Genomic DNA, 107,800 nt, shown 5'->3' on the forward strand with positions numbered 1-107,800 from the left:
CCTATGCGCTACCTTAGCCTGGTACAGCTCGTCTTCTTATTCGCTCGACCTTGCGCAGCTCCATCATCACTGTGGCCGCGAAGGTGCTTGTTAGTTTCCAAGCTTCCTCCGATTCCAGCATGGCGTTGACTATGTTGTTGACTATTCCACTTCCTTTGCCATCGTGAAATGCCCTTCGCCCTGGTAGCGTTTTGTTACGCACATGCGCGTGCGAATTCTGCTCCACGGCTTCGGCGACCAGGTACTCCAGTGGCACCATGCCGGCTATGAAAAGCGCCGCATCATCAGAGATAGTCCTGAAAGCGCAGGTGACTCTGATTGCGCTCAGTCTATAGATCTTGTGTCTAACATGACGCCAAGATCCTTAATCGCCCTCTTTGGCACGATGCTGACGCTGCCTATCCTTATATTGGCAGTCTCCACTTTCTTGCGACTGCTTACTAGGACGACTTCCATCTTGTGCGCCGCAGGCACGAGCCCAGCTCCTGTCAACCAGCTTCGTATCCAATTGATACTTTCGCTGCACATATCCTCTGTATCTTTAAGCTCCTTGCCTATGGCGCCGACAGCCACATCATCAGCAAAGCCAATGGTGTGCGCACCTCCTGGTACTTCCAAGCGCAGTACGCCGTCGTACATGATATTCCATAGGAGAGGCCCCAGCACTGAGCACTCCAGCTGGCACTATATGAGTTTGGGGACCCTCACTCGTATTGTATACCAGTGTTCTTCCTCTGAAGTAGCTCTTTATTATCTCTTTTAGATATTTAGGGATATTATATTGTGACAGCGCATTCAGTATCATATCCTAACTAGCTGTGTTGAAGGCGTTCTTAACATCCAGGGTCGCGATGATGCAGTATTGCTTCGTCCCGTGCCTCCATCTGGTGCCTTGGATGGTGGGAGTTGCCAACAACTTTTTCTAGAGCATCTGTTGTTGACCGGGCCTTCCTGAATCCAAATTGATTTGCTGATAGGCCTCCGGCGCTAGCAATAGCAGTCTCCAGTCTAGAACAGATCAATTTCTCAAACACCTTTCCTATGGTGTCTAAGAGGCAGGTCGGTCTGTATGAAGATGGCTCGTCTGGTGGTTTGCCAGCCTTGGGTAGCAATACCAGGCTCTGGGCCTTCCATTTTGCAGGGATCGTCTCTTGAAGTAAGTTGAATAATTCGGCGAACGTACTACGCACGATTTGGGATCCCCTCCGGCCCTGGAGCTGTGTTTGCTCTAAGACCTCTGAGAGCTACTAAGATTTCTTCGTCTGTAACTAAAACAATTTGAGTGCCCTTTGAGCCCTGATTTGCAGACTCGGACTCCGGGGCATGAATGGAAAGAGCGTTTCCACAATCGATTTGAGCTCCAGACGATCCGTCGGCTGCACCTGTTTACCTGCGTATAGTCTCTTAACTACTGTCTTATATGCCCTGCCCCAAGGGTCATATTCGGCTGAGTCGCACAACTCTAGAAAGCATTCTCTTTTGCTTGCCCGAATGGCCTTCTTCAACTGTCTTCTAGCTGCCTGGTAAGCTAATTGTTTTTCTAAAAACGTAGAGCTACCCCGAGCCCGTTGATAGCTTCTTCTCGCCTGGATGCATTTGCGTCGAATGTCACCTATTTGTGCATTCCACCAATACGTAGGCTCTTGTTGTCGCGTGAACTGCTTGCGGCGTAACATGCTGCTATTGCCGGCACTCTGTATTTGGGCCACCATTTGGCATGCTCTGGCATCGTAGTGGCTCCAGGTTGCTTCCCGAACGAGGGATGAAGTGACAAAAGTAATGTCAATTACAGATCCGTATCCAGCCCGACTGAAGGTGAACTCATGGCCAGTGTTGAGCAGTGCAACATCTAGTGTCGCGAAAATCTCCAGCAGGATAAGGCCTCTGACATTTGTTGTGTGGCTACCCCATTCTAACGCCCATGAATTAAAATCTCTTGCTATAATGGCCTTCCGACCCCTAGCATCCTCCGCAAGCTCGTCGAGCACCGTCGTGAATTCACTGAGCTGCATGCTGGGGGCCAGATAGCAACTGTAAAGCCATATGTTGCCATATCGGCCGCGTACGAACCCATTGAATGACTTAACATTCGAAAGTACGTTCGTTGAGTTGCCGCATACCCACAACGCAGCTTTGCCATTAACGTCAGTTGACCATGTCCTAGGGCAGCTGGTTATACAGTGGTGGGGCTCACTGAGAAAAGCTACGTCTATACATTTTTCCCTAACGGTCTGCTCAAGAAGGTCTTGGGCAGCAACACAATGATTTAGGTTAAGCTGGAGGAACCTTAACATTTCATTTTACGAGCAGCCTCGCGATAGAATGGGCACTTGAAGCTGCCTGCTGAGTGGTCCGTCTGCTTTTCACCTTTCCGGATGCAGAGGCTACATTTTGGTGGCTTAGTGCATGCTTTTGCACTGTGACCCATCTCTCCACACATGAAACAGGCGCCCTTTAGGTCACAGTCGCTGCCGCAGTTTGCTGCCATATGACCGTAATCAAGGCACTTGAAACAGTGTTTGGGCTGATCCACGGCGCGGATACGACATACAACCCATCCAATTTTCATTTTGGACAGCTCGAGCAGAGTTTTGGCTTTTCCAATTGGAAGAGCAACTGTAGCTCTTTGCTGTCCACCAAAAGCCGGTCGAAGCGACTTGACAGCCTCAATGGGGAGTGAGCTATCCTTCAACGCCGCCCTAAGTGATTCCAAGATCTCCTCTTTGCTCGCTAACTCATCTAGGTCACGAATCTCAATTTGAGCCGATTCGGTAAGTGTTTTAACTACCGCTCGGTCACCCAGGGCCTTGCCTACAGCTTCGTGAAGGGCCTCAGTACTATGCTCTGGCTTTCTGCTCAGTTGCAACAAGAGGCCCCCCTTAGCTGTCTTCCTAATGCCTTGAACACTCAGATGCTTTAGATTTGGGTCGGTCTTGACTACACGAAGCATGTCCGCATAGCTGCAACCACCCACGCCTGAAATCGCGATTGCGTCACTTCTTTTTCTTTTTGGATGGCGTGCTTTAACGACTGTCCAGCTGTTCGGGTTCGTCTGTCGACCTGCCTGATTTGAATATTCAGCTGTAGCAAGTAGAGCCATTAGTTCTTTTGGCTTCGCTGCGCCTTTATTGGGCCTCGGCTTTTTTGAGGGTGTTTTCCTCTGATCGGTGGCAGCTTCCCTCGACCGCTTGGACGTATTGCTACCTAAGATCGCGCTAGTGCTCGAGCGGCATGGTCTGCACCTCGCAGTTTTTAACCGGTTGGTTGCAGAGCTTTTCGGCCGTCTTATGGAGATTGACCAGCCTAGCCAGCTCCTCTCTCATTAGGGCATTAATTTGCCGCTGACCCCCAAATAAGGCAGTCAAGCCCTCTAACGTAACTCCTATTTGGGCTAACGCTTCTTTTAGTGAGTTGGGTGCCTGGAACTCAGCCACTGGGGACTGATTAAGGGTCGACGGCGGCGTCAGCGCCCTCTGTTGTTGCTGCGGCGATCGCTGCAACGAGGAACGGCGCGCGAAAGCTTGCAGCTCGTCTTCCATCCTGGCATCCATTTTTTGCTCCGACTACAACGACGTGAAGCCTGTAGTGGGCAATGGCTACTAATATAATTTGAGTTTACAGACCGCAGTATCTTAAATTCAGCTTAAATACAGAAAGAGCCCGAAAGTATGCACTACTTTTAGTAACTGCGTCTTCACTCCAGATGTTCGGTTGCTGTCTTTGCTAAGACTTAGCAACTCACCAAAGTTAGTGAACAGCTTATTGTCCACTGCAATTTCCAGCACTACTAACAGCTGTTAGAGTGAATGCACCTGATTTTTATTAATTGCGCAAGTGCGACGTCCAGTGACAAAACTTTTCGCGCTTGGAAAAAGAAAAGGAAAGAGAAAAGCCCTGACGCCAAAACAATGACGCTATTGCCCCCCTCTCTTGCACCACTGGATTCTACCACCGGCGTATTCCACGAACCGCTGCGCATTAATTTTTTGGTAGCTTTCGAGGTCGCTGGGTACGTTGCGCCCGCAGCATATTTATCATATATGCTGCGTATATAGTCAACGATGGATCACAATAACATCGACCGCACTCCACGAAAACGCAACTCGCACTGTGTGTGTTTGTGTGTGGGTGTGTGTCTGTATGTGTGTGTGCGTTTGTGTGTTCGAATTATTATTGAAATATGAGTTGCTTGTAGGGCTCAGGGAATCCCGTAGTCGACTAGTCTCGCCTAGAGCTTTCTTACTTGTTATAAATGACCTTCCTAGCTGTATCTTTTATTCTACAATATGTATCTATGCGGATAATGTAAAACTTTGCCTTCCATACTCCAGTGCAAATGGACATCTACACCTACAAGATGACCTTAATGCATTTCAACATTGGCAAACCAATCGCACCTAAATTGGTCAAAGTGTATAAAAATGACCTTCAGTCGCACCGCACCTTATATTGTTGATTATAAAATTAGTAACATTTCCTCAAAACGCATCTTTACAATCAAAGATCTTGTTGGTTTCTTTGACTGCAAACTTAATTTTAATCTTCATATTTCTACCATTATAAATGAAGCCAAAAGAGTGCTTGGCTTTATTAAACGTTGGTTTAAGGAATTTAAAGATCCATTCGTTACCATGCAATTATATATGTACTTCGCTTGTGCGTCCCATCTTAGAGTATTGTTTAGTTGTATGGTCTCCGCAGCATAAACTTTATCAGGATCATACCGAATCCGTCCAAAAACAGTTTCTTTTCATTGACTTAAGGGACCTTAGCAGGGACAGTAATGTACGATTGCCGTCTTACCATAGTAGGCTTCAGCTCATTAATCTTCCATCGTTAATCAATCGCAGAACAATTTTAGGAATTGTTTTTCTGCTCAAATTGATTAGCCGTGACATTGATTCGTCTCCTTTGCTGATGCGTCTTAATTTTTCGGTTCCGTCCCGAACAACTAGACATTATCGTCCGCTTAATTTACCTGTGTGCACTACGGATTAGTGCGTTTTATGTTCTATGTGTTAATTTTAATAAATATTATATGAAGTGGGGCAGAGCTGGCCGCACTGGCAAATAAAACACTCCCATTGGGTTGGTGATACTATTGTTATGTGTTGTCCTCTTTATAGGTTATTTGAATTTTAGTTGACTGCAATTTTGTCAATATCTTTTTTAAATACAAATACTTATCCAGCGCTCATTATGACAAATCGGTCCCGTTTGTCGCAGTTGGAACTGCCAAAATTTAGTGTAACATATAGTGGGAAAACTTTTTTCTCTATGTTCAAAACGATCGTAAATGCAGACTCTGATCTCAACTCTATTGAGAAGTTCCAGCAACTTCGATCGTGCTTAAGTGGTGCTGCGTTGGATACCATCAGCTCATTGGAAATAAATAAGGCTAACTATATCGTTGCTCAGGATATTCTATAACGTCGATTTGATGATACACGTTTTATTTTACAGGATTGAGATGGCAGATGCATCTGTAGGCAGGCTGAGGCAGCTGGCGGATAAAGCCACATCTCACATTCATGCTATGGATTTTCTTGCATCGCGGGAAGAACTTGCTGATTGTATCATCGTGCGAACAGTGTTGCATAAATTAGATAAGTACGCTCAGGCCAAATGGGAGGAACGCTTATCGGCTAATGAGTTACCGTTCTGAGTTACAACGTTCTGCAAGAGCGTTGTCGAAAGCTTGAAAATGTGGATCAAGTTTGACAGGATGGTCAGATTGGCAAGTCAGTGAAGATCGTGATGACACGAGCCATATGATATTTCAATGTAAGCAAGCGCTTTGAGCAATTGCCACCTATTGCACGACATAAAGAGGTCAAGAGACTCACTCTGTGCCTAATTGCATAAGAAAGGGACATCAGTTGAAATATTACAAATCTAGATATTTCAACTGATCTCCCTTTCTTATGCATACCTGCCAATCGAAGCACCATATCTTATTGCATTACAATCAGTCTTCAGTAGTACATCCAACAAAAAAATGCTATACATTCTTCTGATATGGTTGCAATGTCACCTTCTTTACTCAAGAGTAGGGCTGCAAATCTATCGATGGCTGCTACCGATCTATCGATGGAATTTGAATCGTCCGATAGATCGATGGCTTTTTGCACCATCGATATATATCTGTTATCTCTTTGCGACATTTCATTGCAGGATTGCAATATGGACAAATTTTTAAAACCGTCAAGTTAGTAATAATAAAAAGCAATGCAAAGTAATTTTTTTGTTAATAATTACTAAATATTAAAGATAAGAGAGAAGCGACCAATGAGCCGAGAATGCCTGATGTCGATGAGGCGAAAAAGCGAAAGAAGACATCGCAGATATGGACACATTTTGACAAGTGCGAAAACAAAATGTGTCGCCTTTGCGGCAAAGAATATAAAACAAGTGGCAATACTTCCAATTTGCTGTAGCATTTAAAACGTGCTCATCCAGTTAGATCGAATGAATCATCTAATTTAAATAAAATAGATCAGTTTGTAAAATGCCATGATACATATAAAATGTTATCATAAAAAAATTAATATAGACAGAGCGGTTTCTCGAATGGTAGCACAAGATGTACAGCCGTACAGTATCGTTCAAGACGAAGGCTTCAAATATTTAATAGATTTATTGGATCCACGGTATGTACTTCCAAGCCGCACAACGCTTCGTAAATGAAAATATTTCACAAAAACAAAAAACCAGAAGAGCCGACGCAATATTAATGATGCGCCAATTTTTGGAGCAACAAAATGCTGCACAAGATATTGATCCGCTCAGTTATTGGAAGGTAAGTTTGCTAACTGAACATATGCATAATCTAAAACGTTAACGTTTTTTCCAGATTAATGAGTCTCAGTTTGGCGCGATTGCGCAAATGGCAATGAAATACTTATGCGTTCCCGCTAGCTCCATTGAATCTGAGCGAATTTTTAGTAAGGCCGGAGAAATAATTTCTCAGCGGAGATCGACATTGAAGCCAAAAAATGTAAATATTTTATTATTTTTGAACAAAAATATGAGCTTGGTTGATGATGAAAGATCAAATTAAGCAGAAATAATAATTTAAATTAATAGCTTTTTTACCAGTCAAAAAAGTACAAATGGATCTCTACTTTTTATTTTATTTTATAATATTATGTTTAAGATAATGAATTTATTGTTTTTGTTATTGTTTTATACTAAGAATTATGTTTGAAAAAATGAATTAAATACAATATTGTTAGAAATAAAAAAACAAAAATAACTTGAAAATTTAAAGCAATAATTTCGAATTATTTAAATGTAAATAATATGAAAATTTGAATAGTTAAGTACTCAAATTTCATTAAATGTTCTCTTTGAGCTTTTTAAATTTTCGATGGAACCATCGATATATTCGATAGTTTTTTCCATCGATGGGGAAATTATCAAGTGGAGCCACAATCGATGGATTTTCAGCCCTACTCAAGAGTAAATACCTCTTCATTCGGCTGATGTTGTGCTTCTAGCCACTTCTATAATTCTTGTTAAGAACCGAGGTGGAACATTCATTCAGTTCGTGCACTCCTAGACTCAGGATCTCAACTTCACTTTATCACCACTCCGCAAATCAGCTTCAGCTTCAAAACAGAAAATCGCCTACTGCAGTTTCTGGCATTGAAGATGCCAGTTTTTCAACTGAAGGATACTCTGTCGATCTCGTTCTGAAATCGCGGATTTCAGACTATTCAACTGTCATCACCGCAATCATTGTCCAGACGATTACTGACAATCAGCCTGGAATTTCAATGTCCACTAATAGTTGGAATATACTCTCTGTTAATACCAAATCCCATTAACAAGAATTGCTCCTCCCGCGCCATACAATGTTATGCTATTAACACTACTCTGTCAATAACATAGCCCCAGTTCTCCTACTGGTTCGCGGGCACGATTGAGTGATATTGCGTTATGCAAAGAAGTCAACTGTATTAACAGAGTGACGTCATTTTTTCAGAAAATGGTGGGCGCGCGTTTAAAGTTGTATGAAAGTCAAGCAATTTTGGCACTGTTATTTGTCTTAAAACTAGTAGGAGTAATTAAAATTATGGGTGGGATGGAGTTACGAAAACAAGGCTACGTTGCTTATCTAGAGAACTTCAACAGCAATCCTTGTCCCTGGTAATTGACGCTGACACACAGCCTCCACGATCGGCCCCACTGGATAGCGATTGGGCAGCCGACCAATCGTGAACTAATGTGTGCAGCGACCTTAGAAGAAATAGAAAGATGGAACTTACTAAAATGAAATTTTCGACCTTGACTACGAAAAAACACACGTTTTTGGAAATGTTCGCTCCTGGGCTGACAGGTGCTGCATTCTAGGACTTCAGTAAGCAGGAGTGACATCCTGCGGAAATGGCTCCTGGGTCAATCCTGCAGCTGCCCCCGTCCTGTTAAAACCCTGGCAGGCCTCCAAGTACGTTCGAAGATCGTCACCAACTGAATTTTCATTGGTGGTACTGGTCTAAGTTGATATACATCCTTAATTTGTACAATATCCTGGCTCTGAGTACTGGCTCCCATAAAGACCAACGTCAACCCTCGCATGGCTTCCCTGCTACGCACAGACAACCATGAGGATCGCTTGAGTGACTGTCAAAAGAGACAGGCCCCTAACCCCTTAGAGTCTGAGTCCGGCAAAAAACTTTGCAAGGGACAACAGAATCTGTGGCAAAAAGTCACCAGAAAAGGGCTTCGAAACAAAGAGTGGAAAAGACTACTTCGGCACCTGCAGTGAAGCCGAAAGCAGTAGCACAACCAACAATAGAGAAGAAAAAACCTCCCCGCACAGAAGCAGTCCTCATAAAACCTGAAAGTGCACAAAGCTACGTAGACGTTTTACGAAACATACGCAGCACAATCCAACAGGACGAAAAGGCAAATGTTAGAGGCATAAGGAAAACTCGATCCGGGGCAACTGAGCAAAGGGGAAAAGTAAAGTAAGGGCTTTTGTAACTTTAAAAAACCCAATTAGCGGAGACGTTGCTGAGCTCAGACATTAAAATTGGCTTTGTCAGGGCTAGGCCCATAATGTGTAAGCCCATCCGCAGATGCTACAGATGCTTAGGGGTCGGTCATCTGCAGACCAACTGTACAGGACCGGACCGAAGTGGTGGTGGCATCTGCATGAAATGTGGTGAATCAGGTCACAGGATAAAAGACTGCACGAAACCACCAAAATGCTGCATATGCGGATGCAGGGCGCACTTCTGTTGATCATATGCCGGGATATGGGGGAATGTCCTCCACTAACGCTAGGTCCAGGTAAGTGGTAGCAAACCGCGGAAGCAGAGCCGGGATGTGAAGGCACAATACAAGAAGTAACCTTTGGATCCGAACACATCGTAGATCGGATAAAGGACTGGAAGATACTCGATGACTTCACGGGCAGCGATCACGAGTATATATCATATATATATATACCAATCAGCAAAGCCCTCCACCATGCCCAAGAAAGACTTCCAACAGATGGGACATAAGCAAGGTGGATACAGGCAAATTACTAGCTGAACTAGATAGACGTGAACGACAGTTCGACGGCACATTGACCTCGAAGCAAGTGGTGGAGAGAAGCCTAACAGCTATGGAAAGATCGTGTAAAGTTTCGATGCCTAAAACGTACAGCAAACACGGAGGTAGACGACATGCGTACTGGTGGAACCACGATATTGCGGAAAAAAGTATGCATACAATTTAGAAGAAGGCTAACAAGGGCACAACGCTCTGGAAATTTTAGGACGGAAGCGTTAGCAGCTAAGATTGCGAGAAAAGAATTGTCGATTGCTATCACACGCAGTAAGCATGACAAGTGGAAAGAGCTCTGCAAAGATATAAATAAAGATCCTTGGGGACTTGGCTACAAGATAGTCATGAAGAAGCTAGAAAACTACGGAGCAGTGCCAAGCGTGGATGATGAAACGATGGATCACATAGTGGAAACACTATTTCCAACACATATCCACAAGACGCATGTGCGGACACCCGTAGAGTTCGATGGTTCAGTCCCAAATTTCACCGTGGAAGAACTCAAGATTGCGGCTCTCTCCCCAAAGAATAAGAAAGCGCCGGGACCAGATAATATACCGGCAGAGATACTGAAGCTGACAGCATCAGGACGGCCTGCTTTTCTCCTTAGGATGTATAACGCATGTCTAAAAGAAAGGGTATTCCTAGAAGCGCGGAAAGAACAGAGACTGGTGCTCATTAGCAAAGGCAAAGGCGATCCCAACTTACCTTCAGCTTATCGCTCATTGTGTATGCTGAACACAGCGGGGAAGCTGTTAGAAAAGCTCATAAGACCCAGACTACTCGCCGCAGTAGAGGCCGCTGGAGGACTTAGCCCCAGGCAACACGGGTTCAGAGCTGGAAAATCCACAATGTGAGCTTTCGATGAAGTGGTTCAGGCAGCCAGAGCTACGCAAAGAGGAAATGCGGACTCTCGCCCAGTGGTCCTGCTAGCAACGCTGGACGCTAAAAACGCCTTTAATAGTGTAAGGTGGACCGATATGCTTACTTCCTTGGAGCATCGTTTCCATACACCGGGGTACCTGATGAATATGATCAGGAGCTATTTGCAGGAAACGGTATAGAGTGACTGGAGGAGCTGCAGAGGGGTCAATCCTGGAACCAGACCTGTGGAATATCAGCTACGACGACATCCTAAGACTGGAAATGACGGAAGACACTTTCCTAATTGTTAATGCCGACGATATCGCAGCTGTTATTACTGCCAGAAACACCGTAGAGGCCCAAAAGAGACTTACCCAAGTCATGATCCGCACGCAAACATGGCTCAGCTCTCGAGGATTGGAACTTGACACCCATAAAACAGAGTTACTTCTGTTCACGGGGAAGCAGATCCCAACCGAAATAGAAATGCGAGTAAGCGGAAACCTTATAAGGACTCAGAGAACAGTGAACTATCTAGGCGTTGGACTAGACAGTAAACTTACCTTCTGGGAACAGCTGAAGCATGCCACGCGGAAAACAGCGACAGCAACGGGGTCTTTAAGTAGTCTGATGGCAAACATCGACAGCCCGACGGCAGGAAAACGAACACTTCTTATGGAAGCGACAAATCCGATATTGCTATATGGAAGTGAAGTATAGGCGGACACCTTAAAGGCGAATGTAAGGCGAAAACCGATGTTATCAGTGCAACGAAGAGCAGCCTTAAGGATAACATCGGCGTACCTCACAGTTTCCGGGGCTGCCGTGACTGTGATAGCAGCAGTCATAACGGTTAACTTGCTTGCCCAAGAGCGCAAGTCGTTCTATTTGACACAACTACTCTCCGGACATGGATACTTTCGAAAGTATCTAAATAAGAAAAACTGCTGAATCCAGCTGATTAACATCGGCCATAGGAAACTCTGTGAATAAAGTGTCAAATACATAGGTTGAGGGTACAAGCTAATGAGCTTCCCAGGACCCTATAGGGAAATTAAGAGAGAATATATCAGCGACGAAGACTGGGACTCAAAATCAGAGGCCAGTTTAGAAAACACAGCAGACATGGACCCAGAACAGATTCAAACGCTCATAAGTTGGCACAGCAGGAGGTTAGGTTGAGGGAAGAATTTGGCGCCAGGTTAAATTCTGTAAACCAAAGGGTAAATAGCTTACGCCTTGAAGCACCTCAGGTTGAAGCATACCAAAGAATCTCGATCCACCCCAATGTAGGATGTAGTATATCCCTGGACTGTACGTATGCTGATAGAACATCGCTTAGAATCCTACGTCAACAGCTAGAGATGGTCCGACAGGGCGACTCTACGTTAGAGCAGTATTATGACGAAGTCGAATGCAAGCTAACTCTGGTCACGAGCAAGGTAGTAATGACCCATGATCAGGAGAGAGCAGCAATGCTAAATGAGGAGGTTAGGAACGATGCACTGCACTCATTCATCTCAGGCTTGAAGAAGACCTTGAGATCAGTCGTGTTCCCCGCACAGTCGAAAGACCTGCCCTCTGCACTGGCTTTGGCCAGAGAGGCAGAGGCTAGCATCGAGCGAAGCAATTTCGCAGCCACATATGCAAAAGCATTGGAAGATAAAACCCACGCAACTGAGGGTAATAGAAACCAAAGACGCTCATATGAGAGCAGATCAAAAGTAACGATGCCGAACGCGGCCAAGAAAGAAACCCCCACTATAGCAAAAAACAGGGCAAGCAATAGCAACAGAAAAGCTTATGCGAATAGTAGCAACTAAGTAGACCAGGGTCAACAACAACAAGAACCTATGGACGTCGATGCGTCAACAGCAAAATTTAAACAACAATCATACATATACAATCATATACAGTAAGGAACATACGGAAAATTCGCAAGTAGAAAGTGCTCGTGGCCAAAAAAGACCAAATTCATCTGAACGCGTGTCAGGCCAAAGGCGTCAGCGGGTGCACACTACTGTGCAACATAACCACGACAATGACGACCACAGCTATAATAAAACAGCCTCCAGAGAGGTTGCCGAGGTCGACGACGACTCCGATTCGGCGACAGGGGACGATTCAATTAATTTTTTAGGGAACGCTCCAGGCTACCGTTCGTCGAACGGCTGCTGGCAGGGAAAAATGTAAAAATTTTAATCGACACGGGGGCGGCCAAAAACTATATTAGACCCTTAACAGGGCTAAACAATATAAGGCCAGTTAACAGCCCATTCAATGTTAGTTCCATTCATGGTTCTAACAAGGTTCACCAGAAATGTTTAATTAACATTGTCGGTGTAACAACATTATTCCTCCTATTAGACTCCCTGGCTCCATTCGACGGCATCATAGGCTTCGACTTGCTAACGCAGATAGGAGCAACTTTGAATGCCGAAGATGGCACTGTCAACTATGGGGCTGAGTCCGAAAAACTCCAGCACCACATATGCGACAATGTAAACTTTACAAATGTCGATGATATTGCCGTACCAGAAGCCATAAGGGCTTAGTTTAACAACATGATCCTCAACAAAGTAAAAGCATTTTCAGCTTCTAACGAAGCACTGCCGTTTAATACTTCTGTAGTGGCTACAATACGCACAATGAGTCAGTCTATTCTAAACTTTACCCGCACCCTATGGGTGGCGCTGATTTCGTAAAAAACGAAATCAAAGAACTAATGCGAAATGGCATTATCAGACCATCAAAGTCACCCTACAACAACCCGACATGGGTTGTCGATAAAAAAGGTCATGAAACTAAACGAACGTACTATTGCCGACCAATACCCAATGCCGAGCATTCCCATGATTTTGGCCAATCTAGGAAGGGCTAGATACTTTACAACTCTGGACCTTAAATCCGGGTGTCACCAGGTTCTTCTCGCGGAACAAGACCGTGAAAAAACATCTTTCTCTGTAAATGGAGGAAAGTATGAATTTTGTCGATTGCCGTTCGGGTTGAAGAATGCTGGAAGCTTCTTCCAAAGAGCGATTGACGACGTACTGCGTGAACAAACTGGCAAAGCATGCTATGTGTACGTAGACGACGTCATAATTTTTTCAGAAAACGAAAGAGACCATGTCAAGCACATAAACTGGGTCTTAACAAGGCTATGTGAAGCTAACATGAAAGTTTCTAAAGAAACAAGAAAGAAAGCTCTAGTCGAGACTGCTCGACTACGAGATCCCCTGAACCCTTCGAGCAACTGATATTTCAATAATAATTCGCACATACACACGCACACACACACACACACGCATACAAACAAACACGTGCACACACACACACACACACATATACAGGCGATTGCGCTTCGGTTGCGCTGCAGTGTTGGCAATATTATGAGAACTTATTTGTAGAATAATTTAATTTCTAGATGTACGATCATAATGAAACTTTCAGAGCGTAATCATAATTTAAAAATGTATGCGTATACCGAAGCACAAGTCTCTAGTATTTGATATACGACTTTTACAAAGATGAGGGTGGGGGGTAAATTTGAACAAAAACCGAAATTGTATAAAATTCATCTTAATATACATTTTAAATTTGGAGACTCTAGCTTGAAAGATGTAGGAGATATAATTTTTAAACAAATCTTCGATAAGGTTTTTTATCGATAAATATATACGGACATTTTAAAAAAAAGTTGAAGTCTCTAGCTCTTATATCTTCTGAAATCGACGCGTTCATACATACGGACGGACGGACGGACGGACGGACGGACGGACGGACGGACAGACAGACGGACAGGGCTAAATCAACTCAGCTCGTCGCCCTGATCAAGAATATATATACTTTGTGGGGTCTGCCACGCCTCCTTCTGCCTGTTACATACTTTTAACAAAACCATTATACCCTGATTTCCCATTTTCAATGGGTTCAGGGTATAAAAACCCATTTCTTTAAAAAGGAAGTAGAGTACCTAGGCTTTATAGTAACTGAAGGCGGGGCGAAAACCGACCCCGAAAAGGTTAAGGATATTCAGGAATATCCGGAACCAAAGAACATTTTTGAGCTTAGATAATTTCTGTGCATGGCCAGTTACTACAGGTGTTTTATTAAAAACTTTGCTGCAATCGCGAAGCCATTAACAGCATGCTGAAAGGCGAAAATGGTTCCATTAGCAAACATATGTCAAAGAAAACGAATATCAGTTTTGACATCAACCAGAGGGATGCCTTCGAGAGACTAAGAAATATCTTAGCTTCAGAAGACGTTATTCTTACATATCCAGACTTCAAGAAGCCATTCGATCTAACGACGGATGCTTCTGCATATGGTATTGGTGCGGTACTATCACAAGATGGTAGGCCCATTACCATGATATCAAGAACTCTGACAGGGAGACCCATTACGCCACCAATGAAAGAGAGCTATTGGCTATCGTATGGGCGTTAGGCAAGCTACAGCAATACCTGTATGGTACGAGAGACATTAATATCTACACAGATCATCAACCTCTCACCTTTGCTGTGTCAGACAGAAACCCTAACGCAAAAATTAAAAGATTGAAAGCGTATGTAGATGAACATAACGCAAAAATCCACTACAAACCTGGAAAAGAGAACCACGTCGCAGACGCATTATCTCGACAAAATATTAACACAATTGAGTCAACAGACAAGCCAATAAACTGTTTCAGAAAAAAGATAATTTTGGAAGAAGCACGCTTCCCACTGAACCGAAACTTCATATTTTTCGCCATATTATTCACTTCACAGATAGAAATCAAGCATTAAATGAAGTAAAATCATTTGTCAAACCAAATGTAATCAACGCAATCAATTGCGACCTCCCAATGTTGTAATTCATCCAACACCAATTAGTAAAAAGCTTCCCCTCCACTAAATTTCGTTATTGCTGAGAGATAGTCATGACAGAACATAATCGTGCGCATAGAGCCGCACAAGAAGACGTCAAACAAGTCTTGGAGGAGTATTACTTCCCGAAAATGACCAAACTAGCGAAAGATATAGTGACAAACTGCAAAACTTGCACTAGGGCCAAGTATGACAGATATCCAGAAAAACATGTTATGGGAGAAACACCAATCCCATCATACCCTGGAGAGATATTACACATTGACATTTTTTCAACTGACAAAAAGCTGTTTTCAACATGTATCGACAAATTTTCAAAGTTTGCAATGGTACAACCAATAATATCACGAACGATAACAGATGTAAACAAGTAAGAAAGCTCTAGTCGAGACAGCTCGACTACGAGATCCCCTGAACCCTACAAGCAACTGATATTTCAATAATAATTAGCAAACACACACGCACACACACACACACATACAAACAAACACACGCATACAAACAAACACACGCATATACACACACTCACATATACAGGCGATTGCGCTTGGGTTGCGCTGCAGTGTTGGAAATATTAGGAGAACTTATTTGTTGAATAATTAAATTTCTAGACGTACGATCGTACTGAAACTTTCAGAAAGTAATCATAATGTTGAAATGTATGTGTATACCGAAGCACAAGTCTCTAGTATTTGATATACGACTTTTACAAAGATGAGGGTGAGGGGGTGGATTTAAAAACCGAAATTGTATAAAATACATCTTTATATACATTTTAAATTTGGAGACTCTAGCTTGAAAGATGTAGGAGATATAATTTTTTAAGTGATCTTCGATGAGGTTTTTATCGATAAAAAAGTATCGGAATGAGTTATCGTTTTTTAGTGATAAACTCGATATGCGCGTGATATATACGGACATTTTAAAAAAAAGTTGAACTCTCTAGCTCTTATATCTTCTGAAATCGACGCGTTCATACATACGGACGGACGGACGGACGGACGGACAGACAGACGGACAGGGCCAAATCGACTCAACTTGTCGCCCTGATCAAGAATATATATACTTTGTGGGGTCTGCCACGCCTCCTTCTGCCTGTTACATACTTTTAAAAAAACCATTATACCCTGATTTCCCATTTTCAATGGGTTCAGGGTATAAAAATCCTATCGTCTAAGCCATCAACTTCTTCCCAAAAACGAAAGTAATATACTGCGATACTGAGGCGTCTTTTGAGACAATAACCTCGATATTAAAAGACAGATATGGAATAGACATTGTGAATGCACCACCACTTCACAGTACCTCCAACGGCCAGGTAGAGCGCTTCCACAGTACTCTGTTGGAAATAGCGAGGTGCCTAAAAATCGAGAGAAAAATAGACGACACAGTCGAGCTAATCATACATGCCACATTAGAGTATAATGGATCGCTACATTCTGTAACAGGTAAAAAACCGATTGAGGATATACATGCGTCTACCAATGAATTTAAAAAAGCAATTAAAAGCAAAGTGGAAAAAACGCAACAGGTGCAGCTAGATAGAAACAATCCGAACAGGCAGAATAAACTGTTTGAGGTGGGAGAAAAGGTATTCGTTAAGACGGTTCGGTAAGAAGGTTAGGTAACAAGCTCACCCCCTTATGTGATGAAAAAACTGTTCAGGCACACCTTTGGAACGTCTGTTCTTATCAAGGGGAGGGTAGTCCACAAGGACAATTCAAAATAAGCATTTAATAGATTAGTGATAAAATTAAGGAATTCATAGATTTAAATTGCTTTCCTCTCACAGGATCGTTACGCCAGTCTTAATCTTGCTGGCGACGGTAAATGCTCGGATCACTGATTATTCGCATTCCAAGTACATTCCTGTTGTAGACGGGGACGTACTGGTATGGGAACAGCGTGACTATGTTAGGCACACTAGCAACCTGACAGAGTTCTCGGTAATGTTAAAAGAAACAAAAGAGTTGTCCGAGTTGTTTCCTCAGTCTCATATGAGGAAGTTATTAGATGGTGATACAGCCCATCTTAGAAACCTTTTGTCCATATTGAAAGTACACCACAGGATTGCCAGAAGCTTAGATTTTTTAGGGACAGTGCTAAATGCTGTGGCTGGTACACCCGACGCATCAGATTTGGAAATAATTAAGATAACAGAGTCAAAGTTAATCGAATCAAACAACAGACAGGTAGAGATAAATACAGAAACCCAAAAACAAATAAACCAGTTAACCGATACTGTAAATCAAATAATCAAGACAAAAAAGAAAGAGCTAATCGACACTTCGCATTTATATGAGATACTTTTGGCCAGGAATAGAATGTTGATAACTGAAGTTCAAAATTTAATGCTTACAATCACACTTGCTAAATCAAATACAATTAATCCTACAATATTTGATCACGACGACTTAAAATCCGTATTAGTTGAGAATCCCACAGATGTCCCTTTAGTAAGTCTATTGGAAGCAGTCCTCCTCCTCCAGTCCGAGAACATAATCCATGTACTAATAGATTACCCCAGAATTAAATTTGTATGTAAAAAGGTCATCATTCTTCCGGTCTCACATGAGCACACCGTGCTTCAACTCCAAGACGATACCGTAGCGGAATGCGAAAACGACGTCCTGGCGGTCTCCAGCTGCACTACAACAACGCACACATCGTTTTGCAAGATAGCATCTCGCGATACCTGCGCACAGGCTCTGCATGCGGGTGGCAAAGAGCAATGCTATACGCAACCCAGCCAACTGGCACCCATCACCTATGTGGACGACGGCATCATGGTAATAAACGAAAGGCCAGCACGAGTTAGCACCGATGACGGTCCAGAGATACAGGTCAATGGCACTTATCTCATCACCTATGAACACATGGCCATCATAAACGGTACCAAGTTTGCAAATCGTCGTAAAGCTCTGGACAAGTTACTGGGCATAGCGGCTTCCCCATTAATCCACATCATCAGCCATGATCCGGTACTCAGTATGCCATTACCAGTGTTGGCATAGAATGAACAACAACAATCTTCACGTCATTCAGGAGTTAGAAGAAAAAGTAAGATCTGCAGGGTCGCCAAAGATATGGTTCGGCATTGGAATAGTGATCAGCCTCGTATGCTGCGGTTCCAAAAGTTTATAAGCTAGAAGTTTCAAATTCGGATGGTTAAGTTACTAGTAACCTCCTCTATTGATTCCCTAAATTATATTATTACGCCCCTATAATTTTTTAATTTTTTTAGCGTAAGCATCCAAGTGTAAATGAGTATTCCGGAGTCGGTAACGCCCGACAACAACGTTCTTACTTGTTTTTACTAGCTTACCAGGTGAACTTCGTACCGCCTAATAGTCATAGAATGTCGTGTTACCTTTTAGCTGAACAATGTTAATATAGATAACAAGTATGAAAGCTCTAGTCGAGACTGCTCACACTCACACACACACGTGCACACACGCACAGTCACATACTCAGGCGACTGCGCTTGGGATGCGCTGCAGTGTTGGCAATATTATGAGAATTTATTTATTGAATAATTTAATTTCTAGACGTACAATGAAACTTATAGAACGTTATCAGAGTGATCAAATGTATGTACATATATTCTGAGGCACAGGTCTCTAGTATTTAAAATACGGCTTTTAGAAATATGAGGTTGTGTATAGGGGTTGGGGGTATCTTTGAAAAAATCGAAATTGTATAAATGCATCTTAATATATATTTAAAATTTGGAGACTAGCTTCAAAGATGTGGGAGATATAATTTTATAACAGATCTTCGATAAGGTTTTTTATCGATAGAAAATATCGGAATGATTTATCGTTTTTTAGTGATAAACTCGATATCCGCGCGATATATACGGACAATTAAAAACAAAAATTGAAGTCTCTAGCTCATATCACTAACCATAGACCGGACACGTAGTGCAAAGCGTTTTGCACACTTATTTTCGAGCAGACCGTTCGTATTTGATCGGCTCCTCACTTTTTAGGCTTGTGCTACGAAAATATGGGAACATAAGCGCGCCTCTCCAATTCGAACTCAAAATCATTCAGACAATTCTAAGTTGAGGTAGGCAGCCAATGTTCACGTCCCATGTATACACATATGCACATAGTCATACAAATGCTTCTACAAGTGATATCCCATAATTGTTCGATTCAGATCCCATTCGTACACACAATCAAATGTATATACATACATACATAATACATACATATGTATATATGTGAGCACTTCACAAAATCAACCAAATTCATACAAATACTCATAATATATGTAGCAAGGGAGAGTGCTTGCGTGCACGCTCGTCGCGAAAGCATTTTCACTATCAGCATCAGCGCTTTCATACCCTTTCCACAAATAAAATCGAAAACACATATACATATTTTGTACGAGCTTGGCAAACGGTTTGAAGAGTTCGGTATACTCTTCACACAGAAGGGAAGGCATGGGTTCTTGCCGTGAAGAAATTTCAATTTTTGTAAACTGCTGCTTGTGCTCACATGCATACACACATATACACATTTAAGAGACCAGAGAGCATCGAGAGAGAGAGAGAGAGAGAGAGAGCAAGGGAAACATTTAGCAAAGAGGGATCTTTTGTTTAACAATCGACCATCTCGGTCGAGCGCATGAAGAGAAATGATTTTGTGTTCCCATATTTTCGTAGCACAAGCCTAAAAAGTGAGGAGCCGAGCAAATACGAACGGTCTGGGAACCAATGCTCGAAAATAAGTGTGCAAAACGCTTTGCACTACGTGTCCGGTCTATGTGTTGTCTGGTTAGTGCTCATATCTTCTGAGATCGACGCGTTCATACATATGGACAGACGGAAGAACAGACGGACGGACAGACAGACAGGAACAAATCGACTCAGCTCGTCGCCCTGATCAGCGCTTTCATGCCCTTTCCACAAATAAAATCGAAATCGAACATATACATACATATATTTACTTTGTGGGGTCTGCCACGCCTCCTTCTGCCTGTTACATAAATTTTAACAAAAACATAATATTCTGATTTGCCATTTTCAATGGGTTCAGGGTATAATAACATAAAAGTATTTTATTATGATGAATGATGATGAAAACATACACTCTGATTAATTTATCAATCGGATTCTCTTTCAAGCACCTTGTGGTAAACGACATTCTTCGTTGTCAGATGCAAGAACAAATAATGCGGATGGTTTGCTGATATGTGAGCATGCCACGTTCAATTGACCATGAGAAAAACAATTTCCTCATCTTTAAATGTTCCTTTGAGTATCGACACGTGAATCATATTGCTCCTCAGTTTTCTTATTACCAAACGCGCTCCATTGCACAGTTTTGGTTGGTTTAAATTTCTAAGCATGATAACTACCGAGCCAACCTTCAGTTGTAAATTGTGCTGTGGTAAGCCAGGCACATCGAAGGAGTACAAAATTTCAGTTGGATAATGTTTGGCTTTTTGTTCGTTTGTTACAAAGTTAACAGATTTTAATGAATACAGAGTACACTTAACCATTTGGTATTTTTATGGTTAACAATGATATCCGGAAATACTTTGTTGATAAGCTCATCTTTCGATGAGACGAAATTGCAAATATTTGGAGGAAATGAAATCAAACCGCTCGATTGGTCAACAGGAACACGGCCATTACCGATATTCAGCAATTGCTTCGAGAAATCATCAGATCGTTCAACAATGCAAGTCTCAGACAGTTGAAGTTTGAAGTTGATTTCGTCGGCAGCAGTAGATTCTGGAATTACAGGTAGTGCTTGTCGGAAATCGCCAGATAATACAATCATTGAACCACCAAAACATCTGGAGTCATTGCGCCGATCTTTTAATGTTCGGTCTAGTGCTTCCGATGCGGGTTCGTGCGCCATTGTGCATTCGTCCCTTATGATAATATATGATGTTACCAAAACTTTGGCCATCCGAAAAATTATATATTCAAATAATTTTAACGAGAAGTGAACCGTACGGCATCCGTTTAACAATGAGGCTTCTTTTTCAGAAGAAGCAATTGCTACCGGATTTAGGATCTTACACGTACAAAAAAAAAAAAAAAAAAAAAAAAAAAACGCCATTTCCATCATCATTTGCATTAATCAGTGTATCATAGACTTCCCTCTGCTTAGGATCCAACAGTGTTACATTCGTTTGAACTGATTGGATTAGTTCATGTGGATCATATTCACATTCCGATTCCCAGTAAATGCGTCATTCCTTCCGCGATCTGGCGCTGGCATTTCTAACCTAACTAACAGACTGCCGCATATGAGGTAACACATAGCAAGCCCTGGTTATGCATCTCCTGATGCGCCTTAAGATCGGGATTTCTTGAGCTGACACGAACTCGATATAAAATGTCTTCTGACATGTTATTTTTGTATTTGTTCCACAGGTCACAGGTCGACGCGAAGCATGTCCAAATAATGACTGTGCGTATGTGACTTGGAGATGTCGAAATAAGTGCTTCAGCTATTGTCGTGTCTCAATGAATATCGTTTTCAAACAAATTCAGCTCTTGACATGCTGCGCGAAATAATGGGCACACTATACCATTAACGTTTCGTAGTGATGATGGCAAAACGCATATATAAATGACCAGGAACTGCATCGCCTTGCTTCCGACGTTGAAATTTCTTCGATATAGCGTTTCAAGAGTAATAATGTGGCATTTCTGAGTAAAGCAACGTTCATGGCATCGGATCGTTTTCACCAATCGCAAAGAAACTGGTTAGTCTTGTCGCTGGAGGTACTTGGGCACATTGACCAGCATTCTACGCTGTGAATATACTCTCTGACCGTTCTCTAGATGCACCCCCAAATGTACAACAGTGGGAAAACGTTCGTGAATAGGGGAAGAGATATCATATCTAACAACTGAATAGCGCGTGATTTCATTGAACATTTTCTGTCTACCTCAACTTAGAATTGTCTGAACGATTTTGGGTTCGAATTGCAGAGGCGCGCTTATATTTAAGTAGCTGATTAAGTATAGTGACAAGTGCACTTGCCACTACTTTTATAGGTTTTTATATTTGCTTGCTCCTGTATACGAATGTATGTATATATAACAGCTGCAAGGAATCGACAATCGCATCCCATTTTGTATACTGAGCTTAATCAAGTACTACATATTTTGTTAAATACCTTCTGATAGGTAACCCACGATAATTGAAATGAGATCAGGTGATTAAATATTACCGCGAATTACTCGCCAGTCACTATTCTACACACATACTATTCACATACACACATATGTATAAATTACTCGCCGGTCGTTGTGCCGTCTATCCATGTGTATAAACGCGACAGTATCATTAAGATTGTACGTCTGGTTGAGTAAAAGAAGGCTACTCAGCCGAGCAGCAAAGAGCTGAATTGGGAGTATGAGTGCGAGTAGACTAGACATGTGGAGCAACGTTATTCCACGGCGCAAAATCTGTCTAGCAGGGCCCGGCCAACTTCGTATTCGCTCGGCTTGGTATTGGCTGGCTCGGGTAATGAAAGACAGCACGATGAAATCAGTGCGCTCTAAGCACGCAAACGAAATGGTCATGTATGCGCATTTTGTTTTTTGTCTTACTCTCCCTCTCTCTCTCTAACTCTCTCTCTCTCTCTCTCTCTCTCTCTCTGTGGGCTCTCAAATCATGAAGCTCAGCAGCGCACAAAAATTGAAATTTCTTCGCGACGGTCCCAGCCCTTTTCTTTTGAGTGAAGGGTATACCGAAATCTTAAAATCGTTTGCGACATTCATGCAAACAAAATGTTAGCGTTTCGATATATATTTATGGGAAGGGTATGAATGCGTTGATGCGCCTAAAGAATATGATCTCGCGACAGGCATGCACACACACACTTGTAGTCCCTTGCTACATGTATGAGCATTTGTGACCTGCGTGCATTACTCTTGCTGCTTGTAGCAATTTTAAAGCCCAGCAATTGCATTTGGTCGGTCTTACGGACTGTCATAACCACTTTACACAGATGTACTATGTATGAACATACATATATACATAAGTACATTTATATATTATTATTGCTAATCATGTTTATAAATGTGTTTATATCAGTAAATAATTATATATAATTAAAATTATTTCATACACATTTTCAACTGAAAAAATTATCGTAAAACCACTAACCAGAGAGCACATAGACCGGACACGTAGTGCAAAGTGTTTTGCACACTTATTTTCGAGAGTAATCTTCCAGTCAACTTCGTATTTGCTCGGCTCATCACTTTTAGGGGTCGGACCACAAAAATATATGAGAGCACAATCATTTCGCTTCATACGCTCGACCGTGATGGTCGATGGTTGAACAAAAGATCCCTCTATGCTCAATGTTTCCCTTGCTCTCTCTCTCTCTCTCTCGATGCTCTTTGCTCTCTCAAATGTGTATATATGTGTCACATGCATACACTCACTTGTAGAAGCATTTGTATGCCTATGTGATTTCATATGTGCGTGTGTGTATGGGCATGTGTGCTTGGGAGATGAACATTGGCTTGTACCTGCCTCAACTTAGAATGATGTGAACGATTTTGGGCTCGATTGAAGAGGCGCGCTTATATTTATGTTAGTAGCTTTATTGACTATCTAAAGCGACAAGTGCATGTGTGTAGTATACTGACTAGCGAGTAACTCGCGCTTATATTTAAGCACCTGATTTCATTTCAATGAATGCATTTTTTTTATATATGTAATACCTGATTGAGCTCATTAAGCTAATGGAAAGCAATCCCTTGCACCTGTTATTATATATACATGCATGCAAGTAAAAAAAACTTATAAGCTGTATTGACAAGTGCATATCAAGTATTACCCTGTTGTACCGTGCCGTGTGGTATATCCGCTCACGAGGCCGCACACTTCATTAACATTTGTAATAATTTTTTTTTTTTTTTTTAATTAATTTTTTTTTATATATACACTGCGCGTCATCAGGTTGCGCCCCCTTCACACTCATCTTCTTTTGCTTTTTTCTCTTTTCCTATTGCACGCAACTTCGTAGTTTTTGTTTTGAGATTGTTGTCAACATATGAGATGTCTCTCATAATAAAATCAAGCGCGAGAGAAGAACCGTTATATTTTATTTTCTATTCTTCTTTATTTTCGCAAAGAATGCGTGCACTTATTTTGCGTCATCAGATTAGCGCCCCCAAATGCAATTTTAGTTATCTTGCTTATTTTGCCAAGTACAGCCACCATATTTTTTGGGAAGCTCAAAGTATTCAATATCTTTAAATAAATGTACAGTATGGGTAAAAAAACAGTTTTATCTTTTGATGAAAAATCAAAGATTGAGGCATACTTTGATTCTGGATTATACTTCCATAAAATTGCTGAAAAAACAGGAAGACACAGAAAAACAATTGACAATTTTCTTAAAAATAAGGAAAACTATGGAAAAAACTATAAAGGCGGCAATAATCACAAGCAGATAGAAGAGCAATAGTTCGGGAAGCTTCGAATTCCCATGACTCAACCACTAAGATTAGGGAAAAAACCGGTGTTAAGGCGAGCTTATCAACGGTCCAAAGAGTAATTAAGAAAGCTAATAACATAAAGAGACTGAAATTAAAAAAAAAACACCACTCAATATGCTGAGAAAAGAAATGCGCATTAGTTTTGCCAGAGCGCACATGACGTGGTCTACCCAATGGCAGTATGTTGTTTTTTCAGATGAAAAAAAATTTAATTTGGAAGGACCTGATGGCTATAATTATTATTTCCATGACCTACGCAAAGAAGAACATCAGTTGGACCGGTTACACAGCCGGGTGGGGGGGGTTATGGTCTGGGGAGCAATATCTTTTTACGGCACATGCAAGCTTAAATTTTTGACATCGCGTATGAACGCTCAGGACTATAACATCGTTTTAAAAACTGCTTTTCCACATTTCCAAAACATTTTTCAAAACATGCAGTGGACTTTCCAGCACTATAATGCCCCAATTCACACCGCCCGATCCGTGAAGTCTTGGATCCAGGGCCAAAAAGTTGATCTCATGGAGTGGCCACCATACTCACCCGACCTTAATATCATCGAAAACGTCTGGGGATGGTTGGTCAGGAAAGTATATGAGTCCGGAAGGCAATATAGTACAAGGACAGAGTTAATCACAGGTATTGAACACGCTTGGTCAACCATATCCTTGAATTATATTGAACAACTTTATAATTCCATTCCTAATCGAATTTTTGAAGTAATTTTAAACAATGGCGGCACTACGCACTACTAATATTACTTAAAAATAACAATAGCTTAAAATACCGGTGTTATTTTTGGTCATTAGCTTAAATAAATTGAATTTAATGCAGGGGGCGCTAATCTGATGACCAAATTTTTTTTACATATTTTTTGTACATTTTACAAAAAAAATTATTAAAAAATAATCCTTATTGTTACAGTAGCCATTCTTTTGTATATTTTAAAGAGAAATAAATGGAGTATAATATAAAAAAATTTCAAAGATGGAGCTCTGATGGTTTAGATTTGATTTAGCTTTGAGGTTGAGTGTAAAGGGGGTTGCTCTCCTGATGACGCGCAGTGTATGTATATTTTATATATATATATATATATGTAGGATTTATATATATGTAGGATTTATTATTTATTGAGCAGATTAAAAGTCAATTTGACGATTTCCTCTTAATTATAACTATGGCGAGTTTCACAATAAATGTCTACAATTTATTTCATTTAGTATTTGGATTAGTTTCAGTTACACTCGTATATATTTAAAGTAATTGAACGCATAACGCGATCTTTATGTGCGATTTCGATCATTTCATGTGACCTCTATTTGACTTTCACGACTTCAGTTCTTCATTATCTAAGTCCGCTGCGCAACTGCTCTAGTTGATCACTTTCTTACGACTCTCTTTCTTAGCGATGGCTCATCAAACTCTAAGCTTGCTTTAATTCCAAATTACTCTCTTTCTTAGCGATGGCTCATCTAACTCTAAGCTTGCTTTAACTCCGAATTACTCTCTGGTGCATCTGCCAGGGATGCTGCAACTTTTGAGAATCCCACATTCGGCCCTCCTGACAAGTCCTTCGACCCGAAGGAATCCCACATTTTCATATATTCTGCTACTGTTGTCGTCCTATGTGGTCCTTCTCCGATTCCTACCTTTTCCACCTCATATCTGCCGTGATCCTTCTTTCCTAATATTTTATACGGTCCTAAATATTTTCCTTTTAGTTTTAAACCAGTACCATATTGGGTACGTCTTATAGCTACCAAATCATTGATATCGTACTGAGTTTCTGCCTTCCTCCTCAGATTGTAAGTTCGTTTGTTTTCTCCCTGTAACTCTCGTATATTTTCTCTGGCTCGTTCCCGCACCTTAGATCGTTCAATATTCAACTCATCGATCAAACTTTCATCAATTAATTTCCTCAACTCAAAATCGTCGGGCAAACGCATTTCTAAGCCTGTTAGAATTCTAAAAGGAGACACTTTAGTACTCCTTGGTGCGGTGTTATTGATTATTTGCTGAACCCTCCCAAGATGCTTGTACCAGCCTGCCGGGCAATCGTGACTTAGCTTGGAAAGCATTGGTACGACTATCTTATTCATTCTCTCTACCTGACCATTTCCACGAGGTACACCAGTAGTAATCTGCAAGTGCGTAATGCTTTGGTTCTGACAATAATCTTTAAAGATGTGCGAGGTATACGCCGCTCCTCTATCTGACACTATTCGCTCGGGGTTTCCTAACACCGAAGCTTGCCTTTCTAAACATGAAATAACTTCCTCGACACCTGTACTGCGAGTTGGGTATAGCCAAACAAATTTTGAGAAACCAAAATGTGATTATAACGTTTATTAGTCGACTCCATTGGCCCCACGTGATCGATATGATAGGTACACAATGGTCTATCACCTTTATCAATCGAGGACAAAAACCCCTCTCTCTTTCCACTCTTGGCATTTATGATTATGCACTCTATACAGTTTCCAACAACGCTGACTATCTTTTCTTTCAATTTCGGAATGAAATAGTCTCTTTCGACTAGATCCTGAGTCTTTGCGGATGAAAAATGTCCCTGCTTATGAGCGATCTGAATGATCTCGACTTCCATCTATGACGGAACAACAATTAATCTGCGGTTCGGATCTTTAAACAATATTCCATTCTCTATATTAAAATCTTCAAAACTTCTCTCTTCCACAATGCTCCTTATGATCTTAATCCACTCATCTCTCAGTTGTGCTTCTTTTAAACGATGCAATAAACTATCACTCAACATGTAACATGATACGCGACTCAATGCATCAACGTGACGCATTTTTGTTCCGGAACGATGCTAAATGCTATAATCAAAATCTTGTAAATACATTGCCCACCTGGCTTCAATGTCATTGTGAATGCATTGCAATCTGTTACAATTTTGAGCTTAATGCCTAGCACATACACACGCCACTTCCTCAAAGCACACATGACGGCTAAAACTTCTAGTTCATAAGAGTCATACTTTTCTTCAGCTTCACTAGTCTTCCGGCTCATGTACTGAACGGGATGAAACAAACAATCTTCGGGGTCTCTTTGTAATAATACTCCCCCATATCCATACTTGCTTGCATCTGTATGAATCTCAGTTTCAAACTTACACAGTTTCAACACTGGTCCGTTTTACAACGCTGCCTTTAATTGCTCAAATGCGACATGCTCTGACTCTTTAAATTTAAACACTACATCGTTTCTCAATAGATCCGTTAGCGGTTTTCTATTAATGCATACCCTTCGACGAATTTTCTAAAATAAGAAGTGAGCCCTAAAAATCGCTGAATAGCCTTCCTATTTTGTGGCACTGGGAAAGTCGATACAGCTTGTGTCTTCTCCTTACTTGGACTTATTGTACCCTTTTGTATAATATATCCTAAAAAATTTACTCTTTCTTGTAATAGCTGAAATTTCGACCAATTTATACGTAAACCGCTTTTCTCTGCAACACTCAATACTTTCTTGAGCTTCATCACGCCTTCATCCAAACTAACGCTCGGAATGATGACGTCATCCATGTAAACGACGACCTCGTTATTCTTGGTTAGTTCACTCATAACTGACATTATAAACCTTGTAAAAACTTCTGGGGAATTCGAAATTCCAAAAGGTACATATAGGAATTCATACTGCCCCTTCTGAGTAACAAACGAAGTGTATTTCTGCGAACTTGGTTCAACTGGAACATGGAAAAATCCATTGATCAAGTCCAATGTAGTGAATACCGACGCTTCTTGCAACTTATCTATCACCCATTCCATATTCGGCATTAGAAATTATCACGGATCACTTTCTCATTCAGTTTCCGGTAATCGCAGCATAAGCGCTTTTTACCATTCTTCTTGGAAACTAGCACAATTGGAGAAGCATATTCTGAAACACTAGGCTTAATAATTTCCTCCGCTAGCCACTCCTTTATTTGTTTATCTACGATCTCCTGATCGCAGTCGGCTATTCGTCTCGGATGTTGATACACTGGCAAATCATCGGTTAACAAAATTTTCATCTTAATCGGGGAACTTGGATTTTTGATCTCACTTCTTCTTGTTGCGATTCAGTCAAGTGTGGCAACTCTAGATCCACTGCTCCAACATCCTGATCTAAACTGAGCATGCACATGTTTTTAAACTCCCTTAGCACTGCTGAGCAAGAACTACTTTCAACTTCCTTTTCAGCGGATACTTGATTAACTTTAGATTTTAATATGGTTCCACCCTCAGTCACTACTAAATCGACACAACTTAGGATTGTTCGGCCAAGAATGGCCTCGAAGACGATATCTTCATCTGGTACAAAATAAAATTCGATATTTATCTTTATATCGTCTATCCTCACTTCTACTATGAAGCTTCCAAATGTCAGAATCTGACCATCACCTATACCATTCAAAGATTTACCAGGGCCCGACAATTTTCTTATTCCTAATTTTCGATATACGCGCTTTTGCATGAGACACAGATCTGCTCCAGTATCGACTAAGCCTTTCCAAATCACTGCACCACAAACTATATTCTTCAGTTCTAATCCGGAAGGCGTAAATGTACTCGACATCTTTTTGATTAAATTGCCTTCGTTCACGAGATTTGCTGATTTCATTGGTTCGTTTACGATTTCACCTTTGCACTGCGCTGCACGGTGTCCTGGCTTACCGCATTTAAAACAACAAAATTCTTTCTTGACACAATTTTTCAAGGTATGCGAGTCAGCTCCGCATATAAAACATTTTACAGCTTTTTTATCTGAAGAGTCTCTTCTGATTGCATTACTTCTTGTAACGAAAGTATTCGATGTTGCATTACACAGCCTCTGATAACTCTCTATCTGTACTTTTAACTGTTTAATCGATCGAGCTTGGTACAAAAGTGTCTTATTTATCCTAAAATCTGGTATCCCTTCAACAAAATACTCGATCAAGCTCTCTTCATCTAGATCGATATTCCTAGCTATCTCCATCAATGCATACAAATATTCCTGAAGTGTCTCCCCTTTCTTCAGCTGCCTCTTTCTCAACTTTCTGTGAATTTCTGCCGATGTCACTTTTATCTCAAATTTGCTTATCAATGTTGTTTTCAGTTTTTCCCAGTTATTGATACCTCTCTGACTGCGAATAAACGACTTAGCAGGACCTTCAAGTAATTGCTTTGCGTACACGAACAACTGTAACTCTGACCACTGAACTGTAACTGCACACTCTTCAACTTCTGAAATCCACTGTTCTACATCCATTGAACTCGAGCCATCAAACTTATTTACACTATCTTCGACATCTTTAAGTGTAAACCACGATCTGCTTTGCTCAAAATTACGCGCCAATGGACTTGCATTCACTGCTTCATCCTCTGAGTCCTCCTCCTCCGCTCCCAAGCCATAATATTCCAATAGCCTGTTCTGCAATTCAACCTTTCGTCCAGCCGTACTCAATTGTAATTCTTCTAACTTGCCTCGTAATTGGCTAATAACAAGCCCTAGGATCTCGTTTCGTTCCATATCACAATTATTTATTAGTTTACTTAACTATAAATTTGGCACTTGTTTGCTCTCGGTTTCTAAATTATTCAGCAGCCCAATCAGCTGTGAATTTGCATATCGAGTAACAACTACTATGTTATGTTAGCTGATGCTAGATTAACAGATTATGTTATGTTACTTAACACATAACTTTGCTTGCTTACAATTGCTCGCTGCTATGACTTAGATTTTCTACTTAAACTGCACAATTTACTGATACACTTCTAACTTTACTAAGACTCCCTCGACGCACTTCGCCCTCACGCACGGCCACCTTGCTTGCGTTGCTGATCGGTTGCGTCCAGTTCCTGATGGTCCGCCTGCGATTCCAACGATGAATCTCAGCGCAAACTTCGGTATCAATCGTAGCGCACAGCCACCCGACTTGCGTTCTCGATCGACTACGTCCCACGACGAATCTCACCGACAAGTTAGTGTAGCTAATCGTAGCGCACAGCCACCTTGCTTGCGTTCTTGATTAACTTTGTTTCTTTACGCACCAGCTCATCCGCCTGCGTATCAGCAAAATTTGACCTCGACCGACTTCTTCGACGTCTCTGCATGCACTCTTTCTTCTTTGTCTCTTTTCTGCTTGCGCGATTCGCTTTAGCATAAAAGTGAATTGTAAAGCAACTTAAAAAATGTCACTGAGCGTATCTTCTGTACCGCTCATACTTTTGTGATAATTGTTCACTTCGCGATTTCTGCAATTTTGCCTTGCGCGGTTCAATTAATTTAATTGTTCGAGGTGTAACTTGGACCAAATCCCGGATGAGCCCCCAATTTGTAGGATTTATTATTTATTGAGCAGATTAAAAGTCAATTTGACGATTTCCTCTTAATTATAACTATGGCGAGTTTCACAATAAATGTCTACAATTTATTTCATTTAGTATTTGGATTAGTTTCAGTTACACTCGTATATATTTAAAGTAATTGAACGCATAACGCGATCTTTATGTGCGATTTCGATCATTTCATGTGACCTCTATTTGACTTTCACGACTTCAGTTCTTTATTATCTAAGTCCGCTGTGCAACTGCTCTAGTTGACGACTTTCTTACGACTCTCTTTCTTAGCGATGGCTCATCTAACTCTAAGCTTGCTTTAATTCCAAATTACTCTCTTTCTTAGCGATGGCTCATCTAACTCTAAGCTTGCTTTAACTCCGAATTACTCTCTGGTGCATCTGCCAGGGATGCTGCAACTTTTGAGAATCCCATATATATATATATATATATATATATATATATATATATATGTGAGGCGGTTCAGCGAGCCGCCTTACACCCCCCCCCCCCCCCCCTTACTTCCTAGAGCGAGGGTCACGCTCCCCGAGGGTGTGACCGTCACGTTGACCGTGGCGCCTTCGGTGCGAACACGGAAACGCACCCTTCTGCGCGGTAGCTTCCGCATCCCTAGCTCCCACTGTACCGCTCGGATGGTCTGTTTATCCACTGAGGCCCTCGGTGGCCGGATCTTCCAGCCGGGTGGGATGACCGGCGCTGGGTCGAATGGAGGGGGGCTCTCCCCCATAAGGATCTCGAATAAATTCGGCTCCCAGCCGTCCAAGATATCGGCCATGTCGGCCAGCAGTTTGGTCTCATCCTCCTCCGGCTCTAGCGCGGCGCTCGGTTCCTCTAACGGTTCGTACGCGCCCTGTTCTAGGCCATCGGCTCGCCGTCCTCCCTCAGGGGAACCCCGATCCGGCACAGAAAAAGTCGTTTGCCGTCCTTCTCCCGATTGCCGCAGCCTTTCCGCCACGCTCGCCAAATCGACTCTCGGGATTTTTTTGACTGGGCTCTTCGGCGAACTTCGCCGGCGACGGCGTCGGAGGTGGGTGCTCGATCCGCTTTCCTCATAGCTGGTCACCGAGTGAAGATGTGCGGCTCGCGCCTTCTCCTTCTCGCCTCGCCGCGTCCACAATGATGGGGATCGTCGCCTCTCGTCCCACGCCGTGGTCTCCGGGTAGAGGGGTGCGACGAAGGGACTGCGCTTCCGGCCGTCACCATGTCCCCGCGACGGGGATTGGTCCTCCAATGACTCCGCTTCCCACTGTCTCCTCTCTTTCTCCGGCGACTGGACCTTGCGCATCTCCTCTTTCTCGTCTTCGCTCTGGTGGGCGGCACAATCCTCCGGCCCTGATATCGCTGGCGGCGGCGGGAGGGACTGTGGTTCCTCCACGTATGGCGGCGCCCCTCGCGACTGGGGTATCTCCACGTAGATGGTGGTGAACTCCACCTTCATCAACATAACACACCCATCGAGCCTCTCGGCGATGTTGATCGAGGATCGATAGAATGTGTGTTTGAATTTGGGTGGGGGTCGCTCCTCGCGAGACCTGTAATACTCCTGGCCCGTCCTCGGATCGCCTCGCCTTTGGTACTCCGTAACCGGGAATGGCTCGGTGTCAGCGTCGCTAACATCTTCGACGCGGGCCACCTCTTCTTCCTCCCTCTCGTCCTCGCTGCTGGTGCTGATGACGTCGTCCTTCATTGTTGTTGCATCTGAAAACTCAAGCATTAAGTTATACGCCTTTTAGGATATTGCCTCCCAAAGCTACTGGTTAGTATCAAAACTTTTCCGAGTTACTACGGGGGGGTTTGGATAACAGGTTTGAGGTGGGGAAAAGGTGTGGTTAGACTGAGGTGTGTTGCCGTCAGTGATCAGGAACATCGATGGTCCCACGGCTTTCATCCCGCTCTTCTTCGCTCTCGTCACCGTCGTGACGGATGAGCTTGAGCTGGGAGATGTTAGCTACCCTTCTTTTTCGTTCGCCGCGTTTGGCGAGGCGCACGATGTTGGGAGAGACAAAGCTAACGATCCTGAACGAACCGTCATACTTCGGTGCCAGTTTCGCCGCGAAGCCATCTGCCGCGTTGGACAACGGATGCTGCCTCAACAGGACTGACGAACCTAGCATCGGCCTCCATTCGCGTCTACGCAGGTTATAATAGCGCCCTTGATCACTCGAGGCCCGCTGCAGGTTATTGCGGGCGATTGCGAACACTTCCCTCATCCTGTCTCTCTTGGCGTCTGGGTGAAGCCCCACCGTCGCCGATCCGGGTGTAACTTCATCATACAGGGCCGGCAGGCGTGGCTCTCGCCCTATCATCAGGAACGCCGGGCTGAACCCCGTAGAGTCCGCCACGCTAGAATTGACAGCCAGAGTTATTTCCGGCAGTAACTCATCCCATGAGCTCTGGTGACCCTGGACGTATTGTGCTATCATCGTTTTTATCGTACGATTAGCCCTCTCCGTCGGATTCTCCTGCGGCGAGTAAGGCGCTGTATGTTGGAGTGTCACCCCCAGGGACTCCATAAACGCCTTGAAGCTCCTGCTCGTAAATTGAACGTCGTTGTCGCAGACGAATGCCCTGGGTACTCCAAATCTGCTGAGTATCCGTTCCCGGAACGCCAACTGCAGCTGCGCGGTAGTAGCCTTCCTCAACGGCACTAGCTCCACCCACTTAGCGAAAGCGTTGTGGAACACCAACAACATTGTGTTCCCACGCTTGGATCGAGGCAAAGGTCCCACGAAATCTGCGCATTGGACTGCCATTGGCTCCGCTTCTTGCCTGGTCAGCATCTGCCGGCTGGCTTTTGTTGTACGCCCTTGAATTTCTGGCACGTCTCGCAGCGCTTCACGTACCGAGCGGCATCTCGCGACAGACCTGGCCAATAGTATCGCTGTGCTAATCTTGTCGCAGTCTTCCTCACCCCTTGGTGTCCCGCCGTGGGGACGTCGTGGCACTCCTGGAGTACCCGGTTCCTTTGGCCTTCCGGGACGCATAACTTCCAGGGGATGTAATCCTCGTCGTCCGTCCGATGTCCCAGGTTGCGGTACAAGTACCCATTCTCCTCTCCACGTAGTCTCTAAACTTCTCCGGCTCTCTAGCGATGCTCTCACGCATCCTTGCTACCCATTTACAAGGGGGGTAGGCCTCCACCGCTTGTTGGCAGCTTTCCGAGGGTTGCGTTTAGGCTTCCCTGGCGATAACGGACGTCGAACTGGAATTGCTGTAGTTCCAACGCCCATCGGGCGATCCTGCCCGTGGGGCTCTCTATCGAGTTTAGCCATTTCAACGCCAGGTGGTCTGTGACCACGTCAAACCTATAGGCTTCTAGATAGCAATGCATCTTCCTGATTGCTCAAACGATCGCGAGGTACTCTTTCTCCGAATAGTTCGGCCGAATAGTTCACCTCCGTTTTCGTCAGTCTTCGGCTGGCGTAAGCTATGACTCGTTCCTGACCCTCGATTTCCTGAGTTAGCACCGCGCCCAGGCCGCAGTCGCTGGCGTCGGTTTGCAGCACAAATTTTTCCGAGAAGTCGGGGCATGCCAAGACTGGTGCTGTCGTCAGACTCCTCTTTAGCTCCTGCAGCGCATCTTCTTGCTCCTTGGTCCAGACTCACTTCTGCGCTTTCTTGAGCAGCTTGGTCATTGGTTGGACCAATGAAGCGAAGCTCGGCACAAACCGCCTGTACCAAGACGCCATTCCCAGACATTGTCGTAGCTCTTTCAGGTTCTTCGGTGTTGGGAAGTCTCGAATCGCTTCGACTTTCGCGGGGTCGGTGCAGATCCCTTCCCCACTGACGTGGCCGAGATAGACTAACCTCTTTCTGAAGAAACTGCATTTCTTCCGGTTTATGCGGAGGTTGGGTTTCCTCAACCGGCGGAAGACCTCCCTCAAGTTCTCCACATGCTGCGCTTTCTCTGCTATCCGCCGCCATTGGGATCTGCCAGTATCCGCTCTTCAAATCCAGGGTGGATATATATCGCGCGTGTCTCAGCCTTTCTAGGATATGATTGATCCGCGGAACGGGGTAGGCGTCTGGGATTGAAAGTGCATTTAGCTGTCGGTAGTCCACACACATGCGCCAATCTCCGGTCTTCTTCTTTACCAATACGATGGGCGCACTATGCGGACTGCGCGAAGGCTCGATGGCTCCAGCTCGAATCAACTCGTCTACCTGTTCGTCGATCACTTTCCTCACAGCCGGATTCTTGGGATAATATCTTTGCTTAAGAGGCTTATTATCCCGCATCCTTATGCTATGCTCGGCGATATTTGACACTCCGTCCATTCCCTCGAAGAGCGCCAGCTCTGCTACCAGGAACTCCTTCAACTCGTCCTCCAGGTCCTCCGGCCGCCCTGTGTCGTCCGGAGGGGACTCTGTATTCTCCTCTCGTATCGGGGGGTGCTCTCCCAGCTTCCGTTCGAGTTGCTCGTCTCCCTTCCTGTCGGCCTTTGCACAGATGCCCGACCCTCTCTGCAAATCTGCATCTCCCGGAGGTTTCCGTTTCTCCGATGGCGGAGTCCAGCATGGCGCCTCGGGGTTCAACCCGCTCTCGCCTCATCGACGACAGGCACTTCTAGCCTCAAGTTTGCCATCGGGGCCGACTTTAGCTCTTGCAGTTTACGAAGGTCAGGTTCCGACTTCTGATAGGCGCGTCCCCCTCATACTTTCCGCTGCCGGTCCCGGGAGTGTATCTGTCCCTTTAGGGAAACGGGCCTCTATTTCGCCTAGGCGCATCTTCATTCCTGCAGAGTGTTTACTACTCTGTATATATGCCGACAGCCTCTTTCGTAGGTCGTCCACCCGACCGTCGCACTCCAGTCCGAGCTCTCGGGTTATTGCCACCAACTCCTCTTTATTGCGGTAGTATACCCAGCGCACGCTGAGCCCCGAGCTTTGGCCTTCTCCGCCTTCCATCTTTATCTGAGATATGTTTTTTTTTTTTTATGTTTAAATTTTATTCTAGATTATTTTATTCTATTTATTTTTTTTTCCCATTCTCTTTCTTTTTTTTCTCTTCTCTTCTCTCCTCTTATCGTACTTTAGTTTATCTTATTTTGTTTTCATTTCACTTAAACTTTAATACGCCACATGCGCTCCCTTTTTCTTGCTATCCGCATTTACTTCACTTAAAACACTTAAATTTTAATAAGCTACTTGCGCTCACCCGCTATTCTTCGCTGCTCAAAAACTAATAGTCCATTTTTCTCTTAGTCGTCCGCCTCCAAGCCTCCGCCGCGATTGACCTCGGCGTCGGCTCTTCGAACTTTGGCCGCGAAGGACAGAGTTGCATTGCTGATCGCCGCGACTTGCGCGCGTCCCCTGGCCCATTTAAAAGAATAGCAAAATTATGTGAGGCGGTTCAGCGAGCCGCCTTACAAAATAATAAAAAGAAAAGAATAAGGGAAGAGCACAGAATAGAATATAGGAATTGAGAAATTACTACACAACATTGACAACGAAAATGTATACCAATGCATATGCCTGGGCATTGTGAGTGATTTCCCTAAGATAAGCTAAACTTTTTATTTTAGGAAGAGAGAGCTCTAAGGAAAAAACGTGATAATATTTATTAAAATTAACACTAAGAACATGAAACGCACTGTGCAAAGAATAATCCCTAGTGCACACAGGTAAATGAAGAATAGTTGTTCGGGACGGAACCGAAAAGTTTAGACGACCCAACAAAGTGGACGAATCAATATCACCACTAATCAATTTATGCAGAAAATCAATTCCTAAAATTGTTCTGCGATTGGTTAGCGATGGAAGATCAATAAGCTAGAGCCTACTATGATAAGACGGCAATCGTAAATTACTGTCCCATCGAAGATACCTTAAGGCAAAGAGAAGAAACTGTTTTTGGACCGATTCGATGCGATCCTGATGCAGTTTATGCTGCGGAGACCATACAACAGAGCAATACTCTGAGATGGGACGCACAAGCGAAGTAAATAAGCGCTTGGTGGAAAAAGGATCTTTAAATTCCTTAGACCAACGTTTAATAAAGCCAAGCACACTTTTGGCTTCATTAATGATGGTAGAAATATGAAGATTAAAATTTAGTTTACAATCGAAAGAAACACCAAGATCTTTGATTGTGTGGATGCGTCGTAAGGAAATATTGCTAATTTTATAATCAACAATTAGAGGAACGGTACGACTGAAGGTCATTGTCATACACTTTGAGCAATTTAAGTCAAGCTGGTTTGCCACACACCAAAGTTGAAATACATTTAGGTCATCTTGAAGGTGATGGTGTCCAGTTGCACTGGAGTATGGAAGGCAAAGTTTTACATCGTCAGCATACATAAATATAGTAGAATACGAGATACAACTAGGAAGGTCATTTATAAAAAGGGAAAAGAGTAATGGACCCAAATGGCTACCCTGAGGTACACCAGACGATACAAAGATAACTTTAGACATAGCTGTTCTGAGCAGGACTCTTTGGATTCTACCAATTAAATAGGATGAAATCCAAGATACAAGTCTAGGCGAAAATCCTAAGCGTTCAAGCTTCAGAATTAGTATGTGATGATGTACTGAGTGAAATGCTTTAGTGAAGTCAGTATAAATAACATACATTTGCATTTTTTTAGGAAAACTGTCATTGACAAGCGAAGTAAATTCAAGTAAATTAGTGGACGTTGATCGATTTTAAACAAAACCATGTTGAGATGGTTGAATCGATTTGCAAAAATGCTGCAAGGCCAATGTTCTAATTTTATTAAATAACTTCGGAATGACAGATAATTTTGCAATGTCTCTATTGTTGGAAATATCAGATATTCCGCCTTTTTATATAAGGGAATGATGAAAGATTCTTTCCGGATTGAAGGGAACACAGCAGTATCCAAGGACAAGCTAAACAATTTTAATAATTGTGACTGAAGAAAAACACTGCACTCTTTAATCACACAACTAGGAATATTATCGGCACCGGGAGAGAAAGATGACTTCAACGTCCTCATGGCCGCAGCCAGAGAGGCTGCAGTAACTTTAGGAATATTTATAGACCCATATTCAGAAAGAGGATATGGATATGAGTTGTTGTAGAGATTAGCAGAAGAATAAGTTGATTGAAAAAAATCAGCAAATAGATCAGAGGAATCCTGGTCATTGCAAGTTTTTTCACCACCAAGGACAAATGAGGACGGCAAACCAGAAGATTTACGCTTCAAATTTACAAATGAATAAAATTGCTTGGGATCACGAGCAAACTGACGTTTGCAACGATAAGATAATTCTCATAACAGCTAGAATTTAAAAGATTGAAGTTTGACTTGGCAATGGAATATTTGGACCAATCAACACTTGAGCCAGACTTTTTATAATTTCTAAAACATTTAGTTTTAATGTTTCTCAAGTTCAAAAGAGTCTTGGTAAAGCAAGGTGGCTTATTAGAAACTGGCGAAATACGGCAGAGAGGGATTTTGATTTTTGTTGGATTTGTCTCCGCTACGAGTAGGATAGTAGATCTTAAAAATACTGAAAAAATTTGACGAATACTTGAAAAACGCGGTTTTTTCCCTATAAATTCAAATTTCTATTGATACTCAGTAGGCTTGATAGATAACAGTACCAGTTTTCGGTCCTGCTTTAATATCATACAATAGTATAAAAGTAAATAAACAAATGTAGTCAGTCAGCCTACGGCACAGCCTCAGGCGAACCTGACTATTCATAAAAAAAACACTTTTGATAAAAATAATACGCGTGCATATAGAAGCTAAATATCTCGAAAGTTCAGTTTTATGTTTGTCTCAACATAAATTTGTGTAAATTATTTATATTTATATTTCTTGATTGTTTTATATTCAGTATTACTATTAATAAAAATGCCGCGTCCTAGAAGATCTAATCTTCCCCGGTGGACCCATGATGCAATTAGGCAACGGGATATCGCGAATCAATTTTCTGACGAAAAACGAGAAATCGCCCGAGAAAGGTGACGCGTTAGTACCCAGCAGAGAAGGGCCTTAATTCGTGCTTCTCAAAGAGAGCCAGCCCGTGAAACGGCAATAAGAAATGGTTCAAGGATTTTATTATCTGACGATTTCCGACAAGCACTACCAGTAATTCCAAGATCTACTGCTCCCGACGAAATAAACGCTTGCCTCAAAGCATAAAATCTGTGGCGATATGTAACCAAACTTCAACTGTCTGTAAATATGAAACTTGCATTGTTGAACGATCTATATGCTGATGATTTCTCGAAGCAATTGCTGAATATCGGTAATGGCCGTATTCCTGTTGATGAATCGAGTATTTTGATTTCATTTCCTCAAAATTTTTGCAATTTCGTTTCATTAAAAGACAAGACGTTTCAACAAAGTATTTCCGAATATCATTGCTTTCCACAATAATACAAAATGGTTAAGTGAGCGAACAATTTTGGCGGCTAAAAATACAGATGTGGATGACCTTAATTTATAATCCAAAATAAAATCGTTGGTACTCTGTATTCATTCAAATCTATCGACTGTGTAACAAACGAAGAAGCCACTAATTATCCAACTGTATTTTTGAACGTGCCTGGTTTAACACCGCACAATTTACAACTGAAGGTTGGCTCGGTAGTTATCATGCTTATAAACTGTGCAATGGATCGCGTTCGGTGATAAGAATACTGATGAGCAATGTGATTCACGCGTCGATACTCAAAAGAAAATTTAAAGATGAAGTTCTTATTCCTAAGATTCCGATGATCCCAACAGGTATGCCCTTTGAGTTTAAACGAATTCAATTCCCGATTCGTCTTGTCTTCGCAATTACGTTCAACAAATCACAGTGCCAATCTTTGATTATTTGTGGCCTCGATCTAGAAAATGCGTGTTTTTCTCATGGTCATTTGTACGTGGAATGCTCACGTGTTGGTAAACCATCCGCATTATTTGTTCTTGCACCTGACCAAAAAACAAAGAATGTCGTTTACCACAAGGTGCTTGAATGAAAATCCGATTATTAAATTAATCAGAGTGTATCCCAACCTGAACAACATAGCTTTCAACAATTTTTTACCTAGAAATAATGGATAGGGAAATGCAACGTTTGCCGGGCCAGCTAGTACACATATAAAAATAAATATGTACATATTGTTTGTTTCTTCTAAGAGTTCCTGGAGCTATGCAAATTGACATTTCGAAACATAAATTAATGCTTTAAATACTTTAGTATTTTATAATTTTTGACTTTATTATTGGAAATACATCCTGTAATAGCATAAGTGTGAAGTTATGGATAACGTTTGGATTGATAAAAGTCGATATGACAATGCGGAGAAACTATATCATGAATCATTATTTAAAGTAAGTAATACCCTTACACATACATACATACATATATGTGATATACTTTGGTATGTAAATGTATGCATGTATGTATGTACTATATACATATATACATATGTAAGTTCATACATATTCACATACAATAAGCAAAATTAAGGTTCAGCTTAACATTATACATAAGAAGCATTTAAAGCAACGATATACATACATATGTATGTATGTAGTATAGTAATGTATCTGTCAATATATATATATATATATATATATATATATATATATATATATATATATTTGTGTGTGTAAATATGTATCTATTTACATATGTATGTACATACATACATAAACAAGGAACAAACACACAAAGGCATGCACATACATACATTGTATGTATGTACGTATAACATGGATATGCATTCGTTTGCCAGTTTCTAGTATGTATGTATTTAAAATGAGCCTTTTACAAATGATATGGTCAATGGTGGGGGTTAATTACAACCAAGTATGAACGTTGCAGTCGGGCGTTATCGACTGCGGAATACTCATTCACACTCCATCAGCGATTTATTAGCTAAGTTTTTCTCCAAAATTCAGTTTTTCTCGATTTGCCTTCATTTCTTCATTTCCTTTTGAATGCTTACGCTCCAAAAATGTGAAAATTACATGAAATTTTTTTATATGCCACGCCCCTAAAGGCACGTAAAAATATTTAGGGAATCGATAGAAGAGGTTACTAGTGCATAACTATCAAAATTTGAAGCTTCTAGCTCTATACTTTATGAGATATAAACTTATGCTATTTGTCTGCGCCCTGTGGGCGAGTACATAAATATACCAAATTTGAGGTCCTAGCATCAATAATGTCCAAATATAGTGAATTTGTAAAATCGGTCCTATTTGCATATAGTAAAACTTTTATCAACCTTTATAATTTTAACATACTAGCTTAAAAACTTTAGAAGATACAGTGTTATCCGTGTTGCCACGCCCCTAATGGACGTAGATATATCCGCCATAGCACGTGACCTTGCGTGGTCGATGCTGTTCTACATTCCAGATCTCAGCTTTCTAGCTCTTCAACTAACATTATTTCTGGCTTATCGGAAAATGCATTTTCCGATTTGCCACGCCCCTAGTAGGCGGTTCGGTAAAATTTTAACACTATAAATCGGATATTCACGAGTATGTGTTCCGAATGTCGAGTCACTAGCTTCAATAACGCCGAAAAAATTGGACATTTACTTTCGTGAAAGAGATACCCTGAACCCTCCAGTCTGATATTCCAATCACTCTGCACTTTTTTTTAGACACACATACACACGCACGTATTAGGACGCGCTCTGCTAACTGCGCAGTAAGCAGCGACTGCGCTTGGGCTGCAGCTCTAGCCGTCCAATCTTAATAACACTTTCAGAGCTTTTTTATAATGTTCATTCCAAAGCACAAGTCTCTACTACTTGAAATACGTATTTTACAAAGGTGAGGGTGAGGGGGTGGATTTAGAGGTGGGGGTAAATTTAAACAAAAACCGAAATTATATAAAATACACATCATTCTACATTTAAAATTTGGAAGCTCTAGCTCTAAAGGTGTAGTAGATATAATTAAATAACCAGCTTTCGATAAGGTTTTTAATCGATAATAAAATATCGGCAGTTATCGATTTTTAGTGATAGACCTTATATGCCGTGATATACACGGACCTAGAAAAAAAATTTCAAGTCTCTAGCTCTTATATCTTCTGAGATCGACGCGTTCATACATACGGACGGACGGACAGACAGACGGACAGGGTCAAATCGACTCACCTGGTCGCCCTGATCAAGAATATATATACTTTGTGGGGTCTGCCACGCCTCCTTCTGCCTGTTACATACATTTAACAAAACCATTATACCCTGATTTCCCATTTTCAATGGGCTTAGGGCATACAAATATTGGTATAGGACAACTCAAATTTTAAATCTACGACTTTTCCACAAAGAGATCCCACATTTCAGGTACTAGAGACTTGTGCTTTGGAATTTACACACGTTTTGACTATATGATTACGCCCTGAACATTTTATTAAGATTGTACAAAAGAAGTTATTCACCAAGTAAATTCTCATAGCAAGCGAGGGCGCGTGAGGGTGGATGCATATGTATGTATGTGTGCGTGCATAAAAGAAGTGCAGAATGATAAGAATATCAGCTTGGAGAGTTCAGGGTATCGAGCAGTCTCGACTAGAGCCTTCTTATTTGTTGTAAATGCATTGTATTTATCAGCTAGATTAATTACATTCGTGTTAAGCATTGTATAAATTCTTAATATTTAAAGTGTATGCCAAGGTTTCTGGTTCTTGTTGCAGCCATCTTAGCATAAATGACGGGATGTCGGGTTGATATCCGACGAATAAACCGGCGCTTTGTCAGTTGACATCATGACTAAGATTAGGCTCCAATTTGCCAATGTTTTAATCTTTGAAGTGCAATACGACTACTTTTCCAAAATATAATCTGTCGGAAAAGTGTTGGACAGTTAAAGCGTACGAAGCGGAACAATCCCAAGCAAAAATGGCCTGCAAAAAAGGCTTTACGCTGCGTGTCTCTGGTTAGTGGTATTATGAAATTCAAATTGCTTTTGTAAATCGAGATCAATTTCTCGATTATAAGCAATAAGAGAGTTATGGGAAAATGTGTTTCGAAAAAATTTGATGCATTTGTACTGCGCATGATATATACGAGTATACATTCTCTTAAAATCTCAAGTCTTGTATTTCTCTGATCTCAGCGCTCATCGGACAGGTGGCTACACTGACTCATTTCGTCGCCCCGATCAAGAATTTATGTACTTTGTAGGGTCTGCCACACCTCCTTCTGTCTGTCTGTTATATACGATCCCAAAAAGAGAATATGCTCTGATTTCGTGAATGAGTTTCAGGCAGTTGGTTATTATAATTGTTATTATCCCCTTTTATCTGAATATATGTATATATTTAGTATTTTTCATATATGTATATTGATATTTACTTTTTTTCAGGCTAGTAAGTCGAAAAATTGCAGTCTGTTAGCTTCTGAGATTGCAAAAGCAAGGGAGCACATTCAAAGTTCTTTGGAAAAGGTAATTGCGTGAATATAGTAAATGCCAGTGACTTATTCAAATTATAAACAAAAGATTAATGGGAATATGTATCGAAGAATATCAGGTTGGAAAATTACCTGATCTATTATAAACTTATGTTTAAGGGCCAACTTAAATCAAGTAAGAACATTGCAGTCGTGCGTTATCAACAATTTAGAGCCTACCTGCAAAATTACGCTCCAAAAGGTAAAAAAATGTTGTATGCCATATTAAAAATAATGTTAAGCTTCCAGCTCATAAACTGTAGGATATATAAACTTTTGCGGCTTGCCCCTGTGGCCCCATATATATATATATATATATATATACATATATTTATATAATTTATATAATTTATATAATATCTTATATAATTTAATTTACAAAAAGAATTAGGACTATAATTATATGTCTACGCCCACTGGGTTCGTAACAAATCGGACCGGAAGACGTGTGATTTTTAAGATTCTGCTATATTTTTGGCTGACAACCCAAGACCTAATATATATATATATATATATATATATATATATATATATTAGGTCTTGGGTTGTCAGCCAAAAATATAGCAGAATCTTAAAAATCACACGTCTTCCGGTCCGATTTGTTACGAACCCAGTGGGCGTAGACATATAATTATAGTCCTAATTCTTTTTGTAAATTAAATTATATAAGATAATAAAACATTTAAAAACTTTGATTAATTTCTTACTACATCCATATACATACATATGTTTTCTTCATTCGTAAAGAAAAAAGTTGCTGCGGTACGAAGACATTATTGGTGTACCAACGTAGAGGGACTGAGCATAGGGACACAGAACGAATGAGAGAGGATAACGTAAAAATAGCGCATAGCATATGAAAATGTGATCGTCAGTTTGAGCGCTCGCACTTCACATTTTCGTTAATTACCGATTTTTATACTCATTCACGAAGTGAATTAGTATATTGGTTTTGTGCAATGTCCGTCTTGCTGTCCATCCGTCTGTCCGTCCGTCCGTCCGTCCGTCTGCCCGTCTGTCCGTATGAACGCAGTTCATTTCGCCGCTATTGAAGCTAGAGATTGAAATTTGGAACACATACTCCTGTATAACTCCGATTTATAAAATGTTAAAATTTTCCCGATCCGCCCACTAGGGGCGTGGCAAATCGGAAAATGCATTTTCCGATATACCAGAAATCATGTTAGTTGAAGAGCTGAGTTGAAATTTGGTATGTAGATCCGCGTTGACCCCCCAAGTCCAAAAAGCTATAGTGGACTTGGGGGCGTGGCAAATCAGATAAAACTGTATCTCCTAAAGTTCTAAAGCTAGAACATTGAAATTTCGCACGTGAACTAATGCTATAATTCTATAATGACTGATGAAAAATTTATGTCTACGCCTACTAGGGGCGTGGCAAATCGGACCTGAAGATATAGTGTTTTTTCAAATTTGGCTATATTCTAGGCACTATTGATGCTAGAGACTTGAAATTTGGTATATATACGCGAGTTGACCTCCCAAGCATTCAAATTTCGCATTTACGTTACCGTTAGCTTTTTCTAAGAACTGGCCAAAAATGAGGTGTCTACGGCTACTAGGGGCGTGGCAATCGGCATTTGTAGTATCAAATTGCGACATTTATATGCTTGAGCTATCTATGTATGTACTAGAGGCCTGCATGGGTATGCTTGCTTGTGGTCGTCTTCCAAATATACTGATACTTGCAAGTGTTTGAGCATACCAAGCTTTGCTGCAAAACGAAACGAATAGTACTCGAAGTCGCCAAGTATTCTGTTTTACTTTACTTCTTACGCTTTAAGCAGAGTAAAACAAAAACCTTGACACGAAACGAAACAAAACGAAAAGCGAGTAACGTCATAAAAAATCGTACGGTACTTTTACTGCTTTTTGAGCGCCGTTGCTGAGCAAAAATCAGGCTAGAATTGGCTAAAAATTGAAAATAAATGCTAGAATAGCAACCTAGATTATAAAAACTAACTGATATGTTTTTTTCCTTTTTGCTGAAATGCACAATGTTTTATAGTCTACTCAGTAATATGCTGCAATATTAAGGACTATATGAACTTGAAAAGATTTATGATTGCTAGATTTATGGCTATAGGCTATAACGTATTTTATAGTAAATAGCATAAACTGGTATCACTATTTACAGCGGTTCGCCATGTATGCATGTATGTATGCGTGCGAAATAACAATGTGTATTACTGAGGGACCACTGTACATAAATATGTATTGCGTTCAAATTAGCATGGAATATTGGCAAACTCACAACCCATCCAGCAATATGATGCAATCAAGACCAAATTGCTGGAAGGAATATATAAATTTAAGAACAAGAGAGGACGGAGTGAAGTCTGGAATACGCTAGGAATACTAATGGATGAGAATGGAGAAGAATTAAAAAATATTGTTGGATGCAAAAAATGTTTCAAAATTCTGAAGTACTCTAATTGTACTTCCAATTTAGTTAAGCACAAATGCTGTGTAGCAGCAAAGAACTCATTAACTGAATCAGACGTCCCTGCAACACGTGTCGATCCAGAAACCAAAAAGCTTATTTTAGAGGTTGCTACTGAATGGACCGTCAAAAATTGTCGGCCCTTTAATATCATCAAAGACGATGGGTTAACGAAATTGCTCGGAATATTTACTAAAGTTGGACCAAAATATGGTAGTGGAGTAAATATAGATGAAATTACTCCCCACCCGTCGACAATCTCGAGAAATGTGTCAGAGCTCTACAATTTAGAGTTCGAAAATATAAAAGCAGATGTTATTAAAGCAAAAACATCCGGCTATAGCATCACATCTGATATCTGTACGGACGAGTTCCTAAAGAGGTCATATATATCGTGCACAGTGCACTATATTAGAGACGGTGCAATGCTCACCCGCCTGCTAGCACTCAAGTCAATGGGAGATGAATCAAATACAGGTAGAATAGCTTGATTAATATTCCAATAGCTCTTTTGAAATAATGTTTATTATTTTAGGCGCAAACATTAAGAATAAAATCACAAAAATTTTGAATGATTATAATTTGGCAATGGATGACGACAAAGCCATAGCAGTCACTGACCGAGGCTCCAACATGATTAACGCATTTAAAAGTGGCAGTCACATTCATTGCATAAATCACCTATTAAATAATGTTGTGGAGAAAGCATTTAAAGATATTTTAGAACTATCTGACCTGTTACTCAATTGTAACAAGATAGTAAAATATTTTAAAAAATCTGGGATAAATTCCCAACTCAATGTATCTCTCAAAAGTTTTTGTCAGACTAGGTGGAATACAGTGTATTACACTTTTTTTTCATTATCACAAAACTGGGAAAAAATCACTATTGTCTTAAAAGAGAAAAATGAAATTCTTCGGTTGGATAATGTAAGCATTGACAATGTTAAATCTATTGTAAAAATTTTAGAACATTTTGAAAGGACTTCAAAAACATTGGAAGGAGAAGACTATTCGACACTACATTCAGTCATGTAACAGGCAGAAGAAGGCGTGGCCGTCCGTTCGTCTGTTTGTTTGAACGCGTCGATCTCAGAATATATAAGAACTAGGCACTTGAACTTTTTTAAGAATTTCCGTATATATCGCGCGGATATCGAGTTTATCACTAAAAATCGATAACTCATTCATTATCAATAAAAAACCTTATCGAAAATCAGTTATAAAATTATATATCCTGCATCGTTAAAGCCAGAGTCTCACCCCTATATCCACCTCCTCACCATCATCTATGTAAAATGCGTATTTCAAGTAGTAGAGATTTGTGCTTTGGAATGTACGTACATTTGAACATTATGATTATGTTCTGAAAGTTCAACATATAAATTCTTATAATATTGCCCACACTGCAGCGCACCCTAAGCGCGGACGCTGCTTACTGCGCAGTTAGCAGAGCGCGTTCTAATACGTGTGCCTAAAAGAAGTGCAGAGTGATTAGAATATCAGATTGTAGGGTTTAGGGTATCTCCTAGTCGAGCAGTCTCGGCTAGAGTCTTCTTATATGTTTTACTTTTGTTAATTAAAATGATTGATCAGATCAAGTGACAATAAAACGCACAGTTTGTTACACAAAAAATATCAGCACTGAAAGAATCGAACAACTACTAATAAAACAGTCTGAGCTTACAACTAATTTACTCAAAATGTTAATTATGTTAGTGAACAAATTATGCAAGTAGATCTTCGTATAGCCATTTGTAAACCCAATGTGGTTTCCAACCATCTAAATGAAATAACTGCAGTTACGACAAGTGGCAAAGTTCTAGTCCAGACTGCCCGGCTACGAAATCCTCGGAATACGTGGAGGATTGTTATATCACAATAATTTTTCTTTCACAGAAAAACAGGGATGTGGGCTTACCATCGAAACATTAGAGCTTAATAACTTTTCTTGTTGATGAACTATGCTCCTGAAACTTTCAGGTTATTATAACATTAAGTGCATGTATAGTATTTGAAATACGCCTTTTACAAAGGTGAGGGTGACGGTGTGGATCTATCGAAGTTGATGATACAATAACAATAAATGACAATCTTTTTTTTTATTAATTGTATTTTTGAACTTTCAACAGATTAAACAAGTAAGAAAGTCTCTCTCGAGACTGCTCGACTGCAAAATCCCCTGAACCTTTCAAAGAATTGATATTCCACAATAATTCTTCGCGTCTTTCTGCTTACACAAGAATCACACAGAAAACAAGTAAGAAATCATTAGTCGAGACTGCTGGCCTACGATACCCCCTGACCCCTTCAAGCAACTGATATATACAAATTAACTTCTTGACTTTGCAAGTTGATAAAAAAATAATTTTATATTTAGTGAATTTAGTGTTCTTTTATTAAACTCCAAAAGTCAGCTAATGTTTATGCTAAAGCTTCCCTCATTAAAGCTCAAAGCTCAAAAGCTCCCAAGATTGGCTTACGTGATTTTATATCGGAATTGTGAAATTAAGATTTGTTTACATCAAAGCTGGGTTGCCGGCTCTATGGGCTCATGGAAACAACGCAGGGAGATCTTATGTTTATTTTGAGGCTAAAACTGCTTACTCTGTGGGAATAGTGCAAGAAGCTTTTATGTCTGGGCTGAGTGGCGTGATACTATAGAGGGAATTATGTTATTTGAAAGTTGTTTACATTTGTCATAAGATTTGCCTGAGTTGCGTGGTGATAACTCCCCCCTTTCTTAAGAAGAATCGTCCTCGATTCTTAACGATTTCTCATTAGAAATTCGATTTGATTATTTATGGCATTTAGTATATCAGAATTTTGAATATTTTGATTATTTGACGGGTTTGAAAATAAAAATGTAATAGGGTTGAAATTGTTCCTTGAACAAAATTTGAGAAGCTTTATCATAATCAATGTAAAAATTATTAAAAATATAATGAATGTTATTTTTGTGTGGTTGTTTTCTAATTCTATTACAATTTTTGATAGAGTGTTAGTATTTTCTAATCGTAATTCGGTGTCATTAGAGGTTTTATATTCAGTAATTAAATAATTTGTAAATTTGTTATGTTTTACATAATTAAGCAGTTTCTCTTTTTCGTTTGTGTAAGTAATATTGTTTATGGTTACAATGGTTTTGAAAGTTATGAGATAAGTGCCTGTAAGCCAGGTGTTATTAACGCAATTTTTTCCTGATATTAAAATTGCACCATCTGTAATTACTTCTATTGGCTTATTTTTTTCTGATATTTTTGTGCAGCTTGTGAATCGCTTATTAACTAAATCGATGAAGCAGTTCTTTTCGTAGACAATTTGAGCAAAGGTATTATAAATTTCGGCTTTAAAGTTTTTTATAAGATAAAAAGTGTTCTTACATTTAGCGATCTTATCGTCTATAAATAGTTTTCCATCTGATTGGGAAATTGCTTTAGCATGGTATAACTTACAATTATGGTTAATAGTTGGATATTTTATGAAAACTATAATTAAACCTTGGTATGAGATAATTGAAAAAGAGGATACGTCTAGGAGGTCAATAAGAGTAATATTGAATGCTTCGTGATTAAATATGTTTGTCATGTCTTGTTTATTTAAAATTTTTGGGTTTATTATGTTGGCTTTTGAAAATGTAATAGTGTCGAGCAGATTTTGTAGGTCAAGTGATGAATGAAAGTTTTTGAGCATAAAAAATATCTATATGCAACTGTTCACCTTCTGTTTTTGGAATCGGTGCTTTGGAAATAAGTATTTGTTTTGGGTTTCTGTCGTATTTATTTTTATTGCAGATTTCGCAATGTCGTATGTATTGTTTGAGAGTTTTGTATAGTGTTGGCCAATAGTAATATTTAAGAATTTGTTTGAGATTTTCATCGAAACCTCTATGAGCACGAGCATGTGTTTCTTCTATAATGATTTCTTGGTCGTTTTTGTTTTCGATATCTACGACAAATTTTCTGGTAAATAAAAATTTATTTGTAAAGGTGATTTTTAGCTTATTTTGAATTTCGTATAAGTCTTCAAGACTGCAATGGATTCCTGTAGTTATATTTGGCTGTAGAAACTCTTTAAGTATTGTGATTAGGTTGTCTAGTGTATCATATTCTATAATATGTCTAGTTTTATTGAGTGGGTTACATTTTTCGTGGATAGTGAAACTATTTTTTGAAATTAGTAGTTGCTGTTTAAATTGGTTTAGTGGTTTTTTTGTTTCTTCTAATATGTAATCATGACTGCTGTCGGCTGAATGTATGGTTTCTATATCGGATGAAGATTCATTGTCAGACGAGGGTTTGTTATCGGACATTTGATTGTTTTCAGTGGAGATGTGGTTTATTACTACTCTGGATAATGCGTCAGCAACAACATTGGTTGACCCAGGTTTATAGAGAATGGTTGGGGAAAATTCCTCAATGAAAGCGTGCCATCTTTTCATTTTTGAATTAGGATTTCGTGCAGAAACCGCGAAAGAAAGTGGTTGATGGTCTGTTTGAATTTCTAGATTTGTAATACCATATAAGTAATTACAAAGATTTTTTAATGCCCAGACAATTCCCTTTCGTTTGTTGCATAATTTTTCTCTGTTTTATTTAAAGTTTTTGAAATGAATGTTATTGGTTTATTTTCTTGTGAAAGGACGGCGCCTATAGCGATGTCGGAAGCGTCTGTAGTAAGAACGAACTTTTTGGAATAGTCTGGTTGGGTTAATTCAACCTTTGTAGCTAAATGTGATTTTAAAGTTTCGAATGCTGAATGGGCTTCGTCGTTTAGAGATATTTTTGTTTTTTTCGACATGTGTTTTGAAATCATACCATTATGTCCTTGTAGCAGTTTTGTCAGTGGCTTGGCTATATTTGCGTAGTTTTGTACGAATTTTCTGTAATAATTAGTTAGACCTAGAAAGCTTCGTAATTCTCTCAAGTTATTGGGAGGGGGATATTTCAAAATAGTTTCTATCTTTTTGGGGTCGGTTGCGATAATGTTATGAGATACCATATATCCTAAGAATTCGATTTCTTTTTTAAAGAATTTAGATTTTTCTAGAGATATTTTCATATTGGCTTTAAATAATATTTCAATGATTTCTCGTAGGTCGTTGAAATGTTGTTCGATATTTTCTGAAAAGACTATTATGTCATCTATATAGATGTGGCAAGTTTTGCCAATTTTGTCGCGTAGAATATTGTCCATTGCTCTTTGGAAAATGCTAGGTGCGTTCGCAAGTCCAAATGGCAAGCGAAGAAATTCATATTTTCCATTATTAATGGAAAAGGCGGTTTTTTCAATGTCTGCGTTTTTCATCAAGATCTGATGAAAACCAGACTCTAGATCAATAGTTGAGAAGAACTTTGCTTTACCTAAATTAGATAGTATTACCGAGGGATCTGGCATCGGATATCTATCAGGGATTGTATTGCTATTCAGTTTTTTATAATCAATAACCAACCTGTGTTTTGGTGTGCCATCTTCATTAAAACCCTTTTTTCCTACAACCCATACTGGAGAGTTATAAGGGCTTTTACTTGGCCTTATTATATTATCGTTTAGCATCCTATTAATCTCTTTATTAACGAAGTTATTAACTGAATGCGGGTAAGGGTATTGTTTACTATAGATTGGAGTATCTGTTACCGTTCTGATTTCACCTCTTATATCTGTTCTAAAAGGAAGAGATATTTGTATTTGGGAGTGTTTGGTTTTAATTTCCTGAATGATTTGTTCTTCAAGATTTGCGAGATTAACCATTTCATCAATGGAATGGTTTACTTTGCATATAGAAGTACTTGTAGAGGATACCGACAATTCTTGTTGCCTGCTCTTTTTAGCTTTCTTCATTTTATGCTTATTTCTCTTGAAGTTCAGTTTGGGGCAATCAGAGTCACTTGATGACGATGATTCTATGTCAGATACATTGAATAATGAATTGGATTTAAGAGTTTCATAATTTAGATAAGGAATGGCACAATGCTCCTTATCTAGATTTGAATTTACTAAATTAATTTTTTCCGTTTTATTATTATACTGCAAGGAACCTTTTGATAGGTCAATTATTGCATTGATATCTTTTAATAGATTATAGCCGATTAACAAATCAGCTTCTAGGTTACTGATTTCATAAAATCTATAACGTTTGCCAAAAATATTTATATTATGAAAGTGTGTTATGATGCTGTATCCGTTTACAGTTTTTACTCTTTTTTTAATAGCTAGCTCCTCTGGGTTATCATATATTCCCTTTTTAATATAACAACATGTAGCACCTGTATCTATTAGTGCTTTTAATTGTTTGTTTATTTTTTTATCTATTCTATAGATGAATGGGAGGTCTCCCCTTGCTCCTCTAAAAAATGATCCTCCTGAATATTATTTACGCGCATAACCTTTTTCGGTTGTTGAATTGCTTGTGAAGAGAATCCTCTTTTATTGGCTTGCTCCAAATTTGGATTCTGTTGAAAGGATGGGTTTTGTATTTGAATGGATCTATCTACATCCATCGGTTCTTGAGGGGGTTGAGCGTTTGGATGTTTCTGATTTTGCGAGCTTTGATTGAATCGCAAGCGGTTATCATATTTTTTATAAGGTTGATCAGATTTGTTTTGCTTCGTTTGTTCCGTTTTATTCGCATGTGATTGTTGCGAATTAAAGGAATGGTTATAAGCGAAATTAGCTCTTTGATGATTCGCTTCTAGTTCTTGAGCTTTTGCTAAAGCATTTGGAAGGTTTTCTGGGTTAAGAGAAATAAATTGTTGGATAATGAGCCGTTAAGGCCTGTAATGAAAACTCGCAAAGCGTTATCCCTATTTTTAGTATTTAATTCGTTAATTAAATTAGCTTTATCGCCGTATGTCATGATAGTTTTGTTTATTATCTGAGTTAGTTTTTTGTTGACCAGATTGTAATAGTCAAGAACTGATAAGTTACCCTGTCGTAATACGCTTAATTCTTGTTCCAAAATATGCATCGGACGCTTGTCACTATATGCAAAATCTAATCTAGCAAGTATCGCCTCAAAGTTAAGTACGGTTCCATGATTGGTTAGGACATCGTTTGCCCTACCAGTGACCTTGTTTCGAAGTATTGTTAAAGCACCTACGTATCTTCTACTGCCTTCTTTATACATTCGCATAGCGCCGCAAGCTGCTTCACGCCAGCTTACATACGCGTTATGGCTTCCTGAGAACTCAGGTAAAGATTTAATTATATCAAACGATTCATCGCATCGAATCGCTTCATTGATAACTGTTGCTCTAAACTCCTGTTCATTAGTAGATGATAGTGTTAATTGGGATTTTAATTCTGAAATTTGATCTTGCAGTGCTCTAGTGTGAGTCGCTATCAGTTGAGCTATAATATCTGCTGTCAGATTATTAGCCATTTTTGAATTATCTGTAGTCACCTTTAATTTTCCTAAATTTTCAATTAACTCGTCCAGGTGTAGTACAATTTTAAATGAATCAATATTTTTAATACTATTTCTTATTTAAAAAATTCACGATCGCTCACGTAGTAGTGCTTCTTTCTGGGGGTTTCAGCAAATTGGGTAGGTCGTCCTTCCTTCCTTCCTTCTTAATCGTCTTTTTGGTCGCAGATTTTTGTTGTTTACTTTTAGTTTTTGGTTTGGCCACAGTTTTTTGTTGTTTACTTTTAGATTTTGGTTTGGCCACAGATTTTTGTTGTTTACTTTTAGTTTTTGGTTTGGTACTTTTACACCTTGTTCATTGAATATTCTATATATTAATAATCGATTCTTTAACTTTTGTTAACGTTATGGTTTTTTTGTAAGCACAATTGTTTTGTTCTTTTATCAAAACTTTTTAATGCACTTTTTGGTTGAGTTCCAGAAACCTTTTGTTTCTGTTGGGTTTAATTTTTTTATACTTTTTAGTTCACGTTTAAAATTTCGGCGGCGTACGATTACATTAAAAGGTTTTTATATTCTTTCAATGTGTTTTCTTATTTAACGTAGGCCCCACGTTGGGCGCCAATTAACTTCTTGACTTTGCAAGTTGATAAAAAAATAATTTTATATTTAGTGAACTTAGTGTTCTTTTATTAAACTCCAAAATTGAACTGATTACAAGATATGATCTTATGCTGCAAGTCAGCTAATGTTTATGCTAAAGCTTCCCTCATTAAAGCTCAAAGCTCAAAAGCTCCCAAGATTGGCTTACGTGATTTTATATCGGAATTGTGAAATTAAGATTTGTTTACATCAAAGCTGGGTTGCCGGCTCTATGGGCTCATGGAAACAACGCAGGGAGAACTTATGTTTATATTGAGGCTAAAACTGCTTACTCTGTGGGAATAGTGCAAGAAGCTTTTATGTCTGGGCTGAGTGGCGTGATACTATAGAGGGAATTATGTTATTTGAAAGTTGTTTACATTTGTCATAAGATTTGCCTGAGTTGCGTGGTGATAACTTACATATTTCAATAATTATTTGCACATGCACACACACGCGCACACACACAGACATACGCACGCACGCATAAACACATGGACTGCAGTGTGGGCTTACTATGGGAACTTAATTGTTTAATAACTTATCTTGTTGGTAGACTATCTTCATGAAACTCAGAGTATGATTATAATGTAGATATGTATGCATTGCCTAAGCACATGTCTCTAGTATTTCAAATACGCCTTTACAAATATGATGGTGAGGGGTGGATATAAGGCTGAGGAATACATTTTAACGAAAATCAAAATTATATAAATACATGTACCTTTAAAATTTGGCAACTCTAGTTTTTAAGATGTAGCAGATATAATTTTAATACTAATATTCGATATTTAAATAACGGAAGAAGTTATCGATTTTAGAAGCAAAACTTGATTTTCGCGTGGTACACATGGACCTAGGAAAACAAATTTCAAGCTTCTAGTTATTATATCTTCTGAGATCGACGCGCTCAGATATGCGGAAAAACGGAGGTACAGAAAGACAGAGAGGGCTAAATAAACTCAGTTCGTCACCGTGATAAATAATATATATATTTTTGGGGGTTTGGCACTCTTTCTTCTGCCTGTGACATACCTTTAACAAAACCATTATACCCTGATTTCCCATTTTATTTTCGATGGGTACAGGGTATAATCGTAGGGGTACGTCAACAAAAATAGAAATTATATAGAGTACATTTAAGTCTGCATTTAAAATTTGGAAGCACTAGCTGTACAAATATAGGAGATATAATTAAATAATTAGCTTTCGATAATGTTTTTAATCGATTATAAAATATCGGGATCGATTTTTAGAGATAAAGTCGAAATGCGCGTGATATACACCTAGGAATAACCCAAAATCATTCACACAATTCTAAGTTGAGGTAGGCACATTCACGTCCCATGCTTACACACACGCACATGCTACAAGTGATATCCCACAATTGTGAGCATCGTGTCCCCTGAGTAAACACAATCAAACGTATGTATGTATGTTTGAGCACTTTACAAGATCGACCGAATGGCAATGCAGGGCTTTAAAATTGCTACAGGCAACAAGAGCTTAACACACAGGCATACATAACACACAGGCTCATACATGTAGCTAGGGACTGTAGTGTGCGTGTTCACGTTCGTCGCGAAAACATTTTTCTTATGAGCACCAATACCCTTCCCACAAATAATAACGAAAACGCAAATATTTTATATGAGCTTGGCAAACGGTTTAAAGAGTTCGGTATACTCTTCACACGGAAGGGAAGACATGGGTTCTTGATGCGAAGAAATTTCGATTTCTGTGAGCTGCTGCTTGTGCTCATATGCATACATACATGTATATAATTGAGCGAACGGAGAGCGTCGAGAGCAAAGGAAACATTGAGCCTAGAAAGATCTTTTGTTTAACAGTCGACCGAAATGGTCAAAGCGAAATGATTGTGCTTTCTTATATTTTCGTAGCCCCAACCCAAAAGTGAGGAGCTGACCAAATTGGAGTTGTGTGGGACGGATCGCTCGAAAAAAGTGTGCAAAATCCTTTATACTACGTGCGGTTCCTACACTGCGGTTCCCATTCCATGTAGGGCTGTCAAAAATATATCGAAATATTATTATATCGAAAATTTTGGCGATTTTTCGATATATTTGAGTTGGTAACTCTTGTGATAAGTGAACCAAGTACAAGAGTAAAGTACTAGAATATGATGAAAACGAATTATTCGGAAACAAGTTGACAAGACAAATGTAATTTGTGCCTTAAATTAATAAAAACAAGTGGTAACACATCAATTGTGGCGTTGCGAATGAAAAATAAGCACTAAGATGCAATATCTTAAAAATTTTCAACAATTTCCATAATTCCTGTTCAGCCTACGTATACATACATATGTATAAGGAGCTGACACTATTTCGAATGTTATGTATTTTTGTGTATATACATATATACGCCGCTGCTTTTAGCGACAGAACTTATGTAAATTTTATGTATTTACGCTGTCATTTAATAAATAACATGCAAAGAGGATTCTCAAAAAAAAACTTTAAGCAGATGATTCGTTTCTTATGTTTACAATATCATATTAAATTAACATTCACAGGTGTTTTCGAATCACCATTCACCTTCGTAAATACATTATAATCATATTTCAACAAATAAATATTTTTTTTATGTAATGTTTAATTTGTTATATTTATTCCTTACAGATTGACGATATAACCATTGAATCTTCCTCAAGTTTGGAAATTTTAGGAAGAGTTGCAGCGTTGGAGGCTGAAAATAAGGAAATGAGAAATATTCTTTCGAATTTTGCTCAACTGTATAACGATTTGTTGAAACGTATTTCAATTATAGAAAACGACAGAATTTAAAATTAAAATATATTAGTGGCTTGATACGAAAAATACTTAAATTTATGTATAAGTGGAAAACCAATATCCAAATATTTTAAAATTTTGTGTGAATTATTTTCAGCTCCATTATAGAGTTGATTTTGTTTTATGAAACAAGAACAGGAATATGAAGCTAATTACTGATATGACCAACCTGGTGATATAGTGACTGTCTTAAAAATGTATTTAATCTAAAATCAATTTTTAGGAAATAAAACCCGTTTTAAAAGTGTTCTTATTGTTTTGTTAAAAAATTATTACTTATATATATATGTCCGCCCACAGGGGGCGTGGCAAACCGCAAAATTTTATATAGGGGTGAGGGGTAAATTTGAAAAAAAATTGAAATTGTATAAATGCATTTTAATATATATATTTAAAATTTAAATTTTTAAGCATGATAACTACCAAGCCAACCTTCAGTTGTAAATTGTACTGTGGTAAGCCAGGCACAAGCCAAGGAGTTCAAAATTTCAGTTGGGTAATTTGCGGCTTTTCCTTCGTTTGTTCCAAAGTTAACAGATTTGAATGAATACAGAGTACCGACGATTTGATTTTGAATTATAAAATTGAGGTCATCCACATCTTTATTTTTAGCCGCGCAAAATTGCTCGCTCACTTAACCATTTAGTATTTTTATGGTTAACAATGATATCCGGAAATACTTTGTTGATAAGCTTATCTTTCGATGAGACGAAATTGCAAATATTTGGAGGAAATGAAATCAAACCGCTCGATTGGTCAACAGGAACACGGCCATTACCGATATTCAACAATTGCTTCGAGAAATCATCAGATCGTTCAACAATGCAAGTCTCGGACAGTTGAAGTTTGAAGTTGATTTCGTCGGCAGCAGTAGATTCTGGAATTACAGGTAGTGCTTGTCGGAAATCGCCAGATAATACAATCATTGAAACAACAAAACATCTCGAGTCATTGCGCAGATCTTTTAATGTTCAGTCTAGTGCTTCCAATGCGGGTTCGTGCGCCATTGTGCATTCGTCCCATATGATAATATTTGATGATGTAGTATTTTGAAGATTAGATATTCAAACAATTTTAACGAGAAGTGAGCCGTACGGCATCCGTCTAACAATAAGGCCGCTATTTCATAAGAAGCAATTGCTATCGCAATTTAGGATCTCTCACGTACAGGGGGCATCCAGTGCTACATTCTTTTGAACTGATTGGATTAGTTCATGTGGATCATATTCACGTTCACGCTCCAATTCTCTATTAAATGCGTCATTCATTCCACAATCTGGCGCTGGCAAAAATTCGTGTCAATCATGCCCATTATGCGGGGCCAAACTAAAACTATTTTTAGATATTGCCGAAATCAGCTCTGCTTGTGTTGAAGTAAATAAGAAAAATCTTAAGTGTGGAATAAACCCAAGCATGTGCTTGGATAAGATTTTTATACCCTGAACCCATTGAAAATGGGAAATCAGGGTATAATGTTTTTGTAAAAATGGATGTAACAAGCAGAAGGAATCATCGCAGACCCCATAAAGTATATATATTCTTGATCAGCACGACGAGCTGAGTCGATATACCCCTGTCCGTCCGTTTGTCCGTCCGTCTGTCCATATGAACGCCGAGATCTCAGAATATATAACAGCTAGAGAGCTGAAATTTTGTGTGCATACTCGTGTATACCATACGCAGAACGAGTTTGCTTTGTTTTTCGATAACTCATCCGATAAATTTTTTATCGAAAGTAATCGAAAAATTGATTTTGTTTTTTGAGCCTCATTGGAATACTGTTAGACGTGGAGACTTCAGATCTACTGTGTATATACATGTGATGTATACAAACATTTTGTAATTAACAGATTTTGGATACCACGTCCCCTTCGCCCCCAATTTGTAAAGAACGCATATCAAATACTAGAGACTTGTGCTTTGGAATGTACACACATTTTGACCATATGATTTCGCTCTGAAAATTTCATTAAGATTGTATGTCTACAAAAGGAGGTTTTCAAAAAATAAATTCTCATACTATGGCCCACGCGTGAGGGTGGATGCATATGTATGTATGTGTGCATGCACACAAGAAGTGCAGAATGATATCAGCTTTGAGGGTTCAGTCGAGCAGCCTCGACTAGAAGGCTCTAGTTACTTGTTAGAGTTTGTTTTAAGAATATCACATAAAAACAAGTAAGAAAGCTTTAGTCGAGACTGCTCGACTACGAGATTCCCTGAACCCTCCCAGCAACTGATATTTCAATAATAATTCGGACACACACACGCATACAAATAAACACACGCACACACACACACACACACACACACACACACACACACACACACACACACACACACACACACACTCACACACACACTCACATATACAAGCGACTGCACTTGGCGTGCGCTGCAGTGTTGGCAATATTATGAGAACTTATTTATTGAATAATTTAATTTCTAGACGTACAATGAAACTTATAGAACGTTATCATAATGATCAAATTTATGTATATTCCGAAGCAAGTCTCTAGTATTTAAATTATTGCTTTTATAAATATGAGGTTGATTGGGTGGATATAGGAGTGGGAGGTAAATTTTAACAAAAATCGAAATTGTATAAAACGCATCTTAACATATATTTGAAATTTTGAGACTCTAGTTCCAAAGATGTTGGAGATATAGTCTGTTGGAGTGATGGCGTCGCCGATAAGTACAAAGACCGGGGTGTAGTTTCCAGTCTTTATTTTAGGATGGTAGCTGCTCAGCTCGTATATATGTATGCCAGAAGAGGCAAGAGATGCAGTGCCCACCTGGGCGCTGAGTACCATGAACGCGTTCGAAGCTGCAGGCTGTCAGCGGAGCTGTGACCGCCTCTTTAGGAGTCGAGGTGGAGTGACTTGCTGTTTCCTGGAGACGCAGGAGCGTGTGGTGATCCTAGCCACACGTTTTGTAACATCCCTTGTTGCGGCAGGATTGCCCGGAGTGCTTGTGAGCCAAGCAGTTCGTGCAGTACTTATGTATAAGTACCGCACGCATCCGTTTCTCCTCTAGAAGGCCCAGAAAACACTGGCAGTTCCGGAGGCCGTGGGCTCCTGGGCACACGCGGCACTGGAAGAAATTGGTACCGCGTGGCTTACTGCTTTCTGATGACGGCGTCTTTATATGGAAGCACAGGGGTTTGGTGGGATTGTTGGTCCTGAATGAAGAATATCATTCAAGTAGTCACCTTGAAACAGTTCTGTATCAACAGGTGAAAGATGACAGCCTCTAAATGAGGCGGACATAGGAGCGGGCGGTGCACTCGATGCGGAAAGTTCATCGGTCCGTACCCCCAGGTGGGTCGTACACCGCTCATAGACTGTGTAGCAGTTGTCGAATTTGGCCTCAACTTCATTTAGCTTCAAGTTCGCCACTGCTCGCCCCTTGGCTTAATACTCTGGCACGGACCTTACACTGCTGTTCAGCATCATCCCTCAATGCCTTAATCCGATCTCGGCGGATCTCGAAGGCCCGGAGCTGAGCTGCATGGGGTTCGTTAGAATCTTTGGGACTGTCAATGCGGGCTTCAAATTAATTGCGCCTATCCGCAGCCGCGATGAAATCGGACAGAGACATATTGACTGGATTTGCGGGCTTTGGACTTGATAGGATCACGACTGGACTTCGCTTGAATGTGCTGGTGGTCTGTGGTTTCCCGGACGGAGTGGGAGATGCAGACACTGCGTTAAATTAAACGCAAAGCGGGTACACTCAGTTGCGCTCGACCGATCAGACGTGGAGTTCTGCTAAGATAGCGCGTTATGCAAATCTTGGACTGTTGATAGCGAAGGCCGGGCTTGATAACCGAACCGAAAGTCGATAGACAAAATAAAACGAGTTTCGCTTTTGAGCACGTAGGAAAAAGTAATCTGTATATATAAAAGAGAGTTGTGAAAAGTTTTCCAGCACTTATAACTCGAGATCTGCTGGACCAATTTTCATGTTTTTTGATTTGTTGGATTTGTCTCAACTACGAATAGGATAGTAGATCTTAAAAATACTGAACAAATTTGACGAATACTTGAAAAACGCGGTTTTTTCCCTAAAGATTCAAATTTCCATTGATACTCAGTGGGCTTGATAACAGTGACAGTTTTCGGTCCTGCACTCATGTTTTAATAGTATAGTAAATAAACAAATGTAGTCAGTCAGTCTACGGCACAGCCTCAGGCAAACCTGACTATTCATAAAAAAAAAAAAAAATTGTTTGTCTCAGACATTAATTTGTGTAAATTATTCATATTTATTATTCTCGATTGTTTTGTGGTTTTGTGCGAGGGCATATTCAGTATTACTATTAATAAAAATGCCACGACCTAGAAGATCTAATCTTTCCCGGCGGACCCATAATGCAATTACGCAACGGAATAACGCGAGTCAATTATTTAACGAAGAACGAGAAATCGCCCGAGAAAGGCGCCGCGTTAGTTCCCAGCAAAGAAGGGCCTTAATTCATGCTTCTCAAAGAGAGGCAGCCCGTGAAACTGGTTTAAGGATTGATTTGAACCGAGCAGCGTTTCGATATGATTGCACCATTGACTACAGCTTGCATCGTTTAGTTTGCATTGGTCCAATGGACGTTGTTTGCCAATATTGTGGCGCATTGGTGGTGATTTCATTTGGTGGTGATTTCATTTCCGCAATTTCGTCTCATTAAAAGATGAGCTTATCAACAAAGTATTTCCGAATATCATTGCTCTCCACAAAAATTCTAAATGGTTAAGTGATTTAAACCAACCAAAACTGTGCAATGGAACGCGTTTGGTGATAAGAAAACTGATGAGCAATGTGATTCACGCGTCGATACTCAAAGGAAAATTGTAAGATGAGGAAGTTCTTATTCCTAGGATTCCGAAGATCTCAACAGGTATGCCCTTGGAGTTTAAACGAATCTAATTCCCGATTCGTCTTGACTATTTGTGGCCTCAATCTAGAAAATGCGTGTTTTTCTCATTGTCAATTGTACGTGACATGCTCACGTGTTGGCAAACCATCCGCATTATTTGTTCTTGCACCTGACCAAAAAACAAAGAATGTTGTTTACCACAAGGCGCTTGAATAAAAATCCGATCAATAAATTAATCAGAGTGTATCCCAACCTGAATAACATAGCTTTCAACAATTTTTTACATAGAAATAATGGATAGGGCAATGCAACGTTTGCCGGGCCAGCTAGTTTTAAAATAAAAAAAAAAATAAAAATAATAAAATGGGGGAATGTCAAACAAATCGAACAAGACAGTAAAAGAAACTAGAAATAATTAGACCAAAAGTTTAAAAAGTGCACGAATAGAAAAATAAAGTAAATGAAAATAAAATAAACTATTTATGGCCAAATATTAAATGAAATGTGCAATAAAATTAAATTTTCAAATTATTTAATATTAAATTGTATGTATGTATGTTATATTTAGTTTGCTCAATTATAATTGCGCGCTCAGATATCTAGTGAGCTATCGCAACGGAATTGTGGCGGCTGTCGACAAATGCCAATATCGATTTTACTGGAGTAGCAAATTAAATAATTTTATTAGTTTATAAATGCTGTGAAAAATATATATAATTATATGTGAAATATTTTATTATGGTGCTGCTCTGTTTAAACATTCATATGGATATACACTAGCCAGAATAAATATGCGTACATGTTGTACGTTAAAACCACTTTGGCATTGAAGTTTTTTATTTTCTAGTAATTTTGGACGGTATTTTAAGCCAATCCTCCATCAATGGATTTTCTAGCATATCCTTGAATTTAACAACATATCTTTGATTTTATTGGTTCTTCAAATTATATAGTAACCATAGCTTCACATCATGGGCTGAATGCTTTAGATCATTGTCTTGCTGGCACCAAGATCATCGCCAAACCCTAATTTCCTGCAGCTACTGAGCTAATTGTCCTTTAAAATTTGTAGATATGCCTTGTGATCCATTGTGGAGTCAAGGAAGTCAAGGTTGCGCACTCCATTGGCAGCCATACACCCCCTAACCATCGCACAGCCATTACTGTTAGGGAGATTGTTCTCTAATATCGGACGTCAACAAAATAAAATCAAAAATTTGAATCAGTGGCTCCAGATTTTTTGAATAATGTCATTTTCACTGACAGATCATCTGCACTTTGGGCCGGGCTTTTCAAATAAGAGTTCAAATTAGTCTCCCGCGATTACCTACAATTAAACTTAACTTTAACTTATTACTAAACAAAACTCAAATCAGATTCATTGTTCGCTTACTACTAATCTTAATTTTAACTTACTACTAAACCGAAACTCAAATCCAATTCATCGGCGAGCCGCCTTTCACCCCCTTCCCCGGATTCTGTGGCAGCCAGCGTAATTTTGTAGGTGGACTCGGCAGACGACAGCTTGAATCGCGTGCGGCGATGCTGCCTCGTCTACCCTTCGAGCGGCGCGTCCGCTGCCGGTCCAAGCCGGGCGGATGCTCTCCGCTCCTCTATATCGTACTTCAACGCCGTTCCGCTGGTCTCTTCCTCCTCAGCGTAAAAAGGCTTAAGCTAGGAAAGGTTGGCCACCCTCCTTCTCCGTTCGCCCGCTCGAGCGAGCCGCACCACATGACCCTATAGGGGCCATCAAACTTGGGCGTCAGTTTCGCCGCGAATCTCTCCACTGCACTGGACAGCTGGTGCTGTCGCAGCAGGACCGTCGACCCTATCGCGGGCCTCCACTCGAGCCGACGCAGGTTATAATACCTGCTCTGGTCCTTCGATGCCTTTTGTAGGTTGCTACGAACCACTTCGAAGACTTCTTTCATCGTTTCCTTTCTCGTTGTAAGGTCGATTTCCCTCGTTGCCGATCCAGGCGTGACCCTCGACATAGAGAGCAGACGGGGCCACGAAGTCCGCGCATAACATCGCCATAGACTCTGCTACATGCCTGGTCAGCATCTGACCTGCCAGCTTGTGTTGCTCGCTCTTAAACTTCTGACATTCCTCGCATAGCCTCACATACCTGGCCGCATCCCGGAACATCCCTGGCCAGTAGTATCGCTGTGCTAGTCTCATGACCTTTTTCCGCACGCCTTGGTTTCCCGCCGTGGGAACATCTTTTCCGCTGGTAGGTGGGGACGCACAACTTCCAGGGAATATAATCCTCATCGTCCGTTCGATGACCGAGGTTGGGGTACAGCTGTCCGTTCTCCTCAACGTAATCCTTGAATTTCTCTGGATTCTCTTTGATCCTCCCACGCGTTCTTGCTAACCCTTTTCCAGGGGGAGTGGCCTCCATTATTCGCTGGCAGCTTTCCACAGGTTGTCGAGAGAGAGCGTCGGCCACAACATTCAATTTCCCTCGTCGATAGCGGATGTCGAATTGAAACTGTTGTAACTCCAGCCCCCAACTCGCGATCCTCCCCGTGGGGCTCTCTATCGAATTGAGCCAATTCAACGCCAACCACCTCAAATCGATAGCCTCGAGATAACACCGAATCTTCCTGATCGCCCAAACAATTGCGAGACATTTCTTTTCTGTAGCGTATGCAATCACCCTTTCCTCGCCTTCGACCTCTTGCGTGAGCACCGCGCCCAAGCCGTAATCGCCGGCGTCCGTCTGTAGTACGAACCTCGCCGAAAAGTCGGGACACGCCAACACTGGCGCGGTCGTGAGACTTTCTTTGAGCTTCCTCAATGACTCCTCCTGTTCGTCGCTCCACTCCCATTTGGAGTCTCGTGATCGGTTCCACCTGTGCTGCAAAGTTCGGTACAAATTGCCTGTACCACGACGCTATCCCTCCCGCACGTTGGGCGCCTGTTGTTTCAGCTAACTGTGGATTCGTGCCAACAAATTTATTTGTTGAAGCGCCTGCGATATTAATTAGTCACTTGTGAGCTATGATTTTAAGTGTTGGGAGAGTGTTGTGCTAAGACACGCTAGTTTCACTAGAGCGATTCGGAAAACGCCAGGATCTGGATCTATTACTCCGGTAGTTCGCTCGGCTATTATTCCACTCGCTCTCAGCAAACACTAGCACGGCTACGTGGACTTACTCAGCTATGCAGGCCTCGCTTCAGCTGCTGGTCTGTACCAATGTCCTTCTTGGTGCCGCTGACGATGCTGGTTGCCACTCTATTCGTCGCAAGGATTCTCACTGGAAGTCCTTGCTGTTCCCACGATGTCACTCGCGTTGCCTTTCCCGTATTAGGTTCACTTAGGCACTTTGATATTCACATTTCACTATTCTTCAAACTTTGACGCTTTAACTCTTTTTCTCCAACTTTTTAACTTTTTAATTCCTCGCCGGTGACCTTTCGGGTGGTAACGGGACCTGTTCGGCTCTGGAGCGGGGCCTTTCTGCCGCTCGTGCTCATAAAAACGGTAAAGTGGCGTGAGCTGGGCAAATGCAAATGCTGGGATTTAAAATTGCTGCAGGCAGCAAGAGCTTCGCACGCAGGCATACAAATGCTCATAGTACATGTAGCAACGGAGACTGTGTGTGTGCATGCTCATCGCGAAAACATTTTCATTATGAGCATCAACACTTTCATACCTTTCCCACAAATAATATTGAAAACACAAATACATATTTTGTACGAGCTTGGCAAACGGTTTGAAGAGTTCGGTATATTCTTCACACAGAAGGGAAGACATGGGTTCTAGCTGCGATGCAATTTCAATTTTCGTGAGCTGCTGCTTGTGCTCACGTGCATAAACACATATACACATTTGAAAGAGCGGAGAGCATCGAGAGAGAGAGAGAGAGAGAGAGAGAGAGAGAGAGAGCAAGGGAAACATTTAACATAGAGGGATTTTTTGTTTAACAGTCGACCACCTCGGTCGAGCGCATGAAGAGAAATGATTTTAAGCTCCCATATTTTCGTAGCACAAACCTAAAAAGTGCGGAGCTGGTCTGGGAACCAATGCTCGCAAATAAGTGTGCAAAACGCTTTGCACTACGTGTCCGTCCTATGTGTTGTCTAGTTAGTGATACTACCCTGAACCAAATAAATAAAAACGCACATTTAGTATGGTTACAATTTCAATTTCGAAGTATCTAAAAATATAAATGAAATAGAAAAATCATTTAATCTATTTATACATATAAAAGAAAGTTGTGTAAAAGTTTTCCAGCACTTATAACTCGAGATCTGCTGGGCCGATTTTCATCGTTTTTGATTTGTTGGATTTGTCTCCGCTACGAGTAGGATAGTAGATCTTAAAAATACTGACTAAAATTTGACGAATACTTGAAACACGCGTTTTTGTCCCTAAAGATTCAAATTTCCATTCAAACTCAGTAGGCTTGATAACAGTGACAGTTTTCGGTCCTGCTCTCATGTTTTAATAGTATAGTAAATTAACAAATGTAGTCAGTCAGTCTACGGCACAGTCTAAAGCGAACCTGGCTATTCATAAAAAAAGCTCATTTTATAAAAAGACGCAGTTACTAAAAGTACTGCATACTTTCGGGCTCTCTCTGTATTTAAGCTGAGTTTAAGATACTGCGGTCTGTAAACTTAAATTATATTAGTAGCCATTGCCCACTACAGGCTTCACGTCGTTGTAGTCGGAGCAAAAAATGGATGCCAGGATGGAGGACGAGCTGCAAGCTTTCGCGCGCCGTCCTCGTTGCAGCGATCACCGCAGCAACAACAGAGGGCGGTGTCACAGCCGTCGACCTTTAATCAGTCCCCAGTGGCTGAGTGCCAGGCACCCAGCTCACTAAAAGAAGCGTTAGCCCAAATAGGAGTTACGTTAGAGGGCTTGACTGCCTTATTTGGGGGTCAGCGGCATATGAATGCCCCAATGAGAGAGGAGCTGGATAGGCTGGTCAATCTCCATAAGACGGCCGAAAAGCTCTGCAACCGACCGGTTAAAAACTGCGAGGTGCAGACCATGCCGCTCCAAAAAGTAGTGGAGAAAGCGAGCACTAGCGCGATCTTAGGTAGCAATACGCCCAAGCGGTCGAGGGAAGCTGCCACCGATCAGAGGAAAACACCCTCAAAAAAGCCGAGGCCCAATAAAGGCGCAGCGAACCCAAAAGAACCAATGGCTCTACGGGCTACAGCTGAAAATTCAAATCAGGCAGGTCGACAGACGAACCCGAACAGCTGGACAGTCGTTAAAGGACGCCATCCAAAAACGACCCAGAAGTGACGCAATCGCGATTTCAGGCGTGGGTGGTTGCAGCTATGCGGACATGCTTCGTGTAGTCAAGACACCTGAGCGGCGACGTTCAAGGCATTAGGAAGACAGCTAAGGGGGACCTTTTGTTGCAACTGAGCAGAAAGCCAGAGCATAGTGCTGAGGCCCTTCACGAAGCTGTAGGCAAGGCCCTGGGTGATCGAGCGGTAGTTAAAACACTTATCGAATCGGCTCAAATTGAGATTCGTGACCTAGATGAGTTAGCGAGCAAAGAGGAGATCTTGGAATCAATTAGGGCGGAGTTGAAGGATAGCTCACTCCCCATTGAGGCTGTCAAGTCGCTTCGACCGGCTTTTGGTGGCAAAGAGCAAAGAGCTACAGTTGCTCTTCCAATTGGAAAAGCCAAAACTCTGCTCGAGCTGTGCAAAATCAGAATTGGATGGGTTATATGTCGTATCCGCGCCGTGGATCAGCCTAAACGCTGTTTCAAGTGCCTTGATTACGGTCATATGGCAGCAAACTGCGGCAGCGACTGTGACCTAAAGGGCGCCTGTTTCAGGTGTGGAGAGATGGGTCACAGTGCAAAAGCATGCACCAAGCCACCAAAATGTAGCCTCTGCATCCGGAAAGGTGAAAAGCAGACGGACCACTCAGCAGGCAGCTTCAAGTGCCCATCCTATCGCGAGGCTGCTCGTAAAATGAAATGTTAAGGTTCCTCCAGCTTAACCTAAATCATTGTGTTGCTGCCCAAAATCTTCTACAGCAGACCATAAGGGAAAAATGTATAGACGTAGCTTCTCTCAGTGAGCCCCACCACTGTATAACCAGCTGCCCTAGGACATGGTCAACGGACGTTAATGGCAAAGCTGCGTTGTGGGTATGCGGCAACTCAACGAACGTACTTTCGAATGTTAAATCATTCAATGGGCTCGTACGCGGCCGATATGGTAACTTATGGCTCTACAGCTGCTACCTAGCCCCCAGCATGCAGCTCAGTGATTTCACAACGGCGCTTGACGAGCTTGCCGAGGATGCTAGGGGTCGGAAGGCCATTATAGCAGGAGATTTTAACTCATGGGTGTTAGAATGGGGTAGCCACACAACAAATGTCAGAGGCCGTATCCTACTGGAGATTTTCGCGACACTAGATTTTGCACTGCTCAACACTGGCCATGAGTTCACCTTCAGTCGGGCTGGATACGGATCTGTTATCGACATTACTTTTGTCACTTCATCCCTCGTTCGGGAAGCAACATGGAGCCACTGCGATAGCTTACGGCCAGCGATAATACGGCACTTCTGTTCACAATAGGTGAGCCACCTGCCAGGGCGTCAACCTTGTGGAGGGAATCGTATCGGCTGGATACTTTTGATCCCGCGGCTTTTACAGAGGAATTCAGTCTCTGGGCACAATTGGTAATGCTGAGGCCAGAGCATGCCAAATGGTGCCTGCAATAGCAGCATGTTACGCCGCAAGCAGTTCACGCGACAACAAGAGCCTACGTATTGGTGGAATGCACAAATAGGTGACATTCGACGCAAATGCATCCAGGCGAGAAGAAGCTATCAACGGGCTCGGGGTAGCTCTACGTTTTTCGAAAAATAATTAGCTTACCAGGCAGCTAGAAGACAGTTGAAGAAGGCCATTCGGGCAAGCAAAAGAGAATGCTTTCTAGAGTTGTGCGACTCAGCCGAATATGACCCTTGGGGCAGGGCATACAGGACAGTAGTTAAGAGACTATACGCAGGTAAACAGGTGCAGCCGACGGATCGTCTGGAGCTTAAATCGATTGTGGAAACGCTATTTCCAGAAAGATTAAGCTCCATTCACGCCCCGGAGTCCGAGTCTGCAAATCAGGGCTGAACGAGCACTCAAATTGTTTTAGTTACAGACGATGAAATCTTAGTAGCTCTCAGAGGTCTTAAAACCAACACAGCTCCAGGGCCGGACGGGATCCCAAATCGTGCGCTAAAGCTAGCACTCGCCTTGCACCCTAGTATGTTCGCCGAATTATTCAACGAATGCTTACTTCAAGAGACGTGCCCTGCAAAATGGAAGGCCCAGAACCTGGTATTGCTACCCAAGGCTGGCAAACCACCAGACGAGCCATCCTCATACAGACCGATCTGCCTCTTAGACACCATAGGAAAGGTGTTTGAGAAATTGATCTGTTCTAGACTGGAGACTGCTATTGCTAGCGCCGGAGGCCTATCAGCAAATCAATTCGGATTCCGGAAGGCCCGGTCAACAACAGATGCTCTAGAAGAAGTTGTTGGCCTGGCAACTTCCGCCATCCAAGGCACCAGATGGAGGCACAGGACGAAGCAATACTGCATCATCACGACCCTGGATGTTAAGAACGCCTTCAACACAGCTAGTTGGGATATGATACTGAATGCGCGGTCACAATATAATATCCCTAAATATCTAAAAGAGATAATAAAGAGCTACTTCAGAGGAAGAACACTGGTATACAACACGAGTGAGGGTCCCCAAACTCATACAGTGTCAGCTGGAGTACCCCAAGGCTCAGTGCTGGGGCCTCTCATATAGAATATCATGTACGACGGCGTACTTCGCTTGGAAGTACCAGCAGGTGCGCACACCATTGGCTTTGCTGATGATGTGGCTGTCGTCGCCATAGGCAAGGAGCTTAAAGATACAGAGGATATGTGCAGCGAAAGTATCAATCGAATACGAAGCTGGTTGACAGTCGAGCTTGCGGAGTGGAGACTACCAATATAAGGAGAGGCAGCGTCAGCATCGTGTCAAAGAGGGCGATTAAGTATCTTGGCGTCATGTTAGACACAAGATTAACTTTCCGCGAGCACTTAGAATATGTGCATAAAAAGGCAGCTGATTCTTGTAGAGCTCTATCAAGAATTATGCTTAACACGCGGGGACCTAAACAGCAACGATGTCTTCTTCTAATGAGCGTCATCAGGTCTGTCATCCTCTATGCTGCGCCAATATGGTCAAGAGCGATGGCAACGCCGAGCTACAGCCGGGACATTTGCGCGATCTACAGACTGAGCGCAATCAGAGTCAGCTGCGCTTTCAGGACTATCTCCGATGATGCGGCGCTTGTCATAGCCTATTTGAAGCTCTTTGGTCACGAGCGCATAGTGCTTGCGAAGCAATTACTTTACTTAACTAACTCTTGCAACTTGTAGGATAAAAAGCTTGTAAATAAACGAATATAAAAAAAAAAAACCCACGCACGTATACAAACAAACACACGCACATATACAGGCGATCACGCTTGGGCTGCGCTGAAGTGCTGGCAATATTATGAGAACTTATTTGTTGATTAATATATTTTCTAGATGTACGATCGTAATGAAACTTTCAGAACGTAATCATAATGTATGTGTATACCGAAGCACAAGTCTATAGTATTTGAAATACGCCTTTTACACATATGAGGGTTAGGGAGTGGATATACAGAAGGTGGTAAATTAAAATAAAAATCGAAATTGTATAAAATGCATCTTAATATACATTTTAATTGGAGACTATAGCTTGAAAGATGTAGGGAGCTTGGGATCCCGGCGTCTATGTGCGGAAATGGTTGTTCGGTCGATTTTCGATTGGCCTCGACCATGCAGCCTTCGTTCCGCCCACAGCCTTTTTGCCCTGTTGCCTTCTTTGTCCTTGGCTGCCATCTGCGTGAGTTGCGTCAGTGTGACAAAGTCATGACGCCTCACGTGCAGCCGATAGTCCGGGGCAGCGTTCTCATAGGCTCGATACAGCTCCTACGCCGTGCTACATTGTGCCTGCCACATCAACAACTTAAGTTCGATGAGGTAGTCCTTGAAATTTTCTCCTTCTCTTTGATGGCGCGACCTTATTTGAACCTCCAGTCGCTCGAAATACTGCGGGGGGAGGAAGAAATCAAAGATTTCCCTCCCGAAATCGGCCCACGAAGAATCCCTCAACCCGCTGGTCAAGAACCACTTCGCCGCCTTATCTGCTAATACTTCGCTCATCGGCCGCGGCATCTGATCCAGCCCGATGCTATAAGGGGGACCTCTCGTCGACAGCGCCTCATCCTCTCCAGTATTGCTGAACTCCTTCCGCTCTTCACGACGCCGCACCACCGCGCTATTCACCATGGGCACCCTCAGTTTCAGGGACTCTGTCGGAACGGGACCCTGCTCCAGAACTTTTCGTAAATCCGGCTCAGATTTCTGGTAAGCTCAGCTGCCCATGATTGGCGCATTGCCTCCCAGAGTGAACTCGGACCCCTTCACGAAACGCTTCTCGATCTCGGCCAATCTCGCTTTAGCCTCCGCCGAGTAGTTGTTGCTTTGTATGAAGAGAGTCTTTTCCTCAGATCCTCTACTCGGCCCTCACCATCCAGGCCGAACTCTCGTGCTATCGTGATTAACTCTTTCTTGCCCCGCTGGTAGATCCACCCAACGCTCAATCCCGGGTAAATGATTATCGGCGTTTTCCATTTCAAATGTTTATTTATTCCTCTCGGTTTATTTACCTCTTATTCCGTTACCGTTATTCTGTTTATCTATTTATTTATTTTTATTTTATTTTTTTTTATTTATTTTTTTTTATACGACCTTGCTTGCGTTTATTATTACCTTATTCTATTTCATCTCATTTCCTCTTAACCTACCCTTTGGTCCCTTATTCTAGTTTTACTTTATTCTTTTTATTTCCTCTTATTCTATTTACTTTGTCTTATTTTTTTCCCGTTCCCCTTTTTTTTAAATTTTGTTTTATTTGAGCATTATTATTATCATTATTATTACTATATTTTATTTATTTTTTCCCTTTTTTTTCTCTTTATTCGCTTTTAATTTATTTATGTTCGTGTAACTGACTTTATTTCATCTTCTCGTCGCATCCATTTATTCGCTTTCAATTAAATTTTCTTTGTTCGCTCTTAACCTATTTCGTTTCTTTCCGCTTCTCTTTATACGCTTTTAATAATCTTATCTCTCCAATCAGAACTCTCCACGCAGGGTTGCGCCGCCGATCGCCGATAGATCATTTACGCTTTGGGCGGTTTTTTTAAATGAAAATTTAAATAAACAAATACTACTCAATGGATTAACTTAAACTCTAATTACTATTTCTAAATCTTAACCTTAACCTTAAATAATTCAACTTAAAAAATCTATAAATCCAATTTAATATTTTATGTTTCGTATTAATTAATTCAGCTCAAAATCTATCTTCACTTATCGATTAATCTTATATAAATCCAATCATATTAATTCGACTTAAAACCTACTTTCTGCTTATCGACTAATCTTGCAAGGCGGTGATCGGCGAGCCACCTCACACGAGCGTGAGAAAGGGAGAGTTGAGTTGTCGAGTGGCCAGCGTGGAGAACGATTAAGTTACGCGTATCGGAAAAGTGGTTAAGCAATCACCGCAAGAAGCGGCCGCGAAAATAGTGAATAAGTTTAAATTTATTATTGAAATGTGAAATAAAAGGCAAAGGATTTATTGGAAAAGGGTGGCGGAATCGTAGGATTAAAGATTGGCGGAGGATTCGATGCTCGGCGGTGACAAAAAGAAGAAGACTGGTAGAGGAAACGGCGGAGGACAGAAAACTCATAACGGTCAAGTGAGTGGTGATTTATTATTGATTTTCCCCTTTTCACCATTCCCTGCCATAATTACTAAAACCCCCCGAAAATTGAAAAATACCCTATAATTTTTCATTTTTTGAGCGTAAGCATACAAATTTTGCAGTTAGCTTACCGTTAGCTGGCCAAAAGTGAAAAGTCTACGCCCATTAGGGGCGTGGCAAATTGAGAAAAACTGAATTTTCTACAGAATTAGAGCAAAACATAGCTACTCAATTGCTAATGGGGTGGGAATGAGTATTCCGCAGTCTCTAACGCCCGATTGAAACATTCATGAAACACTGAAAGTTTTCCAGCAGTTATAACTCGAGATCTGCTGAACCGATTTTCATCGTTTTTGATTTGTTGGATTTGTCTCCGCTACGAGTAGGATAGTAGATCTTAAAAATACTGACAAAATTTCACGTATACTTGAAAAACGCGTTTTTGTCCCTAAAGATTCAAATTTCCATTCAAACTCAGTAGGCTTGATAACAGTGACAGTTTTCGATCCTGCTCTCATGTTAATAGTATAGTAAATAAATGTAATCAGTCAGTCTACGGCACAGTCTAAAGCGAACCTGGCTATTCAAAAAAAGCTAATTTTATAAAAAAAAAAATTTTTTTTGTCTCAGACATTCATTTGTGTAAATAATTCATATTTATATATCTCGATTGTTTTGTGGTTTTGTGCGAGGGCATATTCAGTATTACTATTAATAAAAATGCCGCGTCCTAGAAGATCTAATCTTTCCCAGCGAACCCATAATGCAATTAGGCAACGGAATAACGCGAGTCAATTATCTGACGAAGAACGAGAAATCGCCCGAGAAAGGCGCCGCGTTAGTTTCCAGCAAAGAAGGGCCTTAATTCATGCTTCTCAAAGAGAGACAGCTCGTGAAACTGGTTTAAGGATTGATTTGAACCGAGCAGCGTTTCGATATGATTGCACCATTGACTACAGCTTGCATCGCTTAGTTTGCATTGGTCCAATGGACGTTGTTGCCAGCATTGTGGCGTATTGAAGTATGCTTTGGAAAATCCCAAACGTTCCAGCTTTAGAATTAGTATTTGATGATGTACGGGGTCAAATGCTTTACTGAAGTCAGTATAAAAAACAACAGTTTGCATTTTTTTGGAAAAACTGTCATTAACAAGCGAAGTAAATTCTAGTAAATTAGAGGACGTTGATCGATTTTGAACAAAACCATGCTGAGACGGCTGAACAATCGATTTGCAAAAATGTTTCAAGCCCAATGTTAAAATTTTTTCAAATAATTTCGGAATAGCAGATAATTTTGCAATGCCTCTAATTGCAAATATCAGATCTTCCGTCTTTTTTATATAAGGGAATGATGAAAGATTCTTTCCGGATTGAAGGGAACACAGCAGTATCCAAGGACAAGCTAAACAATTTTAATAATTGTGACTCAAGAAAAACACTGCACTCTTTAATCACACAACTAGGAATATTATCAGCACCGGGAGAGAAAGATGACTTCAACGTCCTCATGGCCGCAGCCAGAGAGGCTGCAGTAACTTTAAGAGTATTTATAGACCTATATTCAGAAAGTGAATATGGATATGAGTGTTGTAAGTTGATTGAAAAAAATAGATCAGAGGAATCCTGGTCATTGCAAGTTTTTTCACCACCAAGGGCAGATGAGGACGGCAAACTAGAAGATTTACGCTTCAAGTTTACAAATGAATAAAATTGTTTGGGATCTCGACCAAACTGACGTTTGCAACGTATAAGATAATTCTCATAACAGATAGAATTTAAAAGATTGAAGTTTGACTTGGCAATGGAATTTTTGGACCAGTCAACACTTGAACAATACTTTTTATAATTTAAAAAAAATTAGTTTGTATGTTTCTCAAGTTCAAACGAGTCTTGGTACCAAGGTGGCTTATTTGAAACTGGCGAAATACGGCAAGCAGGGACACAATCATCCAGAATAGAGTTTAGGGTAGAATTAAAAAACGATGCTGCCAAATTAATATCATTCGACTCATATAAAATAGACCCGTGTGTTGAATTAATTAATTCATTAAGCAAAACAAAATCGCATTTGCGATAACAACGACTTGGTTTAGAAGGCAAAGGAGTATAATTGATATGATTATCAACAGCTAATAAAACCTCTAAAGTGGGGTGATGTATATCCTCAGGTGTGCAGAAAGGAGTCGATCTCACGACATTAAGAAGCGAATCATGATTAACAAACACAAGATCAAAAGTGCGATTTAGGTGATTAGAAATATAATTAATCTGAAACAGAGACAGGTTAAACAATTCATCAAAAAGATAGTGATCAATTGTCGGAATAAAGAATTTTGTATTACAAGTTGCTGACCAAGAAGTGTTGGGAATATTAAAATACCCCAACACAAGAAGCAAGTCTCTATCATTCACATGTTCATAAACTTCTTTAATACAATTAATATGTTGAGCATAAACTTGTAAATCAGAAGAGGGAGGGATATAAGAACATGTGATAAACAATGAGTGCGATGGGAGAGTTAATTTAACCTCTAAAATCTCCGCTTCATGAAGGGACGAAAAGGTAAACACTTCGGAGAGGATACTGGATTTAAGCATATGCTCACAGTATTGTTGTAGTGTATAAAATATATGATTTTACATATGCCCGAAGATGATCATGCTCACAACATCGCAACACTTTGTTGCTTTATTTATATTATACCAGCTATACATAAGTGCCGCAATATGATCGGTCACTTATGTATGTATAGACCGGCCTGCAGCGTGGGATCTGCAACGTAAGCATTGTTACGCCGCAGCTTAAACGCTAAAATGTATATGCCTTCTGCATATGCATACAAACATATTTACACACACATACAGCATGCTATATACTCCCATTCTGCCGCTGCTTATAGCGACAGAATTCTTTATGTAAACTTTATGTATTTAGGCTAAGACTTTATTTGAATACAACACAGAGAGCATTCGCTCGACAACGAACAAACCAAGCGGTTATTATTATTACATATATTATTCATTTTATTATATTACATGGCGACCGTGACAGTTGTCACTCTCGTGCCTGTTTTATATTTTGATTTAAAAACTATAAGTGTTATGTGACTGCATACCTTTTGGCTGTTCTCGGTGGCCAAGATGGCCCCAATCACGAAAACAAAAACAACAGCAACAACAGCAGCAACAGCAGCGCAATAGCGCAACAAGAGCAACTGCAACAATAACAACAACAACAGCAGCAGCAGCAATAACAACTACACAGCAACTGCTAAAAGAACAGGCCAATGCTCATGTCCCATGCTTACACACATGCACATACACACACGCACATATAAAGGCACAAAGGCAGTCAAAGGCTTCTACAATGATCACCCCATCATTTGTGAGCATCGCGGCCCCTGCGTACACACAATCAAACATATGTATGTATGCATGTGTGAGTAGTTCACAAGATCTACCAAATGCGAACTCGGGGCTCTGAAATTGCTACACAAATGCTCATAATACATATAGTAACGGAGACTGTGTGTGTGCACGCTCGTCGCGAAAGCATTTTCACTATGAGCACCAACGCTTTCATACCCTTTCCACAAGTAATATCGAAAACACATATACATATTTTGTACGAGTTTGGCAAACGGTTTAAAGAGTTCGGTATACTCTTTACACAGAAGGGAAGGCATGGGTTCTTGCTGCGAAGAAATTTCAATTTTCGTGAGCTGGCAGCTCAGAGCTGCTGCTTGTGCTCTCATGCATACACACATATACACATATGAGAGAGCAGAGAGCACCGAGAGAAAGAGAGCAAGAGACACATTGAGCATAGAGGGATCTTTTGTTCAACATTTGACCATTTGATATTTCAATAATAATTAGCACACACACACACACACACATACAAACAAGCACACGCACACACACACGCATATACAGGCGATTGCGCTTGGGCATCGCTGCAGTGTTGGCAATATTATGAGAACTTATTTGTTGAATAATTTAATTTCTAGACGTACGATCGTAATGTAACTTTCAGAACTTAATCATAATGTTTAAGTGTATGTGTATACCGGAGCGCAAGTCTCTAATATTTGATATACGACTTTTACAAAGATGAGGGTGAGGGGGTGGATTTAGGGGTGAGGGGTAAATTTTAACAAATACCGAAATTGTATAAAATGAATCTTAATATACATTTTAAATTTGGAGACTCTAGCTTGAAAGATGTAGGAGATATAATTATTTAAGTGATCTTCGATAAGGGTTTTTATCGATAAAAAATATCGGAATGAGTTATCGTTTTTTAGTGATAAACTCGATATGCGCGTGATATATACAGACATTTAAAAAAAAAGTTGAAGTGTCTGGCTCTTATATCTTCTGAAATCGACGCGTTCAAAAATACGGACAGACGGACAGACGGACGGACGGACGGACGGACGGACAGACAGACGGACAGGGCTAAATCGACTCAGCTCGTCGCCCTGATCAAGAATATATATACTTTGTGGGGTCTGCCACACCTCCTTCTGCCTGTTACATACATTTCAACAAAACCATTATACCCTGATTTCCCATTTTCAATGGGTTCAGGGTATAAAAAAAGGAAAGAAAAACAAGAAAGAAAGCTCTAGTCGAGACTGCTCGACTACGAGATCCCCTGAACCCTACAAGCAACTGATATTTCAATAATAATTAGCAAGCACACACGCATACAAACAAACACACGCACACACATACAAACAAACACACGCATACCCACACACTCACATATACAGGCGATTGCGCTTGGGTTGCGCTGCAGTGTGGCAATATTATGAGAATTTATTTGTTGAATAATTTAATTTCTAGACGTATGATCGTAATGAAACTTTCAGAACGTAATCATAATGTTTAAATGTATGTGTATACCGAAGCACAAGTCTCTAGTATTTGATATACGACTTTTACAGAGATGAGGGTGAGGGGGTGAATTTAGGGGTGGGGGGTAAATTTTAACAAAAACCGAAATTGTATAAAATGAATCTTAATATACATTTTAAATTTGGAGACTCTAGCTTGAAAGATGTAGGAGATATAATTATTTAAGTGATCTTCGATAAGGTTTTCTATCGATAAAAAAGTATCGGAATGAGTTATCGTTTTTTAGTGATAAACTCGATATGCGCGTGATATATACGGACATTTTAAAAAAAGTTGAAGTCTCTAGCTCTTATATCTTCTGAAATCGACGCGTTCATACATACGGACGGACGGACGGACGGACGGACGGACAGACAGACGGACAGGGCCAAATCGACTTAGCTTGTCGCCCTGATCAAGAATATATATACTTTGTGGGGTCTGCCACGCCTCCTTCTGCCTGTTACATACTTTTAACAAAACCATTATGCCCTGATTTCCCATTTTCAATGGGTTCAGGGTATAACAAAAATAATGAAGTCTAATTAGATTATAGAGGAACATTGCTTAAAAAACAAAAACTTTTTAGATTTAAGAAAATTAAAAAAAATAAATCAATATTATCAAATGGTACACTAATAAGATTAGCTGCTTATAGCTTATAGCAAAAAAAAAATAATAATAATAATAATAATAATAAATAAAACAACAAAAATTTGAAAGAAAGTATAAAAATGGGGGGCAAAACCTCAAAGGCTGCTGATAATACAGCAAACGTGGTAAATGTCATAGAAGTCGTGGATACGACAGCACATCTAGAAACCCATACACTGCTACTTGCCATATTGGTAATCTTTACGGCCTTAAATTTATTAATGAAGGCGTATTTATTGTACAAGCGTACACTAAAGAAACGGTATCTGAGTCGTACAAACGATTTAAATAAAGTTTAAAAATACGAATATTGTCTGACATATTCTAAAATTCGCTAAATAAAATAGTTCGTAATTCGAAATTTTCAATAATGCTCGAAAAAATAAATGAAATTTATAACAAAGACCCGAATTTTAGAATAAACTCGTTGAGAATATTACAACGGCATTTCGAATTCATTACAGTATCTGACTTCGAAAATGAATATATAGATAAATTTGAAAGTATCGCAAGCCCGCTATTTGGCCTAACTCCAATGGAAAAAGGGCATAGCAGTTAGCACATTACCACTAACCAGAGAGCACATAGACCGGACACGTAGTGTAAAGTGTTTTGCACACTTATTTTCGAGGTAATTTCCCAGTCAACTTCGTATTTGCTCGGCTCATCACTTTTAGGGGTCGGACTACAAAAATATGCGAGAGCACAATCATTTCGCTTTATGCGAAATGCATAAATGCATTCATTGAAATGAAATCAGGTGCTTAAATATAAGCGCGAGTTACTCGCCAGTCAATATACTACACACATGCACTTGTCGCTTTAGCGATATACTACACACATGCACTTGTCGCTTTAGCTAGTCAATAAAGCTACAAAATCCCAAAATCGTTCACATCATTCTAAGTTGAGGCAGGCACACGCCAATGTTCATCTCCCAAGCACACATGCCCATATTCGCAGCCCATGCGTACACACAATCAAATGTATATATGTACATACATATGTACGTATGTATGTATGTGAGCACTTCACAAGATCGACCAAATGCAAATGCTGGGATTTAAAATTGCTACTGGCAGCAAGAGCTTCGCACACAGGCACACAAATGCTCATAGTACATGTAGCAAGGGAGAGTGTGTGCGTGCACGCTCGTCGCGAAAGCATTTTCACTATGAGCACCAACGCTTTCATACCCTTTCCACAAATAAAATCGAAAACACATATACATATTTTGTACGAGCTTGGCAAACGGTTTGATAAGTTCGGTATACTCTTCACACAGAAGGGAAGGCATGGGTTCTTGCTGCGAAGAAATTTCAATTTTCGTGAGCTGGCAGCTCAGAGCTGCTGCTTGTGCTCACATGCATACACACATATACACATTTGAGAGAGCAAAGAGCATTGAGAGAGAGAGAGAGCAAGGGAAACATTGAGCGCAGAGGGATCTTTTGTTCAACCATCGACCATCTCGGTCGAGCGCATAAAGCGAAATGATTGTGCTCTCGCATATTTTTGTAGTCCGACCCCTAAAAGTGATGAGCCGAGCAAGTACGAAGTTGACTGGGAGATTACCCTCGAAAATAAGTGTGCAAAACACTTTACACTACGTGTCCGGTCTATGTGCTCTCTGGTTAGTGATTGTAGCTTTTGGTAATTTTTATCGAGTAATCGATAATTATTATATTGATCGTGCACTTTTTGAGTACAAATGTATGGTAATTTTCGTTGATAGCTTTCACACCTATTGCAGATTCTTTAGCGTTTGCTTACATTACAAAAGCGCGCTTTTTAGCATTCTAAGAATTGCGATTGATTTCTGGATTTTCTAGCTGTTATTATAGTTTTGTCAGATGACGCTCTGTTATTATCTTATTGGTGACTGTCAAGCAAAATGATAGCGTGGGTGATAGAGGCGTCGCAAGTTATGTTACAGCGGCGGAGGTTCAAAGCCCCTTCAATGTTGTGTATTTTTTTCATACATATTTCGTTTTTTATAAAATAGATATTTATTTTATTCTTTTTTCTAATTGAACAATTTTATAAGTTTAAATTTGTTCTTCTTAAATAGCCCTCATATATGTATGTACGCATATATGCATGTATATGTATGTATACATACATAAGTCTGCACGCATATGTATTTGTATGTGTGTATGTATGTACTCATAAATGCATACTCTAGCGTTGAAATGAGACTGATTTGTTTTTGCTTTATTCTTGAATTTACCATCCGGTAGTCTCATAACAAGAATCTTATTTTTGGATTTAATTTTAATTACAATTGTTGACAGTAGGTGGTGGCGCTGTCAGCAAAGGCGCCGGCTCAATTTTTTTTTTGTTATTTTGACAAACATGGCTTGGGTGCGAGTTCAAATCCCGCGGAAAACTCTGTTTTGTAAATTGCAAATTTTGTTATTTTAGCTTCTTTTATATTTTTTAAATATTTAAATTTTATTTTTAAATTTTATAAAAATCTTTCCTTCCGTGTTATCAATGCCTATTAAGCCTATTTGTATATACATGTACATACATAGGTAGCTCAAGCATATAAATGTCGCAATTTGATACTACAAATACCGATTGCCACGCCCCTAGTGGCCGTAGACACTTCATTTTTGGCCAGTTCTTAGAAAGAGCTAACGGTAACGTAAATGCGAAATTTGAATGCTTACGCTCAAAAAATGTGAAAATTACAAAGTATTTTTCGATATGCCACGCCCCCAAAGAGGCGTGACAATTATTTTAGGGGCATCGATAGAGGAGGTTACCAGTAACTCAACTATCCAAATTAGAAGCTTCTAGCTCCTAAACTGTAGGAGATATAAAGATTTGCGGTTTGCCACGCCCCCTTTGGGCGGACATATATCCACTATAGCTTGTTGGACTTGGGAGGTCAACTCGCGTATATATACCAAATTTCAAGTCTCTAGCATCAATAGTGCCTAGAATATAGCCAAATTTGAAAAATCACTATATCTTCAGGTCCGATTTGCCACGCCCATAGTAGACGTAGACATAAAATTTTTTCTTCAGTCATTATAGAATTATAGCATTAGCTCACGTGCTCAACGTTCTAGCTTTAGAACTTTAGGAGATACAGTTTTATCTGATTTGCCACGCCCCCAATGGGCGTAGATATATCCACCATAGCTTTTTGGACTTGGGGGGTCAACGCGGATCTACATACCAAATTTCAATTTTCTAGCTCTTCTAACTAACATGATTTCTGGTATATCGGAAAATGCATTTTCCGATTTGGGAAAATTTTAACACTTTATAAATCGGAGTTATACACGAGTGTGTTCCAAATTTCAAGTCTCTAGCTTCAATAGCGGCGAAATGAACTACGTTCATACGGACAGACGGCCAGACGGACGGACAGCAAGACGGACAGCAAGACGGACATTGCACAAAACCAATATACTAATTCACTTCGTGAATGAGTATAAAAATACCATTTTTGATTGACACAGGTGCGGATATTTCAATTATAAAAGAAAATTCGGATGTTTTTCACGACATCCAAACCAATAGAATCATAGACATTCGAGGCGTAGGAGAAGGAATAATAAATTCCAAGCGACTAGCCTCAATGAAACTACAAACAAACAAATATATTATTCCATAGTAATTTCACATACTTCGTTCAGATTTTGCAACCCCATGCGATGGAATAATAGGACTAGATTTCATAAAAAAATTTAATTGCAAATTAGATTATAATAGCTCAGAGGACTGGTTTATAATTAGACCACAAACCCTAACGTATCCCATTTATGTTCCAATAACATTTAATTCTGGTACTAAGAAAGGTTGAGCCTTCTACCAGCCAGATCCCAGGTGATACGCAAAATAGAATTATCTTCAGCCGAAGAAAATATTTTAATTCCCAATCAGGAAATTAAACCGGGTGTCTATGTTGCAAATACAATTATAACAGCCCAGAATGCTTTTGTCCGAATCTTAAATACATCCAGTACATACCAAACAGTAAACATAAATAAACTGAAATTTGAATCACTTTCGAAATACAATGTAGTTCAAAATTCCAAAAATAATAGAACAGAGTCCGTACTTAACAAATTAAAGATAAATTTTCCACCTTTATTTAAAGAAAAACTAGAGAAAATATGCACCCAATATAGTGATGTTTTCGGACTTGAAACCGAACCAATCACAATAAACAAAATTTATTAACAACAAGAAAGAAAGCTCTAGTCGAGACTACTCGACTACGAGATCCCCTAAACCCTACAAGCAACTGATATTTCAATAATAGTTAGCACACACACACGCACACGCACACACACACACACGCATACAAACAAATACACGCACACACATACACATACAAACAAACACACGCGCACACACACACTCACATACATACATACAGACAGACGGACAGGGCCAAATCGACTCAGCTTGTCGCCCTGATCAAGAATATATATACTTTGTTGGGTCTGCCACGCCGCCTTCTGCCTGTTACATACTTTTAACAAAACCATTATACCCTGATTTCCCATTTTCAATGGGTTCAGGGTATAAAAATTGAGACTTAAAGACGATGAACGTGAAAAATTATCGGTGTCCGCATAGCCAAATAAAAGAAATCCAGCGCCAAGTTGGAAAGTTAATTGAGCAGAATATTGTTGAGCCGTCTGTTTCATCCTATAATAGCCCACTTTTATTAGTTCCCAAAAAGGCCCTTATAAGCACTGAAGAAAACAAATGGCGATTAGTAATTGACTATCGCCAAATAAATAAAAAATTGTTGTCCGATAAATTTCCACTCCCCAGAATTGACGATATTCTTGATCAATTGGGACGATCAAAATATTTTTCATGCCTCGATTTAATGTCAGGCTTCCATCAAATTGAACTTGAGGAAAACTCAAGAGATATAACGTCTTTTTCGACAAACAATGGTCCGTATCGCTTTACGCGATTACCATTTGGTTTAAAAATAGCACCTAATTCTTTTCAGAGAATGATGACAATAGCATTCTCAGGTCTAGAGACCACACAAGCTTTCCTTTATATGGATGATTTAATCGTTATTGGTTGTTCTGAACAACATATGATTAAAAACTTAACAGATGTTTTCAATGTTTGCAGAAAACATAATCTGAAACTACATCCAGAAAAATGTTCATTTTTCATGCACGAGGTGACATTCCTAGGTCATAAATGCACAGATAAAGGAATCTTGCGAGATGACAAAAAATTCGACGTCATTAATAATTATCCTGTCCCTACGGACGCAGATAGCGCTAGAAGATTCATTGCATTTTGCAATTATTATAGACGTTTTATACAAAACTTCGCCGAACATTCACGGCACATAACAAGATTATGTAAAAAGAATATCCCATTTGAATGGACAACGGAATGTGAAAAAGCATTCCAATATCTAAAAAATAAACTTGTTCAACCAAATCTACTACAGTACCCTGATTTTAGCAAAGAATTTTGCATAATCACAGATGCAAGCAAACAAGCATGTGGTGCAGTTTTAACTCAAAACTATAATGGACACCAGCTCCCAGTTGCATATGCATCAAGAACATTCACTAAAGGTGAAAGCAATAAGAGTACTACAGAACAAGAACTAGCAGCAATACATTGGGCAATAACACATTTCCGACCATACATATATTTATGGCAAACACTTCACAGTTAGAACGGATCACAGGCCTTTAACATACCTATTTTCTATGGTAAAATTAACACGCATGCGACTCGAGGAAAAGACAATTTCGTGGCAGATGCCTTGTCAAGGATAAAAATATCCGAATTAATTAATATGAACAGAAAAGTCCTGAAAGTCACTACCAGGCAACAAAGTAGACAAAAAAATTTCTGCGCAGATAATACAGAGAGACTGTTGCCAAGGCAAAGTCTGAAACAAGCTTCTAAGCCCAACGTAAATAAAAAATTGTTGTCCGATAAATTTAAATTAACACGCATGCGACTCGCATTAGAAGAATACGATTTCACGGTAGAGTATCTGAGAGGAAAAGACAATTTCGTGGCAGATGCCCTGTCAAGGATAAAAATATCCGAATTAATTGATATGAACAGAAAAGTCCTGAATGTCACTACCAGGAAACAAAGTAGACAAAGCAATTTCTGCGCAGAAAATAAAGAAGGACTGTTGCCAAGGCAAGCTTCTAAGCCCAGCGTATACGAAGTCATCACAAGTGACGAGGTACGAAAAGTAGTGACCTTGCGACTAACAGATTCTACATGTTTATTGAAACATGGAAAACAAGTTATAGCAAGAATTAAAGTTAGCGATTTATACTCCAATGGAATCCTCGACTTAGGTCAGTTTTTCCAAAGGCTTGAACAACAAGCCGGGGTGTCTAAAATCAGCAAACTAAGAATGGCACCGAGCGAAAAGATCTTTTTTCAAAAATATGGGCAATAAAATATTAAAGGATTTAAGAGTAGCGTTACTCAAGCCGGTGACCACAATATATAATAACAAGTAAGAAAACTCTAGTCGAGACTGCTCGACTAGGAGATACCCTGAACCCTCACTCTACACTTCGTTTAGGCACACATACATACACACGCACGTATTAGAACGCGCTCTGCTAACTGCGCAGTAAGCAGCGACTGCGCTTGGGCTGCGCTGCAGTGTGGGCAATAGTATGAGAATTGATTTGTTGAATAATTTAATTTCTAGACGTACGATCTTAATGAAACTTTCCCTGATCAAGAATATATATACTTTGTGGGGTTTGCCACGCCTCCTTCTGCCTGTTACATACTTTTAACAAAACCATTATACCCTGATTTCCCATTTTCAATGGGTTCAGGGTATAAAAAAGAAAAAGAAGCAATTTTGTCTACATGATGATCCAATACAAGGCGGTCACACAGGCATAACAAAAACGCTAGCGAAATTAAAAAGACAATATTATTGGAAAAACATGTAAAAGAGTACATTAATAAATGTCCAAAATGCCTGACGTCGAAAACGACGAAACACAATAGATCACCCATGATTCTAACCGAGACACCAATGGAGGCTTTCAACAGAGTGATAGTAGACACGATTGGTCCACTACCACGCTAAGAAAACGGAAACGAATACGCTGTTACGTTAATATGTGACTTGACAAAATATTTAGTAGCTATTCCGATTAAAAATAAAAGCGCAGCAACTGTCGCAAAAGCCATATTCGGATCTTTTATTCCGAAGTACGGTCCAATGAAGACGTTCATTACGGACATGGGAACAGAATATAAAAATTCAAATATTTAAAAATAGACAGCATATCGTCGAAAGAAGTCATAGAACCTTCAGTGAGTACATTCGTTCATATATACGAGTATGTTATTGAAATTAGGAAAATTGTTTTAAGTGTTTGTAACTATTATTTATGAATCTTTCTTTCCATTTTTTTGTATAACCTGTGTAGTGGCGCTGGAATAGAAAAAAGAAGCAGCCTAAAAGTAGGCAATCCGCTGAGCTTGGAGTGGGTTGGAAAAGTTGATCACGCGATCACGGATGTGGCAATCCCAAATCTGGATTTAACAGGAGAAATTGTCACTCTCACCTAGGTCATAAAAAAACTGTTCCCAAGCGATGACTTGCCGCCTCATGGGATCGGCCATATTTCCTTTTTCTTTTTTCAATCTCAACCACCGACCACAAAGGTTGACTAAAAATTTCACTGTGAAAAGTTGTGAGCATTGTGAAAATTGAAATTAAAGTAAAATTTTTTTTGTGAAAGTGCCAAATCAATGAAAGGTAAGCCGAATCCTTTAAGGCCATAAAACAAAAGAAGGAAAAAGCAACAATTATTTATGTCCAATGTATGCACAAACCTCTTTGCAGGTTTGGCACCCAGCCTAAAACTTAATTTCTTTTTGCCAGCGTGCAAATGGGTTCGCAGCCGCGCTACGTATGTTTAGTTCATCGCGCTGCCCTGATATCTACAGCTGCACGCAGCTACATACATACATTGTCTAGCATTGTCTAGCTGAAAATACATATCTTCGCATCTGCCACGCCTCTACACTGTCGCTGCTACACACACGCACCACAATTTGATTTAAAAAGGGCACAGCTACCGTGCCAGCTTTTGCCAGTATTAACTAGTCACTGGGCTTATATTTGCACCGTTTGGAGTGAAAAAATAATAATTATAGAATAAAATCTAGGTTAATCATAGTCGATAAGCTATAGACATTATGTATTCTTAATCCTAACTATACACCTATTCCCAATGAAAATTTCTTATTAGTTAAACTCTCTCTATCGTAACTCCTTTCTTTGTCACTATCCGCTTTCGTTTTCTTTTTTTATGCATTATATTTTTTTGGGTAGTTAGATTCATTTTCAAAATTTAGCACATTTGCAGCCACACCGAAATGGAAGCGCTTTCATCGCGGGATATTGCTGTAAGTGACGAATCATTCCATATTTAACGTTGCACATTTATTTTTATTACTTTCCGTCAGCGGTCATAACAGCTGCATTAGAAAAAACATAATGCATAAGCAATAATCTTCTTTCGCACGCATCAAATTGAATTTGATCAGCTGATCTATTGCTGAGAGGAAAAGCTCTCCAAAAGCTCTCCTATCGCTTTTTATCTGTTCTTCTGCCTTCTGCCCAAAGCAATTATGTATAATTATTTTGTTTATAGTAAATTTAATGAAGTATAACTAAATTTCTTTATTTTGGGGCCATGCGGCGCGTTTTGATAGGTGTTTAGCTCTCCAAGCTGGGGAAGGGGTCGCTGAGAATATAGGCAGGTAGCCAGCGACCAAGGTAGGGTGGGCACGGTCGGTCGCCTTAATATCTAAGGCCGACGTTCGCTGAGCAGGCACATATTTGCTTGCGCAGCGAGACCCAGCTTGGACAGGTATGTTTGTGTGTGTCTAAATCTGTTCTATCTCTCTCTCTCTTCTTTTCTCTCTTCTAAGCAAGTGGCCGAAGATAATCGTTTGCACGCGATTTATATTAATAAATATATTTTAGCAGCGCTAGGAGTCGCAGTTCCCCTCTTCTTACCCCCTTCCCTTCTCCCGATGACCCATTGGCCGGATCCAGCGCGTGCACTGCTCTAATCCTCCTATTCTACCATCTGCGCTTGATAACGTAACTCGTTACAGAATTAATTTTAAAATCATATATTTATTTTGGCGCCCAACGTGGGGCCAGACAGTCCGGCAGCCCCGACAACAATCGATTCAAGTCATTATCAGCTGACTTATTTTATCTCTTCGATTTGTCTCGGTTCACTTGCAAAAGCAATTATGTATTCCAGTTTATTAAATGGGACGTGCGTACCTAATATTACATATTCTTGTAGCTGGATGTGGATTTCAATGGACACGATCTATTATCCTCCGCGCAATGAAATTGTGGTATCGCCGCCTTAATGACTATAATTTTAGTCATGAATATGGTTTATGTCATTTTTGCTTCTATTTCGTTTTGTACTCTTTATTAAAATTTTCTACTTTCTTAGCACCTTTGTACCCGTCTAAATTTATCTATTGGATGTGTTCGCATGGTACCCCAAAATCGTATGTAATTGAAATATTCTTTTGAATTGGGTTTACTTATTATTTTATTTTTTTTGCAGTTACTGTTTTGCGGATTTAATTTTGTTTGCTTTCTTCAGTTTTTTTTTGCATTTACATATATAGGGAATTGATTTATTGTGTTCCTTTTCTTTTTATTTTTTTTTTTATTTTTTTTAGTTAGTTTAACCGAATTATTTAATTCTTTATTATTCCTACTAGTTAATAGTCAGTTAAGTTTTTTTACCTTTTTGCCATTTCCTTGCAATATAGTTGCCAATTATATCGATTCGAAAATGCCTTTAACGCGCAGTAGCGAAAATTTATCCCGGCCTGATGAGCCTATCATAAACTGTTTTATTTGTACAGAATCTATTATTAATGAAAGCCAGCTATTTAAAACAAGTTGTGGCCATACCTTTCATCAATCGTGTTTTAACACCAAGATAGCTAATAAGACAGTCTGTCCAGTGTGTAAACAGTCGCTGCGATTACCGAGTGTTGCCGTCAGTACAGAATCTTTAATGGATAAGCCATCAGGGTCGAATGTAGCAACTAAAACTAGATCCCAGGCAAGAAAGACAGCAACCTCCAATATGTCTGAAGGCGATATTTCGTCACCAGCCTTGGTTTCTTCAGTGGCGCCCCCTCTTACTCCAGACTTGGCTACAATAATAGCTGACGCCATTTCTGCCGCTTCACTTCGGCAAACAGAGTTGATAGCTCAGATTTCTTTGAGGCAAAGTGAGACGTTGTCGCAGGTGATAGAGAGTGGCTTCCAGAAACTGCTTTCATCATCCGCAGAGCCGCATACAAGTCGCAGTCCCATACTGCCAGTGCAAGATAATACCAGCAATCTCGGCCAACAAGAGTTTCAACCAGCCTCAACTGTATCTGGCACCCATTCAAACAATAGATTCACGTCATTAGGAACGGATTTGCGACCAGATCGCATCAGCCAAATTATTTCAAATTGGAAGGTTCGTTTCAATGGCAAAACGGCCTTGTCAGTAGAAGATTTCATATATCGAACTGAAGCTCTAACGCATCAGACGCTAGAAGGCAATTTTGAGCTGTTGTCTAAATACGTTAGCAACCTCTTTGATGGTAGTGCGAGTGATTGGTTCTGGCGCTATCACAAAAGTGTGCCGGGGATTCGCTGGCAAGAACTTTGTTTTGCACTTAGAGAGCAATTTAATGATGATAGAACTGACCTTCATATCCGAGCTGCTATCGATAGGCGTAAGCAAAAGATAGGCGAACCCTTCGATGAGTTCCATGAGGCCATCGTAGCACTTGCGGACAAACTTTCGAGTCCCTTGCGTGAGTTAACTCTACTCCAAATTCTCCGTAATAATTTGCTCCCTGAAATTCAGCATGAACTTCTTTATGAGAGAATTGAAAGAGTTGCTCAGTTGCGACATTTGGTACGCACACGCGAAATTTTCTTGCAAACGATTGGCAAGCCATTAGTTTCTCGGCCGCATCCTATACCTATGCCACGTCGCTCAGTTAATGGAATGGCAATAGAGCACGAGTCTTCGGATGAGGACGTAGATAATCCAGAAGTATCAGCAGTAAATTTACTGTGCTGGAACTGTAATGCAACAGGGCACAGGTACCAAGATTGTACTGCGGAACGTCGAGTATTTTGTTATGGTTGTGGCAAACCCGACACGTATAAGCCTTCGTGCATGAAATGCAACAAGCATTCAAAAAACTCGTCAGCCCGTGCACCGTCGACCAGTGCACGCAAACAAATGAAGTCGACATCAACCAACACATAGATTTTCAATCCGTTGACTATACCAACGACCCAATTACGACCTCACAACTTTATGATGCCCATTCCGAAACAATACACACACAAATAAACTCCAAATCTCGCTCTCAGCTACGTCGCATCTCAGCAAAAAAACGTCATAAGATAGAGCAGAAGCAGCTAATGTTAGCTGTGATAGCAAACGCTCAAGATATTAGGCCATATGCAAATGTTAGTTTATTAGGAAAGAGTATTACTGGCCTAATGGACACAGGCGCTTCCATAAGCTGTATTGGTGGTGAATTTTGTAATCATGTTCTTAATTCAAATATTGTATTTAAGCCTCTAAATTCAGCTGTACGTACTGCAGATGGCAAGGCGCAGAATATAATAGGCAAAATCACTACAGAAATCAAATTTAAAAATGAAGCTAGAATGTTGACATTTTATATAGTACCCTCCTTATCTCAAGATTTATATTTAGGGATAGATTTTTGGACCCAATTTAATCTTCTTCCCCACAGTTAATAATTTGTCTTCTTTAGAGGATCGCAACCTAAAGCCACTTACAGTCACGCAGCATCAATTGCTGCTGCAACACGTTAACATGTTCCCTTCTTTTGCTAAACTGGGCTTGGGACGAACAACTCTTCTTTTGCATGAGATTAATGTCGCCGGAGCCGCTCCAATTAAGCAACGTCATTATCCAGTTTCACCTGCAGTAGAAAAGTTAATGTATGAAGAGCTGGACAGAATGCTTAAATTAGGCGTGATAGAGGAGTCACAAAGCGCTTGGTCTTCTCCAGTTGTGTTAGTTCGCAAACCGGGAAAGGTTCGTTTGTGTTTAGATAGCAGGCGTGTTAATGCGGTTACCATTAAGGATGCATATCCTATGCCGTTCATTGATGGTATTCTTAGTAGGTTACCAAAAGCTGAATTCATAACCAGCTTAGACTTAAAAGATGCTTTTTGGCAAATTCCACTAGAGCCGAAGTCACGCGATAAAACCGCATTTAGCGTACCTGGTAGGCCGTTGTATCAATACACAGTTTTGGGCTTTGTAATGCTCCACAGACAATGTCCAAGTTGATGGATAAAATAATACCTACTAATCTGCGTCGCGAAGTTTTTATCTATTTAGATGACTTGTTGATAGTATCGGATACTTTCGAACGGCATCTAAATGTCCTAAAAGAGTTGGCAAATCACATAAAAACAGCAGGGTTGACCATCAATATCGAGAAAAGTAATTTCTGTCTCAAAGAGGTAAAATATTTAGGTCATGTGATTGGCAATGGCACAGTTAACACAGACCCTGATAAAATTGTATCTATTACAGAATTCCCAGTCCCGAGGTCAGTCAAACAAGTTAGGCGGTTTTTAGGTATGACGGGATGGTATAATAAATTTATTCAGAACTATGCCACCATTGCATCCCCCATAACAGACACGCTGAAACATAAACAAAAATTTGTATGTGGTGAGTCAGCTCAAAAAGCGTTCGAAGAACTCAAGGAGAAGCTTAGTACGGCTCCAGTTTTGCATAGTCCAAATTTTGACAGACCATTCTCTATACACTGCGATGCCAGCCATACAGGTGTTGGTGCTGTGTTAGTCCAGGTAACAGACAATAATGAAGAGGTACCGGTGGCTTTTATATCTCGAAAACTTAACCGTTGTCAAAGGAATTATTCCGTAACGGAAAAAGAATGTCTGGCAGCTATTTTAGCGATAAAAAAATTTAGAGCTTACGTTGAAGGACAAGAATTTTCTGTAGTCACAGACCATGCTTCTCTAAAATGGCTCATGTCTCAAACTGACTTGAGTTCTCGGTTAGCAAGGTGGGCTTTAAAACTTCAGGGCTATGATTTTAAAATAGTCCATAGAAAAGGCAGTCAAAACATTGTACCAGATGCTTTATCGCGAGTGTACACAGAAGATGTGTCTGCAATTTCAGCCGATTGTCTAGTGGATCTCGACTCAGATCATTTTAAGACATCTGACTATCAAGAACTTAAAGCCAAAATATTAGCCAACCAATCTAGATCACCAGATGTGAAGGTAGTTAACGATTATATATATCGGAGAGCCGATCACGCGTTGGGTGAGAAAGTAGCCGATGATTTGTGTTGGAAACTTTGGGTTCCCCAATCGCTGGTTCCAGAAGTCCTTAAGAAGGCCCACGAGCCTCCACTAGCTTCTCATCCAGGCATAAACAAACAACATACGCCGATATCTTTATTGGCCAAAAATGGCAGTAGATGTAAAAAAATTCGTTAATAATTGCGAGAGTTGCAAGTGCAACAAGCACCCAAATTACACACTACGTCCACCCTTAGGAAAATCAGGCTCAACGCAACGAGTGTTCCAAAAGCTTTATGTTGACTTTCTAGGTCCATATCCGCGAAGCCGCTCCGGGCACGTAGGAGTATTTGTTGTTTTAGACCATCTGTCGAAATTTCCTTTTTTGAAACCCGTCAAAAATTTGACTGCCGACGCCATCACAGACTATTTAGAGCAGGATTTGTTTCATTGCTTCGGAGTTCCCGAAACTATAGTCTCTGACAATGGTGTACAGTTCAAGTCTCAGGTGTTCAACGTATTATTACAAAAGTATGGAATTAGTCATACATATACGGCCGTTTACTCTCCACAAGCAAATGCTTCGGAGCGAGTCAACCGATCGGTGGTAGCAGCAATAAAATCTTATATTGCGCCTGACCAAAAAGATTGGGACGCGCATCTAAGCTCTATCTGTTGCGCTCTGCGTTCAGACGTACATTCGGCTATCGGCACAAGCCCTTATCGAATCGCCTTTGGCCAAAATATGGTGACCAATGCATCCACGTATAAACTGTTATGTAACTTGAACTTCTTAGAAGATCGCGCTATTCAATTTAATCGCGACGATTCATTTGATCTTATACGCGACAGGGCAAAAGATTGCATGCAACAACAACGTACTCGAAACGAGAACACATATAATATGCGTTGTCGTGATGTTTCATTTGTGGTAGGTCAGGAAGTTTACAGGCGTAATTTTCAACAAAGTAACTTTGTACGGGGCTTCAATGCGAAACTAGCTCCGAATTTCGTAAAGGCAAGAATTAAGAAAAAACTTGGCAATAGTTATTATGAAATTGAAGATTTGCAGGGTCGCTTGATTGGTAAATACCATGCAAAAGACCTAAAACAATAATCGCAGAGTCCAGCGCGAATCACCCTATAGTGTGATTTTGGTAGGGGGGGTCTTGTAGTGGCGCTGGAATAGAAAAAAGAATCAGCCTAAAAGTAGGCAATCCGCTGAGCTTGGAGTGGGTTGGAAAAGTTGATCACGCGATCACGGATGTGGCAATCCCAAATCTGGATTTAACAGGAGAAATTGTCACTCTCACCTAGGTCATAAAAAACTGTTCCCAAGCGATGACTTGCCGCCTCATGGGATCGGCCATATTTCCTTTTTCTTTTTTCAATCTCAACCACCGACCACAAAGGTTGACTAAAAATTTCACTGTGAAAAGTTGTGAGCATTGTGAAAATTGAAATTAAAGTAAAATTTTTTTTGTGAAAGTGCCAAATCAATGAAAGGTAAGCCGAATCCTTTAAGGCCATAAAACAAAAGAAGGAAAAAGCAACAATTATTTATGTCCAATGTATGCACAAACCTCTTTGCAGGTTTGGCACCCAGCCTAAAACTTAATTTCTTTTTGCCAGCGTGCAAATGGGTTCGCAGCCGCGCTACGTATGTTTAGTTCATCGCGCTGCCCTGATATCTACAGCTGCACGCAGCTACATACATACATTGTCTAGCATTGTCTAGCTGAAAATACATATCTTCGCATCTGCCACGCCTCTACACTGTCGCTGCTACACACACGCACCACAATTTGATTTAAAAAGGGCACAGCTACCGTGCCAGCTTTTGCTAGTATTAACTAGTCACTGGGCTTATATTTGCACCGTTTGGAGTGAAAAAATAATAATTATAGAATAAAATCTAGGTTAATCATAGTCGATAAGCTATAGACATTATGTATTCTTAATCCTAACTATACACCTATTCCCAATGAAAATTTCTTATTAGTTAAACTCTCTCTATCGTAACTCCTTTCTTTGTCACTATCCGCTTTCGTTTTCTTTTTTTATGCATTATATTTTTTTGGGTAGTTAGATTCATTTTCAAAATTTAGCACATTTGCAGCCACACCGAAATGGAAGCGCTTTCATCGCGGGATATTGCTGTAAGTGACGAATCATTCCATATTTAACGTTGCACATTTATTTTTATTACTTTCCGTCAGCGGTCATAACAGCTGCATTAGAAAAAACATAATGCATAAGCAATAATCTTCTTTCGCACGCATCAAATTGAATTTGATCAGCTGATCTATTGCTGAAAGGAAAAGCTCTCCAAAAGCTCTCCTATCGCTTTTTATCTGTTCTTCTGCCTTCTGCCCAAAGCAATTATGTATAATTATTTTGTTTATAGTAAATTTAATGAAGTATAACTAAATTTCTTTATTTTGGGGCCATGCGGCGCGTTTTGATAGGTGTTTAGCTCTCCAAGCTGGGGAAGGGGTCGCTGAGAATATAGGCAGGTAGCCAGCGACCAAGGTAGGGTGGGCACGGTCGGTCGCCTTAATATCTAAGGCCGACGTTCGCTGAGCAGGCACATATTTGCTTGCGCAGCGAGACCCAGCTTGGACAGGTATGTTTGTGTGTGTCTAAATCTGTTCTATCTCTCTCTCTCTTCTTTTCTCTCTTCTAAGCAAGTGGCCGAAGATAATCGTTTGCACGCGATTTATATTAATAAATATATTTTAGCAGCGCTAGGAGCCGCAGTTCCCCTCTTCTTACCCCCTTCCCTTCTCCCGATGACCCATTGGCCGGATCCAGCGCGTGCACTGCTCTAATCCTCCTATTCTACCATCTGCGCTTGATAACGTAACTCGTTACACCTGCACCCATTGAAAATGGGAAATCAGGGTATAATGGTTTTGTTGAAATGTATGTAACAGGCAGAAGGAGGCGTGGCAGACCCCACAAAGTATATATATTCTTGATCAGGGTGACCAGCTGAGTCGATTTAGCCCTGTCCGTCTGTCTGTCCATCCGTCCGTCCGTCCGTCCGTCCGTCTGTCCGTCCGTCCGTATGTTTGAACGCGTCGATCTCAGAAGATATAAGAGCTAGAGACTTCAACTTTTTTTTTAAATCAAGCGCATATCGAGTTTATCACTAAAAAACGATAACTCATTCCGATATTTTTTATCGATAAAAAACCTTATCGAAGTTCACTTAAATAATTATATCTCCTACATCTTTCAAGCTAGAGTCTCCAAATTTAAAATGTATATTAAGATGAACTTTATACAATTTCGGTTTTTGTTAAAATTTACCCCCACCCCTCAATCCACCCCCTCACCCTCATCTCTGTAAAAGTCGTATATCAAATACTAGAGACTTGTGCTTCGGCATATACATACATTTAAACAATATGATTACGTTCTGAAAGTTTCATTACGATCATACGTCTAGAAATTAAATTATTCAACGAATAAGTTCTCATTATATTGCCACCACTGCAGCGCAACCCAAGCGCAATCGCCTGTATATGCGTGTGTGTGTGTGTGTGTGTGTTTGTTTGTATGTGTGTGTGTATTTGTTTGTATGTGTGTGTGTGTGTGCTAACTATTATTGAAATATCAGTTGCTTGTAGGGTTCAGGGGATCTCGTAGTCGAGCAGTCTCGACTAGAGCTTTCTTACTTGTTAATTAATTTTAATTTTAAAATATATATATATTTTTTTTTTTTTTGTGATGACCAGTGGCTGGTCTCATCCTTCTACCTTGGAGGGTCCCTAAGGAATCGCAAAGTTGGATTTTATTATACTACTTAGTAGTCTTACGGTGCTCTATTTTCCTTCGACTCAAATTAGCAACCGATTTACTTAAATAAAATCTATCCCTAACAAGCTGCGGCTTTAGCAGCAGCGACGGTGGCAGCGCTGTCGTCGGCGATGTCATTGGCCTGTTGGGCACCTTGGAGTTGGAGTTGCGCGTGTTGTTATTCTTCTTAGAATTATGCCGGCCGAATTGGCGTGTGCAGGAAATGCAACCGCATGGATCAATTTATTATACTCATTCACGAAAGTGAAATGAGTATATTGGTTTTGTGCAATGTCCGTCTTGCTGTCCGTCCGTCTGTCCGTATGCACGCAGTCTATTTCGGCACTAATGAAGCTAGAGACTTGAAATTTGGAACATATACTATATGTATACTATATGTATATCGCCGATTTGAAAAGTTTTAAAATTTTTTGTACTAGCCCACTAGGGGCGTGACAAATCGGAAAATGCATTTTCCGATATGCCAGACATCATGTTAGTTGAAGAGCTAGAAAGCTGAAATTTGGTATGTAGATCCGTGTCGACCACCCAAGATCACCAGCTAATGCCCTCCACCCCCATTGGGGACGAGGCAAATCGGATAAAACTGTATCTCCCAAAGTGGTAAATCTAGAATGCTGAAATTTTGCACGTGAGCTAATGTTATGATTCTTTAAAGGTGGGTAGAAAAATTATATATCTACGCCTACTAGGTGCGTGGCAAATCGGACTTGAACGTATAGGTGATTTGGGAGGTTGACCTCCCAAGTCTAATGAGCTGTGATTGATTTTTCTCCGCAAACGGCAGCTACGAGAGCAACTACGAAAGCAACAGAAAAGGAAATGAGAAAAACAATGTATATGCTCCGTAGCAGTAGCAAAAAAAATGTTTTTCATTTGCTCTGCTCTCATCTCGCTTTCAATGCTTGTGCTATTGCTACAGATACAAATAACGGATCGCAAATTTGTTGCTTTTACTATTGCTCCGATGTTCTATGCTATGGAGAAGAGCAGAAGAGCATTCGTTTTGTTTTTGTGCTCTCTGCTATGCTACGTAGCCTTTCGAAATCAGAGCAATAGCGAGAGCAGAGCAATATCTTGATTGAAATTGCTGCTATGTAGCAGCAATGGTAAATGGTAATTTATGTTTGGGAGCATGGAAATGACTTAAAAAACTCATTTCAAGTCGACTCGAAGGTCCTATAAATTAACTTAGATCCCCATTGATATTTCGATGGCCTCCTCGTGGTGTTCCCTGGATACCGACTACAAATTTATAATCGGAAGCTAATTCGAGCGGCGACTTTAACGACTGAAGATTTATTTATATTTAAATTTAAACTTAATAAATGCCGCTATAGGAATATAGTATCACGCATACGGACTGTGAATAAGTATTCTGCAGTTGGTAACGCCCGACTGCAAAGTTCTTACTTGTTTGTTGTTATTTGTTGTATGTATGTAATCACTTAACAGGATCGACAAAATGCAAATGCTGGGCTTTAAAATTGCTACAGGCAACAAGAGCTTAACACACAAGCATGCTGATAGTACATGTAGCAAGGCAGACTGTGTGTGTGCATGCTCATCGCGAAAACATTTTCTCTATGCGCACCAACGCTTTCATACCCTCTCCAAAAAATAATAACGTAAATGCAAATAACTTGTACGAGATTTGCAAACGGTGTGAAGAGTTCGGTATACTCTTCACACAGAAGGGAAGACTTGGGTTCTTGCTGCGAAAAAAATTTCAATTTTCGTGAGCTGCTGCTTGTGCTCACATGCATACATACATATACATATTTGAGATAGTAAAGAGCATCGAGAGAGAGAGAGAGAGCAAGGAAAACTTGAGCATAGTGTGATCTTTTGTTCAACCATCGACCATCTCGGTCGATCGCATGAAGCAAAATGATTGTGCTTTCGCATATATTTTCGTAGCCTGAACCTAAAAGTGAGAAGCCGAGCAAATACGAAGTTGTGTGGGTCGCAATCTCCAAAAAAAGTGTGCAAAACGCTTTACACTACGTGTCCGGTCTATGTGTTGTCTGGTTAGTGGTGAGCTTAGTTTTGCGCTGCATCAGTGAATGTACTTCGGTATTGCCATCACAATTTCCAAAACTAAAGTGGCGTTGTGACAAGCACCGTGGCTTTCCTTTGTTCACTCTTCACTTGCCTGACCTGGTACTGACACTCCATATCATACAATTAATACGAAAGACACAGGCATTTTCCTACTAGTAAGGACGAGAAACTTTTTATTTATCAGGGGCGCCATCACTACAACAGCAACTATAATTATAACTTACCAAATCAACCTAAAAGACAATATTTTTGATGAGAAACGATTGAAACAAAGTTTTGCAAGCAGTATTATTACATTTTTATTTGAACAAGTGTGATGGTGACAAAGAAATTTGGTAATGTACTATTAATGATTATTTTGTTTACCACTGCTTGCCTCAAGAATTAAGCTAATCAGTAGGTAATGAAAGTTAGTTAAAAATTTATTGCTCATAATTCCGTCAGGTTCCTCCACAGGGTAGATTTTGTATCGAATTAGATTGCAATTGTCCACACGACTTCAGCTTAGTAAATACTTCCGTGAAGAATGCTGGCTCTGCATTTATTTTCAGCATCTTATTACTTAGTCTGTTTACAATGAATAAACATCTGAAATGATATACACAGATACGTTATTAATCTAATCCATGCTTTTTATATGTGCTATGATATTGAATGTGTTTGCATATTATTATGAATTATATTTATTATTATATTGAATATTTATAACTGTAATTAATCAATCCCCGAAATTTTACGAAAGAAAATCATTGAAAATGGGAAATCAGAAAGTATGTATGTATACTCTTGATTTAGCCCTGTCCGTCCGTCTGTCCGTATGTTTGAACGCGTCGATTTCAAAGAATATAAGAGCTAGAGACTTGATTTTTTTTAAATAACCGTATATACAGCGCGGATGTCTTTAAAAATCGATAACTATATGACTATTCCCGATATTTTATTATCGATTAAAAACATTATCAATTAAGGCAGAAGCCACTGTAGCTAATTGTGTATGATTTTTCAAATTTGTAAATTTTTCAATAGAATATGTGGATCATATGCTGAAATTTTCATTAAATTCGGTTAAGTCAATCGACGTTAAAAAATAAAATCTTTGGCCAATTAACACGTGCAGCAGTTACAACAGTTTTCCTATACGTGTGCACCCATACATTCAAACTTCTAGCACATTCTTAGAATCACATCAGTAGTTAGTTTGGTTTAGATTTGCTAGATGGCGCTGCAGCAGTGAATGTATTTCAGTTTTGCCATTGCGATTTCGAGCAGTGAGGTGGCGTCGTGATAAAAGGCGTGACGCTCGATCGGGAAGTTGCAGGTTCAAACCCAGGGAGCGTCGAAAACTTTATTAAAATTGTTTTAAAATTCGTATATTTTTAATTAAATGAGCTTTCTATTTCTCTTATATTTTTATATAAGCCGAAATTGAAATTTTAACCATACTTTATGTGCGTTATTAGTTTGGTTATTCTTGCACATTCTTAAAGTCACATTAGCAGTTAGATTGGTTTATACAATTGGCTTTACAATTTGACAGCAGCAAGAGTAACGCACGCAGGTCACAAATGCTCATACATGTAGCAAGGGACTACAAGTGTGTGTGTGCATGCCTGTCGCGAGATCATATTCTTTATGCGCCTCAACGCATTCATACCCTTCCCATAAATATATATCGAAACGATAACATTTTGTTTGCATGAATGTCGCAAACGATTTTAAGATTTCGGTATACTCTTCGATCAAAAGAAAAGAGCTGCGACCGCCGCGAAAAAATTTCAATTTTTGTGAGCTGCTGAGCTTCATGATTTGAGAGCCCACAGAGAGAAAGAGTTAGAGAGAGAGAGGGAGAGTAAGACAAAAAACGAAAAGCGCATACATAACCATGTCGTTTGCGTGCTTAGAACGTACTAATTTCGTCGTGCAATCTTTCATTACCCGAGCCAGCCAATACCAAGCCGAGCGAATACGAAGTTGGCCGGGCCCTGCTAGACAGATTTTGCGGCGTGGAAAAACGTTGCTCTACATGTCTAGTCTATGTGTTGTCTGGTCAGTGATAACACGCGCATATCAAGCTTATCACTAAAAATCGATAACTACTCCTGATATTTTATTATCGATTAAAAGCCTTATCGAAAGCTAGTTATTGAATTATATCTACTACAGCTTTAGAGCTAGAGCTTCCAAATTTTAAATGCAGATTTATGTATAATATATAATTTATATAATTTTATATAATTTCGGTTTTGGTTAAAATTTTGTAAAAGGCGTATTTCAAGTGTAGAGACTTGTGCTTTGGAATGTACATTCATTTGAACATTATGAGTATGTTCTGAAAGTTTCATTAAGGTTGGACGTCTAGAAATTAAATTATTCAACAAATAAATTAGTTAATATTGACCACACTGCAGCGCAGCCCAAGCGCAGTCGCTGCTTACTGCGCAGTTAGCAGAGCGCGTTCTAATACGTGCGTGTGTATGTAAGTGTGCCTAAAAAAAGTGCAGAGTGATTGACTGGAGGGTTCAAGGTATCTCCTAGTCGAGCAGTCTCCACTAGAGTCTTCTTACTTGTTCAATTTGTTCTACGTTCAGTTGACAACTTCCTTGTTCTTGTGAACTGCATTCTCTGTTCTTTAAGTGACTTTCTGCTTCTGTATCAGAAATTTCCGCCAGCTAAATTCTAGTTAGCATCCATGGCTGATCATTCGGGTCGAGCACAACTTAGTGTACCCGCTTTGCGTTTGATTAAACGCAGTGCCTCTGCATCTCCCATTCCGTCCGGGAAACCACAGACCACCAGCACATTCAAGCGCAGTCCAGTTTTGACCCGGTCAAGTCCAAAGCCCGCAAATTCATTAAACATGTCATCCGCGGTTAGGCTCATCAAATTTGAATCCCGCATTGACTATGCTGAGGATGTCAGCTCCACTCCGGCAGCTCAACTGGAAGCCTTAGCAATCCGACGGGATCGGGTCAAGGTCATATCAGTAGCGAATGCACTGCCACCCTGCGTTTCCGCTCCATTCGCCTCGTCTGGAGGCTGTCGCCTTCCACCCGTGGACACGGGGGTGCTCCACGGCGACTACTTGCGCTGGCCAACCTTCCGTGACCTTTTCACCGCCATTTATATCCAAAACCCGCGCTTGACCCCGGTGGAAAAGCTTTTCCACCTTAATTAAAAAACAGCAGGCGATGCAAACACACTAGTCGCAGAGTATCCTCTCACAAACGACGGCTATGCATCGGAGTCAGGCTCGGCTCTCAGAGAGTTGCATAGCATAATGCACAGATGTATCACAGCACTCGAACATGCTCAAATATCAACTGAGAATCGAGATTGCATTCTCGTGTTCCTGTGTACCTCCAATTCGCCGAAACAAACTCGCTCTCTCTGGGAGCATTCATTAACTCGAAAAACAGAAATCCCAGCCTGGCAGGACGTTAGTCACTTCTTTAGCGAGCGTGCTCGTGCTCTTGAGGCTGTGGAAGGTGATCGTTCTGTTCCGAAAATTTCAAACTCAGTTCCGAGATCTGCGAACCCTGCTCTTCCCAACCGAATGAACTCGTTTAGAACACAAGTGGACACAATCGGCACAAGGTGCGATCTGTGTTCAAGAGAGAATCATCCAATCCGATTCTGCCCTCGGTTTCTCCAGCTATCGATTCATGAAAGAGAAACTTACATAAAATCAAAGAAGCTTTGCCTAAACTGATACGCTAAAGGTCACCAGCTACTAGAATGTACCAGTACGCACAACTGTTTTCAGTGCAGTGATCGTCACAACACACTCCTCCACAGAGACAATAGTCTGCAGAGCAGCATTATCAACAGTTGTAGCTCCAATTCCGACGTTATGTCCAACGTCCAAACGTATTTGGCTGCCAACTCGCCAGGTGTGCTCCTCGGCACGACGATGATCAACATATGCCATTTCGGTGCAACCTATCCCACCCGTGCTTTAGTCGACTCAGGGTCCGAAGCGACTTTCATTTCTGAGCTTTTCTGTAAGATCAAGTTGCCCTTCAAATCCGTGCACACTCAGGTTTCCGGTCTGAATCAAGCAGCTACAGCTGAGGCACAAAAGCCATGCAACTTTGACATTGGTTCTCGTTTGAAGCCGAGACTGCGAATCGAAGCTTCTGCTCTCGTCTATCCAAATCTGGCTGGCAAAATGCCTTCGTCTCCAATTGCTAAACGAACTTCCGAAAGTCCAGCTAGCAGACCCCAAGTTTTACAAGAGTGCGGAAATTGATGTCCTGATAGGTGCGGATATCCCTCTGACTATCATTCAGGGAGGTTATCATCCTAATATTTGTGGACCTCTTATAGGTCTGGAGACTGTTTTTGGTTGGGTACTGACAGACCCATTTTCACAGACGATACCAGGAACGGTCTCCTCCTTCACAACGAAGGTTTCTGTTTCGGAAGAGACAAAACTTTAACCGTGTCATCTGTTGTAGCTCTTCCAAAAGTGAGGGTCGGTTTCAATGCTCTCCGTCCATCATTGAATTACAAGAGCCTGGATAATATTCTTCATTCCAACCCGACCCTCGTCCTTTTTGTGCTGTCAAACTACCTTTCATGTCATGTTCTAGTAACCAAGCAATTCAGCTTCCTAATCCATCTATCTTCCACGTAAAGATGCCGTTGTTAGGAGGTACCAAGCATCCCGGATCCACTTCCTTCCAATGCCGCGTCTGCGGAGGAATCCACGGTCCATGGAACTTCCAGCGCTCTCTGAATCTTTCAGAAGAGAGACGAATGCATGCGGTACTTATACATAATTACTGCACGAACTGCTTGGCTCATGAACACTCCAAGAAGCAAGGGACGTTGCAAAACGTGTGACCGGGATGTCACTCTGCCTCGACGCCAAAAGAGGCGGTCACAGCTCCGTTGATCCGCACACCAATAGGTCTCCAGCTTCGAACAACAGGTTTTAAATTGCAATCCTTGTTAATGCCAGATCCCATTAACAAGAATTGTTCCTCCCGCACCATACAATGCTATGCTTTTAACAGCACTATGTTAATACCATAGCCCCAGTTCTCCTAGTGGTTCGCGGGGTACTGCTTCTCACACTCCCCCGCACTCTTGTCACTTGCCTCTCCTGGTATGGACACTGTTTCCATATATACTTTAGACACTTCTTATACGAGCGTCACAGCTTTCATCTACCAATAAATATTAGGAAATATACAACTTGATCTTTTATACTTATTGAAGACGCCACCACTCCAACAGGTACAGAAGGAGGTACCAGCAACGAAGAAAACTCCAAGTGTGAAGGGGGACTCTCGAAGCTATACTGAGTTAAAATTTCTTCAGCAGCAGCCATATCACTGGATAACTGCTTTCAAATCTTCTTCAGTTTTAGAAAATGAGCCCTTACAGTGCTGTACATTTTTGAAAATTTGATCTGTTTTTCTAAAAAAATCGGACAAGACCAGCGACCACCCTCAATACCAATTTTTACCGTGGACATAATCTTGTCATACTCACGACCAGTGAGACCTGCACATTTAATATGCATCATATTATAGCACAACCAGCAATTGATAAATTGCGCTTGTACAGAGTCCATTGCCTGCCTGAACGTGCAAGATTATTTGTAGGAGCTCATATTGGCAATGGGGATCAAATTAGAAATTACAGAAATGCAGCAGAAATAAAGACAAAGAGAGTTCAAAATATGTAGACAGAGCGAGTCCAACAACAATCTGCCGTTGATGAGCAGAACGAAAGATTATGTTGAGAGAGAAAGTCAATAGCAAACAACCGTTAAGAGCGTAACGAATGAAACACAGAGATTTATTTGCTCAGCACGACGATCGAAAAATCGACAGAGAAAGTATGCTAACACTCACACTAACACAACGTAAAGAATAACAAGTAAGAAGACTCTAGTCGAGACTGCTCGACTAGAAGATACCCTGAACCCTCCAAGCTGATATTCTTATCATTCTGCACATCCACCCTGCACAGTAAGCAGCGACTGCGCTTGGGCTGCGCTGCAGTGTGGGCAATAGTATGAGAATTTACTTGGTGAATAACTTCTTTTGTAAACATACGATCTTAATGAAATTATATGGTCAAAATGTGTGTACATTCCAATGCGTTAATGTACATGAATGAATACAATCCAATGTACATGAAATGAGTTTTTTACATATTGGTGGAGAAGGGGGCGTGGTATCCAAAATCCGTTGATTACGAAATGTATTCATCATATGTATATACACAGTAAATCTGAAGTCTCTACGTCTAATAGTACTCCGATGAGGCTCAAAAAACAAAATCAATTTTTCGATTATTCTCGATAAAAAAGTTATTGGATGAGTTATCGAAAAAAAAATAAAGCAAACTCGTACTGCGTATGGTATACACGAGTATGCACACAAAATTTCAGCTCTCTAGCTCTTATATCTTCTGAGATCTCGGCGTTCAGACGGACGGACGGGCAGGGCTATATCGACTCATGGGGTCTGCGATGATTCCTTCTGCCTGTTACATACTTTTTCACAAAAACATTATACCCTGATTTCCCATTTTCAATGCGTTCAGGGTATAACAAGAAAGAAAGCTCTAGTCGAGACTGCTCGGCTACGAGATCCCCTGAACCTTACAAGCAACATAGCAACATAATAATTAGCAAACACACACACACGCATACAAACAAACACACGCACACACACACTCACATATACAGGGAACTGCGCTTGGGTTGCGCTGCAGTGTTGGCAATATAATGAGAACTTATTTGTTGAATAATTTAATTTCTAGACGTACGATCGTAATGAAACTTTCAGAACGTAATCATGATGTTTAAATGTATGTGTATACCGAAGCACAAGTCTCTAGTATTTGATAACGACTTTTACAAAGATGAGGGTGAGGGGGTGGATTTAGGGGTGGGGGTAAATTTTAATAAAAACCGAAATTGTAATATATACATTTTAAATTTGGAGACTCTAGCTTGAAAGATGTAGGAGATATATTTTTTTAAGTGATCTTCGTTAAGGTTTTTTATCGATAAAAAAGTATCGGAATGAGTTATCGTCTTTTAGTGATAAACTAGATATGCGCGTGATATATACGGACATTTTAAACAAAGTTGAAGTCTCTAGCTCTTATATCTTCTGAAACGACGCGTTCAAACATATGGACAGACGGACGGACAGGGCTAAATCGACTCAGCTCGTCGCCTTGATCAAGAAGATATATACTTTGTGGGGTCTGCCACGCCTTCTTCTGCCTGTTACATACATTTTAACAAAACCATTATACCCTGATTTCCCATTTTCAATGGGTTCAGGCACTAACCAGAGAACTTATAGACTAGACAACTAGTGGAAAGCTTTTTGCACGCTTTTTCTAGGACTTTAGCGCCCCAGACTGCTTTGAATTCGCTCGGCGAATTACTTTTAGGTTCGAGCAACGAAAATATACGAATGCACAATCATTTCGCTTCACGCGCTCGACAGAGATGGTCAAATGTTGAACAAAAGATCCTTCTATGCGCAATCTTTCCCTTGCTCTCTCTCTCTCTCTCGATGCTCTATGCTCTCTCAAATGTGTATATGTGTGTATGCATGTGAGCACAAGCAGCAGCTCACGAAAATTGAAATTTCTTCGCAGCAAGAACCCATGCCTTCCCTTCTGTGTGAAGAGTATACCGAACTCTTTAAACCGTTTGCCAAGCTCGTACAAAATACGTATATGTGTCTTCGATAATACTTGTGGGAGGGGCATGAAAGCGTTGGTGCTCATAGTGAAAATGCTTTCGCGACGAGCGTGCACACACACAGTCTCCGTTACTATATGTATTATGAGCATTTGTGTGCCTGTGTGCTTAGCTCTTGCTGCCTGTAGCGATTTCAGAGCCCCGAGTTCGCATTTGGTAGATCTTGTGAACTACTCACACATGCATACATACATATGTTTGATTGTGTGTACGCAGAAGCCGCGATGCTCACAAATGATGGGGTGATCATTGTAGAAGCATTTGACTGCTTTTGTGTGTATGTGCATGTGTGTAAGCATGGGACATGAGCATTGGCGTGTGCCTACCTCAACTTAAAATTGTGCGAACGATTTTGGGTTTTGAATTGAAAAATTATATTTCAGTAGCTGACTGACTAAAGTGCACTTGTCACTTGTTACATCCCAATACTTTGTGGTACTGTGACCGAAGAGTAACTCACGCACATGTGTATGTATGCATGTATGTATATGTGTGTGTGGTATAGGGACAGCCAAGTTACTCGCGGTATATATGTATTTAAGCACCTGATTTAAATGATCGTGAGTTAGCCTATCAGAATGCATTTTTTAAAAATGTAGTATCTGATCAGTGGGCAAAATGGGATGCGATTATCGATCCCTTGTATATTTGTATGTACATACATTTACAGGTGCATGCAAGTAAAAAAAAAGTGTAAAAAATGCAAGTGCACTTGTCAGTGTAGTCAGTCAGCTACTGAAATATAAGCGCGCCTCTTCAATTCAAAACCCAAAATCGTTCGCACAATTTTAAGTTGAGGTAGGCACACGCCAATGCTCATGTCCCATGCTTACACACATGCACATACACACACGCACATATAAAGGCACAAAGGCAGTCAAAGGCTTCTACAATGATCACCCCATCATTTGTGAGCATCGCGGCCCCTGCGTACACACAATCAAACATATGTATGTATGCATGTGTGAGTAGTTCACAAGATCTACCAAATGCGAACTCGGGGCTCTGAAATTGCTACACAAATGCTCATAATACATATAGTAACGGAGACTGTGTGTGTGCACGCTCGTCGCGAAAGCATTTTCACTATGAGCACCAACGCTTTCATACCCTTTCCACAAGTAATATCGAAAACACATATACATATTTTGTACGAGTTTGGCAAACGGTTTAAAGAGTTCGGTATACTCTTTACACAGAAGGGAAGGCATGGGTTCTTGCTGCGAAGAAATTTCAATTTTCGTGAGCTGGCAGCTCAGAGCTGCTGCTTGTGCTCACATGCATACACACATATACACATATGAGAGAGCAGAGAGCACCGAGAGAAAGAGAGCAAGAGACACATTGCACACTGCAGCGATGCCCAAGCGCAATCGCCTGTATATGCGTGTGTGTGTGCGTGTGCTTGTTTGTATGTGTGTGTGTGTGTGTGTGCTAATTATTATTGAAATATCAAATGGTCAAATGTTGAACAAAAGATCCCTCTATGCTCAATGTGTCTCTTGCTCTCTTTCTCTCGGTGCTCTCTGCTCTCTCATATGTGTATATGTGTGTATGCATGTGAGCACAAGCAGCAGCTCTGAGCTGCCAGCTCACGAAAATTGAAATTTCTTCGCAGCAAGAACCCATGCCTTCCCTTCTGTGTAAAGAGTATACCGAACTCTTTAAACCGTTTGCCAAACTCGTACAAAATATGTATATGTGTTTTCGATATTACTTGTGGAAAGGGTATGAAAGCGTTGGTGCTCATAGTGAAAATGCTTTCGCGACGAGCGTGCACACACACAGTCTCCGTTACTATATGTATTATGAGCATTTGTGTAGCAATTTCAGAGCCCCGAGTTCGCATTTGGTAGATCTTGTGAACTACTCACACATGCATACATACATATGTTTGATTGTGTGTACGCAGGGGCCGCGATGCTCACAAATGATGGGGTGATCATTGTAGAAGCCTTTGACTGCCTTTGTGCCTTTATATGTGCGTGTGTGTATGTGCATGTGTGTAAGCATGGGACATGAGCATTGGCGTGTGCCTACCTCAACTTAAAATTGTGCGAACGATTTTGGGTTTTGAATTGAAGAGGCGCGCTTATATTTCAGTAGCTGACTGACTACACTGACAAGTGCACTTGCATTTTTTACACTTTTTTTTTACTTGCATGCACCTGTAAATGTATGTACATACAAATATACAAGGGATCGATAATCGCATCCCATTTTGCCCACTGATCAGATACTACATTTTTAAAAAATGCATTCTGATAGGCTAACTCACGATCATTTAAATCAGGTGCTTAAATACATATATACCGCGAGTAACTTGGCTGTCCCTATACCACACACACATATACATACATGCATACATACACATGTGCGTGAGTTACTCTTCGGTCACAGTACCACAAAGTATTGGGATGTAACAAGTGACAAGTGCACTTTAGTCAGTCAGCTACTGAAATATAATTTTTCAATTCAAAACCCAAAATCGTTCGCACAATTTTAAGTTGAGGTAGGCACACGCCAATGCTCATGTCCCATGCTTACACACATGCACATACACACAAAAGCAGTCAAATGCTTCTACAATGATCACCCCATCATTTGTGAGCATCGCGGCTTCTGCGTACACACAATCAAACATATGTATGTATGCATGTGTGAGTAGTTCACAAGATCTACCAAATGCGA

At 40.4% G+C, this 107,800-nt stretch overlaps 2 protein-coding genes, 2 long non-coding RNA genes and 1 pseudogene across 6 annotated transcripts; 3 read left to right on the forward strand and 2 right to left on the reverse strand.

Moving 5' to 3' along the window:
* The first annotated feature begins 4,783 nt into the window (after positions 1-4,783).
* LOC149092016 (uncharacterized) lies at positions 4,784-7,255 on the forward strand (annotated as a pseudogene). Its single transcript, XR_016196363.1, has 4 exons — positions 4,784-4,807; positions 5,143-6,208; positions 6,271-6,799; positions 6,854-7,255. The product of XR_016196363.1 is annotated as an uncharacterized LOC149092016 (transcript).
* Positions 7,256-22,892: 15,637 nt separating this feature from the next.
* On the reverse strand, positions 22,893-23,424 carry LOC149092017 (uncharacterized). The gene is made up of 2 exons (XR_016196484.1): positions 23,255-23,424; positions 22,893-23,187 (listed from the first exon to the last, which is right to left on the reverse strand). It is a non-coding gene; the product is annotated as an uncharacterized LOC149092017 (long non-coding RNA).
* Positions 23,425-31,564: 8,140 nt separating this feature from the next.
* Positions 31,565-34,289, reverse strand: LOC149092018 (uncharacterized). The gene is made up of 2 exons (XM_089258025.1): positions 33,328-34,289; positions 31,565-33,235 (listed from the first exon to the last, which is right to left on the reverse strand). Exon 2 carries the CDS (start codon positions 32,840-32,842, stop codon positions 31,604-31,606), a length of 1,239 nt encoding a protein of 412 aa, XP_089114151.1. The 5' UTR covers positions 32,843-33,235; positions 33,328-34,289; the 3' UTR covers positions 31,565-31,603.
* A 10,529-nt stretch (positions 34,290-44,818) lies between these two features.
* Positions 44,819-99,891, forward strand: LOC149092019 (uncharacterized). 2 transcript variants are annotated; one of them, XR_016196433.1, is made up of 3 exons: positions 45,139-46,454; positions 46,513-47,349; positions 99,705-99,891. It is a non-coding gene; the product is annotated as an uncharacterized LOC149092019 (long non-coding RNA). The 2 variants fall into 2 exon arrangements; XR_016196434.1 differs by lacking the exon at positions 99,705-99,891 and having other exon boundaries at positions 44,819-46,454; positions 46,513-46,781.
* LOC149092020 (uncharacterized) lies at positions 87,772-89,905 on the forward strand. Its single transcript, XM_089257579.1, has one exon. The coding sequence runs from the start codon at positions 87,932-87,934 to the stop codon at positions 89,420-89,422; it is 1,491 nt and encodes a 496-aa protein (XP_089113705.1). The 5' UTR covers positions 87,772-87,931; the 3' UTR covers positions 89,423-89,905.
* Positions 99,892-107,800: the final 7,909 nt, after the last annotated feature.

This window comes from Drosophila navojoa, chromosome 3, assembly GCF_054131105.1.
Source record: "Drosophila navojoa isolate 15081-1374.11 chromosome 3, UAZ_NAV_1.0, whole genome shotgun sequence".
Classification (NCBI taxonomy): Eukaryota; Metazoa; Arthropoda; class Insecta; order Diptera; family Drosophilidae; genus Drosophila; species Drosophila navojoa.

What these genes read in the sequence shown, in the direction of transcription:
- LOC149092018 (XM_089258025.1), bottom strand. Translation starts at nt 32,842, where the DNA reads ATGCTTGAGTTTTCAGATGCAACAACAATGAAGGACGACGTCATCAGC.
- LOC149092020 (XM_089257579.1), top strand. Translation starts at nt 87,932, where the DNA reads ATGCCTTTAACGCGCAGTAGCGAAAATTTATCCCGGCCTGATGAGCCT.